We start from the raw sequence: 144,179 nt of genomic DNA, 5'->3' as shown, positions 1-144,179 counted from the left end.
TATTTCTAGACCACTGTAGGATATTTACTAATTATTATATTCTTTTAATTTAATAAACTAATATATATATATATAATTGAATAATGAAATATATTTGTGTACCTTAAACTGTCCTAAAAATAAATGATTGCCTTCATAACAGATTTAGAAAATTCAGTTAAACCTGCCGTAGAAGACCTCTGATAGGCCATGCAAGGAGCAAGGAACCATGCTACACAGCAAAGGAGGGCTTGCAAATATCAAGCTCGACTATAATCCATCCCCAGAACAATGGGATTATGTACACATTTCCAATTTAGGAAAAACTAAATCAGTGAAACTTTCAAACATAGCACATCATTTAGAATCCTAAAGATGTAGTTGCGTATACTTGTTTAATAACACATTTCAGTGCATACCCCTCCCTGTCTGTAATGGGCAGAAAAGTGATGCCCTCGAGTTTCAGGGGGGTTCACAAGACAATTAGGTATTTTTTGGCTTCTGCTAAAAACATCACTTATAGTTATCTGGTTTTATCTGTATACAATTCTAGATAAAAAAAAATAAAAGTAAATGTAATGGCTTTGTAAGAAAGAAAAATCGATTATTTTATTCTAATCCCAACAGAGTAATGATACTGAAAGAAACCAGTCTTCATGCTTTGGTGTCATCAGTCATACCTAGAAGTTGTCATCGAGTAAGTCATTAACTTCTAATAAAATAAATTTACTCCCAGGAAAACAATGAAACATCAGCTAACTAATAGAATAATAAATAAATTAATAAAATATCTTCAAATGCACTTCTTCAAATGCAAAAGTTTCTTTGGTTAAGCTACTGAATGATAGGCGCCAAGCAGCCGATATCCAGCGCCTCCCTTGGACTGGGAAGCAGAGCTTTTATCCAAAGGCCTCGGATGGCACCACTTTCAATTTTAAGAGGCTTTACATCCTTCCTTCCAGTGCGGTAGCCTCCTTCCTTAAATGTCTGTTTGAAAAACCCTGTATTACATAGTGAAGTCAGACCTGTGACGATTAACATGACTGCACAACTGATATGACCAGAAACATGAGGCTGAGAATGGCCAGCATGGAGAACATGAAGAGGAGTCCCGCAAAGACAGAGCTGGTCATGGGCAGTTTGACAAGGTCAGCCTCAGCCGGGATCATGTTAGTGAGATTCAGCATGTAGCCAAGGGACCACGATATGCTGCTGTTGTCAACCTGCAAGAAACAACAAAACAAGGTATTTTCAGAGAACTTGACAAATACAGTACACACCTTGACTTGACACATCGAGGAGGCAGATTTTAGGGTGCATTAAGGTTGTGGTCGGGGGTTTGGTTTATTGCATAGCATGTCATTTTGACCATGCTTAGTTTTAACAAATTTCTATACCCCCGCGCAAAAATTGTAAAAAAAAAAAAAAAAAAAAAAAAAAAACGGCTCTGCCAACTCCACTTAAGTGCAAGAAAAACAAGAACAAATAGACCCTAACCTCCCAAAGTTTTCTTCTTCTTCTTCTTCTTCTTCTTCTTCTTCTTCTTCTTCTTCTTCTTCTTCTTCTTATCATTAAGGACTAATCTCACTGCTAAGCGGAGAGAAACCCCCCACCCCCTTCTGGTCCCAGTGGGGAAATGACCCCCACTCCAGGCATACTAGCAATGTTCTGTTTGGCCAAATAGATATCAGAGAGAGACTGATATCTGATAAGGTTCTGGTTAACATTTACTTTGGCTGCTGAGGTTTCTGTGCCTATGCGAAGAAATGGGGTGTTTGTAGATTTGAGAGTTCCCAGGGGGAGTTGCAGCTTGTTTTTTGCATGAATGAGGAACACTAGAATGAGTGGATACCTGACTTTGCTCGCAGAAGGTAGTAAAGGAGGACCAGCTGGAAAAAAAGCAGGTTCCAAGAGTATAGAGATTCAAAGGAGCCATTTGCGGTGGAATTGCATGGCTGAATAGACACCAGGGAGTGAAGAGTGGATGGCCGTCACCACCAAGACTGCACGTGTGAAGAAAATGACACAGTCCGGTCCAGGAGAATGAGAAGCAAAGCCACTGCATCAGGGTTTGCCACCAGATAATCAAACGCGTCTGCTGAATGACTGTCTGAGAACTGAAGCAGGTGAGGCAAAAGATGGACAGGTGTAACTGTGGGGAAGCAGCTCCCAAAGGGAAGAGAAAACGATCGATGCACTGGAAGAACCTGAGTGAGTGAGTGAGAGTAGTAGCTTGAGGAATAATGCAGATCCATGGCAAAGCACGAAGCAACAAGGTGGAGCAGAGCATCGAAACACAAATTCCGCCAAAATAGAAACCAAATAACAATATATATATATATATATATATATATATATATATATATATATATATATATATATATATATATATATATACACACACACACACACACACACACACACACACACACACACACACACACACACAGAGTGTACAAAACATTAGGAACACCTTCCTAATATTGAGTTGCACCCCCTTTTGCCCTCAGAACAGCCTCAATTCATCGGGGCATACACTCTACAAGGTGTCGAAAGCATTCCACAGGGATGCTGGCCCAAGTTGACTCCAATGCTTCCCACAGTTGTGTCAAGTTGGCTGGTAGTGGATCTCTACTCCAAAAAGCTTGTTGCGTCTCATCCCACAGATACTCAATTGGATCTGGTGACTGGGCAGGCCACTGCAGTAAGCTGAATTCACTATCATGTTCATGGAACAATTCCTGGACAATCCTAGCCTTGTGGCATGGGGCATTATCCTGCTGAAAAAATCCATTAGCAGGTGGATAAACTGCTGCCATGAAGGGATGCACATGATTGGCAATGATGTTCAGATATCCTGTGGCATTCAAATGTTGCTCCACTTTTATCAAGTGGCCCAATTTGTGCCATGAAAACACATCCCACACCATCACACCACCACCACCAGACTGCAATGTTGACACATGGCATGATAGATGCATGTACTCATGTGGTTTTCTCCATACAGTAGTCCTCCCATCAGCATGACACAGCAGGAACCAGGATTCATCAGACCAGGCAATGTTTTTCCAATCCTCCAGTGCCCAGTGTTTTCGTTCCTTAGCCCACTGCAACCGCAGTTTCTTGTGTTTTGCTGAAAAAGTGGAACTCTGTTAGATCGTCGGATGCCATACCCCATTCGTGTCAAGGTACGATGAGTTGTGCATTCTTTTATGGGTTTTTCAGCACCAATTTTGTACTGGACTGTCAGTTGACTAACTGTAGCCCATCTGTTGTGCTGCACAATTTGTGTCAGCCTCCTTTGGACCATCCTTGATACACATGGGAAACTGTTGAGCATGTAAAACTCAGCAGCGTTGCAGTTCTTGACACAATAAAACTGGTGTGCCTGGCACCTACTACCATACCCCGTTCAAAGGCACTAAAATCTTTTGTCTTGCTCATTTACCCTCTGAATGGCACACATACATAATCCATGTCTCAGTTGTGTCAAGGCTTAAAAATCCTTCTTTAACTTGTCTCCCCTTCATCTACACTGATTGAAGTGGATTTAACAGGTTACATCAATAAGGGATCATAGCTTTCACCTGGATTCACCTCGTCAGTCTATTTCATGAGAAGAGCAGGTGTTCCTAATGTTTTGTACACTCAGTGTGTGTGTGTGTGTGTGTGTGTGTGTGTATATATATATATATATATATATATATATATATATATATATATATATATAAACATTTAACTCTGCATTAACCTGTTCATGACTGGAGAATTTCACTCTTAGGAAGAGTGAGACCCCTAGCGACAGAAACTGGCAACTGCTCGACTGGCAACGGTGATAGTAAAAAGGCTAAGACAATCAATCCCATGGTTCAATCGTGCTGTCCCATGATTCAATGTGCGTATCACTAAAGGCACTATTATTGGAGGGCAAAGCATTGGACAGACAGCAAAATAATCTTACTTTCCTACAATTTCTAATTTTTGAAGATTATTTATTACTAAAATTGCATAAGAAAGTATTGTAACTCCTTGCTGCCATAATTAATTAGACAGAACAAACACATTCGTGTGCGTAAGGGGCGCGGGGGTAATGAAACACCTTTGTAAGAATGAATGTGTTGCTGAATGGGTCCACGGGGCCGAGGCGACAGGCTTGGGACTGTACAAACATGTAAAAGGACAACAAAACACAGAGCATGGCGAAGCATAAGCAGACACCATGAAGCCGAGAGAGGTACAGCGATCCCACTAGACAAAACGCACGTCGACAAATCAGGGCGAATCGCTCCTACAAGGTTACATTGTAACAATGTAAGCAAAATCCTGGCGACGCATGGGGAAGCACAGACTTCAGAAATAAAAATGACTGTTTTCTTAACAGGCAGCACAGTTGTAGGATTGTGACGGCAACGCCCAGGTGAGTTTACTTGAGATTTGTATAGCATATGTGGAAGTGATCTAATGAGAGAGCAATCATTCCATAATCCCTCTTCCAAGATTCCTAAGATTCTAAGATATATACTGTAGCTGAAATGAATAGTAGAGTATGAGAAGCTCACCTCTCTTTGGAAACTGATCTGCAGCCAGGACTGCGCATTAAATTTGTACCCGTTCACAAGCAGGCTGTAGATGTAGTTTGCTGAGAAACAGTAAGATTTCAGGTAGGTTTTTTTCACAGACGAATGCATTTCTTGAAGCTGAGAAAAATTATTTTAAAAATGAAATGGTTATTAACTGCAGCTTTTGCTTTTTACCCTGGATGGATTAAAAGAAAAAAAAAACAGTTGATTAAAAACAAGTGTGGACATTGTGATACAATTTTTATAACTCCAAAGCCCCTTTCACACACAAATGCCGCTACTGAGCTGTCTCAGAGACGTTAATTAAAAAAGTCAACAGATCGTCAGTCAACAGATCGTTTTCATGGCAACGGCGATTAACCCATAAATTACAGCATCACACACCGTCCCTTCTATTTGTGAATTCACCTCCTCGTCAGCCCGTAAGATTAATAATTCCAATTACTGGCTTGTTCGTGATCAGGCATTGTGTTTGAAAAAATGAAAGCATGTAACACCAATGACAAAAATGCCTAACTCGTCCGGTATATTGTCACATGGGATGTTGACTTTCAATCCACGTCCACTATAGTGTTTCCGTGACAGCATATCCTTTCACACAAGAGTTAAGACGGTTCCCTTTCAATTCGAAGACGATGAGCAACAATGCTTTTGAGATATGCCTACCACAGGTCAGATATTTATTGAGCATTTTATGTCAGAACTGCCGATAGGCTCCTGCGGGGAGTGACGTCCTCAGTCCTGCCTACCGAGGGAATAAGTAGTCACTCCACGAGATCACATTCTCTTTTCTTTCTCACAATCAGGTAGGTAAGGTAGGTATAACTAACCTCTCCAGTTGTGTGATTGATTTTTCGTAAAATAGTTCTCACTTCAAGTTTTCTGTTAGTTCCCCTGCAATTTATTGTTGGAAGTTGGCTTACCACTTCCCTGGAATTGGAAAGTCTGCTTCTGAGGACTGAGCTTGAAACGCTGTGCAACTGTGCTCTGATATATATTATATATATTATATATATATATATATATATATATATATATATATATATATATATATTATATATATATATTACAACAGCCTAAGTTGCTTGGATGTAACGAACGGCTGACATAAACGAACAGGATTGGATGTCTGTGTTTTTGACAGACACAAAAAACAGAAAAAAATGTCGTTTTTTTGCTTAATTTTTAAATAATATTTATTACAAATAAATAAATAAATAAATAAATAAATAATAATAATAATAATAATAATAATAATAATAATAATAATAATAATAAAAAGAGAGAAAACAGAGACGTATTCTCCATAAGAGGGTAGCCCACTCTGTGGGTGCGGCAAACGCCGGTTTATTTATTAATTAATTAATTAATTAATAAATAAAAATACCCTACCTGGTGAAGTTCTGCTGTGTGTGTTCTGACAAAAACTTTCACTGTTCAAAATGACTAACGGGAGCATCGTTAGTAAAATTTCAAAGACGTTCTGAGGAGGGTAGATTCACTTACGCTGAAGATGCGACTTCACATGGATCATCCCCATTGATTCAGTGCCACCGGGCGCTCATATACTAGCAACCCGTTTTCTAAAGGGAGCTTGGAGGTTGCGTCCTCCTAGAAAGGATGTCCTCCCCGAATGGAGTCTGGACGTGGTATTGGAGGTTCTCACTAAGGCCCCGTTTGAGCTGATACATTCCATAGATGAAATATCTCTATGAAGACAGTCTTTTTGTTAGCCATCACCTCTGTTAAGCAGGTTAGTGAGCCACAGGCTCTGTCAGTACACAGCTCCTCCATGTGTGTGGGATGATGGAAAAAGGGTGTCATTTTGCACAATCCCCACTTTCCTCCCAAGGTGGTTGCGGCTTTCCCCTTCAATCAGTCAGTGGACCTACAGGCTTTCTATCCCCCTCCTTTTTCTTCGGAGGAAATTGAATTCCCTCTGCCCGGTTCGGACATTGAGATGTTATGTGGATAGGACGAGAACACTGCGTCAACCTGACCAGCTCTTTGAAAGTCATGGTGAAAGGACCCTGAGTCAAGCACTGTTGAAGCATTGACTGTCCCAATGGATTGTGGTCACAGTTTTGACTGCATATACTAATGCCAGCCTCCCCCAACCTGGGAAAGGGAATGTTAGGTTACGGATGTAACCCCTGGTCCCTGAAAGAGTAGAGGACCAACAAACATTGCATGGTCATATCACTCACATTATTCGTGAGTTCGATGCAAAATACAACGTGATCTCCGCGGAGTGCCTACTTAGTCTCTCGGTAGGCGGGACCGAGGACGTCACTCCCCGGAGGGGCCTATCGGCAGCTCTGACATAAAATACCTGACCTGTGGCAGGCATATCCCAAAAGTATTGTTGTTGGTCGTCTTCTCTTTCAGGGAACCGTTCAGTGCCGTCTCTAAACCACCTCATGAGGGGTACAAAATAGCTAAACCCAAAATACATTTTTCTTTGTCAAATTTATATACAGAGCAACACCTTAACTCCCATTTTGGGATTCTCAACCTATGAAACACTCATGTGGAGCTTCAATGGCAAATGCTTTCTGTGAACTACTCTGCAACCCACTTCATAAAAGATAAACCAAAAAAATAAATGTAATAAAATGCAAGTACTGCACCCTGCCTAATTGTTCTGGCTACATAGCAGAAGATGTAACTTTCCATCACTTTATTGAAGGTTTAGCATGCTATGGTATGTTTTATTCATTTTTATTTTTCAAAATCCAATCGCAAGATGGCAGCTTTAGTGATTCTCCACCATAATGATGGCGATGTTAAATATGCTTATCTGTACAGACTACTGCAGAGTAAATATGGTAAACTTATCATTGGCTCAAAGGAAAGTAATTATGCAGTACTAAATAATATTGTATGTAAGATTATTCATTATAGTAATATTGTTCATAGTAATATAACACTATTACTCTGATTAAAGAAACAGAGCACCTGAATCTTTTTTCTCTATGACTCATTTGTTAATGCAGTGTTGTGTTCTCATGATTGGAAGTTTGATTAAATCGTAATGCAGGTATATAATTTGGGTCGCCAAGTGGCACGGTCTTTTTTGACTGAACAGTCCCCATAGTCAACATTAAATAACGTGAAGGTTTTAAAAAGGTTTTCAAAACACTTTGTAGCAAGTACTCACTTTAGGCCATTCCTGTGAACAGAAGGACCATGCGCTTGTGTTGAAAGTGTCAAGCTGGAATGATCCCATTAAGTTTAAAGCCACAGTGGTATAGTAGAACCCAGAATAGGCCTGGAATTGGGGGGAACAAAATGTATTCAATAAAATCTGGAAAGCTTTTTACTCTAAATCGTGAACGGCATTTTATTTATTTTTTGCTAAAAAGATACAAACACAAATTAAAAATCTAAAAGTAATAAGGAACAGCCAGAGACTATTTAAATGTATACACATTGTCAAAATAGTGTGCCTAATGGCATAAAAATCTGCTTCTTTGTGACAGTGACTATACAAACAATGCCTTACTTTTACAATGGTACCTAAGATATAATGAATATCTATACAATATCTTTATTCATTTTAACTCAGGCTTTCTTTAAGGACCATTTGAATGTATCATGAACACCAAATTTAATCAATAAAAACACATTTTAGAAAATGTCTTTAACTTGAGTGTGCATTTTATAAAGAAACTGGAATTATATTACATTTCTTTTTCCTCTCAAACATCATATTTGTTGATTATAGTTCAAACACACTACATATATGTAAAATATATTTTATACAAATAAAAATAAATGCATGTCTGTAAACATAGCTTCCTTTACAGTGTAATGGGAATATGTTTTGTTGATTGGCAGGCTTAATTGTACTGTTTGTCTGGCAACCTTACCACAAAGTTTCCAGTGATGTTTGGTTGATAGACCCCATCAAAGGAGCAGTTTGGTTCCCCTGGACAGGCAGTGAAGTTGAATATGGAGAGCACTTCTTTTCTGCAGAGAGCTGGATCGCCGGTTCCCAGGATGGTGAGCTGCTGATTGGGGTTGTAATCAGCAGGCCTCTGTGCTGCAGTGCACTGGCTTCCAAATATATACTTGGCATTCACTGTGGTGTTGTAATACTGAGGGTAACATGGGTTTTCTGCGTAGGGTTTGCCAGAAGACCTCTGCGGGAAAGAAAATATAGTAATCTATACAGTAACCGTTAGTTCTAACTTTTATAAATAGAGGTCCTTCTGCTGGAATGTCATGTGGCATTCAGGAAGAATTCCTTTAACTCTTTCCCCATACTAATATGTTTTCATGTTATGCAAGTAGCTAGTAGTATTTTATATCTAGAATTTCTTGTTTTGACTGGGCAATCCGTGAGCACAATGTGGGTTGACTAACTGCTGTTGGACCTCAAGAAATCATTAGAATAAATCAGTAGGTCTATTTTAATATGCCTATTAAAGTGAGTTTTTTGCTGGTCATTTATGGTTCCATTTGGAATATGAACATATCTCAATGAAAACACCATGCTGGAGATGAAAAGTTACTGCTTAATATCTAATAACATCATGTGTTGTAGTTCAAACCCACTCCTCCAGTGTTTTAACTTCAATCACACCTTGTGACTTACCACAAAGCTTCCAGGATGCAGCGGTTTATTTATAGTGGTGCACTTGAAATATTTGCATATCCTGAGTAATGTGAAAGAAAAAGTAACAAACCAAAAATTCACAGCACAATAAAGGTAGCCAGTAATAATATTAAAATAAGCTAATAGGTAAGGTGACCACATTTCTGAGTTTTATTCTACATATGTTCTCTATTACAGTTTCTGATTGGATCGTTGTTTTTCTTCTAGTAACTAAACGCTGTGATAAAGTAACATACTTATAAAATACCTTATAGAGCTATCATACCTATGCAACAGACAGCATTAATCTTAAATATGAGTACTCAATTGTTTCTATTTTCTTTAAACTTTGCAAGATAAAATATACATTTAACACAGAAATATAAATAAGGGGTTACCAATTTAAAAAGAGATGCCTATAAGGCAGCTTATTTACATATTTTTTTAAAGAAAGGTAAAATGAAACAAGGACCTGGTTCTTTTTTTGTAATTGTTTTAAACTATTTGTATCATATAGAGTACTCAACTATCAATGTAAATATTTTTTTTTAAGAGATTAAATTGGCACCAGGAGACCTGAAACTATTGTATTTCATTATTGCTAAAAACAACATAACATGTATACTTAAAGAAATAGAAAAATGTTCTGAAATTTGTACAGTATTGTACAATATTGTACAAAGACATAAGCCCGATATATGCTCGTTGCAAAATAACTGGATTTTTTGTACAGCGGTATCGGCACTATGCTTCAGTGTAAGAGGTCCCGGGTTCGCACCCGCCCTCCGCCTGTGTGTTGATTGCCTCACCCTGTGTGATGCACCTGCCTGTGTTAACCGAGATCGCTACATACATTTCTTAGAGGGCACCTGTGGTGAATTGAAAGTGAATAGACTTATTTCAATAGAAAATACTTATGTCACATTGTACAGCCCCTCCTATTGTTGTGATGGGCTATTTTAATGCACAAGTGTTCAAATCATGACAAGCTTCAGTGCACTGCGTTGTAAACATGTAAAGGTAATGTGACATGACAGAGTTTATTTCTGCAATTGTCACCTATAGCTATACACAAAGCAAAGTCGTTTGCACGCAGTTTTACAAATATCTTGGATGAAGAGAATAATTCCAACACCATACAATAGCACCTGTGTGAGCCGCTATTGTTAGACTACAGAAGTTTAACCAGCGAGAGTGATGATTCAGATGAAGATAGCCACCAGTTCTTTTTAGCAGCAGTCAGTGGATAAACCCATCCACAATGCTCTGTGATTGGTTGCAAATATGAATGTTGGCTGTTCAATAATTCTCCATGTTTGCACGACGCTGTACAGCCTCTTGTTAATGCTGCTGGTCATTCAACCCTCCCTTTAGTCACATCAAGTGTTGTACTGTAATAAGTTAGATATGGTAGAAACACAGCAGCCTGCATGAAAATACAATTTTCTGTAATTTCTGTTACCAGTGCGACGATACTCTGGAAAAAAAAAAAATGAAGGATGAAATGAGCGTCCCAAGAAAGGTTCTGGGGACACTGGCACCAGTGATCCAAAAGTGGGACTGTCCAGTCCAAAACGGGACATCTGGTCACTTTACTAATAGAAAATTAATTTAAAACATGTTTTACCTCTTATTTAAGAAACAGAAACTGCAGCATTTGACAACCAGTTTGAGGTTCCAGAAATCCTATCAAAATTACAGTATGTTTGGTAAGAAGAACACCTTAAAAGGTGAAGAGAATTAAATCATACAGTTTCTCATTGACTTTCCACAGAACATACCTGGACGAGTGCTGCAAGTACTCGCTTCTCTGCTTCATCTCTGCCGTAGCACTGAAAGCTGTGAGTGTACACTTGGTACTCGTATCCGTACATCACCACTGTTATGGTACTGTTTGGCTTGCTGTCCTGTTCGGGAGTGAAAGCTATCTGTGTGGAGGCTCCACCCAGGTCCAGAGAGCCCGTGGTCTCTGCCCTGTGAGGTCGAACCCAAGAATTCCAGAGGTTTTTCTGTAGAAAAGGAAAATGAATCACTTACAATAGATACTGCTTCCTTGGTACTGCACCAACTCTATTTCCAGAAGCTGTGGTTTAGAAAAGGGTAGCCAGGGGGTGGGATTCTATCTTAACAAAGCCACAGTAAGAAGCTGGAGCAGTGTACATTTTCAACGTACCTCCACAAAATTGCCCATTAGGTAGTTGGCAGTAATCCATCCATAAATTCCCTCTTCCTGGCCAGTAATTATTGAAACCCCTTTAAAATCAAAGGGCCAGGACTGTAGGTATTTCTGCATAGTCGAGAGAATCGAAGAGGCTGCAGTTTCATTTTTAGACCTGGTCATTTGGAAAAGAAACTTAGCAAAATGTTGGACACTGGTGCATTCTAGAATCTATCAGCAACAATGGATTGTGTTCAAAGACCAGATGATCACAATGGATAGCTTATGTCACAAGTGAAGTGAGTCTGAGGGACTCAAGTTTAGCCCTCAGTTGATGGTTATCCGTGTGTTAAACTCATAGCACAATTCAGCACATTACTTCTCAAATAGGGCAATTAACATTTTCTGGTGAAGCTCACATTGCACTGTGTTTGGTTGTTGCTGGCACTCATGCCAAAAAATAGAAAAGTTTACCAAGGCGTCTTTTGGATTAAACGTGTTGCCAGTTAAAATATAAGTCAGATAAAAAAAAAAAAAAACAAGAAAACATTCAGTGTTTAAGGCCTTGATAGGTACTTCAAATTGAAAAGTAGTTTACCTTAGCAACCTCATCCCAGCTGTTGCTCCTAGATAGGTGGGTGTTGTGTTATGTTGAACAGTCGGGATAATGCTCCTAGTTTTGTTCATGCAGTCATTAAATGAATTCCATGTCATCTCGTCCTGTTTAATATCAAGGCCAAAGCTTGAGATTCCAGGACCTAGAGTGTGGTAAGTGTACATGTTTATATTTCAAAGTATATTTGTAGGATTTGGATGGAAGTATAATCATTTGTCCAGAGATGGCAGAATAAATCAACTCAGCAGATATGGTAGAATTAATGTATTACACAGAACACAGAAACTAGATAAAATAAATGTATCCTGTAAAAACTGGATGCTATACTTAATGCAAATCAAACTGGACCAACATATGGATTAAAACTTCTAAGTGCTGTAAAATAACACCCCTTAAGGGGCCCAGTGAGTACAAGTTGTGTTATATCATGTGGCCGTTCTAGCTACTGTACCAAAGTTCAGAGCAATGTAAAAAAATTAAATCGCTCCACAGTGTCGGTTTAAGCAAGTGACTTTATTAACTACACTGCATAAGAACACAGATAAAAACAAAATACTATGGAAAACACAGCCTTGGTAAATGCCTTTGCATCTGTTTTACACTAGTATTGATGCAATGATTCATAAAGTATTCCATCATCAGTAAGTGCATTATAGTCCTATGGATTTATTAACATCTAATGAATTATGAATATGATTTTATGATCTTAAGGTTTGGCGTATACAAGCAAACTCCTTTGAAATAGACCGCTCATGTCAACAAAAACATAGAAGAGATTTACTATGACAGTGAACTGTGTACAAGGGATAGAGAAAGAAACTCCCACATGGTAGCAATGACATTCATCTTACAGTATAGAAGTGAAACTAGGCAAGGTACTTACTGTGTTGTTTACTTGTTACACCTATAAAGTGCATGTTATTACAAACCTTACCCTTGTTAAATATTCATGAAAATGAAATATGTGCCCTAAGAACTGCTTAATATTTAATGCCATATATGTATCTTACCTTGAACATCACACCTCAAGGTCTGATTCACCACTCCTGTGTTGTTTTCCTTTTCTGCTGGCCATTGGTAAACATACACTGTAGTCCGTGAGGAGCCAGCATCAAGGACGATCCCATACTAGAAAAGAGCAAGAGAATTGGTTCCATGTTAAAGCTGCAGTGTACCAACAGTGATGATTAATTTTACATTTAAATACTGCAGCAAGAATACACAGTATTTAGTATTGAGTAATATCTAGGTAGTTCAAAAATCAGTTACAACATAGGCTGTGACAATAGGCCTTCATAGGAAGTTCATAATAGTAATAATAATAATGATTCAAATGTACATGCATTTACATGCAGTATGCAAGCAAGCACTGACATTTAATAAAACAAAATAGATAAAAATAGATGTTATAGGGACATATTGTAGTGAGAATCAAGCATGACCCATTTCCTTTTATACACACACAGTATATAGTAATATCTTAATAGTTTGGTCACCTAGTAGTCTAGTTGATATTTATATTTGTTCAGCATATGATGGGGAGCCCTTTAAATAACATCAGGCCTTTGTAGGAGGTTCAGAGTAGTAACAATAATTATAATTCAAATCTACAGAGCACATTTCATACAAGCAAGTGTTGACATTTAATTTAAAAAAAAAAAAAAAAAAAAAAAAACAGATACAAGAGGTTATAGGGGCATGCTGTAGAGGCCTGTTAGTTAAAAGCAAGAATATGCAGAAACAGACAGATGGTAATGGGGGATTAATAAGTGAGAAGTGATTTTAGATGTGAAAAAGCCCCACCTCCCTGACAGTTTGATGCCTTACCTTTAATCCTGGTGACAAATAGCTTTTTTTATGGATCTGAATAACAGCCACTGTAACGATGACAGCCAGGCTGGCCAACAGAAAGAAGAAAGCGATGATAGCTGCCAGTTTTAATGCCATTTTCTCCCACCCGCTGTGTCAATAAAACAGAACAGCATTGTGTTTATAGGCAGGCAGGAAATGAAAAACAGACTGCCCTGCTGCAGTGTTATTAACATCTAGTTTATATTTCAATAACAAAATGGTATTACGTGATTTGGCAAGAATTCCAGAGTTTCTTCACCAGTAAAACATTTGAAGCCCAACTGCCTCCCAATAAACTGGAATGCATTCACTCTCTCACTCACTCACTTTGAGATCAACCATTCAATTTCTAAACTTCTTTCGCTCCTGGGACATTTCAATTTTGCAATTCGCATCATTCATCAAGGTAGGAGATTTCTTGCTCTCTCTACAACAGCTAATAATCTCAACTCTCACATTAATATTACAGCTGAAGCCCGTAAAAACATTACGATGTGGTCCTCTCTCCTACAGCATCGAACAGCCTTTCTCTGTTTTATGATGACTTCATTTCTGCCCCCTCAAGCTCCCACTCCATACGGATACTTCTTCCATCGGTTTTGGTGGAATTTTTTCTTAATCAATAGTTCTCAGATGTCTGGCCTTCAAAAATCAATTTCAGCTTAAATCCACAGCCTTACTTGAAGTATTCCCTACTGTCGAACGCATCTTTGGGCCCGATTTTGACAGAAAAAAATCTATCTTAATTTTTTGTGATAATCAATCTACTGTTCATATTATTAATAAAGGCCGTTCCTCTTCCCCTCTAATTATGCAACTTCTTCACTGGTTAGTCTGGATTTCAGTTATCAATAATTTTATTTTGAAAGCCCAACCCCTTCCACGTATCAATAATAACACTGCCAATGCTCTTTCTCGTTTACAGATCGCTCAATTCAGATGTCTGGCTCCCTCAGCTGAACCTTTCCTCCATCCATTCCTCCATTCAGCGAAATGGTTTTCAACTAAATTCATACATTTGCTATCTTCTGTCTTCAGCTCAAGATTACAGGGTGATGCCCTTGCTCCTTCTACCCACTTCTCTTATTCAACTGGCCAGTCCACTTTTCCAACCTTCTGCAAGTAACATCACATCTCCCCTTCTCCCTTCAACCAGGATTCCATTCTTTATTTTCTCGTTGATGCAAAAGACAAGCCGCATCTCTCTCTGGGAACTATCAAATCTTATCTTGCTGGAATTCAATATCATTATCACCTATCGTGCATTTCCTGTCCTTCTCCCTCATCTATCCCTGCTGATCACCTTCTTCTACTCATCTTTCCTCATTCATTTCTAAAGCTGGTCTTCCTCGCCAATTGTGTTCTCCCATTAATTCCACATAGGTGCAGAAACATCAGCAGCTAAAGTTAAAATCAACCAGTCCTTATGTAACAGGGGTCATCTCTCCGCCAGGACTACGAGAGGTTTAGTCTCATAATAGGGGGGGTTGTCCTCTCTGCCGAGTGGTTAGATTAGTTTTAATAAAATAAATTAATTAATTAAAAAACATAAAAATAAAATACAATAATAATAAAATTAATCACTATCATTTCTAACTAACAATTCTCTCTCTTTTTTGCATTGGTGGCACAGTTGCGGGGAGTTCTTCGTGTCCTCCGAGAGGAAGGTTACTGCTGGTCTGATGGGACCCCCAGCCAAAAACTTGAACTACATTTTTTTTCCATTCTCCTGCTTAAATCTGTTCATTTGCACCAGTGCCACTGTCCATCTTTCAGCGAGCCAAGCTTGCTGTCAACTTTCGAGCTAGTTTTTGACTCAACTTATCGAAGTTGGCTCTTACAGCTGTGTGGCCCTTGGCCCTCTTTATATGTTTTATTCTCTATTCTCTTTTCCAGTGCTTTTCTTCTCCCTGCACAGATCATGAGGCTCTTCATGTGGCCTATGTGCATCAGATAAGTCTGACCTCTCTCCATAAGCTAGGGAGACCTCAGTTCATCCTCTATCCTTCCTTAGTTTCTAGTGGGGGAAGTTTCTCACTTTCTGGCCTTGGGGGTCCAGTTCGGCCACACCTCAGCGAGGGCGGTTCTCCATGTAGTCAAAGGGAAACCCTATTCTGTTGCTAAAGTTACAAGCACTTAGTCTTTATTCTAGTAGTCCTTTAACGCTGTCCTGGCTTCTTCCTCATGAAGTTTGGATGAAAATAGTAATACAGCATGAAATTAGCATGATGCTGTCGTTTTCAAGCAATATACCCATTATCTATTATGTATTATGTGATGAGCTAGTTTTAATTGTTGTGATTGTTAGCTTACAACATCAGAGCACTTTGTCAACATTTAAATGGGTTAAGGTGTTAGGACAAGTTAAAGGAAGCCAAGATTCCCAGAGTCTTTGACTAGGGAATTGAGACAGAGTAGTGTCGTGACTCATCTCTGCCTCTTGGGTAAAGTTACCACCATTCGTCAATATACCAGACTGCAATTTCAGCAGTATTCAAGACGATCATTCAGGTTTGGGTTTGAAAAGCTGCTTAGAGATAGATTGCCATGTTATCGATTATTTTTCCTTTCACAATGCAAAATCTGCTTGGCAATAAGTAGCAAACTAAATTATACAATCTAGGAACCAAACCTCTGGGGTAATAACATTTACAAATCTACAAATTCCTACATTCTGGGATGTTCATTTTGTTATCAAACTGGGTAATAACTTTAAAAATCAAATTTGAACCAATAATTATAACTCAGATGCCATTAGTTGCTGTAGGACTGTACACCCACCAGACTTAAATATATAGTTAAAAATACTGTCACATTAAACTGTAGCTAGAATGTTGTTACACTTTAATTTTATTATGTAAAATATGTACTTTACAAAACTTTACAAAACTTAATCAGGAAAAATCACAGAGTTCCATCCTCACACTTACAGAATTGTTACGTTAAGTGATATGAGTAATTAGAGTAAATGATTACTGAAGTAAAACTATGTGTACATGTATTTTGAAGTACATCAATAATTTACTGTACATCCATATTGTCTAATTTGTATTATTTCACATCTGAGTAATCCAATCCCCATCCAGTAGTCCCAACAAAGTCATATATCTAGTTAGTGATGCTGGCACACCCTGCTGGATAGCCATTCAAAAATTGTAGGTTAAGGTATAGGTTTAATGAATGAACCTAGCCAAATCCATTCATAAATATTAGCTAACGCCAGTTAGGCTAGGCCAAGTGATCCCAATAATGTCTGAGCTTTATTAATTATGAATACAGATCCTGTGCTAGTAGTGAAACAGTCTCTTACATACATAGCTCCTATTTGAAATCAGCCAGTTAACAAACATTCTTATTTCCACAGTAATTTGCAAATCTGTCTTGTAGCATATGAATGTAAACTATTTTTTAATTGGTGGTGACATTTGTTATTGTAACATTTGTTATTCAGTAAAACTTTACATTTTCAATAAAATATAGGTGGTATTGTAATAAAATATGAATGATATGTTTAGATAATGCTGTCTAGGAAACAATATGTGCTTGTTTTGCTCAGCTAACAATTGTACACTGCAAATATTGCTTTCATTCTAGTAAACAAGCCCTTTTTATTTTTCTGATGTTCTCAGACGTTCAATTATGTCACATTTACTGTATGTTTTAGTTAATCTAGTGAATATTTTCCCGTATTTAAATGGTCACTGTCTTTTAATTATTCTGGACTATATTTGACTATTACAGAGTATATTTCTTAGCAACAGCAATGACTATGAGCTAAACCAAAGTCATAAAAGGGTCCACTTACCTTCTATGTACTGCAAGCTCCTGAGTGTCCTATTTTTGCTGTGGAGTAAAGCAATAGGTCCCTCTTCAGAGTAAAGGTGTGGTATTAAGGGATTTCCCAGTGCGGGTCTCTCCTGCTCAGATGATGCTGGTATGTAGAGATGATACCTTCCTCGAGTTAAGAACTCTTTATGTATCGCAGCCCCTCCCATATCCCTAGTGCTACCCAATAGAATCACTCCAGGGTTATGATTGGTGAATAAAGGGTGATGATGATGCATACTCTAATCCATAATTACCTATGTTACTTTCTAGTCTCAGAATGTGTTTGCTCCAATAGGGTTCATCTCCAGAGGCCAAGCCTATCTGCATTTTGCTTTCCATGGGTCTTGTGTTAATAGGAGGTTATGCAAATAATGAAAGTAATGCATTTATTAGTTTCAGAATGTAAAGAGGGCTCTCTTCAAATTCTCGTATTTGGTTCTTCTACAGGAGGTTGAGAAAGTGTTTTGCTTGCTTGCCTTGCTTTGCTGGATGTCTGTTACTTTTTCCCATTTTAATTTATCTTGTGTCTTCAGCCGGGGGCCAAGCATGTTCCTTGGCTGCAGAAGATGCCAGTCAACAGGGGAGCAGTTGGTTGGTTATTGACAGGAAAGAAGGTTCTGAAGGGGTGGGGCCAATTTCACTCACCAGGTGAAATGACCAAGGAAGTGCAATCCAAAAACAAGACTTGCACAGATATTTTGTTTTTAATCTGTTTTTTTGTTACCAGATATTCTGATTTAAAATGAAAATATGTACATATATACTGTAGTGAGTGGAAGTATAAGACTGGTAGGATTAGCATAATTATTTCCTTAGCAGCAACCACTTGAAAGCACAAGGACTTGGTTGAAATTCTTATTGGGGAACATTTTCTACAGCTCATTCTCCCGGAATTCAACTGTGTGACCCTGGTTCCAGCAGGATACAGTATATCTAATGCCGAGGTAAGGTCTTTGTACACAACATTTCCTTAACCTCTAACCACATCCTTACTAAATTGTTGAATTATCCCTATTAAAACTACAGTGGAATTATTTATTGATTTACAAAACTGATTTGTGGAAAGGTATCCTCAACCTCCTTTACTCTCATTTTAGTATTGGCCTGACAGCCAATCAGCTCATCGGCAGGACATTGCGTAGACTAGGCCTTGTTTACATAGCATTATTAGGAGGCCGTCACTGTGTGATCCTGAGCAAGTCACTTAACCTCCTTGTTCTCCATCCTGCGGATGAGATGTTAAATATAATGCACAGTTCACAGCCTACCTCTGTAAAGTGCTTTATGGAAGGCACTATATAAAAATAAAGATAATATTGTTATTTACGGAATTTAATTATTATATAAGGTCAACATGACAACTGTTTTTTCTCTATGTATTAAATTACCTATGTTAAACCACCTGTCTATAAAATCGCTTAGTAGTTAGTAGAATACTAAAGTTAGTAGACAACTCATCCCCATTGTAGTTTAATGATAGTCAATGATGGTACAAGCCACTGGCAGGATTCTGTTACCAGTGACCAATGAAGGAAAAGTGGGAGTAAGCTGTTAGCAAATCAGGAGCAACTGACGTTCCCTTTGCTGTAATTTTGACTAATAAAAAGCTAGATTATTGCCATAGCGTCTTTGTTAATGCTGTATTTAGACATATGTACATTCATTGGACATCTTTGCTATATGTGACATCAGGGTTTCCTTATATTCATAAACATACATTATTTGTATACTTCTAGCCTTTACAATATAGAGCTTATTTTAGATTTATATGGGAACTGTGATTTGGAATGTGTTTGTTAACTTTAGAGCTGCTGTGAAAAACAAAGATTTGTATGAAACATTATTTTTAAAATGTATAGGACTACACACTTTAAATTTGAATATGCACATTTTATTTTGCTGTCGGTCTTCCGAATATCTGTGTATATTTTTCAAATGCAAAGAAAAGGTGCACTTAAAAACAATTTCTGAAGCCGGGGTGCAGTGGCAAAACAAAATACTGAAGCTGTCCTAAAAATCAACAGCGGTACATTGTAAACAGATAACCTTTACTAAATTTTACGTTTTAATAAAATTAAATTTCAACTGAGTCAAAATGCACATGCTAACTATGTTTATTTGCATTTGAAGTATTAAAATGTATACTAATAGTTAAATTAGTTACTTCAATTATAATAACAATACTTTATTTTGCACTTAACTCTTTCCTTAAAATTAATCTACATGTGTCCAAAAGCAGACAGTGGCATCTTTTTCAAGACCTCTTCCCGATGAAAAATACAAATGCCCTTATTGGAACGTAATCAGAAAGTACAGCATTTTGTTTTCAATGTATATTAAATAAAGTGCTTTATGTACACCTGTGTTTGTGAAAGTCAATGTTAATAATGCATACTGTACCATGAATAATGGGTCCCAGGGTGTGCTTTATCATGCTTTTAACAAGCTTAACCCTTTCATGCATTAAATATTTTAAAATAGCTGAAAAGGTAGCTTTGGACACATAATCTTTTTTTTCATTATTTTATATGGGGAAAAAATAGCCTCCTATTATGAGGCCAGCATGCATTTGCATCTTCCACATGTCCCCATATATTGACTACAAGAGAGATTTTTTTTTTTTTTTTTAATCCGTCCCCATATGAGGTTGCCATACATGAAAGGGTTAACTAGATTTTAGTATAAAGCACAGAATCTAGTCTTTTTTTTAATGTTCCCAGTGCTTTAGATTCTACTACTTCACCTGGTAGACTATTCCATAACTCTGTGCGTAAAAAAAAGAGCTTCCTACTTTCTGTCTGAACTTGTTTTTTATCACCTTACATTTATGCCCTTTTGTTCTTTTCTGTGCTAAATTTGGATGAGGGTCTTGGGTTAACTTTACCTATGCCATTTATGAAACCTGATAGTTTAAGGATGCCCTTCTCACTTCCTTTGGAATTATCCCTTGTGGTGGACTATAAAGTGCCTGGGCACTCAGAATAACGTATTCTTTATTGGCTCGGATTCAAATTAAAGCCAATGTAGATACCAGAGTTGCCATGGAAATATTAGTACAAACCACTGGGCACTGGGTGGTTAGCCCTTTGTTTTATTATCATAGTGTGATATCTGTCTAATCTCCCCAGCCCACTCTGAATGCCCACACATGTTATAATATATGTGTGTGGCAAAGTGGTTTGCAGTGATGTGATTACGACACAGAAGACAGACAACAAAGTTCACAGTCCAAACAGGTTTTATTTGTAATCCTGGTCTGGTGACCACAAAGAATAATCCTAATACACAGCAATGTGTATTGAACTGTTCCAAAAACACAGCAGGGTGCAGTCCCGAAATAATAAAGACAGAGTTCGTAATAAATAAACACAGTTGTACACACACACAGATACACATGTTCACAAGTCCTGAGTGATTAGTGTTGTGCTCATGGTGATGTACAATTTATTTGTGAACAATGGTGTTCACAAATAAATGTTGTCCAGTTTTGTGCTGGCCTGTAGCGACAGCTCCGGATCATGTTAACCGTCTAATAAATAACAAACAGTACAATTAGACTATACAAACAAACCATTTTTAACCATTACAAAGGAACCTAGCCATGTCACCTATTTGTACCTTCAGTCACACCCCCTTGGTTAGTGAGTGCAGCCGTTTCTCCGTGGTTGCCACATCGCATTCCCTCTGGAGCGATTACTTAATGTACAGCAGCTGTGCCCCCTTTCTAGATGGCTGACTTCTGCTTAACCCTGGGAATGAATTGTAAGGCCACCCAGTCCAGGGCACTCTGTTCCCATTACACTGGAACCTCACAAGTCAGGAGGGAGGTTTATCACCAAGAATCATTCTTAATACAACTTTTTTTTAGCTTTACTTTCTGTCCTTGTTTAATTAACAGCAGCATCAAAACACAGTGGGAGATATTTTCAAAGCACTTGCTCCAGTGTTCAGTTTTACAGCAGGGGATGGGGTATGGTACAAAAATAACAAGAGTGAGTGCCAAATGACTTCAGATAGAACAGAAAACCTAAAATCAAACTGAATTACACTCCGGATACATCAAACACGGGAACGAAACAGGTATTTTTAGCAGCTGGATAAGTGATCCGATAGCCATTAGTCTGAAAGAGCCGGAAAGAACGCGTGATAATTTGATTTGGTGCTAGTTTGAGACACAGAAGCTGTCTAAGGCTTTAGAATATCTGCCTCCAGAAATGGCCTTATATGATTTTAAACATCACAAATGCAATTTCACAATTGTCTGTATCTGGTTCCCATACAACTCTCTATTTTTGTATTTTCATTTTTGAATTTCAGGGATTCAGCTTATAATAGCATTATGTGAATTACCTTTTTTCCATTGCATATATGTACACAACATAAAAGGTACGATGCTCTGAGTCACTTAAGAAGAAATACATCCAAGAACATATATATCACTTTAGCATTTCTTATTTACATTAAGTTAAACATAAATAGAATTACCTCAAAATGCAGCATTAAAATATTAATAAACCTGCCTGGTATTCTATTAAATCTGACATAGCTTCAATACAAATGTATGTTTTATAAACACAGCATATATATATATTATAAATGTAATTAAATAAGAATTTTAAACAGAACTTCATTGTTTAAACTATGCATTCTAAAATCTATTTACTTTTCTGAAGCCTTCTGTGTCATAAAATAAGTACAATGTTTACATTTTGTGCATTATAAATCAGATATGCCAAAAGATAAAAATGTTTATTTATGCTTATATTTACAAACTAATTACTGTACAGCTAAGGTACACCCACTGTTTGTATTTGAGTGGAAGTGCAAACTGGGATAGAAAACACACTGCAAGTTTAAAATACAACATGACAACAGATAGGCTAAATGACAAAATGAAAGGGCTAGTCCCTTTTTCACTGAGCTTCCACTTTTTATTGTGGTAATCTACATTGTTTTTCCATGGGATGGCTTCTACAGTATTCAGTAGTAATTTACAGCATTGATATTATTTGTGGTACACAATAAAATATGTGTTTTCCAATGACTGTACAACAAAGGAAGCAGCTATGAACAGTCGTTGCGATACAGAAGACACCTTTTCTTTAATTCATGATATAGTTCTTTGCACTAGAAGACACCTGAAAATAGAACAAAAGAAAAGAACAAACAGCTCTTCCCTCCCAGCTTTACTTAGGGTAAAGAGCTATACTATAATTATAGGAAACCCTTCCATTACACTGTCAATAGTATGCAGGTCCACTATGTGTAGCCAGGACAGCTACATTGATTTGATGTGGTCAATGTGCAAGATGATTCAATTGTTCTATCTAGAGGAATATGTAACTAAATCTGCAGTGTTGGTAATCATGACTGAACCTGATTTGCAACAGGGAAATGTACATTTTAATTAACAGAATGCATGTCAGGAATGTAATTTTCTTGTCATGTGGAGTATAGCTCATTTAAATACTTTTTTTTTTTTTTTTTACTCTAAACTCTTGTGTTTGTGTAAATATGAGAGGTCAGTATTAGGTGCATCTGTCCAAAAATATATCAGCCACGTTACCATTAATGGTCCAGTCATATAATCAATCAATCTTTATTTTATATAGCACCTTTCATAGTGGACCATCATCACAAAGCACTTTACAAGATGCAAGAACAACAAGAAAATCCATAATACTTCAAAGTACAGAGAAATGCATGACATTAAATACATTAAATACAGTGGAAAGTGCATAATAGCATAATACATGAAATAGTACATTAAATACAGTGGAAAGTGCATAATACATGAAATAGTACATTAAATACAGTGGAAAGTGCATAATACATGATAGTAGCATAATACATGAAATAGTACATTAAATACAGTGGAAAGTGCATAATACATTATGTTACTATCATCCGTGAAATAGTAGCAGCAACACAACGGCTAGTAGCAAATATCAGGCTTAAAGATCATGGTAAGCAAGAGAGAACAGGTAGGTCTTGAGAGTTGAAAGACGTGGTTTCTATGAAAGGAGCCAGGTTAAATACAAAAAAGGGCTATGTTAAATAAGACACAAAACCTACTATTTTTATTGCAGTAGGAATTAGTGGCAACGTAAATTAATAAAGGCTACATTAGGAATGACATAGCAACAGCCGTCTGTTACAATGAATGACGGGATTGGTTAAAGCCAGACCTTGGAAGCAGCACATAACTGCTTTAAAAAAAATTCAGGACACAGGAAAAGCAATAATTAATTAAAGAACGCAACAAGTGTAGTGAACTTCAACTTGTATTTTACCTACTTGGAAGACAACTACCTCTTAGTATACACCCCTGTGGCAAAGTGGTTTGTAGTGCTCCGGTGTATAGGTGAGTTGAGGTGCTCCAACAAAGGACAAACACAAAGTCTACCGGTCAGGTTTCTTTTAATGCCCTTTTTAAACCGGGTTTCAAATAATAAAGCTGGCTCTACCCAGCAATGGGTATTGCCAGTGAAAACTGGACCCAAAATAATAAAGCTGGTTCTACCCAGCAATGGGTATTACCAGCTACAAAACAAAGGGGTTGCAGTCCCGAAATAATAAACACAAAAACACGTCTCCAAACTGGGTGCTCTGGTGCAGGTGCGGTGCTCTGAGTGCTGGTGCTCGTGTGCGTTCAAGTCCGGGCTTCTTGCTGCAGATCCAACTTCGTATCAGCCGTCTGGCAAAACAAACACAATACTTCTCAATGAACCCACACTTCATTCAAGATTCCATCCTTGTCTCCTCCCATTAACCACAACAAAGGAGCCGATTACGGCGTCACGTCCCCCTAAAGTACCCTAAGCCCCGCCCCCTCCGATAGCTAGTTCAATCACGTCTCCTCCAATTTATGACTGAAACTTCGCTCACCGTACTAGGGCGATGACTCCAGGTACCGTAACGTCGCCCTCTTCCTGAATGGCCGGCTCCCGACTGTCCCCAGGATGAACTGCCCAACCATTCACTAGGAAGCCCGCAGCTCCTGTTGTACAGTGCCCTCACTGGTCGAGAGGGAGATTTTTGATTCGGATTCATTCGCTCTCCGTCACAACCCCTTAATAAGGAAGTGATTCAGAGACTATTAGCACATTGTAGCGAGCCAGGGTGTACCCCGTATAATGCCAGAAGCTAAAAAAGTAGGGAATACAGTGGCTTGCGAAAGTATTGACCCACCTTGGCATTTTTCCTATTTTGTTGCCTTACAACCTGGAATTAAAATTAATTTTTGGGGGGGTTTGTATCATTTGGTTTACACAACATGCCTACCACTTTATAGATGCAAAATATTTTTTATTGTGAAACAAACAAGTAATAAGACAAAAAAACAGAAAACTTGAGCGTGCATAAGTATTCACCCCCCCAAAGTCAATGCTTTGAAGAGCCACCTTTTGCAGCAATTACAGCTGCACGTCTCTTGGGGTATGTATCTATAAGCTTGGCACATCTAGCCACTGGGATTTTTGCCCATTCTTCAAGGCAAAACTGCTCCAGCTCCTTCAAGTTGGATGGGTTCCGCTGGTGTACAGCAATCTTTAAGTCATAACACAGATTCTCAATTGGATTGAGGTCTGGGCTTTGACTCAGCCATTCCAAGACATTTAAATGTTTCCCCTTAAACCACTCAAGTGTTGCTTTAGCAGTATGCTTAGGGTAATTGTCCTGCTGGAAGGTGAACCTCCGTCCCAGTCTCAAATCTCTGGAAGACTGAAACAGGTTTCCCTCAAGAATATCCCTGTATTTAGAACAAACTGGCTGCACTCTTTTTAAACTCTGCACCTGTCACTAATTCTCCATCATTCCCAGGTGCGGGTGATAATTAAACAATTAACAAATGCAATTTGCAATTTTTTTAAAAGAAGAGCAGGGATAGACTCAGTTGATCAGTCTGGGTGAAGTCGGCGGGAGCAGGGGGGATATAAGTACCGCCTGTGTGGGAGAGTGTTGGGGAGAAAACTGAATGAAAGAGAGTTAGAGTGGGAGAGTTCAGACGCAGAGCGGAGCCTAGCTGTGGAGCCCTGGAGAAAGACAGCCTGTGAGATGGGACCTGTGTGAGAGAGTGTGAGCGACAGATAGAGGGTGTGGGTTCAAGCGTGGAGTGGAGCCTAGCCGCGGAGCCCTGAGGTAGATGGCCTGTGAGATGGGGCCTGTGGGAGACTGGAAGAGGAAGGGGCCTGGGAGACAATGAGTGTGGGGTGGCATGTCTTGGCCAGAACAAGGATTGTGTTAATTTCACCAATAAACTGGTTATTTCTTGCACTCTGGCAACACATCTGTCTTCTGATTTCTCCTCCGAGGGCATGGGTCATTACAATATTTTAGCATGGCCAGCTCAAATCTGACCGTGCACAATAAAACTTCAACATGTAGGGAACATGGACATTTTTTTTTTAACAAATTGAATTAAAAAAAAATAGAGGAATTATGGCCATATATACAAAAGGAACCAAAAGCAACTGAAAAAAAAGGATTCATTGAAAATGTGCAAAACAAAAATAAATAAATAAATAACCCATTCAAATTATTCGTCCCAGGCACCATGATCATATGGCACAAGATGGGGCTGTTCACTGTGGCTTGAATGGCGAGCAAGGTGTCGACCAGGGCAACATAACCCTAAACAGCTCTAGTCTTGTGTACCTGATCCACAGTCAGGAAAAAAAAAATCTATATATTTATCAGAAAATAGGTCCTTGTGTCTTCGATGTCACCATTTTTCTTATTTTGTAAAGATTTTTTGTGAAAATGTTTGCTTACTGCACCAAGGTAGGTCTGTCTTCAACGCATTCAAGGCTATCTCCTAATATGATAATCTACCAGAAATACACAAGTAGGACCTTGTTTTAAAGACTGAATCTCCTCTTTCCAATGACGTATGGCAAGAAGGGCTGTCTCTCACAGTGCCTGAGTAAAAATATTTAAAGGGCCAGGTTGCCGGCAGGATATTTAACATTGGGCGGACCCTAAGTTAACTTATGAAACATTTAAATACTTGATTTACAGCTTTCTCGCCATGACGATGGGAGAACCACAAAGGAAATGACTACAGTAATGGCAAATTCCTAATGATGATAAGTGAGGCATTTGCTTTGACAGCAGTAATTCTAAGCATGTTCTTTTTGTATTCCCCTAAACTGATACATCATATGAAGCTGACCGGGAAACCACATTGTATTGATCATATTCTAAATCAATATTGGCCACTATTCACAAAACCTGTTTTAAAGTGTATGTTGATAGTTATGAAAGTTTAATGTTTTGTGCAGGTTTAAACTTTTTTCTGAAGTATTGTTTAGTCTTTTTCTGTTTAAATATTAACGGTCTATGATTTTATGTAGCCTACACTTTATGCTACAAAAATAGTTTTACATAATGGTTTATTGTTTTGTGTGAATATTTTCTTCTAAAATAAATTACTAAACAAAACCATGTGCACACTTGCTGTCTACATATAAAAAATAACATAATACCTTTTTTTAAATTTATTAGCTACCTGTAAGCTATTGATGCTTTACAGATTAGGCAAATTCTAAAAGAAAAAGGCTGCTGTGACATTGCCAACATGTTTCTACGCTGGCTGTAAAAGCGTTGATGGTTTTGAAGGACAAAAACTTTGATGTTAGTATTTATACCGTATAGAGAAAGAGAGAACCTCACACTCAATTGCGCTCCAAAATATCTTTAATTCATAAAAAACATGTTATCAACGTTTCGACACAGCAGTGCCTACATCATGGTTTATATATTAACTGTAAAGTCTGTACTTACTGAACTGTAAAACCATGTAACTCTGCACTCTGCTGTCTGAGCATACCTATCAGTGCTGTCTCTGCAGCATAGGCAAATATCTAATGTTGTATAATGGTAACTTACTTAAGCAGTATAATATTGTGAAGTGTATGGGGGTGCTATGCAAATAGAAAAGGAGTAATAGAAAGGTTAAGGGGACTGTTATAAATGTGGGGAGAGACCGGGGGTTGTGGAGAGGTGTATGCTTGTGTAAACATAAGGGACACTTGGTGGTGGTGGTTTGGAGGCGAGGGCTGTTGGTCACCGTGAGAGGGGGGCGCTTCCCTGTAATGACCCCCTCTGCTTTTACAGTGCTCAAGCAGACACCCTTTGGGCTCTGCAATAAGAAACTGCCTGAGTATTCATTGAGTGTGTCAGTTGTCCTTTCTTTCTCTGTTCCCAATCATATCAGTATGATCGCTTCCAGGTAATCCTTGTAAGGGCTATCCATTACTCCTGTCTCATCACAAAATGTACAGTAATAAAAAATAAAATGTGTTGAAAAAGCAGGGTGATACATTATTGTTTTAATATTCAAACTGAAGCTCAAAAGCGATGCAATGCATTGGAGTAAGGGTAAAATTGCACACAATTATGACAAAACCTTTTTTGTGAAACTTTTAAGTCCTATAAATATTCCATTTAAGGACTGTTTTTATAAACCTTCTCTTAGGTTAATCAGTGACTTGTAAAAAGAGAATAAGCTTATAGCCCTCTATACAACCGTTGTAAAAGGTTACATGAAATGCAAATGTGATGTAATTAATTAAAATGGACTTAAAAAAAAGAAAAACATACCACATTATTTTTCAGCATATTTTTCAAAAATATTTTCATAGCATTGGGATTTCTTAGTTATATTTCTATTTCATTTAGAATGGGTCTCTTTATGTCTGGTGAAAGGATAAGAGAACACCAAAATCAATGCTGAATCCAAATATGAGATCTCAGAAGACTAGATTAGTCTAAGCAGAGATAATATGTTCTTGAGTGAGCTCATTTGTGTTAGTAATGCACTACAAAAATCAATATTTTTATTTAGTTAAGGCGGACTTATTGATAATAAATATACCATTTAGTTGGGATACGAGTTTTATTCAAAATGCCTAAGGAAGCATGTTGTTATTTATATGTGAAATTTGGCCTGTTTAAAAATCTATTGAAATAAATTACATGGATATTTTTTTTTTTGTGAACAATTAGCACTTCATAATTCGATCAGTTTTGAATGCCTTTAATGCCATATCAGACCGAATCAATGTTTACACAATTTCAGTACATTACATTTCTGGACTAGATACACAGAAACAGCATTGCGTGCCTTATCTAGCATTTAAAAAGCTTTTACATGAAACACACACAAACACTAACTGGATATTTCCTCATTAATGGATTCAGGAATAATTGTAAGAAGATTCTCTTTCAACAGAACAGAATCTTGCATTTGTCAGGAGAACCCTGTGAAAATGTGATCTGCTGGTTCAAGAGTTTAGCCACACAAAATGGAACCTGTTGCTTTGTTTCAAAAAGCCAAGGCTCTTGTTAGCGATTAATCATTTTGTTTTCTCTTTGACCCAGGTTGGAGGTAGTTTGATCTGAAACGTAAAACATCTAACCCACATGCAGTGAAAGTAACGTAGAGATGTAACCAATTAATTGATTATTGATCATCATGGATTTTACTTTGTGAATCTCAATTAAACATTAAGTAATCAATTAATCACCCTGGACATTTCCATTAATGCGTTCCATGTGTAAGTTTACCAAATAAAGCATCACCATTTTTTGTCAAATATTTACGATTAAGATTGTGGGCGTTAGGCAGTGTTTTAGCTGATAGACAGGCAGTACTGTCGCATGAAGTCACCAATACATGCATACCTCTCTGCAGTCTACAATAAACAGTGGCTGTCCAGCAAAGCACAGCGCTCTGACAAACTCATTAACACAGTTATTCTATTAAAGCATGTGTAAAAGCTGCATAAATGGATTGCTTGTCTCTCAGTTCACTTTCTTGTTTTAGTTTAATGTGTCACTTATTTGCAGTATTTTCTTTTATTGACAGTGTGAACATGTACCTCAATGCAGCAGTATTTGCAACACTATGCATCCTCTGTCTCATCTGGCCCGCTTCTGCTATTTTTGCTTTTTGTATACTTTGAAACATTAATTAATTTTCTTTTGAATATTCATAAACTGATTTACATTTTCTCCCCATTCCTCATCTACTAAAAATATTATATTTTCGTGTATTTCAATTTAGTTTTTGATCAAACTAGTAGTTTCTACGCCCAGCAATTGCCACAATAATCAAACTTTGATTGACCATCATAATCAGATGAGTGTGTTTGTAAAGTGACAGAGAACCATAGCTGCTTTATATCCTCTGACGTCTAAACATCTGCTGTATCCTAGGATACAGTGTAGGGCTGCTTATTACAATGTTGGAATCAAAATAAAACAGCATTTTAATCAAATTATTGTGTATTTCCTAGACAATAGTATCAGGATAATATTGAATAATAGACAAAACTCGGGTATAAATCAGTAAAAAAATGACGTCAAGTTAAATCCTGTAAATTTTTTGGTAAAATTCGGAATAAACCGGAAACACAGAACACTAATAATAATATATGTCTTCAAAATGAAAGGAGAGATTGATTCAGAAAATCTAAGAAAGTGGTTGCAAAGACAGGATGCAAGAACTTCATGATGTGAAAAATAGATTCTGGTAATTGAGATGAGAAAAAATAATAACATGTTAGTTGTGGTGTAACTTACCTCCTAATGGATGCTTTATATTTTCAAGTGCAAAGCATAGATGTAACCTTCCTCATTGCAAATGACTGACAGTTATTGACAAACAATGCTGCATACCAACAAATGGCCGAGTTATCCCGTGAGAAAAGGTACTTCAACTTCATTTTTTTTTCCTATAATGGCTTTTAAATGGGTCAATCCAATATAATGATGATACTCAGCACCTTTTAGAATTTGCTTTTAGAGTGAAGATAAACAAGGGAATTGCCACTGTACGCAAATAAAACTGACGAAACTAGTATGAATCTAAGATGAAAAGATGAAATCTTATAAATGACTTACATAGAAAATCATCCACTTTTAGTCCTTTCAACTGTCAGGCCCACCTCAGTGTCTATGTACTGTATGTAAAGGAGGTAGTAAGCAACAGAACCCAGAACTGATTGCAAAACCATACAATAGTAAATTAAATAGAAGTAATCAAAACATTTAAGGAAATGGAGACAAAACCCACCTTTTCACAATTGTCTAATGTTACTGTGGCAGGGACGGTGTTAATGTTTCTGCCAGCAATCACAGGTGTGGCTACTCTCCAGTTAGTGTGAATTGGTGCAAATTGGGGAGTAGCCACCCGCATATAAACAGCCAGAAAAAACAGTGTTGCTAGGATATGTATGTTCAGTGAAAAAAAAAAAAACTGGAGTCCTGCTCCAAATCTCCCAAGCGCATCCCACTTCTATCATCATATGTAGCAAGATAGAAACTCAGAGGCAGGGAAGCTGCTGCTTAAGAGCTAAAGAGCACATTTAATAAACAAAACAGGACACAAACAAAATGGCACAAGGGCCAAAATAAAGGTTTAACAAATCAGAAACATGATGTCAGGCTGTGCATTCAATCTGTTCTGTCTGGTGTGGTGCATGGTGGGAGAGTGGAGAGAGCGAGGTATAGTGGGTCGGTAGGTCTTTCTCTTTTGCGTTCTTTTTAGTTTTTTATGGTTCGTTGGTCTATGTAAATATTGTGTTTGTTTAAAGTAATTTAGATACGTTTGAAAGTCTTTGCGGCCAGCATAACTGGTTTGGGGGGGGGGGGGGGGGGGGGGGGGGGTTAAATTAATTACATAAAGCTTTGTTTCATTAGAGAAGTGTGTTGTAGCGATTGGCAAAGTCGAAAGTCTGCTTCAAGAATGAATGGTTCAGTTGTGGCTTTTTTGAGTCAAACTGATGAGGTAAGTAAAATTGTTGAGAACAAAATTATTGTTTGAATTAATAATTATTTTGTTGCCATTTCGCTGCTAGCGCTACCGGCAAAGAAAATAATTCTATCAAACGTTCCACCTTTTCTAAAAAACGATTTAATCATGAATGACTTATAACGGCATGGGCAGATTGTGTCAGCCCCAAAAAGAATTCCGCTGAGGCAGCTGTTTATGGTTCTAAATAAAACAAATTAAGAACTTAATATTGTCCTGAAGTTTAAAGTAGAAGGCACTAATTATGTGATTTTTGCAACATTGGACACCATGAAATGTTTTAATTGTTGGGTTGATTGGCAATTAGTTAAAAACTGTCCTAAATCAAAAGAGCAGAAGGGAGATGGTGAGGGAGCAGAAAGAGATGTGTCTGTGACTCAGCGGGAACAGGAAAATAAAGGGAACAGAGGCTGATAAAACACAGGGCGAGAGTCCCCAGTTTATTACTAGAAGTAAAAATAAAAGTTTGGGGAGGGATACTGTTTCGGTGCAAGATTGTGAAACAGCTGTGGGGAGAAGTAGAGATGAGTGAGCCTGTAAATGAAAATGATGACTTTAAAACCTCCAAAAAACGAATGCAATAGAAAGCAGATGCTGCAGGGGTAGGAGTGGCAAAGAAAGCTTGTAAGAGTGATGGGGAGCAGTCCTGGAACATAGCCTTTGCCAGCACTGTGAAGAAGAGCAGCTCAGAGTCAGAGAGCAAGGACGAGGCAGATCTTACTGACTCATCTCTGACCTCAGTGTCCGCGTTGATAAAAAGCAGGTACAGTGAGCAAAATATAAGAAAGTTTTTAGAACTCACAAAAGAAAGAGAAAAATTAATGTAGGGATTTTTTTTTCTAATGTAAATATGTTTCTAAATTCTGCGGCTTTCTTAGTAAAGAACGTGTCTGGGTCTAATTTGACAAAAAGTCTTAACAAATAGTAAATATAATGATAAGAAACTTTTGATATTACTTTTTTATGTTGTTTGTGTTTTGTTTTCTCTGTAAATAGGTATAGAGATAATCTTAAGAGAGACTCAGTTTTTGAATATTTGATACAAAAAATGATGTAATATTATTGCAGGAAACACATTGTGATCTGAAAAGTCAGATTGGGAAAAAGAATGGAAAAGGGGAATAGCTTTTAGCCTCGGGTCCAACATCAGCGCTGGAGCGGCACTTTTATTTAAAGAAAATTTTAAACCTGAGTCAATAATTATTACAGAAGAGCTGAAAGGTTGTTTGATTAAAATAAAAGCTACAATAGAAGATCAGTCTTTCTGTTTTATTAATATCCATGCTCCTAATGAAGGAATTGAGGAGGTTTGAGTTTTATAAGACTTTAGACCAGGTTTCTGTAAACTGTGCCTCTGAAGAGAGATTGTTTTTAGCAGGGGATTTTAACTGTACTGAGAATTTTAAAGGACAGGAATCACCCTAAAAAAAACAAAAAAAAAAACATGGGTTATACATTGTGATAAAAGGCAATATACTCGGGTTAAGTATAGGAATAGTAATAATTCAATGGCTAGACTTGATCGAATTTCTGTTCCTAAAGAACATTTTAACCTGGTTAAACAATCTCCCCTATTACCTTCTCATATCATAGCCTTGTTTCTCTTTCTGTTTTATTGCCCTCTTTTAAATATAGCCTCTTATTGGAAATTTAATACAAATTTGTTGAATGACATTTTAGAAATGTTTTAATTATTTATTTTTTTTAAATTGAGAGCTGGTAAAAATAAAATTTCCAAACTCAGACAACGGTGGGATGTGGGAAAGATTCAGATAAAAAACGTTTTGTCAACAATTTACTGAAAACGTTACAAAGAGGGCTAATGAGTCTCTATAAGAGCTGGAGCGGGGTGTCTTAGAGATTCAAGAAACTCTGGACTCCACACCGAAATGATAGTTTAATTGAAAAATTAAAATATAAGAAACATTTAATAGCAGATATTTTAGATGCAAAAGTACAGGGGGCTCTGGTGAAGTCCTGGATGCAAGGATTGACAAAGATGGATGCACCCACATAGTTTTTCTTCAGGTTTGACAAGACCAGATGATGTAGAGCTGAGGGAGCCAGTGGAAATCCGCAGGTACGTTGTGGAGTTCTACTCAGGCTTGTTCGCAGCGGAGGCTGAGGCAAGGCCTGAAGAGGTTCAGAGTTTCCTGCAGGACTTGTCATGTCTGCGTGTTTCAAGAGAGCTTTGAGAAAGGGGAGTTACCTTTTAGCTGTAGATGATCTGTCATCACGCTCCTCCCTAAGAAGGGTGATCTTAGTAATGTCAAAAATTGGAGGTCTGTGTTGCAGCTGTGCTCTGAATATAAGATCCTTTCCAGAGCTCTGACCAGCAGACTGAGTACATTGATTGAGAAGGTTGTGCACCCTGATCAAACCTATTGCATACCAAATAGACCCATCTTTGATAATATTTTTTTTAGTTAGGGATATATTAGCAGCTTCTAAATTGTTTGGCTTTAGTCTGGTCTTTTTTCTTTAGATCAGGAAAAGGCTTTTGATCAAGTAGACCATCATTATTTATGGGAGGTTCTCGATGCAATTGGTCTTGATTCTGATTTTATTAGTAAAAGAAAAGTGCTCTATTGTAACGTGTTCAGTTTAATGAAAATAAATGGGGGCCTAAGTGTACGTTTTGCAGGACAGAGAGGAATTAGGCAAGGCTGTCCTTTATGTGGAATGTTATATGCTTTATCAATTGAACTGTTACTAAGTAAACTAAGAAGTGTTTTAACAGGTTTATCTTTTCCAAACTGTAATGCCCAGCTGATAAAGCTCTCAGCCTATGCTGATAATATAGTTGTGTTTATTTGTAATCAAGAGGATATAAAGGCTTTAATTAAGAAGCAGAAAGTGTTTGAAAAAGTCTCATCTGCTCATGTTAACTGGAGTAAGAGCAGTGCTATGCTCATTTGTGAGGGACTGGAGTGTGGATCCCTGTGACAGGGGTGGTTGAGTGGTGACGTCAGGCCAGAAGCTGGAACTGCAGAGACACACACAGGTAGGTTGGGTGCAAACACGCACTGCAGAGCTATTTTGATTTTTCAAACACAAATAAAATAAAAGGTTTAAACAAAAACACTTGCTCACAGAGCAAAAATAAAAAGGTTGTAATAAAACAAATCACGAACACAAAATACAAATGACCTAAGATCAGGCTGGGCAGTTGCCTGATCCTTATGGTTTTTCTTTTTCTCAGACTCCTCTCTCGCTCACTCCATTCTCTCCGCCGAACTCCTACAACACTGCATCCCGAACGCAGAGAGCTACAGGCTTTTATACATGTGACCATCTCCAGATTAACACTTAATCAATCAATCTGTGTAGATGGGGCTTCCCGTCCATGCTCCCAAACAATAACAAAACATTGATCTTAAATAAATACAAAATACATTCAAATCAAACAATAACAAAACACACAGCTTTTCGCCATATCTATCCATAAATAATAATAATAATAATAATAATAATAATAATAATAATAATAATAATAATAAATACAAAACATAAACTTTACATCTTTTATAGTGTGCAGGGCTCTCTCCTGCTGCCCTGCTACAATCCCTGATATTACCAGATGGACTGAAGTGGAGTCAGACAGTGTTTACATATTTAGGGGTCTTTTTGGGCAATGAGAAAGTGGAACAGTTAAACTGGGAAGGGGTTCTAGAAAAAGTAAAAGGTTGTTTGCAGAGGTGGAAGTGGCTTTTTCCAGAGATGCCCTTTAGAGGGAGAGTATCGGTTATAAATAATTTAGTTGTCTCCAGTCTCTGGCATGAATTGATCTGTGTGAAGCTCCAGCAACTCTCGTTTAAGCAGATTCAATCCCGGCTCTTAGAGTTTTTCTGCAATGGGTGTGTGGCAGGAATGATAGATACTAATACAGTTCATGGTCAAAATGCAGCTCTTTAATCAGTAGGGTTTCTGGTTTGGCAACCTTAAATAATAGTACCTGGCTCTACACAACAATGTGTATTGCACAGGTAAAAACACAGAGTACAGTCCCGAAATATTAATTCTATTCACACAGACTTTATACACACACACTCACAAGTCCAATAGTGGGTGCTCCTTGTGCAAGTGGGGATTCCATACAGTTAATGGTGACAACAATGATGTAGAGTGGTCCGGGGTGGGTGCTGGCTTTTAGCGTCCCAGATTAGTTAGCTGTCTACAAATGACAAACATAACAGTTATTAGACAATACAAAACAACACAATTGTTTCTCGTCATACTCCTTTACAGGTCTTTTTGTAACCATAACAAAAGAACAGATCGCTCAGCCACATTCTCTGATATACCTTCAGTCACATCCACTATGGCAGCGAGTGCAATCACGTCTCCTCCAATCCATGACTGACACATCGCCTACCACAATAAGGCACTGACTTCTAGTATTGTGGATTTGTCCTCTTTTTCGATGTCTGACTTCCGACTGACCCTGGAATGAACTGTCAAACTATCAAGCCTGGGGCACACTGTTCCTGTTATACCGTGCCTTCACAGGTCGGGAGGGAGATTGTTGACTCGGAATTATTCGCTCTCTGTCACAGGGTTTTATTGGCTAAAGCAGTGTGTGCTGTATCTACAACTAGAAGTGGGTGGGCGAGGGCTTAATTTATATTTAGTGCAGGATAGCTGCCTTTAGGATTCAAGCTCTGCAGAAAATGTTTATTCTCTGGTAAAGCCGCCTTGGAGGGAACTGGCATTTTTGTTTCTTCATCAGGCTGGGGGGGCTTGGTTTTAATTTTAATTTTTAGATTTTAATAAAATACATTGTTCTTGTCTTCCTCTTTTTTTATAAGAGTGTGTTGAGGGCTTGATGTTTTTAATCCACACCTAAATTTTTATTTTAATAGTTCAGAAACGTTCAATGATTCTCTCATAAGGGCTAAAATAGTAAAGATTTGCTGATAGACACAGAGCAGTGTAGCTGGTAAAGCCCTGAATGTGTAACGGGTGCCCTGGCCATGCAGTATGTGCGTGTGGTCCTCTGTCTCTGGAGTGGAGAGCATTTTTGATGAAAGTCGAATGACTCAGCAAACTTAGTTTCCTTCTTTACTAAACTCTCCTGCGATAAGCCAATTTGGTGAAGAGAATGGCAAGATTTTAAAAGTGAAAGATCTGTGTAAACATCAGTTCAACTTATTAGAAGGGGAAAAGTTTATGTGAAAGTTAAAGAACAATAATTACTTAAAGCACTTCCAGATATCTATTGGAGGGAGTGGCTTGGGGCAGGAGAGGAGGACAAGCTGTCCTGGAGGACTATGTATAACCATTCATAAGTGTAATAAACCCTGAGGTGACTGATCAATGCCCCTTCTACCAGGGGAGAGAGACTGTCTTCCACTTCTACATTGATTGCAAAAGACTGGAGCATTTGTTTAATTTTTAAACTGCCTTTCTTCAAGATTTTTGTGTCAAACATACAAAAAATAGAAAGCATTTGATTCAGCTGGCCAATTTTATTCTAGGGCAGGCAAAATTGATCATCTTAAAAAGTAGGAAAAGTTAAGTTAAAAATGTTTCACAAGGTCTGGTAAAAGTGTTCAGGATACTGGTGGTTACTCATATAACTTTTCAGTTTAAATTTTATAAGATGATGCACAGCTTGTTTAGTTTTGATATGTTATAGTGTGTGAATGGAGCACTCTGTGAGGTGGAGGGTGAGTTGGAAGAATTCTGTTTAAATCTCTAAATGAATTTTGTGTTGTTGTAAAACAATGTAAAGTAAATGTTTACAGATTGACTGGGTTTTTTTTATGTTCACAGAACACCAAACACTCACCTACTCCTCTTCCAGACAGAGGATTTCTGGCTGTTTATATGCAAATATCCAATGCCCAATTAGTACCAATTCAGTATTGAAGTAGCATAACCCAGAACCATTCTGAACACATTAAATAGTAAGGAAAACTACTTACTCATTAAAATGCCTTTTTTAATCGTTTAAATAAATGCCCGGTCTTGGCCTATTTGTGTTATTAGTCAGATTGGTTTCAGCCTTGAGTTTTCAACAATAATAGAAGAGCAAAAGTAAGACTACACACATTAAAGTTAGGTGGAATTTGGATTGATTAAAAATAAGATTACAGATTGAGATTGCACTTTGTTATTGAAAATATGTCCAATTAGCTAACCATTTAAAATATTTAAATGAAAATAAGCATTAAGCATAATTAATAATTTACCTAAAGTGCAATAATACAAGCTGGATGTTGTGGCTGTAACAGTTAAAGTGGAGACTAGCAGACTGCACACACATGGAATAGGCTGGCTATTGTTAAGATTTTGCACATAAAGAAAATAAAGTTTAGTGGTGAAAAGAGGTGGTCTACGTTCCATTTGAATATTGAAATCTAACATAAAAATGTGCAAACAGACCTCAATGAAAAGGGAAAAGAATTGGTAAAACTGATTTATGACCAAGAACATATGAATAACAAAACAATCAAGATCTCTATAATAAATAGATTGAGGGAATCTGTTCAACCCAGCAGACTGTAATGTGTAATGTGTTTTAATGTTCAGTAACTACAAGTACTCTGGCTTTTGTGTTCCGTACGACATCATGGGTCGTTATTGCTGTGCTACCTGTTTGGAAATGTGGACAATAATCCCACTGTCAGGTCTAATAATATAATAATAATAATAATAATAATATAATAATAATAATAATAAATAATAATAATAATAATAATAACAATAATAACCCCTGATCTCAAACCTGAGTGCACTGGAACTGATGCTGAACAGAGCTCTGAAATAGACTTTAAACTTATAAGTGTAAAAAGTTGTAAGGATGTTAACAATGAAAATAAACATTATTTAAACAGTTATAGCAACACGTGGGGACATATAATATTACATTAATTGCGTGACTGACCCTGACAACATTTGTTACTAGAGGAAAATAAATTCTTAAACTTTACGCCCCAGGATGAAATTTGACTCAGGATGGAACTTGCCCTTTCCATTTTCCTCGAGACTGCTCCTAACGGAACAGATGGGGAAGACCAGGCTGCTGCACAGTCATTGTTCCAGTCTGGATGAATTCAACCCAAATTACATCCACTTCAGGCCACTATGATGTGAGATTAAATATTATTATTATTTGTTAACACTTACAAAAAATGGTTGCAGTTTCGATTTCAGCACTACACAGTATCAACCCGGCAATTGTTATTCCTTTGGAATTCATTAATTCCATCTAACATCTAACACAGCAGACATTATGCACTGCATGACTGACCATGGCAACAGTTAAGTGTGCTGAGTTGAAAGTGAGGGTAAGTCAAATGATATTGCAGGTAAATTGTGCAGCAGAAGGTATACATGCTAATGCGAACTATTCATTTTTGTGATGTATCATACTTTGTGTATATAGTTCCTTTTGAGTTCATTCATAACTGCATCATAAATCTAAATTTTCATTGTCTTAATTTGGTTTGCTCAAGAGACTGAAAAGTTATTTAAGTTACCAGGGTTACACTTTACAAATAAGAATAATTCTTGTGCATTAACTCTGTTTTTCTATTGAATTCATATTAAATTCAGAGGAAGTAGACATGATGTCAGATATATTCTATTCATGATGATAATGATCAAGCATTATTGCCAGTATACAGTGCCTAGAAAAAGTCTGTGAACTCCTTAGGATTTTCACATATTTCACATACTGTATTTCAAACCTAAAATGTTGTTAGATCTTAATCTAATTCCTAATAATAAATAAAGATAACCTAATTAAACAAATGACACAAAAACATGACACCTTTTCAACATTTATTTATCCACAAATGATTCAACATTCAATATCCATGTGTGAAAAAGTATGTGAACCTTTACATTCAGTAACTGGTGGGACCCCCGTGATCAACAATGACTTCAACTAAGCATTTCCTATAACTGTTGGTCAGTCTCTCACATTGGTTTTGAAGAATTTTCCAGAAGTCTTGTGGATCATCTATGTGCTCTTTGGCGAACTTCACACCGGCAGCAATGTTCTTTTAGAGAACAGTGGTTTCCTCCTGGCTATCCTTCCATGAAGACCATTCTTGTTCAGTCTTTTTCTGATAGTTGAGTCATAAACACTCACATTAGCCAAGGCGAGAGTGGCCTGCAGATCCTTGGATGTTACTTTGATTCTTTGTGACTTCCTTGATGATTTTCCAGTTTGTTCTTGGAAAGATTTTTGTAGGACGACCTCTGCTGGGTAGAGTGACTGTGGTCTTGAACTTTCTCCATTTGTAGACTGTATTGTATCTGTATTGTATCTGTCTGACAGTGGATTGGTGGAGCCCCAAATCCTTAGAAATGGTTTTGTAACCTTTTCTAGACTGATGAGCATCAATAACTGTTTTTCTGAGGTTCTCAGAGATTTCTTTTGATTGTGGCATGACGTGTTTCCGCACACCTGTAGGGTGAAGACCAAACTCACAAAGTTTCTGATCTTTATATAGGGTGGGGGCTCCCAAACTCATCCCTGAAGATCTACCTAATTATTTAAACACCTGAATCTAATTATCCCTTTAATTGAGCTGATAAAACCAGGGGTTCACTTACTTTTTCACATACCCTCAATCTTAATAACATATTGTCGGTCTAATTCATATATCGTTTTGTTTCAAAAGACATGGAATTGTTTAATATAAACCCTATTGGGTATTTAAGAAAATACTTTTTCTTGGCACTGTAGTATTACTACACTTTATACACTACTTACATGTTATTCCTATAATATTTGGAATTATAATTTAAATTGGTGGTCATTTTTTAAAAAAGTGTTTTCTACATAAGTTATTCTCTTGTAAGGCTGCATTTGGATTTGACAAATTATGTGACTAATGTTATTTGCAAAAATACAACTTTTGTTCATGGTATAGAAATAAACACTGAAACCCTATGTAATGAGTAGTGCTTTGTGATGCACTGCCATTGCGGTTTCTGTCTCCTGTCGGTGAGATCTGGTTAAGAAGCTCTAGTCTACAACCACAAATGCAGAAGAACCTGGCTGTTAAGCATAGTGGTTTTGACGCTTGCTTGCGGTGTGCAGAGACGCCAGTTCATGTCCAGTTTGACTGATGATCCAGCTAAAAGAGCAAGCGGATTGCCAGGAAATCTGAACCACTTGTACGTATCATCCATTCTAATATTGAAACGTTTTCTTCTTCCTTCGCTGGCTGCAGTTTCTCTGAATTAGGGGTTGGGGTTCAATGTTTTACTCTCCATGTTTTTTCACCAATGCTTTTCTGTGCTTCGCTATACTTAGGTACTGTAGTGTTTCATTCCTCACTGTACGGCATGACAGAGCCTAGTGACCAGCTTGACTACCCAAATATTCCCAGGCCATGAGGGTTTAATTGTGGGCATTGTGGATAGATAAAAAGCTGCCAATTGCTGACAACTGAGAGTTAACTGAACACATTGTCAGCTTCTGGTTGATTGTCGTTCCAAAACAGTTTCACACAGAGGCAGGTCACATAGATATTTTAGTCACACAAAAGCAAATATGTTATAAATACTATTTGTGTCCTCTCATTTTTTCATTACATTATTGTCATTACTAACTTAGTCCTCCTGACTAACCCCCAGTGACTCTGTTACTTTGGTTGATATGTTTTGATGTGCGTCACCCTCAATATTGTCTGCTTAAATATAAATATTGAATGATGATTGCCTTAAATTGTGGTCACAGCCTAACCCTACTGTGTTTTGTTTCAACCACTCTGTGTGTAACATGCAAACAAAACATCATAGAATAATATATAGCTCATTACAAATTACATGTTATCATACAGTAGCGTGCAAATTTATTAGAACGTCCCTTTACTTCTGTTTTGATTTGTTGTGCATATGAAAACCAATGTAACTGAACATTTTAGAAAATTGTCAATCTAGACAAATTAGTGAATGTCTCATTTAACTGATGACTTCAGTATGCAACATGTGCAATAATTTTAAAATACTCAGAGAAAAGGAACACATAACCACAAATGGAAAATACCACAATGTGGTCTAACATTTTCACACATGCATGTCTATTGTGTCAATATCACTGATTACTGACCGAAAATTGAAATTCTTACACCCAGAGGTTTTCATGCAGGTAGGTACCAGTATATAAAGGATATACATGATGAATCTTGAGGTGTTCTAATATATTTGCACACTTCTGTATAATATTAACATTTAAGGGATAAAACACTAATTAAATATCTGTTGTATGATGATGAGTATTCTATCATATAGCACGGTAAATGAGTCAGAATGTGCAAAATGTCAGGCATGGGGTGGACAAGCAATGCTTTAGGCAGTGTATTATAGAAAAGTGACCTCTTGTGGTTAATTTTGATTCTATTTTCACTGTTTATTTTTTACCACATTCAGTCACTGTAGATGTTGACGAAACATGCCTGGATTTGTATGGTTTGTATCACAATTTAAACGTGCATCACATGTTGAACAGATTGTTTGTCTTGAGGTGTAAATCAGTGATGTTCTTTAAATGTACACTTAGGTATGCGTATGAAATGCTATTCATCATCGTGCATCTGCCATCATTGCCAGGGCTGGAGTGCACCGTACTGCTGTCAGCATTTCCACTACCAGCATTTCCGCTGCCAATGTTGCCACTACTGGCTACAGGTCCGGCAGAGTCAGCATTGCCACTGCTAGCTGCACGTCCAGAGGAGCCAGCATTTCTGCTGTCAGCATTGCCACTGCTGGCGTTGCAGTTGCCGGAGTGCCCTGCACCACTGTTAGCGTTGCCACTGCTGGCTACAGCTCCAGGGGAGCCAGCATTTCTGCTGCCAGAGTTGCCACTACTAGCATTTTCATTTCCGGAATGCCTCGCCCCACTTTCAGCGGTGAGGAGACCTCCACCACAGCCTCGATCACCAACCCACCCTCCAGTGATCTCATGGGGAAAGATGGACATGAATGGAAGGGGGTGACCAACAGCAGCCATGTTTACTGCACACAGAGGGGGGAGGTGTGTGGCAGGGTTAAATGGGGAATAATGGATTGGCAGGGAGGGGGCAAAATGCTGCCTGTAAAAACATGTGGGAATGTGGCTGGAGCCGTGAATTGAATAAATAATTAAATGATTAATTAAGGCTCCATGCCACAGGTGTATAAAAAGATGCTAGTTAGGAAGAATAGGACTGATGCTGGTGAAAGGTGGAGGTGCATGTCCCGTCCTATGTTTACGTTTTCGCATGTTTTGTAGAACCTTTTGTTTTGCCCTTCTGCTGTTTGTACTGTTGTTTTTTTATTTTTATTTGTTTAGTAAAAGTGCTCATTAGTACTTGAAACTGTGTTGTTTTGTTTATGTTCAGTGCATGCGTTCCATTAGATATACAATAATGCACCCAACAGTTGTGTCTGTCCACAAATTTACAGTAAGTAAGGAAAATCAGAATACTGGAATTTGCAAATGCCGATAAACTGCACCAATTAAGGCAATACACTACAGAGATCCTTTCTTTTTAAAACATATTCTTTGAACAGTTTTTTTTTTTTGTGGGAGTGTAAATAGATGTATTTCATTTGAGCAAAAACACAATACCAGTGTACATCCATTCACTTGTTTAAACCAAAAACATTATTTCAGACACAAAATACATGCTGACCACAGACCTGACCAAAGGCACAATTACATGATTCCCCTCATTACAGTTTTCAACAGCATGGTCTCTGTACGAGAATGATGACTGGGCAGCGTTCACATATGCAACTCATTACATCATAGAGAAAAAGAGAACAGACCATTATAATTATAAATTAAAAGGCTTATACCGAACAATTTCTATTCAAATTTTACATTAAAGCTACATCTAATAAATTGACTTTTTATATTGCAGCAGACAATCTGAAACCTGTATCAAGAGTCAAAGCTGATTGGTTTTAAAAGCAGACATATGTGGAAAGTCTAATTGTATATAGGTTCCTCTTGAATCTATGTAAAACAATTATTATTATTATTATTATTATTATTATGAATAATGGCAGCCCCCTGTAGCAGTAACTGGACAGAGAGAGAGAAAGTAAAGTAATCAGGTTTTGTTTTTCTAAAACCATTTTTTAAATTACTTATTGTATAGAAATACTTATTGTGCTGGGAGTCATTTTGTTACTAATCTACCAACCAAACAATGTGTTAAACAAATTAATAAACTACTGTTAATAATAATAGTAATTCACATAGTTTTTTTGCTATTTGTCTTTCTAAACAGAAAGTATATGCACATAACCATGTAATAACATGGTAATAACTGAATAACAATGAAATAAATGAAAAAGGCTGTAACGATGTACAATTGCCTGTCCTCCCAACATACCCCATACACGCAAATATACACTTTAAATAACTTACACATATTCCACACACCTGTAAAACAAATCAATGATTTTTCAAGATATATTAAGGATTTGAAGAAAATCACATAGATTTTATCAGAAAAATCCATGACGTGATGGCATCCCAGGAGTGCTCACTGTTGCAGCTCTTGCAAGATCTCTGTGGCGAACTCATTGATGTGCTCCCAGGCAAGCTGGATATGCTTAGACTCTGTTGTGCGGCCACACACAGCAAACCGCAGCACAAAACTGTCTGCCAGGTAACATGGGACCATGTGGATCTTTCTGGCATTGTTTATTGCTTTAAGGAGTTTTTCATTCAATGCATTGGATCCCTATTTGGAAAAAAAAAGAGAGAAACAAATATTTTGTCATACATAGTTACATACATGCAAAGAGGCACATTGGTAAAATGTCTCATAGTGACCCTTTGGTCTATAGTAACACTATGCTTACTGGTATCTTTCAGGAATTTGAACAGTTTGCAATACATAGCTTTTCAGAACAGTGCTTTCTGTTTATGTATTGTAATGACTGTTCTTTTCCAATAGTTACACTTAAGAGCAGTACTTTCTGTTTTGTGCTTTAACTGACATACCCATTAAAAGCACAGACTCCAAGCGAGTTATTTCTCAGTAACTCTTATCAGTAATGTTTACCTTCAGTCTGAAACACACGAGTCCCAGGACCACATCCCCACAGATCTCAAAGCGTTTGTCTTGACGTACCAGGCTTTCAAACTCATGGGCAAGGCTCACATGCTGAAGATGAATATATTTGATTAAATTGTTAAGTATTTTTAATATTTTACTTTCATTTAAAGCTGTTTACTATGCTTGTTTATTCCCCTGGGTTTTAAATATTTTCACATTTAAGTTATTGAGTAATGTAAATCTTTCTAAACTGCAAGCATTTGTTATGGAAAAAACTGAAGACAACCGATAATAAATGTACACTACATAATTAGCTGGGAGGTCAATAAAGCCCCCATTATTGGCAGGCAAACACATACAGTAACAATTCACAAACTCACAAGCTATTAAAAGGTTGTTCAAATACAAGTCGATATTCAAAAAAACTTCTTATTGATTTAGCTGCTTCTAAGCCCATGGCTCTTTATTTATTTGTTTGTGGAAATACCAGGCTAGTGTTGTGTCTTAAAAATATATTTATAATGGCCACAAGATGGCAGCACAGTTCATATAGAAATACTACTCACCTCCTGGGCCAGACCTCCCTGTTTTTTTTTTATTTAATATAGTTTGACGATTAACTGGCTTGTATTCTCTGAGGTGCTGATCATAAAAATATATATATTTTTTGAAAATTGATACCTTTCGAATGTATTCCTGCAGCCCCTTCAGCCCGTATGTCCGAAAAACAAACCACATCTTCAAAGAGCGAAACCTCCGGCCCAGTGGTATCTGCCAGTGCTGTGGGGAAGAAGTTCTAGTTAATCTAATGTAGGGATCAACAAAGGTTAAGCACACTGGAGCCCAGCTGCAGTTGTGGTAATATGTTTATCTATTCAACAAGCCTGGACGATGCAGAAGAATTGATAAACTGGGGTATACCTTGACCTTGCACATATTCTGCGTGTGGAACAATATCATAACTCATGCCAAGAAATTGATAGTGTTTAGATATCGTTAGGTAGCAGAGTTCACAAAGTTCAATTACACATACATGCAGTTAGGTAAGATATATAAGACAAGCATCGTGCAAGCGAGACAAGATCATTGACAGACCATCTCCTTACCCAAGCTGTCTCCCAGAGAATTAGGCAACTGATCATTATCTAGTTTCTGTTTAAAACTAGGTTTCCACATTTGTCATGTCTAAAGATACATGTTTATCCTATAGACGTGTAACTTCTGAATATTGGAATCAATAAATGGAAACTTAATAACATAGCCATTGGTATTGTGTGCACTCATTTGCAAGCATATTAATGAGTTTCCTAACAATAACAAACCTGAGCCTAGGCCAAAACATGGAAAAATAGGGAGTCTAGAGCCTTTCTCTTATTTATGGGTCTCTTATTTATAGATACACCCATATCAATTATATTGTTTTGATTTCAGACATGTGTATTACTCTGCATTAGAATTCAACTTTATTCTTGTCACCTGTATTATGACCAACATTACATTAATTTGCCTGGGGCTGTTGACAAGAAGACATTTCCCTAGCCATTTACAAAACAACAAATGCATTGCACCTATGTTGTGCATTAGCCTTACACTTGCTTATTATTATTTTTATTATTATTATTTTAAATAAGCAATTTAGTTAGCGTTCTTTTTATTCTTCACACATCCATGAGTAGAAATTACTGTAGTCCAAGTCTTAGTTGCAAATGTCACCAAAGATATTTCATTCAATACAGTCGAACAGTTGGGTATTCAATATTCCCTAAGCACATGTAGTAACAGAATCAACAGGACAGTACAATGTTGGGATTTACTATAGCTTCTCTTAGACATCACTCCTTATTCCTTAACCTATCAGATATCATTGGACACGCGGGTCCACTTTCGTTTTATTACTTTAAGTGATTGTAACATCAAAGCCTATTTGATGTTCCACTCGTGAAAGCCTGATGCTATAAAGATAAGGACGGAAGGACATTGTTTAAGCTTTTGAAGGTTTCAGCCCCCAAAGTGTTTTCTCTGACAAAGCACAGGTTCCCCTTTTAAATTGAATTTGGTGCACTTTAAAGCTTTCCCGTTACTGCTCCAGTAATTCATATTAAAACCAAATTGTCTTTTACTAGCTCAAACAGTTCAACTTTTAATCTATAGTTTCTTAAAATGGATGTTTCTCCAACAATTATTATCTAAACAGTGTCTGTATCTATCTGGATTTTTAAACCAATTCATTAGACCCCACTATACAGTATATACAGGGCCGGTACTTGGCAACTTGCCACTCTAGGCAAAGCCTAGCATATCCCCCATATATCAGTCAGGTAATGATTTATTTATTTATTTTTTAAATCAACAGGTTTTTGATTCAGCTTGTGTTGCGCATCCACCCTGTGTGCTCGTATATAACCTGGTTTCTGTTTTGAAAAATTGTATGGACCATGTACAGATTTTCCATCAACTATTCTACAGAAGAACAGAACACCAAAGAGAAGTATCTATCTATTATTTTCAAATGGTGTGGGGCAGATACAAACGTTAAAATAAGATAAGCAGATCAAAAAGATATAGGTTTTAAACTTGTGTAGCACACATTATGAATCACAGTGTAACAGTAATCTGTGCCGTCAAATGATCTAATGTTTTGGGAAACAAAAGTTTATCTAAGGTGAAAACAAAACTATTTATATGATAGTATTATCAAAAACACACACTCTCAATGCATTCCTTTTTTTATAGTTTTTTTCTTAAGAGAAAAAATGTAGGCTATTATTAAACATGAAGGCAGCAAATGGCATCTGTATGAGCAGCAAATACACTAATACGAAATACAGTACTTCACAAGTTTATCGTTATTATTAATACATGTCTCAGTTGTAATTGAGATACACGAAAAGCTTATCGCTGATCAACTGATTAACCCTACACACCTGTCTGTTAAATGCATTGGTGATGATGGGAGTCTGTAAACCTGAACTGTCGCAGTCTGTCCTGGTGTTACACCAAATAGGGTCTTCGGGGAAAAAAACAGCGTGATCATGTTCATCCCCTATAGGACGGCCTGTGAGTGCTGCAGCAGTTTTGAAATCGAAGTAAAATGATCTCAGTAATCAATCAAAAAACATACATAGTTTTTTGTCTGCTACGTGTTTGTGGTAGTATATTTAAGTATGTTTGTGTGCTTTTATGTTTAACAGAGCTCTAAAGTCTCTACAAGCCGTAAAATACAATGAAATCTGTTGTATTAATATATAATAATTTCTCAAAATATAATATCAGTCTCACAGAATATCTTTCTTTTAATTATGCCGTTTGCCTAAATTACATTCAGCTCAAGAAAATCAAATTTTAACAAGTGATTTTATAACAGTTTGTTTTTCAAACAAGCATCACAGTCAATTGGGACTTATCCGTGGTGCCATGTCTGTAGAATGATAGGTTACGAATGTAACCCTTTTTCTGAAAGAGAAGATGGCTGCCAAATTGAATATTGGGATATTCCTGCTTGTCAGGTATTCGCTGAGCATTTTATATCAAAGCTGCCGATAGGCCCCTCCGCGGAGTGACGTCCTCGGTTCCGCCTCACCGAGGTAATAAATAGTCACTAAGCGAAGAATCAAAATTACAAATGACGAGCTGGTAACACTGATTCAGTCCTCTCATTCTATTCACATAACATCTCAATGCCTGAACTGGGCAGAGGGAATTTAATCTCCTATCTGACTCCTCTGCAAAGGGAAGGGGGTGGAAAGCCTCTAGATCCACTGACTGATTCAAGTGAAATGCTGTAATCACCTTAGGGATGAAAGCAGGGTTCGTGCACAACGATACCCTGTTTCCATCATCCAAAATGCACATACAGGAACTGTGCAGACAATGCCTGTAGCTCACTGACCAACTTAGCGGAGGTGATAGCTAACAGAAAGGCTGTCTTCATAGAGAGATATTTCAGCTCTCTGGTATCTATGGGCTCAAACACGGCCTTCGTGAGAGCCAAAATTTGAGCACCCGGGGATACTTAGTGGATGGGAACATGGCAGGCAGATATGACTGTTAGGTACACTTTCAATGTAGAGAGGGATTTACCTGCCTCTAGTAGATCTTGCAGAAACTGTAAACACGGGATCCTGGCCTCCAGCAATGCACCAGTTTTGAAAATATTTCCACTTATAGTAGGCGTACCACTCTCTTGTGAAAGAAGAAGAACCACAGGGGGCAAAGAGTTCGATTTGGGCTTCCCTGAAGCATTCCCAAATGCGCTGCACCACCTGAGGGTGCAGTCGCCATTCTGCCATGCGAGGACCCTCTCTGGAGAGGAGGTCCGCCGCCCAGTTCACCACTCCCGGGAGTGGTACAGCCCTGAGGGACAGTAGGTGCTTGGGGTATAGCCGAAAGGAATTGAGCCATGCTTGAAGCGGGCGCATGTGAAGTAACCCCAGTTGAATAGCTGAGGATGCTGCGACCATCAGACGCAGTAGTTTCTGCCACAACAATAATTGCACTGTGGACCCTGGTTGAAACAGGTCCAGGCAGTTGCGAATAGCAGCTGTCCTGTCGTCCGACAGGTGGGCTTGCATTGCAAGGGAATCCAGCCGGAGACCCAAATAAACCGTACTCTGCACCGCTGTTAATTGGCTCTTTGCATTGTTGAGGGTGAGACCCAGCCTCGACAGATTCTCTGTCACAATTGCTGTGTCGGCCACTGCTCCTTCCTACAGATGGTGTTGTGCGTATGGGTGTGTCTGAGGCCGCAAGACTTCAGGGCCCCTGCTGGGGCAGTCTGCCGTGGGCAGTTCCGGTGGAACTGTCTCCCTGGGCGCTGGCGTGCTGATGCCCCTCTACCACTGGTCCAAAAGTATGGCCAGAGTCTGTCTGCATGCCAGGCTTCTGCCCAAGGCTTGCCCTCGGAACCCTGACATTTCCAATAAAGTGCCCAAGACTGCACGTAGCTCTGAAGCTAGTGGCTCGGGAAGGCTAACAGAGCGCAGCGTGCCATCCAGGTAGGTCATCAAGTGGCCTCCCATGTTTGCAAGGCGTGTCACTTGTGCTTCGGCTGTGTAAACCTTTTTCAGGTGGGCTTCTTTGATCCTGCATTGGCCATTAGGGCATGTAGGATCCTTGGCTAGACCTCCTACTGGGAGGGCTTGCACAGTTCCCCCCGGTGGACACCATGGCGGCCCTAGTGCAGCCCTACCACATCTGCTCCCTCCATGGAGGCAAGTGCGGCTGCGCTCTTGGACATGCTGGGCGCTGAGGCCAGGTTTTGCCAAGAGGATTTGACCTCCTTCAGGAAGTCAGGGAACGGCAGAAAGGGCTGGGGGGGGGGGGGGGGGGGGGGGGGGGGGAAGTCTGCACTGGTCTGAAAACAGGCCTGTGCTGCTCGGAACTTGCCTTCCAGGGTGCCTAGAGGAAGTTGGCGGCCCTTTCCATCAGTGCCTGAACCGAGTTCGAGGGCACTGGAATCTCAGGCTCTGAGGCGAGCTCGGAGCTGGGGGCAGTTACTCGAATCAGGTCTGGGCCCTGTGTCTCCGTTCGCAAGAGGGACTCCTCATCCCAGGAAGCCGCTAGGGATAGCGCATCCTGTTCCTCCTTGCTCATCATGAATGAGCTCTACAGAGTAAATCACAACTGGAAAAAAATGGTTAGTGTAATATTCACCTCTTAACCTGTCTGTGAGAGGCAAAACAGACAGGTTCTCTGCTCAGTGACTATTTATTACCTCGGTAAGGCGGGACCGAGTACGTCACTCTGTGGAGGGGCCTATCGGCAGCTTTGATATAAAATGCTCAGCGAATACCTGACAAGCAGGCATGTCCCAAAATTTGGCAGTCATTCTTTAATCGAAAGGGAACTGCCATTTTAATGTTCCTAAAACTTCCTGTTTTGACCTGGCCACATGGCCCACTGCGTATTACACATACAAAATGCGTTTCAATCAACGTAATACCGCTATTCACTGTCTGTAGACCTGATTGACAGTAATTTGTAAAAAGTCATTTAAATATTTTGAAGCAGGATTTCAAAGCCGTAACCACCTACCAATCGACAAACAAGTACATTATTGGTTAGTGCGATGTATCAGGAAGACATACCTCTTTAAATTGTTATCCTATCACGTGTGATTCTATAAAATATATGTGTTGCAGTAAGTAACGCGCATCAGTTTTTTACAGGTGTCTAGTCGAAATTCTCTCCCGTTGAGACAATGGCAACAGCTGCTGCTGTGTGTTAGAAGGTGCCAAACAATAATAAGGGAAGCAGCTTTGCTTTTTGGGCAGAATTAGACAAGTCATTATGAACAGATTGGATGATGCATGAGAGCTATACATTTAGCAGAAGAAATAACGAGAAAGAACGATATGTAACTTTTGCAGTCTGTAGCATCTTAAATCGTAACTTCAGTCTCGAATGTGCAGAATGAACAGTATTTCAAATGTGTGATATGCACTTATATAAATAACAGGATTTGTGTGTGTAGAAACTCCACTAAGAATACGCAGGATTTAAAAAGGCACGTTTTTATTTGCAAGCACACGCATGTTTGGCAACAGTGACATATATGGTATGACTGGTAGATCTGATTCTGCAAATATGCATAGATTTGTAATATAGAAAGTAATTTAGTTTAAATTGTATTACATTTATAACATTTAAAAAAATGATTCATCTTAATTAGTTATATAGTGTGGCAGGCTGGCGAGTGGATAGAGGCCCAGAGACAGTCTGGAGTTCAAAAAAAATAACTATTTTATTATAAACACAAAAATGAAAGGGCACAAGGGCCAAAACAAAGCAATTTAAACACAAAATAAACAAAATAAAGCAAAAATACACTCACAAAAAAAAAAAAAGGTTTCCAGGCTGGGCAATGCCTTCACTGGATTCAAAACATTCAAAAATCACAAACACCAAAACACCAACCTGCTTCCTCAGCTCCCTCCTCCCAAATGAAAAGCAGAGGCCTCCTTTTATGTCAGGTGGCTGGGCGCTGATTGATCGTTAATTAAACTAATCACCCATCCACCTGAACACAATGAACCAAGGCAGGTAGGGGAATTTAACCCCATCCCTGCCAATTTCTAAAGAGCAGAGCTGTGCTCTTCCACATATAGATATTCACATTACCTGCAAATGCATTAATCCAATGTTGTATAATAACATTCTTTGCAAATTATTAATGTGTAAAACGTTATGACTTTTTGACCCCTACATACTACAAAAAATATTGCATACCGTAATCTGGGGATATTTTGGACAGCTTTGACACATTGTTTGTAGTATTTTTTTTATAAATCATTTTTTGGAACTAAGTTTGTTATATATTTACAGGTATACCTTGGGGTTATATAATAGAGTTGAAACATTTTTGTAACACATGACTTAAATACCCTTTTTTCTTATTTAAATGTTGTCCAATGTTCCAGGGCTTTGTGGAGTCTTTGGACGCCCCTTCAAAACTGTGACTTAACCACTTTAGACCTTTCTCATTTCAACACTGGACACCTGAGAAAGTTTTTAAAAAAAGAAATAAACAAAAATAGCGGAGTAGAGAAAATGTTGCTTTTTGGCCAAAAAAATGCTGTGCAGGCAGAACATTACTGAACTGCTTTTTTTTTTTTTTTTTTTTTTTTTTTTTAAGTTTCACTGAACATTGATTCCAACAACAGGCCTTCTGCAAACTGGACAGCACCTCTTCGGCGACTTCCGTACAATCATGGTAGCTTCGAGCACCAAGTTTTCTTTTATACGTTTGAACCATTTCTACCTTCTCTGCGATCTAATGCCCTTCAGCTAAGAAGATTTCCTAGTCTGAAATTCTCATCGCACGATTTAATGTTAACCCCCTCACAAGATCAGTGATGATATGAAAATTACATGCTATGTGGTAAAGTAGTATGCAGTATAGTAACGTCAGTACATATATTATCAAGGATAACAATAATTTTATATTATCTTTGGTACATATGCAGAACTATTTCTGTCCAGAGTTATCCCAAAGAAGTCTCACTACTTGAAGATGACACTGGACAGGTCATTTTCTCGGCCATGGAAAGGGCTACAGATTCGAAACAATATGTCCCCAAATCAGTGATTTGCGTAGATTCTGACAATGTGGAGCAGATCTGCCTGCAGCTTCAGGCTGGGCTGTACAGATGAAAGTTTGACCATGTCGTTTGGATAGTCATTTTCACTCCTCGCACAAATCATACAAAAAAAGGTAGGTAAACCCAAGAATAGAATAAAACTAAACTGCTCATTAGAAAGAGAAGAACCAGGGCTTTTAAATTGTGTATAGTTTGTTTATATTTAAAAGTAAAACAGTGTTTTATTGCAAAAAATAACTGCTTAAAGTGTGCTATAATACTTTATGTTTCTGTATATTATAAAGAAAACCCATGCTTTTCAAAATAATGCTGAAGCGTTTTTTTGCAGTACAGATACACTGCATACTAGATAGAACGAACGCAATTTACTATTGATCACTTCACACCATGTGAAAGAGCATGTTGGGGTAGGATTCTTCCGTGCAACACCAATTGCATGAAACACAATGTTACCAGCGCGGTGCTTCGCACATAATGCAAATCTGCCACCCTAAGCGCATGGGGAGTTTGCCTCAGCCTTCCTCCAGGCCTGAGTATATGAATATATTTAAACAATTTTCATTTACTTACCCTATAGTCTGTGACAAACCCTGAAAACAGAAAATAAATTGTTAAGAACGCATTTTAAATGTCCATTACCCTGCTTTTTTTCTAAATATCTGATAGATTTTTCATTGCATGCTCTAGTGCTTTTTAAGAACGTACCTTACTTTGTTTCAAAGAACTTAATCTCTATCTGCATATATTACCTATGAATAATTATACTTCAATACGAGAAAACGTTTTAATTAACATGCCATTGTCTATTAAGCAAAAACAAGTGCTGCATGTATGTGCATATTGTTTCTCTTATTGTGGTAAACCAGCTGGTAATTAATGATCTATAATTTTATTTCACTATTACTGTATTTCACATCAGCCTAGCTCCGTCAGAAGGAGGAAAGCAAGGGAGAAAGCAACTGATAATGGAAAAGGCTTTTGTTTTCCTGTCACTAATTATAGCACTGCAACAGGCACAGCTGTATGTAGCAGCAAGCAGGGCCACAGTGGAGTGGTTTGCATTTAGAATGGCTGACAAGCATATTTCAATAGTGTTGACCAATTTAACAGAACAACCTTTAAAAATCAATTTTCCTAAACTTCATTTTCTTTACATCATTTCCTTCAGTCCTCTCATCACTTTCCCTCATTGATTAGTTCAGCTTTTTTATGCAGACGAAGACTCTATTTAGTGGTGAGCCTTTGTGAAGTATTTTCAAAGTGCCGTTCAAATGCACAATGATAAGGACAGCATGTTATTGATTACCACAGTTTTTAGTGTTAATTCAAACAGACTGTATGGAGACAGGATGACTTTACCTGTCACACATCTAGCTGTCATTTTAAAAGGTAGCAGATTGGACTTTATACATTACACCTCCTGCAGTTTACCATAAAAGCTTTTTTTTTTTAAATTAAATCTAGGGTTAGGTCTGTACAGTAGATTTATTGTAACATTGTTCAAATTCAGTAGACAGTAGGAAGCACCTGCAGTAGAACACCAAACTGTTATGGGGAAATAAATGAAGTTTAAAGGGAGGTCAAATAAAGACAGTACTATATGAAAAGTAATTTAAAATTGTATACCGAAAAACAGTGTAAACTACTACACTACGTTCTTGTATTTTATAAATAGTAGTAATACACTACAGTGAACTGGCATTAGTTAACATGAAAATATGTACCGGTACCTGATTCTTGGTGATCGTGCTGAAGATAGAGAGGATCCATTTTAAAAGCCCCAATTATCTCTGATCGTTTCTTTACCCTATACACAAAAATAACAGAGGGGGTTGATTAGTTTTGTGAAGTCAGACATTCATACTGAGAGGAAAACGTTTAAGCCCTTCCACATTCAATGGGCAGAAAATCAGGAAGTTTGGGTCATTGCGTAAAAGTGTGCATGATTTAACCTGCACATGAAAGGTTATACAAACCAAACAACTGCTTATTGGTTTAGCATGAAATGTATACGTATACATGCTGTTAGCAAGAAAGCAACTTTGTGTTTTTCTAAATGTCATGGATACTGTAGTTATTCTTCTTCCCTTACCATTCTCATGGGTGAAATCAACTCAACACTCTGTGAACGTTCATGGAGCAATCTGTTTACATTACAAATACACTGGGGCAATTTCCATGGACAAAGTAAAATAAGTCTCAAATTTACTCATAAAATTTACTCAAGATCAGCGAAGAAATTAGCTTTCATAATATATATAGTTATCTAATGTTTCTCATGTTCATTGATTGGTACTAAAAATGGAATACGCAGGAAATGGCATCATGCAGGTTCCTTTCAATGTCCGGGTTTTCATGCTGCTTAGAAAATCGTCTCTCGCTCTCTACACAGTCATTTATGCGATGTGGCACGCACATACCACACACTATTCTAGAAAAAAAAAAAATCGAACTGTTTAAACCTAATTGAAACAGCTTTCCTTAGATCAAGGTCTGCATCTGCTTAGCAATCTGGTGTAATTTGGAACAGTGCCATTGAATATAATAAGTGGAGATGAAGGAAGATCCCAAAATGAGACCTAGTAAAATAAATAAAGAAATAAACTCTGAAAGTGCTAGAACTTTCAACACTTGTTATATATATATATATATATATATATATATATATATATATATATATATATATATATATATATATATATATATATATATGTGTGTGTGTGTGTGTGTGTGTATATATATATATATATATATATATATATATATATATATATCGACGGTATTATTTATCAAATCTTTAATCAATTTTATATACCCGTCTTAATATAACACGAAATATCTCACCATTACATCACATGTGGTCTTAGTACTCAATATATGTTTATATCATCTACTATGACCCCGAAGTAATCACAGGTGTTCTTTTTATTTATTTATTTATTTATTTTAATTAGTGTGTTAGAAGTTTCTGACAGTCTGTGATGGTAACACAATTTATCACTTTTTTTCCCTGGCCTGTGACACACAGGAAACTTCAGTTCTATGCTAAAGTTTAGATCAACAACCTATAATTAGGCCAAATAATCTGAAACACACAGGTGAAAGTTGCAAGAATAACAGAAAAAAATACTACTACTTGGAAATAGAATTATGACACCCACAAGCATGTGTATAGATTTTAGAAGGAAACTGTTTCTAACCCCATCAGTGATGATCTGTCAAAAGTGAATCTTATTTAAATGATTTGTTTCATTAGCCATTTGCTAACCCTATTGCTTGTCCTATTGATAAAGGCAAATATACACTTGATTATAATGAACGAAGGTTGACTGCCAAGGCGTTGTTGATTGATATTCCACTGTTTACTGAGGATAAGCTCTCTCTATTGAAAGTGCATTGATGACTGAAGGGCAGGTGGAAAGGCGTTTTTCCAGTCCACACACTTCAATGAAGCCGGTAGCTTTTGTGATGCAAATTCCGGTTGTACTATCTAAGAACAGTAACATTACGCCGTGCAAACAATTCCGCAAAATACACTATTTGTGTTTTTTTCCTAAGATGAGCAAGCACGCTGAAGATAAGACTCTTGTGTCACTCTCTCTATTAAAGCTGTGTGCGCCATGGTTCAATTGGCACAATTTTTGTGAATGGAAAACTCCCCAGTAATTTGACAAGACCAGTAAGCTATAGTGGAATTCAGCTCAGAGTCCTTACACTACTAGTTGTTTTTTTTATACCTGTGTAAAGCCTGGAATTAAAATGCATTAAAATAGTTATTTTTTTCATTTATCTACACATCCTACCCCACAACTTCCAAGTCAAAGAAATATTCTAGAAATGTGTAGAAAATTAATTAAAAACAAAAACCAAAATAGCTTGGTTGGATAAGTGTCCTCCCCCCTTTTAATAGCAATCCTAAATTAGTTCAGGTGTAACCAATCACCTTTAAAATCACACATCAAGTTAAGGGGCCTCCACCTGTGTTAAATTCTAGTGATTCACATGATTTCAGGATAAATTCAGCAGTTCCTGTAGGTTCCCTCTGCTGGGTAGTGCATTTTAAAGCAAAGACTCAACCATGAGCACCAAGGCGCTTTCAAAAGAACTCTGGGACAAAGTTGTTGAAAGGCACAGATCAGGGGATGGGTATAAAAAAAATGTCTATATATATATTGAAACATCTAACCTATAAGGAAACAGGACGTTATAAATAGTAAGTATTTTAGCACATCTTTCTTGCTATTTTATATACAAAACACTCAGAAAAACTCACCACATTGCTGAGCAGTCAAAGTTAATCAGAAGCCACTTGTGAGGATTAAAGTTGAATGAATCTGCAAACTGATAAGAGATAAAAGGACAATTCATTCTGAGAGGTACTTTACTTTTCCATGGAAAATTATTTTTAGTTTCCTCAGAAGAACTCTCTGTATAGCTGGGAGTTGCAAATATTAAGGAAACACAAAGGGGTTATGCAACTGACAAATTAAATTTAAAGACAAGCCAGGGATGGTCTGTTTGACTTTCAAAGTGATATGCTGGTGAACCATCAAAAGAGAAGTGTCTGCGTGGCTGGAATGGAAACAATCTGAACTGTCAGCAAGGACTTGTTTTCAGATAAGTCAAAGCTATGGAAGATTGTAGAGTCCAAACACCAACACCCTTTTTGTTTGTAAAATTGAATGTGATTGATTTAACAAGGCAAACGTTTCCTGTGAGGGCTTATTTTCCTTGGTAACTGTTCCTGTGAGGGCTTGTTTTGCTGGTAACTCTTCCTAAATACGTTTGGAAAATAATTAAGCCTGATAAACATTTTGTTTAAAGCGATTCAATTTGACCAAGCATGACCTGTTAAAAATCAAGTGCCATAGAACCACCTTCATAGCAAAATAACTAAATAAATAAATAATATAAGAAAGATTCATGAGCCTAGCTCCTGTTTCGGGATGACAAAAACCTCAGATCTAATATATTTACTTGGCATTACTTTTTTCTAATATCCTCCCAGTCTGCCTTTTCAAATGTAATGAAAACCCATGAAAGGAAATGTTTGAGGTCTGCAATCTATTAAGCGCTGTTGAATAGTTGCTATGCTGACAGATGTGGAGCTGTGGTGCTGATTAATTTCCTCAACACCCAATAAAACTGCAGGAAACTCCAAAGCGACATAATTTGCCTACTGATAAAACCACTTATTTTATTATTACCTAACTATCTCACTATTGTTTGAACATCTGTTCTAAATCAACAGTGACATTTAGGTATGGGACTTATCTGAAGGTTTGTCGGTGCCTCAGGAAATTACTTTGTCCTTATCTCTGTGCCTAAGACTGGGCTTTGTTGAAAAGAGACCTATTCAAAGGAAGTTTAATGCCTGCTAATTTCCACAGTGATAGCTCTGACCACTTTGAATACTTGCTAAATAATATTGGTTTGTACCTTTAAGGGGCCTGTTTATGAAATGTATTTGTATTTATTTATTCATTCTTTAACCAGGAAAAAATAACAGACACAGTGGCCTTTTTTACAAGTGTCCTGGCAAGAAGACCAGAAACAGACAGCAGTAATTTCACATCCCTAAAAACAACATCACTCTAAAAGACAATCTCATCACACATTCAATCTGGGATAAGACACATTTACACTTCGATATTTGTTGGAACCTACTCATTAAAATATATTTAATCTTAGTCACTATTCTTTGTTTAGCTGATACATTTGGGTTATTTATCTGATGCTCGATCGTATCCAGGATACTCTTGTCCAGACTATTCCATGCCATAGGGGCGCTGTAGCTAAATGCTAATCAGCCAACCCAGGACCTTCTCCAAGACATTGGATAAATAAGTGCAAGACTAGATTGTAAACTATACTTGGGTATATTTACCTGTAGCAACAAACCTAGGTAACCTGGCAACAAACCTACTACAGTTTTACATACAAAATACACCCAGTGTAATTGCCTTCTACAATTAAGTGACATCCAATTTAAAGAAGCCAGTAACTGGCAGTGATGATGCAGATCAGGAAATGAAAACACCTGTCATGAGTAATAATAATTTCATAACATCTGTTTCATACAGCTTTTGTTATCATGTATTTTACTGTCTTAAATGTGAGCTTGCGTGAGTATATTCATAAAATACATGTTGTAGAGGTGCATTTTATCATTAAGTGTGCCATCTCATTTATTTATTTTAAAATATGTTTATTAGCGTTTTTCAGTTTTTCTTTTTTACAAAAAACAAACAGAAGAATTTGATAGAAAACGACAGCTCTTAAAAAAAGTCATGTTTCAACAGCAAAAAAAAAAAAAAAAAAAAATGAAATCCCAAGTGTGAAAGTTTATTACTTTTACTTTCTTTGACAACAGAAGGCGTAAAAAAAGAAAACAGCTGGAAAAAAAATCTCCAGCACTATGATTTATAACGGTGTTGTAAAATATTTGCTTGTGTTTGAGAAAATGTGATGGGCTCATAACACAGAAAACAAAAGGTCATAGATGATAACTCCAGTGTTAATCAAGACATTAGTATAAGCATTGATTTTGACATTTTCTAGCGGTCGTTATGCCTATTTCGTTATTAAATAATCAACCGAATGTGAGTTATTATCTTAACAAGAAGTGCTTCTTGCGACTGTTTCTTTTGTTTGCGTGGGAATTTAAAAACAAATCTGTGTTAATTGTCATCATTTATCAGGAGTTAATTTGCTCTTGAAAAAGGAGGGTTTTAATTAACGAAAGACTATAACTCACCTTCAATTTAACAGACAGCGGCTGTGACGCCAATGATACAGAGACTGCCTAGATAATTCAGTATTTGTAGTTATGGAAATATTTTAGACTTTTACATACTTGTGGTTATGAATGAGATTTGTTCACTTGTTTTAACAATTTGTAACAAAGCCTGGAGCATACTGGCCAGTGACCTTGCAGGAAGGGATGCATGGATGCATAAAGTACAGTGGCAATGGGGCGAATCAATAGCTGAAAAGATAAGGCTATGGCATTAATAAATATCTACAATTTTGGTTAGAACTTAAGACCACTTATGACTGGAGACATGCATGTATCCTCTTTCTCTATTAAACACACACACACATATGCATATATACTGTAGCGTGCACAGGGGTAGGGGTCAGGGTTGGTAGGTGACGCAATCAAATATGAAGACATGAGCCTGATATCTGCTCCTGCAAGGGAGCCAGCTCTTTTGTACAGCGGTATCAGCACTATACTTCAGAGTCTAGGGTTTGTGTCCCGCCTCTGCCTGTGAAAACCCCTGTCTGCGGGAACCGAGATTGTCACAATTCATACATACATGTCTACATATCCACATGGTATTCCATTGGTTTGTATATAACGTCCGTGTAGAAATCTTTTGAAAACAAGACCTGACAGCCTCACATTGTATTTTTTAACTACAGTTCTTCCTGGCTATAAAGCTGTAGATTATAACGCACCTCGGATATAACGCTCCAACAGCAAGTCCCCCAATTCCCTATATTAGTGATTCATGCAATATTTCTACAGTACTAGTGTTGTTCAAACTGTAAACAACTTCCCAGTCTAACTTCTGTTTCTGACTCTCCCTTTTGATACGGTTTCCTAATTGAAGAAAAGCTGTGTTGGCACTTTATAACACAGACATCTTATTCAGCATTACATGGTTATCTTTTCTAATGTATTTACTTTTTTGCTGCGAGAGGAGGTGCATCTTTCTCCAGGAGATGAGATTTTTCAGCCCCGCTCCGGCAGTCGAACCTGGAGCCGTACCTGCCCATTCACTCCTCCCCTCACTTGACCCACTCTCCTTCTTGCACAGTATACAGTGTGTAATATATATATATATATATATATATATATATATATATATATATATATATATATATATATATAGATAGATATATATATTAATCTGTGCCAGTTTTTTTTTACCCACATGCCAGATAATCGTAAATCAGCATTGTATATGTGACGTTATCCAAATAAATGTACATTCTGCATGACAAAATGCACATTTTTAAACTAATTTACAAATTATACACAAAACAGATTTTCCCATTATTTTTTATTTCCATTTGGCTAGTGTGAGAGCCGTCTCACTGTATGCTATTCGTTTCTGTAACAGCAAATTACGTTTCCACTCATTTTTCTTGATCTTGCTAACATGCATTTTGATTAACGAGTTCCACTTATTTAGTCACTGACACAGGAAGTGATGTATATGACCTGCTTTTTAATGAGAAATGCATTCATTAACAACCTCATTGACTCAATTTCAAAGCATTAACTGACTGATTTAATTAACACATTTCGTTTGAAAATCACTTGCCACTAAAGCTCTCGTTACTATACCACAAGTTTGATACGTAACTCTGGTCTTTGAAACTGCTCCCCTTAATCTTTTATTTTCATGGAAGATTGCCTGTTATTGTGATATATCTGGTACCTATAGTCATGATGGAATACACTTGTATATATTACAGATTTCTGGAGCTAAAATGTAGTTTTCAATATCTTACCTCCACTCCATTAAGAAGATGTCTAAACTCTGGGCAGATAAAAGAACTTCCTGCATAGGCAGCATCAATGTGCATCCATATGTTCTCAGAATTACCTAAAACACAATATACCAGCATGAGTAGGTTACAGACCTGAATGCTGGATACATCAAAAGCCTTTAATAGGAAGGATCTGTATATGCATAAGGGCTAGAATCATCATGGTGAGATCCAAGTAATTGCCATAACCATAAAACACATTTCATCTGCACCTTGTTTGTGAAAGGAATTTAAAACTTTGGAAATTTGTGAGAAAAAATGTATATAAAGTAAGTTAAAAAGTGTGCCCAACTTGATTGTCACTGGTTTTCTAACTAGTTTTGTTCAGGGAAATACACAGTTCCTGGGAAAAAGAAGTTAAGACCACACCAAATCACGAACCAATTCAATGGAATTTATACAACACCTGACCACTGAAGAAAGATGCATCAGCGACTGCAAGTTTGTTTTACACTATGTTTATGTTGCACTGAGCTATGATGCACTTTATCTTGTTCATTGTCAATCTGTTAATAAATACATGTTTCAGCAATCAAATAATAAGCCTTTGATTTGACTTTTCAATCTGCTAATGTGGATGACATGCTCAGGCAGTCTCCATATAATACATGTAACAATACACATAATTAAAAATAAAAGAAACTATAATAAGGTTTTTTTGTCTGTTTATAAAATGTAAAGTGTAGATACTTACAGATAGGGCCTATTTCCATTATGTTATCGAATGCACAGGATGGTGTTGTTCCCAGGGTTGCACAGCACTGTGGATCGCAGGCACAAACACAAACATTACATTCATTACAATTGGACAAAACTTGGCATGCATTGCACTTGATTAATGAATTAAGTAATGCATCACAGTTGGCATTGTATCACAAAGGTTTTCAAGGTTTAAGATATACTAATAACCTTGATCAGAATGAAGTATAGTTTTGATTATAAAAACAAGTCTGGATCTAGTTAAATTGAAACCCGTTTTGTATTTTATAGAGGAAATAGGTTAGTCATCATTACTTTGTTATAACAATGGTATTTTGTGAGGGTGGTCTGCTGTGTGAAAGCAATCAGAATTGAGTGAGCTGCTGTTCAGTATCCTGCAGTTCACAGTGTTGTGGTTTCCTGGATGGAAATGGTCACTCTCTTATAAAACACAATTCTATTGTGCACCTCCACTTTCCCAAGCCTTTTGTATATTCTGAATGAATTCTGCGGCTGGTATTGGGGTAAAGGTACTTGCATCTGTATGGACAACAGATTTACTCACAGCTTTAAACACACAGCTGCTACCCTTCCCCTCCCCCCACCCCACCAGCCAAAGATTTAATCGCTCAGTAGAAATTCTGTTCAGAGAAGGTGTAACCCAATTTGAGGCAATATTACAAGACTGTAATTCAATTCCAGGAAAGGAACATGGTTTTCTTACAAAAACAGTAACTGAGTACAACGTATCTGACTGCAAACACACAGCATAATCTTTTCAAATGTTCAACTGTGTTGGTAAATCACATACAATTAACTTTTATCCATTATCGTTCACATAGTAGTAACAAGGCGTTAAATATATGTTAGCTCAATTGTAGCTATCGACATTGTGGCTAATTTCATTAAGTTGACATTAGTATCTCTAATGTTAATCTCAGCTACAATTTACAATAGTAATAACAAAGGAATTCAAGGTAAACAGTAGCTTGATCCAAAATTATATACAGATAATAGATTTGACTTAATACTGTTCAGTAGATCAACTATGATACACCAACACTAGCTTTCAAGACCTCAAAAGTTTCTTGTTCAGGTGGGGATTTTTATTTATTTTTTCTTAACGTGACGTTTGATCTTTTGACAGCTTTTGTTTGTATACCATCTAATAAACAGTATCAACTCTACAGAACTGTTATCACTGTTACCTTAATTAACACAACGATACCTTTGGATGCAATTATTTGATGTAATATTGATAAAGTCCATAAGTTACAGAAATGTAAATGTAATAATTAATGCATGATTCCCTCTGTGTTCACATACAGTAATCCTCTCATGACACATTGAACTAAATACTTGGTCAAAATTAAATAACTTCCAAGTGGAATTGAACTGTACATGGTAATATTAGGCAAAATATAGTTAATCTGAAATAGTGTGACATCAGTTCTGGTAACAACACATTTTATAGCTTACTTTTTACTAAACACAATACAGCAAACATTATATATATATATATATATATATATATATATATATATATATATATATATATATTATATATATATATATAGACACACACACACACACAGTTTGTCGCAACCCAAGTTCAAGTTGTAGAAGACTAATATAAATAACCCGATATTTGAAAGGTATCCAGTGCAGTTTCCAAGACATGTGTAAAATGTTCAGTTTGTATTCTTGTAACAGCAGCATTCTGGAGTTGCACTATTCAGATTATTATATTAATGTTATTATTTATTAGAAATAAACAAGTGTAGAATATTTATGTGTTATTTTATTCTGTTTTATTGTGTATTGCTGAGCTAATGTGGTACTGTAGATTTAATTAGAAGACCAACGCGCACTGTGATGTTGCTGCTCGCTACTTGATTTAGGGTGTGTATATATACTGTTGTGCAAAAGTCTTAGACATGTTGCATTTTTCTACTCTGATGCATTATGAGCATCAATAATTTCCTCAAAGCCTCCACTCGTGTTTTCTACTATTATAGCAACCTTGACTTGCATAAAGATGGAAAAACATTGAGTGAAATAGCTCGCATCACTCGATTTTCAAGGTGTGGTATCCGAAGCATAATCAACAAGTACAGAGAAACATCATCTGTAATTGACAAACCCAGGACTGGAAGACCAAAAAAGCTGTCTAACAAGGATGAGCAATACTTGAACATAATATCATTAAGGAATAGAAAGGAGACAAGCATTGAATTGACAACAGAACTGGCAGAAGGCACAGGTGTCACTGTTCATTCATCAACAGTCCAAAAGCACCTTTGACCATTGTTCCAAAGTCCAATTTCTAACTTCTGTGTTCTTGTGCATATTTTAGCCTTTTAGTCTTGTTCCCCTTTCTTAACAGTAGTGTTCTTACTGTAACACATCCTTTAAGTCCTGATTTCAAGAGTGACCTCTGTACTGTTGATTTGATGGACAACGACACATGTGCCTTCTGCCAGTTCTGTTGTAAACTGAACACATCTTCTTTCTAATCCTTAAGGATATAATTTATATATATATATATATATATATATATATATATATATATATATATATATATATATATATATATATATATATACACACACACACTGGAGAGGAAGGCTATAGTGGAAAAAGACTATAGTTACCGACAGGGGGCTATAATGCCCGATGCTGCTGGAGGTAACAGTAGTTGTTCCGAGGGGCATTTTATTTTCCACTATTTGCTGAGTGCAGTACATATTTAACATATGAGTTAGCCAAAGGCAAGATTGGGTAGTAAATATGACCTTAAATACTGTAAAGCCATAAATATCTGCAAGCCTTTAATTATGTGTTTTTTGCATATGAAAACATAGCGTAAACATTTTTTAGTGCTGTACATATTTTGTATAATAATAAAATCACGACATTTATATTATGTTTTTTTGCATATGATATATATATATAACATATTATATATGTAATTATCTATAATATATATATATATATATAATATATATATGTATAACAACAACGTATATGTGTTTCAACTTTAGTAATCATTCATTAAATAAAGTCCTGCAAAAAGTAGTAAGTTTTACTTGGGCTGCCCGGCACAACATGGGTACTTTATATGGGCCGTGTGTATGAAATATACACCACTATCTAGGCGCATGTATATATATATATATATATATAGATAAATATATATATATATATATATATCATATTTATTTAACCCTTTACATACTGGGATTCACTAAAGTATGGCGAAATTTTGTCGATAAGTTTTACTTAACAGTAAATACCCTTCTTTTTATTAATTTTTGTTAAAATTTTTTAATATATTATTGTGTTACACACACACACACACACACACACACACACACTCTGTGTATAAATCGGAAGTATTATTTAGTCCCAAAAGACATAACCTTTGATTTGTATTCACAGATTTGTTTTAAGTTTCACATGTTAAAAATAAACTGCACATTTTCATCTATTGTGAAGTTTTGCATTGAAAGTCAAAAGGAGAGGGCGGAGCACAAGCTGATGATGTGAATAGTCTAGGCGGAGTTTCAAATTAAACTGAGGAAGGAGGTGAAGCAGCTCCGCACTGGACAACGGGGATGAGTGTCAGGATCAGCCATTTTGATACGTTTTTTGTGTCCTTGTTATATACGCGAGGCACACTTATTCAAGTCCATTTTCTTCCTTTCGGATCTCACAAGAGATTTTTGTCAGTTGGCAGCACACTTGCGCTCACTTCATGCCAGGTTAAGCTGATGATCAAACCAAATCTTCCGTACCAATCCGACCACAGTGTCCAGTCAAAGTACTTCAGAATCCTGCAGGTGTTTCAAATCCAGGTTGGTTATGGGGGGGTGGTGTTTGGCCTTGTCTTTACTGGCTATTCTGTCATGACTGACAGGATGACATTATTCCTGGTCTTAAACTCACTGTCAACAGAGATGTTAAAACTTCTTCTGTTTTAGACAAAAAGGAAAGGAGAAAGATTGTAGTGTGACCTTAGAGATGCTGAGTCATTAGTGTTTTTAAAGATTATGAACTCAGTTTTTTAGACAAGTATTTTGTAGCAAATGTTAAATGTTTTTTCTTCTCTTTTTATTTATCGACTAATGTTGATGTTCTTTACTGTTGTTTTGCTCAATTTTACTAAAACTTTTTCATGTTCATGTTTTTCAATTGTTTCACTTAATTTTTATGGTGACTTCTGTTTTTATTGACTTGTAAAGCTCTTTGAGATAACGCAGAATGGCCCTATATAAATAAATAAAAACTTAAACTTATTGTTAAAACAAATTTATTTTCTCCAGCTCTCAGCTGTAAAAAAAAAAAAAAAAAAAAAAAAAACTGGATAATTATACTGTTTGCCAGTTGAACTTCTTGCATTGGCATAAAATTCCCCCAGAAACATCCTGAAATAAATGTTTGTTTTTTAATCATTTAAACTCTTAGTGTAGTCCAGTGCTAGCAATATGCCATTGTGTGTTCTGAGAAAAGAATGCTAAATCCTTCATGCTAATTTGAATTGAACTGTGGTAAATTATGGCTTGCTAAACCCCTAGGTCAGTGACTTATAGTACATTCAGTACACAGCTGTGAATATAAAATTAGTATGATAAAAAAGAACATCACCATGACCCACATGTATTGCATGTAGAAATATATCTTAGATTTTAACTTTAACTTTACCCCAAAGCCTAATAAAAGGGTTTTACTGATAAATTAATTGATAATTACTTATGGTTATTACTTTTTACATTGTGGGTTTTATCTTTTCCTGACTAACTGTACTTGTGTTATTACCTGCTGAAGAAAGTTAATAAGTCGTAGAAGAATGATAAACAAGGGCCTTGGTATAACAGATATACTGTGCAAATGTTAAATGCTATATTTTGACCTTCATCAACAATGAAAACATATTATTATCTGTCATGTAATATTTCAAAAATGAGGACACTTCTCATTTGTGTATATGACTGAAAAATCTGAATTGAAAATAAATTATACAATACTGAGCATGGTTTGAAAAAACTATCCAAAAATACTAAAAGGGCAAAGTCAGTTCAGTCTCACATAGGTTCAATAGTAGTGGCTTCAAAATCGTGCACAATTTCCTGTACAAAAAAAATGAATGTCATCCCATCTTTTACATCTTCAGTATAGAGAATTACCCTGCCAGTCACACTAAACACCTTGTAATCACATTAACGCCTTTGTCTCTTGCGAAAGTATTACTGAAACATCGTTTGACCAAGACATTTACTCAAATTTATTGCACTCTCCACAGGATCAGGCAAGTTGATAATGAGATTTAGATTAATCTATGACGACATACGCAGCCTTTACAAACTAAATTAGCAGTCCCTGTAGACCAAAGGGAAACATAAAAGAGAATTGGATAATGCAATTGAGATATCCATCTGCTAAAAGCCTGCAGCTTATTAAGAGAGAAGTACTGAAAGCTTGTGAATATTCATGTGATGTGTGGATTACAATTGGTTGCATCTTTTGGTTGCCTGTATGCTTAATGGAATATTGTATTGTACAGCAGCACAGCCTCTGGCACAGACACCATTGTGAAGTGTTGCCTGGTGGGTTAGAAACTGAATGCCTAGTTTTGCCTTTTTTGTAGGTATAAGCTTCAAAGCCAGGGCTTCTACATTTACAAATAGCGTACACTACCATTTATACTTAGACACTTACTGATTGAGCCAATTTTAGGAAGAAACACAAACTAGTGACCAACTCTAAAAGAGACATTAATACCCCCATACCATTTATCTTATAGGCAAATATTACAAAGGAGGGCAGATGTGATGTAAATCCAAGAGTTGTCTTTAATTGATCCTGTCTGAGATTATGAAGTGAAACGGAATGTGAAGGCTTGCAATCAGTGCGTCGTCACTGTAGTTAGTATATTGTAGTGTAGTAGTACTTTACTGCACTTGTATTTAAATAATACTAATTAAAAAAACGCTTACATAGAATGGAATGAGGCCAGCTGCCTTGTCTTCTTCAATTGCTTTCCTCAGAGCTTCCCCTCCAACAGAAAATTTGGCGTCTGAGGGAATCTTCTTCATTTTCACTCCGCCTATCAGTCCTGCTCTTTCCACAGAGCAGTGAGCCTGTAACAGACAGATATATTGGGATTTGGTTACTTGAGGATGGCTAGTGCACTCAACCTTTGGTAACACTATAATAACTGCACATAACTGCACTTTATAATAACTGCACGTAACTGGACCCAGCAACAAACTGCAATAAAGGTGGCTGTCTGCACAGTGTTGTACTCCAATCATGACGCAAGTTCAAAACATTTTCTTCGTTCCCTCAGGCATCCGCCTGTTATTCTCCATTGCCTTGTTTACTCCTGAATTTAGGATCCCTGCTATAATCCAGATGCTCCATCAGCTGATCTTTTATCATCAGGTCGCAGGTACAATATAAGAGCATTACTTTCTTGTAATAAAGAAATGGTTTCACTGAGCTTTGAGGCAAAAGTTAGCGCCCTCACCTTCAGCTTAAGATGCATAACTACAGTGGCGGTAAACTACATGGTATAACCTTCATCGATAGGCACTATTGCTTAATTAAATCGATAAATTAGGATAAATGATTTTTATATACCACAATATACAGATCATTTACTTTAAGCTTGCAGTTTATTTTAGTTATCTTCTAACCACTAATTTACTGTAAAATGAATGAATTCCTCCATATGCTCCCAGACCAAGATTTGTCATACCTGATTAAGTACTTCTCTAGAAATGCAAAAACTTAGTGTGACATACAGGAAGAGAGAGAGACAAACAAAGTGCCTCCAAATATCCCCAGATTCTGATACTCCCAATAAAGAATCAAGTTTCATCATAGTTGGATTATTTGTGCTAATAATTTGTCTTTGGCAAGTTTAGTCAGAATTTAACAACTTAAGGTCGTAACACGTTCCATCACAACTTGAAAAGAGGTAATCTAGATACATGTACAAATATGGACCTGATATAGATTTGGACTTAGAGAAGTCTTTGTTATAATGACATAAAATTATTATTAAAAAGTTTGTCTGTTACATATCAGAAAGAGGTCATGTTTAGCTAATATTACCTTAATAAAATGAAAATAATAAATGTAACTCAAAACCAAATGTATTTAGGGGTGCAGTGTATTGTACACTGAAATTAACTTTAACATTTTCTGTTTCAAACAGCAAAAACCGCACCCTCTCTATGACATGTAAAATGGAGAGAGTAGCGGCTGTTCACATGCAAGGAAAAAGCCATGTTTGTTGCTGTGTTTAGAAAGGTCAGCACTGTCTTCAGGCAAATCCTCACCCAGACAGCAAATTCCTCTAACCTGCGCAACTTGTTGAGGGCTGTCACTTTCCATTTCTTATCAGCCCTTCACACTGATGATGTCATGGCTCTGAGAAACCGAATTAATGCACCACGGATTCAACAGCTCAAAGCATCTTAATTCCTTACATTCCACACAACATCAGAGGACTGCTTTAAGAAGGCACGTGAAACAGACGAGACATTTCACTTGATATAAAGGCTACACTTTTGGGGGTGCAATTTGCTGGTGTTAAAATTGGTGCTAAACTGTTTTGAAAGTTTAGCACCAGAGAGCTTACTGGTGCTAAATTATCAAACCCCGCCTTAATCAACCCCCTCACCCCACTCAATGAGTTCCTGTGTATGTGGAGGAGTGCAGGTGGGTAATGTAAGTAGACCAGACCCAATGAAACTATCAGCATCTATGGTTGCTAAGGAATAAATACAAAAAAAAATACAAAAGAAACATGTCTACTGGCGCCAGAATGTAATGTTTGATCCATATACTGTAGAATGGTTAATGTAATTGTTAGTGATGAGAAATACATAGTGCTGGGGGGGGTATTGCTTTCCTCTGTTGCAATGTAGCTCTTATTCTGTTATTTATTGACCGCATATGAAAAAAACCCCACTGCTGTCATAGCGGTATATCTATATATATATATGCGATATATATATATATATATATATATATATATATATATATATATATATATATATATATATATCCTCCCTGCCAAAAACATGTGCAAATGCATGTTATGTTTATTATTTGATTGTTAGTTATCCCCTATACCTGGAGGTAATTGTAAATTAGTGACAGGTGTCTGTTTCCAAGCAGTCATGTAAATATTGTAAGTCCTGTGTTAAACCTGTGTGTTTATTTCTTTATGTGGCAGGTAAACGGCATAGCCGTCCTGGGAACTAGTCAGGAACCTGCAACGAATGCTTAGTTAGAGCTCCGAAGGAGCTAGGTGTTTGTTTTGTTTTGGTTTATTTTTGTAATTAAAAGTGCACGTCAGCGCCATTTCATTCAAATCCTGCGTGTTGGTCGTTACACACACACACATACACACACACTAGATTGTATTCAAAGCAGTAAATACATGTTTGGACTATTGTTCTGCTGCAGGTATGTAAACTTTGTAAAACAGATTGTGTTTGAACTGCAGATATCATCCTTTCACAAATTAGCCTATAAATAAAGACAGCGTCACACTCACCTGATCAGAGGAATAGGCTACCAGTTTAGACAAGATTTCTGGTTCCGCAAGCCCAGGGTTCTCAGCCTGCAATCTCTTCTGGATCTTTGTCCTAGCAGCCAGCAGTGCAACCAAGGTAGCCTCACTTGCAGTGCTCTACGGTTCAAATAAAAATAAACTTAACTCTGTATTAACATGGATAATATTATCATTTAACAAACCATTAAAAGATAAAACAAGAAGCGAACAGCAACTTATTGAAATGTCATATATTAAATAAAATATGTAATTGATTAGGCTGAGAAACTACTGTAAATAACAGGAATATGTGGATATGGCTTTCAGTGCATGATCAATTATTATACTGTACCTCGTTGTGTTTTAATTACAAACACAGAGAATAACAACTTTGCACATCTCTACAATTTCCTGTGTTCTGATTTTGTTACATGAATTGTATTATTAGACTTTCACAAAACTATGTGAAGACCCTGATAACATGACCATTGCCCCTTCTAATCTACTAATAAAACCCTTCTCCACACACACACAATGGTAAGGCTTGTTTTTCTGTATGGTATGCTAATCCTTGTTTTCAAGTGTGTTTATTACCTTGAAACTGAACCTCTATTTATGAATTTTAATTGTCTTTTCAGTGCTGCTGCTACAGCTCTTACAGCCCTCTTTTCACTGAGATATGAGACATGGCCATTGAACGACAATATGCCTCTTGAAACCCCTCTTATGTGTTCTGTTTAGCTGCTGTATTTATATCCTGGACTGTATGTCTGCAAGCATACATTTCGAAAACTAAATGGTTTCATGTCAATAAGTGTCTCTTCATGCAACAAACAGTTCAGTTTTTGTTATATAAAGTCAATTATCATTTTTTAATCAGATTAATACAAATTTTATAATACGAATTCACTTAACACAAATTTCCTGTTAGTGCTAATTATTTTGGAGCCCTACCAGGAATGAAAAATCACCCTAGTTCGAACAGCTGAGTGTAAAGGATTTTGGAAAATGTGTTAACTTCGCTCCTCTGTTCTGTATTTTAGTGCTGTTTAGGGACTACTGATCATGATGCATTTCCAGTTGCCATAGCCCTCATGCTAAATCTGCACTATCCTTGCAGATAAAAGTGGAAGTGTTGAAAGATAATGCACCACCATACAAGAAAAAGAAAGATGTTGCCGTAGACTTCAACATTTTTGCGAACGCTTTATCAAACATTCTGAAAAACTGGGGTACAATAATACAGACCTATGAGGCAAATTGTGAATGCAAGTCATTAGTGTTTCCAATTTGCTCAATATCAGATGTTGCGGACGTCTTCCTTTTGTGGTTTAAAAATGCCCGTGATCAGAATGGGACATGCAGATTTCAAGTGCAGTTCTTTTGCAATGTATATACACTTACAACTGTATTTTCAATAAAATACACAGCAATTTTACATTCATTTGTTCTATAATTGAAATTTGATGTCAGTGTTACTATAACTTCAATAAAAACTGATAGTATGGCTTAGACTCCAGATAATACAATTTACTGATAATACAAACTTTTTTTTTTTTTTTTTGCTGGTCCTTTGAAATTCATATTAACAAGAATGAACTGTATATATTACATGTCAGCTTGCAACTTGCTTCTTTATTCACAATAAATGCCCAAACCTTTATGGTGTACTAAACCCATGCAGTGTTTCAGCTGCAGAATTGTAAAAATGAATACAGTTTATGCAGCATATTAAAATCAATATAATATAGCTGACAATTTAGTCTGGGCTTTTTAATAAAATCAAAGTCATTGTGAAAGAACGTATTATATACTCCTGTCAAGTGCTGAAACACTAATGAAAGTCATTCTATACTATTATATTATTATTATTATTATTATTATTATTATAAGCAGTTGTCACAAAATATACACGTTGAATCACAATACAGTGTGATATAGCTACGCTACTTTTTTCTCGTCTGCCTGTCCTCGAAGTGTGTGGAGGTGTAAAAAAAAAAAAAAAAGGTGTTCTTTCTCAGCTCTGCACAAATCAGTGACCATTGGGACTGATGTTAAACGAAAGCCAGAGGCTGTTGCATTTTACAACGCAACGAAGTACAGTGTGGATATACTGGATCAAATGACACAGCTGTATTCTATCAAACGTGATACTTGCAGGTGGCCTGTGGCTGTTTTTTTTTAATAATGTTTTGGACCTGGCAGCCATCAGCGCTTTGGTTTTGTACAAGGAGTGCACATTTTCAATTGAAATACAGTGTTTCTGCTCTGGGAATGTTATGTATGATGTTCATAAATAAAAATATTAAGTTGTACTGATTGTTTGTTTTTCATTTTCGTATCGAAAGCGTTTTAAAATGGAGCCGCACATTTTGCGGGTGCGATGGTTGTATGTAGCCCGAAATCTCGGGGGTTCGAGTGTTAAGTAGTAGATTAAGATTAAGTAAGAGTAGTATTTTTTTAGATTTGGAAGGACTATGTGTAAGTGAACAGATAAGCTAACAGATAAACTAACTGTAGAATTATTGTGTCTTTTAGTGGGAAAATTACATATAATCCATTGTATTCACCTTTCTGGTTCTATTGATCACAACAAAAGAAAAAAAATGATTAATTTAATAAACAGATTTCTTTAACAGCTTGTTTCCATGGAAAGTCACGTTTTAAGATAAAGTAAAACATATCATACAAAGAGGACAGGTCTGGTGTTTTCAAGTATCATGTTTGATACAATAAGAGGCTGCTCTGTAACATCTGATGCATTCAAAAAAATAATTACCAAATTACTTTCTCAGACAGGCAGACCTCCTGTGCTGAAACTGTCAACCATAGCCTTAGCAAGTGGCAATTTCCTGCAGTTCCAAAGTGTTTATAAAGAAATCAATTCACCCAAATTGCTCTAAAGTGAAGACAAAACACCTTATTATTGTTTCTATCAACAATAACACAGCATCCAGGAAAATTTAAGGCAATCAACAAGCCAGTAGAACTGGTCTGACATTTACTGCACAGGAAAATCATCATGACTTGTTTGTCTTGTCCTGTTGGGTGTCACGACTCTGACATGGCATTTTGTAAAATATGCGCATTCCAGTTATTATCCTTTAACCTTTCCAGTTGGCAACCATGTTGAAATGCCTGGAATTCTTGTCAGATGTACTTTATAGACTTGGTATTTACCTATTATTCTGAATTACTTCTATTATAACCTAGGACTTACCTGTATCACACCACCACCTTGTCCTTCAGTGCCAGCCAAGAATTCTTTTGGTAAATTCAACATCTTTCCCAGCCAGTCAAGCATCACAGTCTCCAATTCTGTACAAGCTGGACTGGCAGCCTGATATAAAGGGGAACATTAGAAAAAAAATGATATTTGTTTGATTGTTGGTTTAATTTTTAACAAACATGGCATTTTATTTATAAACTACTGTGTGTAAAATGCTAACATTTACATAAGGAACACAGGGCAGGATTTTCATAAACCAGTGTTATTGTATCGAAGTCGTGGTGTAGTAACGAGAGCTTTAGTAGCAAGTGATTTTCAAACAAAATGTGTTAATTAAATCAATCCATTAATGCTTTATAATTGAGTCAATGAGGTCTTTAATGAACGCATTTCTCGTTAAAAAGCTTAATGGTTGCAGGTCACCTACATCACTTCCTGTCTCAACAACTAGATAAGGGGAACTTGTTAATCAAAATGCATGTTAACAAAATCAAGAAAAATGATTTTTTGAATGAAATTACCACTAGCGTACAGGGAGGCGGCTCTCCCACCAGCGAGCAGCCGCCACATGGAAATAAATAAAATGACGGGAATATCTAGTTTGTGTATAATTTGTAAACTTCATTTAAAATTGTGCATTTTGTCATGCAGAATGTACATTTATTCAGAACATTTCACATATAAAATGCTGGTTTATGATTATCTGGCGTGTGGGTAAAAATCGGACGACATGGATAAAAAAAAAAAAAAAAAAAAAAAAAAAAAGGAAACCCCATTAGTCATTTAGCCTCATTCAGGGGGATATTTTGCCACAGATTACTATATACAAATCATTTAATGTACATTGTGCAATCTTTTTTTGGTTAAAAAGAAAAATATATCTTAAGCCATCTATGTATATTGGTTAGAATGTATTCTTATGTCTACTTTTGTATGTATTTTAGTAGGCATGACTGTAGGCTAAATACACACATTTCAAGTGTCATTGGTGTTTGTAGTTTTTAGTTATTATACATGTGGTATGTAACATTTCATTATATATTTATTAAACTTTTAAAACTACGATAGAACTTCCTAACCCAATGCACAATTTGTTTATAATTAATTGTTCAGTGAATTCCTCTAATCATGCATTTTATAGTTACTATTTGCTCGCCTTCGTGATAAATAATCTCAACATGATTAAATAGAAGAATCCACTGAGTATTATAAGAAAATGTTATATGCATACAAACGTGTGACGGTGAAAGTGTAAATTGTACATAAAGTGTGGGGGGAGTCAACATTACGAAATATGTTAGGCAAAATCCATGTCAATGATCCCGATCATATTCTTACTGCATCGCTGTGTGTCCTTGAACGCCTGTTCTTCATTCTTGTGTGAATAAGACACAGGTGTTAAGCCAAGGACACATTGCAAATCCGCAATCACCTAAGGAAACTTTATTGTAATATCTAATATGCCATTTTCTATATCAAGATTTCAGTTGTATAATTCAAATAAAATCTACAGTAGATCTCACCTGTCATATGTGACCCAGGACAGCGAAATCAGTCACTTGGCCAAAAATTTCCAAAACTGTTTTATTGTGGCAATGGATTGGACATACAATAAGCTTTAAAATAATACAAAACTTATTGATATATCTCAAACGGGGCCTGACATATGACATTTTGAAATCAGCAAAGTCAAAAGACGCCATTTTGAGAAAATTAAGATGAAACATGGGACACCTACTTTCCAGCTATTTCCTTAGCAACCATTATGTTAGAATTCTGACACATACACCAAATGTTCACCAGTAACTCCTCATACCTTTCTACAAAATATGACAAAGAAATTATATGATACAAATATATATTTTTCATTTATTGAAACATAGAAATTTGTTTTTTTTTTACAATTCATAGCTTTTTTTTTTTTTTAAACAAAAATGTAAATGCTTTTAAATTAAAAGTGCTGAACTATTTACATTTACTATTTACATTTCACTTGGTATTTGCATATTCTGAAATACATATCTTGGACTACCTTACCTCAGTTAACAAGTATATATTCGTCAGAAAATATCTTAACACAGGGTTTCCCGTCATTCAGTTTGCAGCTGTATTTAGACGACTTATTTACACAGCTGTAATTACGTATTTTTTGCAACTCGGTTCTAGTATTGTTATCAATGACAATGTCAGCGACATGATTCTCCATCATGATTCGCCTGTGATTTATTTATTTATTTATTGCCGGGGTTTAATATCACAAGTTCTATGCGTCCACAACCACAGCAATGCCACTGTCCCAGAAGTCAAAGCGCGTGGAGGCATTCAGCCAATCGGTGGATACTACAAGAAGCCAAATGACGTCACGCATAGCAACAAGCAGAACTGTTTATACTGCTACCACTTCTTAAAACCGTTTTCATTGGCTAAATAAGATGTCAGTCTATAAATAGCCTACATAGCGGGAAAGAGGGAAACTACAGCTTTCAAAAGATACCTGGATGATGTGTATGCGTGGAAGGACGATGTTGCTGTGATTCAGTGAATTGTACGGATTTTAGTCTTTGTTTCAGCTAATTTTGACAATCTATAGGTCGCTGTTGTTACCAAACTGTGTATTTACGGTATACAGAGACATTATTTCACAAAATAAACTCGATAAAAAGATAGTTTGGACTGTTAAGTAAACAGAAACGTGTAAAACTCAAATACGTATAACACTATGTAACACAATTTTTGTTCCTGGGTAGTAAGTGTTATTTCCTAATTGCTTATGCCTCAAAAGTATAGAAAATGGCTATTATTCCCCACAAACCTTGCTTTTGTGACCAGGACAGTGATATTTCAAAATATCACTATTTCCAATGGGAAAACGGGCAAATGTGTGTCTTTTTGTTCACATAAAGTCAGAAAAACAACAACATATGAATCCAAATTAACATGTATTTATACTAAAGTAATACAAAAATGACAACAAAAGATTTAGGAGTGAGTAGTTTTTCGAGATTTACGATTATACTGTATACTCGTAAATGTACAGTATACTCGTAAATGTACAGTATAATCGTAAATCTCGAAAAACTACTCTCTTCTAAATCTTTTGTAGTCATTTTTGTATTACTTTAGTATAAATACATGTTAATTTGGATTCATATGTTGTTGTTTTTCTGACTTTATGTGAACAAAAAGACACACATTTGCCCGTTTTCCCATTGGAAATAGTGATATTTTTAAATATCACTGTCCTGGTCACAAAAGCAAAGTTTGTGGGGAATAATAGCCATTTTCTATACTTTTGATGCATAAGCAATTAGGAGATAACACTTACTACCCAGGAACAAAAAAAAAAAAAAAAAAAAAATTGTTACACGGTGTAATTCATGACTTCACTCAGTAATCTGGCTGCTGTGTAAAATCTACATATGCGACTTCCGACTGATTTTGTTGTCCCGGGTCACATATAATGTACATATGCAGAATTCAAATAGGCTACAGTTGCATTGATAATTTCTTGGTAGTTACATTACACTGGGTGCAAATAACGGTATATCATTTTAGCAATACAAAAAACGTTCCATAAAGTTACAAATGGTTAAAATAAGTGAATAAATCTCATTCTTAATCACAAGTATAGAAAAAGCTCTTGCTGAAGCCTGTCCAAAATTCTCAAAAGGCTTTTGACCCTTTAGAGTGGGATTATTTATTGCTAATATTTGAACACTTTGGCTTTAGTCCCAAATTTATTTTTATGGAACAAACCTTATATAACGTTATGTTCCTCTTGCTTCTGTCACAACTGCAATCTGTCAGTCCTCCCCACTTCAGCTGGACAGGGGATCCCGACAGGACACTCTCACCCCTGTTATTTGCTCATTGGAATATCTTGCACAGGCCATTAGGCAAAGTACAGTTATTGTTCCAATTGAAATAAATAGTTTGAAACATCACATATCCTTACATGCCGATGATATTCCCCTGTACCTCTCTAATATTTCTGTTTCTATTCTTCACATGTTGAAACTGTTTGATGATTTTAGAAAATTAGCAGGTTATAAAATTAACTGGACTAAGTCAACATTGATGCCATTAAATGAGGCAGCAAAAATCACTAAGTTACCTTCCATTATTCCAATTCATAACTCATTGACATACCTGGGCATTTGGATTCACCCCTCATGTCAGAAGATTGTTAAGGATAACTTTGGCAAACTCATACAGAACATTAAAGTTGATTTGCAAAGATGGGGCAGTTTACATGGTAGAATAGCATTACAGTAAAAATATATGGTAGAATAGCAAAAGTAAAAATGAATGTTTTACCTCTTTTAAATGTTTTGTTTTTTACCCATGTCTCCTCCAAAGTACTTTGAAGATGCACATATAAATTTTTCAGGAGCGGGAAACACTAGAATACAACTGAACACACTGTAATGTACTAGATCCTTTGGAGGACTAGCTCTCCCTAATTTGAAATTCTATTATTGGGCATTCCAGCTCAAGGTAACGAGGTCCTGGATGGACCAGGATTGAACAGTCTCCTGGCGTTCCATAGAAGCAGCTCTAGTTCAACCTCATAAACTTCAAGACCTTTCTTTTACTGGGATTGGTCGTAAAAATCTTAGTCTTAGATTCACTCCCCTTAATCCCCCCTCTTTCCTCCCGCACACTCTCTGGTGCCCTCTGGAACTGTCATTCTTCTGCTAACGAAGCTGATTTCATCTCTGCCTTTGCCTCCCAACTCTCTCTCTCTCGATTTCTTTGCTCTCACTGAGACCTGGCTTAATCCTGATAACACTATAACTCCTGCTGCCCTATCCTCTCTCTATGTCCTGTCCCATACATTGCATCTCATTGCATGGGGAGGTGGGACTGGTCTTCTCCTCTCTCCCTCCTTACTCTTTTCTGTCCCCTCTGACCTCTCATCACTCGCTGTTTACACCTTTGAATTTCACGCTGTCCAACTAACCTCTCCCTGTCAACTCCTGCTAATTGTACTGTACCGTCCCCCTGGACCTGGACTGGATCAAACCCACACAAAGTCCTTGGGGCATAGTTTGGGGCATATATAGTGTATTATTGAACCATACATGCCACTCTCTGCCAATTACAAACATTTGAGACCGAGAGCTTGGGTGGATGGGACTTACATCTGTCTGAGAAAGAATGTGGTCAAACATATCTTTAGCATCTAAAACTCCAGCTCACCAATTTATACGTTTCAAACTCATCCACTGAGCCTATGCAACACCTTACAAAATAAACAGCGTGTGTGAAAATAAATTGGACCTGACAAGTGCTGAAAAAATGGACTGCAAAGAGATAAATGATGATTCAATATTTGATTTTGCACGGCCTCAACGTAGAATTCTATTAGCACGTCTAACTTCAGTGAAGAAGTTAATTCTGCAACTCTGGATTACCGCAAACTTACCTCTGATCCAATACTGGCTCACTGCATTCCAAGATATTGTGCACCTAAATCGTACTACAACCAGATTAAATAGGGCTCGGACAGCTACAGTAGAGGGATGGGATATAATCTCTGCAACCACTACCAAATTTATCCAGGCATGACAGGTTTTATTTTAGTTGTACAGTTATTGTTCTTCTTGCTTGTATGACGTCTATGTGTTAACTTGTTCCTGTTCCAGGTTCCTGTGTCTGTGTGTTTCGACTCCTGGGTTTTTTTTTTAAAGTTACTGTTCTATGTTTGTAAATGTGATCCGTGTAGTTACTTTTTATTGTGAAAATAATAAAGAAAAAAAAAAAAAAAAAAAAAACTAGAAATACTGAATTATCGAGGTAGTCTTTTAGAAATTAACCCTTGTCTTAACACTGTATTGTCAGCGTCACATAGGTGGTCTGTTAAATGTCTGTTTCAAGGTGAGTTATATACTCTTTCGTTAATTAAAACCCTCCATTTCCAAGTGCAAATTAACTCCTGATAAATGATAACACGATTTGCTTTAAAATTTCCATACGAACAAAATAAATAGTCGCAAGAGGCACTGTTCGCTAATATATGAACATTATTTCATTAATGAACATAATTTCAGAAATCACATTAGGGCGATTAATAACGAAACAGGCACAACAACACTTGCAAATGCTACATTTACCGATTTCTTGATTAACACTTGGGTTATCATTTATGAACTTTTGAAAATCCTGCCCACAGTAGCTCCTTATTTGTATATGGTTCTGTATCCATCTCAATTCCCCATTTAGAATTGTATGTGTCTTTTACATGATCAACGTTATCAAACCACGGAATGGTACAAACAGAATATAAAAAAAAGTTATATGTGTATTTATACCAAAGGAGGTAGGGGCTCAAACCAGAGTGCCCTAAAAACTACTCGTAACAGGTACTTGTTCATATTCACCACTCGGCTGTGTGTATATATACATATTTTAAAAAAACAAAACGAGTCTCTGAAATATATATATATATAGATCTATAATATATATATATATATATATATATATATATATATATATATATATATATATATAATATTTATGATAAACTCTGTATTGTAATACTGTTTTCTTCATTTTTATATTGTAGATTGTTTTGTGGTTGTTGCTTGTTTCTTGCCATTTTGTTTAGTATATTAGAATAAAAAATAGGAATGTTATGTAGAATCACACAAAACCAAAACATACCCAGGAAAATCCAATACATCCAATGGCTCCAGACAGCATATCAGCGAGCATTGCTGGGAAGGAACTGCCAGTTGGAAAATAGGCATAGAAATATGGGCTTTGCCAGTGGGTCACCTGCATGACACAAAACCACATTTTTTAAGATGAAGAATGAAATTCAGCAACCAACTTGATTATTAAACTCCAGATAGTACAAAAACATTCCTCCTTACGCAGTATATGGTAAGTACATTCAGTGTAGCCTTGGACATCCTAAACACCCACGTATAAGAACACAGTGTGTTTGATATATCATTCATTTGACATTTTCTTCGATTTGGAGGCATAAACCAGATACCAGCACTGTTTTTAATTGCCAATAAGCTTATATTTACTCACTGTAACTCTGCACTTCTCTTTTATCTTGCACTTTAGCATTTTGTTTTGTAGGCACTGACAGCCACCTTGTGGTAGATATGTCTTATACTGTTTCTAAAACTGATGAGTAATGTTAGTTTAGTTTTACAAAAAAGACTTTGCCCTCCACAAAGCACAGTTCACTCTTATCATTATCAAGTCCGAACATTATACAACCCTTATCAACGTTATGAAAACTATACCCTTTTAGAACCATAATTTTTGTTCAAAAGCATGAAAACATGCTAAACTATGTTTGTACTGTACATCACAGTAATCATGGTTACATGAGGTGCAACTGCATTAGGTGCCCGCCCACCCCCCCAAGAACATACTGCTGACTAGAAATGCCTGTGAATTACTATCTAAAAAAAAAAATAAATACATTAAAAAAAAAAAAAAAATTATAAACAGAAAACCACTCAGACTGTGTCATCTTGCACTCTTAGCACTTACCCCAGGCATAATGACTCTCTCAATGTCCTTAACTATCTCTTCATATGCCTCTGGTTGCTCTGGGGCTGCGTCTGGAATCAGATTCCTCAGGTAACCTGGTACCACATCTGGATAAACCTGCCTTCCTTCAATATTCTCCAGGTAATCTGCGATGTAGTCCACCATCTCCTTTCCCCGTCTTCTGAATTCTGCAGTGTCCATTGTGCCTCTTGATTACTGAAATCCACAGCCTAAAAAAAGGAAAACTTTCAGTACATAAATACAGGCTTAAATATAACACTGAAAGATATTACTGTAGAATGACATGTCATTTTTATCTAAATACTTAATCTAAAATAATAATAATTAAAAAAAAAAAATGTGCTTACTTTTTTTTACTTAATTTCTATACCATGTAGTTAGTGTTCCACGTTTTTGGATTGTATCTTTAAAAAAAAAAAATCCCGCGAATTTTTCGGAGTTTATTTTACATATATTAAAATAGGGATAAAATCGGTACAAAATAGTTTGCAATTGAAACATCGGTAAAAATCGGGGCAAAACATCTCAGAAAAAAAAAAAAAAAAAACTTTACATGTGGAATATGATAAGGAGCAGTTGTCGTTTCTAATTAGGGTTAATGTCCCTGACATGTATGATGAAGCAGAATCTGTGCAAGTAGAAACTGGTGCTTTGCGAATGTTTGGGCAGTCGCTGTGCTGACGGAAAACGAATTAACACAAGGTATGAACATGACATCAGCACAAAACAAGCCAGGTTGATTCACCTTCAAATAATAAGAGAAAACTGACAACTGAAGCATCACCATTTTCTGTCAAATATTTACGACTAAGATTGTCGGCATTAGGCAGTGTTTTACTACATACAGTACTTTCGCACGAAGTCACCAGTACACACCTCTCTGCAACAAACAGCAAAGCAAAGCACAGCGCTCTGACAATCTCATTAACAGTCATTCTGCACTCTCTTTTTATTAAAGCATGTGTAAAAGCCACATAAATTGATTGCTTGTCTCTCAGTTCACTTTCTTGTTTTAATTTAATGTGTCACTTATTTTTCAGTGTGTACTTTTATTGTCAGTGCGAACATGTACCTCAAACATTGCAGCGCTATGCATCCTCTACCTCATCTGACCCACTTCTGCTATTTTTGCTTTTTGCATACTTCGAAACGTTTGTTTTCTTTTGAATATTCATAAACTGATTTACGTTCTCTCCATTCCTCATCCACTAAAAATATAATATTTTCATGTCAGTATTTCAATTTAGTTTTTGATCAAGCTAGTAGTTACTACGCCCAGCAATTGCCACAATAATCAGACTTTGATTGGCCAGCATAATCAGGTGATAGTAATGTGTTTGTGAAGTGACAGGGAGAACCAGGTTTGAATGTTATTTGAACCTCTGGCATCTAAACATCTGCTGTATCCACCTAGGATGAAGAGTAGGCTATTTATTACAATGTCGGAATCAAAATAAAACAGCATTTTAATCAAAATAGTGTGCATTTCCTAGAAAATAGTATCAGGAAAATATTGAATAATAGTTAGAAAGCAGGTATAAATCAGTAAAAACCGACGTCCAGTAAAAAAAAAAAATCCTGTAATTTTTCGGTAAAATTCGGAATAAACCAGAAACGCAGAACACTACATATAGTTTATCTTTGGCAAGGTCAGAAATGCACTAATATTATTGATACAATTACAAAAACTTGTTTTATAAATAATACAAACTTGTTTTATGAATGCTCCGAAAAAGAAAAGGCAGTCCAGGGCCTGCAAAACAGGACCAGGGCCGGCCTTTACATATATATGAACGCAAAGCAGACTAGGCCAGCCGTTTCGTATCATATGACCAATGTGGTTGCCCAGCTCAGTAGACACTCCCATACTCCCAAGCACGTGAAAGGTAAATAGAAAGTGAATGCTCTGCTAGCCAAGACGGCAGTGAATCAGTATTGAATGGTAATTATTTCTACATCACACTACATCACACAACTTTAATTATAAAAATATTAAATAAATTTAAAAAATCTAGCAGGTTAACGTTCAGGTTGTTTCTTTCACATAATATACGAGCTGCAGTGCGTTCATAATTATGCTTAACTTGGCACAATTACCCTTCCTGTTATTTAGTAAGAGATAAATATAAAAGCTGCAGGATTGTGGATCTCAATAATGATACATAATGCTGGTGGACTTGGCATATTCAGCTACCATTGTTTATTTTGCTACAGAAGTGTGCATCTTTACACACACACACAAAAAAATGCTGCTCTCATCCAGAAATATTAAGATCGTTGATGCACTATGTGAGGGTGAGACATACACTGTAATATTTCAATGCCTGTTATTGTGATTATTATTGTTAAAGTTATTATACTGGCGATAGAGCAGCAGTTTATTATGTATCGTGCATGTTGTTGAGCAAAATGTCTTTACTGATAATGTTTAGGGACGACAGAATAATAATGACAATTATAATAACATGTAAACAATAGAATAGTTGTAAACAAAGACAGTATTCATGCAGGTTAAACAAATACGTATAAATGAGAAGAAGCATGTGTAATGTATTTAATAGTATTTAATGCCGTGTCTTTCCTTAGGAAGGAGCAGTCGTATTAGTATTAGGTGGTCAGTCAATCATAGTCATTTGCAGTCTGTGAAGTATCTGTTAAGAAAATATATATTTATACCTGTCATGTCATGAATAATGTGATTGTGGGTGGGGGTAAGCTCAGACCGTCACCCTGTTAAACACCATAACATAGTCAATAATATATATTATATATATATATATATATATATATATATATATATATATATATATATATATATATATAATATAAATTGTACGATTACTATATATATTAATAAGAATTCTACTAAGACAAATCATTTACTACTGTATATCAACAAGTACTGTAGCTCTTCCATTCTGAGGCTATCGTTCCATAAAAATAAATTTTAAAAAAGCAATTTGCCACATTTTAGGCCTTAAACTGCAAATGTGAATGGGGTTTCAAACCAATATCTGAGGTGGCCCTGGGCCAGCACAGTAGTGTGAACGGGGTTTAAGTTTGCTGTCAGCCCCCAGACACCCCCCTAAACTCTTCTCTGGGTGTCTGGTTTGTCTGTAGCGGTATGTTACAATTGATTCTAGCACTGAACCTTTACTGGGTGACCTGATTAAACACAGTAAACTGTGCAAGTGGTGCTCAGGTAGATTATTTACTGCACATGCAAACACAATTAAAGGTGCAAGGTACAATTTTTAACCAGAGCGTGCTGAGTTCTGCCAATGCTGTTTTTCATGATTATATACAATATAAAAACTAGACGAGCCACACTTGCCACAAAATATTTACTGTATTTAAAAAAATAAAAAAAATAAAAAAAAAAATCTTACTCTGGAACTCTTTTTAACACTACACACCCTCGTCTCTATTTCACCATTGTACTGTACAGTTACAGAAAGTTCAGAAAATTGAATTAGAATTATTATCTTGTGTTCCTAATAGAAATGTTACTTTAGTTACCTGTCAAGTTTACTAGCTTTATTATTGAAGGGATATGGACTGGAAGCTGTACTTACAGTTTTAATCCCCTGTGCTGTGGAGAGACAGTCTTCCCTTTCAGCCTTCAGTAGAAGCAGTACTGGTAGTGAGCAGAGACAGGCAGCAGTTATATGCAGAATACCCTCTTCAGACAGCCAATCAGAGTACATCCCTGTTATCAGCCCCATTATATCACAAGCATCAAAGCGGTAGAGCAGCCTCTCTTCATGCATTCATTGGAGGATGGGGGTCAGCACCTAACACTCAGGGTCTTACTCACACATGCTTCAAGAAATAAACAGATAGCACTCTTTCTTCACCCTTTCAGTGCTAGGGGGCGTACGGCGTACACCCTAAAAATGTCCTCATAAAGTGCTAGGGGGGCGTACGGCGTATGTCCTAAAATAAATTTCACCGTAGCGCCGGCTGTGAGCACCCGATCATTTCAATTCTTTTTTACAGTGTGTGTAGATGGGTTTAAGCTCTCAAAATATGTGAATGTTCTATCGGTCACGTCATTTAAAAAGTGCATGATTGACATGTAAACTGCCCTGTGTACCATTTATCCGTGTTTTTCAGTGTTGGATGCAGAAGTCAAACAAGCAAACAAAAAGGTCTGTATTTTTTATAGTGCTTTGATTGGCGCAACTTTTCATGGATTTTAGCGGATCTAAGGACCTATTTTTAGCCAACTTAATCTTACTTTCAATAGTTATTTTCAGAGCTGATCGATCGCTGTTGATTACTGTATGCTGTCTCTGTTGTACCGTGGCATATGTGGTAGTTAGGATTTCTGCAGAGTTTATAGCCCAAAGTTACTTTAAAAAAAAGCCCAAAAATAGTAAATCATTTTTTTAACTGAAAGCAAGCTTATTATTAACACATAGGTTTATGTATGTAAACCTAGTATACCTAGTATAAATTTGATAACTACAAGCACCAGTACAGGTAATCTACACGTCACTATCAACAAATTGGTACGGAAGCTCTGAAGGCACAAATCAACATTCATGCCAGACCAGCAACCGAATTACAGCGTGATCCCTTTATTGAAATATTAACGCTGGTACTGTATCCCAAACAATATTACAAACATGAAAACAGTTCAATCTTGTAAAGTTATACCACTTATCTAATTACATTATCAACACACGACTCCTCAGTATTTCCTGCGGCTGTGTTTTTCAAGTAGCCTAATTCCGCGGGAAAACCGTGGACTTGGCAACACGTGGTAGTAACTCAATGCTTGGGCACGCTGTGTTTGACCAATCACTTCCGTGTGAATGGTGGATTGATCACGTCGATCAATCGGTGAATGACTGATACCTAAAATGGCCAATAGGATTTCTCCCTGTTGTTCAGTCTGGAAACATCAAATAAACAAACTGAAGTTTTCTGTTTCAGATCGTGGTTTGGTTTGAGTAAATCCTGACAGCTACAACATTTAACAGACCCACAGGCGATATTTTGGTCAAATTTTATTTTCAACAGTTGTTGTCTAATCAATCATTATTGATTGCTGTACACTCTGCCAGGCTATGCTGCAATAATACTATTATACAATATGTCAGTGCCTTAAGGCATATTGACCCGACGATGTTCTGTTTTAAATGTCTATTGTTATTATTTATTAATACAAATGTTGACACAGCCATGACAGAAACATACTAACTCCTATTTTTTTTTCTCCATAGATGCTTAACATATTAGCAATGCAAGACACATGCAATTTGTCTAATTATCATGTTAGGAAATTACTTTTTTAGGGCTTTAAAGTGGCCATTTAATCTGCAATATCACAATCAGTTGAGAAGATATCCCCAAATAAATTATATTATTGAAAAGTTCAGATTTTCTTTAGAGAAATTTGACTTTTAAACAATTCAGTCCCAAATTCAAAGAAACCCCTAGCAGTGAAGGGGTTCATCTTAATATGTATGAACTAATGAACATTTACATGAATACAGAGTCACAACACCAAAGCTCTGGGAAGGAGGGTGAAGAGGCATTGGGGTAATTTGTAAGTAGCGTTAATCTATGCTCAACAAAGTGATTTTTAAAAATCTTTTAAATGAAATAGGTGCAAAACAGTATACATTCACAATTGCTAGACCATGTGGCTCTTTTTTTGAAGTGCAGGGCTGGTGAGCCCCCTACCCCCATCCCCACCCAGGCTAAATGTGCAGATTAAATCTCAGTACCATCAATTCTGGCCAAGCTACTGGTAAAAATGAAATGTAATAATCTATTTTGTATTTTGTTTGTTGAAATCTAACATATTGTTTGACAACCCTAATTTGAGTTGTGTAAACTAAAATTAAACACCCTGGGAAGTCCAGCGTACTAATCTTAACCCTTTCAAGATGTGAGCATTCTAACATAGATTTTGCATATAGGCAAGTAATGAAGGATAGAATTGGATGCTTGTTTAAATAGTTTGATGCACTCTAATACATACACCTATGTAATAAATCATCCTATATCTTAACACCTGGAAAATAATTGTAGTGGTAGGGGTGCGGCCATTGCCATAGGAACCACAGAGGAAAGGGATGCAGTCATACAATATTGTGACCGAAAAATGTTTTGGAGACACAAAAGAGCACTAAAATGTTACTCAGTGGTTGAGGACTAGCTGGTGCAACCAGTGAAGCTACACAGGGGCCCAAGCACAAGTTTGGGAAAAATGTTTAGTAAAATACATTATTAGTTTATTTACAGGGCCCTACACCTACTCATTTATGTTTTTATTTGCCAAGTCTTTCCCTTCTGCAGCTCTGGGGGTCTGAGCACAGGTTCGAGACACCTTGATTAAAAAAAAAAAAAAAAAAAAAACATAACAAGTGAGTGACTGCATGAAGCCTAAAGCAGTAATCATATTTGGGATTTCCAGCCCTTAGAAGAGAGAGAGGCTTTAACTTGTTAGCTTGCAATTAGTGTAGTGTGTTGGATGTAAACATGCCTCCAAAACATAAAAGTGTCACTGTAAATAGTATTTTGTCTGGCTGTAAGAGAGCTTTATTATTTTGAATTTCAATTTGACAGGGATGGGGTTAATAATCAACCGTTAATTCAATCCCTGATAGAATCCAGGTGCAGAATGTAGCTGGGTCTTGATTGAATAACTGATGGTCAATCAAGCCCCAGCCACATGGTATATGAAGGTAGCCAGACGCTCTGTTTGTTGGAGGTAGTTAGGAGAAGAGCCGGGCGTAGCAGGCTGTACTCTTGGTTAGCACAGCGTGATAGCACTGCTTAGGTTTTTTTGTTTTGCTGGTCAATTTATCTGTTTGTTTAAACCTTTTGTTTTTGTTTAATAGAAGTGCGCACCAGCGATTAAAATTAAAGCTCTCTGTTTCTCTGAGTCTCTTTCCTGATGCTAACCAGGCTTGCCAGTGACTCTGTCCTTACGCAGTCACACAAAAGGCGAAACAGCACCTGCTTGACACATCACATACACATCATAATAACACGCACTTCAATTATGCTCGACTGCTCAAAATTCTGCATCTTAATGAAGGACTTTATTCCAGGATCCAAATTTACCATATCCTTTGTTATACTGAATGAAAAAAAAGTGCATTTTGCTATATGAAGCACCTATTACTATATGTATACTGTGTTTGTGAGGCTTGTAAGGAAGGCGGCAGAAGGTCAAGGGCCCCCAGAGATCTTCTCCTTTGTAGGTTTTTTTTCTTCCCTCTGTTACCTTCGGTCACAAAAAATGAGATATCTCAATATGTCTTTTTTTTGGGGGGGGGTGGGGGGTGGAGTTCCCTATTTTTATTTGTGTAGGTCGCCATAATTCTATACGTATTTACATATATTTTAGTTTTGGTTTTATGTTCACTTGGTTGACACGTCCCATAGATTTATTATTTTCTTCTTTTTTTTTTAGCAGCTGGCATCGGAATTTTTATTTTTCATTTACAAGATTTTAGCAATTACAGATCTGTGTGTTTTTCTTGATTATTAATGGATTAGTTGCATTCCCAGGGCACGAACAAAACCACTCCAGGACTTTAAAACATGTCTGTCATCCTTGAACGTCTCCCCTGAGTTTAAGAGTGTGCTCAGAGCATATATATAAATAAAACGATTATCCCGCCAAAAAATTTCTGACGTTGCATAGATTTATTATTTTATTATCTGTTTTTTTAGCAGGTGATACCGTAATACTCTGAAGGGTGAGGCTGTGCTCCAACTATTTTTTATTCTACTTTTTATTTTTCTTCAACCACTGTTTGGGTTCAATGTTTTGGAAGTCTGTAAGATTTTTTGTATTATAATAAAGGTGGTTATTTAACGCAAGATTGTCCTGACTGAGTCACTTCTTGCTTCTTCTGACTAAAAAAGCAGATGAATGCAGCAAAGCTTCAGCTTTAAATAAACTACTGGAAAAATGTATCTTTGTTTTTCTCGTTATGCTCCAAACAAATATTCGGGAAACTGTAAATGCTATGTCAAAATGGCTACACTCCAAAGACACAGACCTTTACGACGTAGCTACATTACTTCACAAAGCTGCTGAAGATCAAGCTAAGTTTCAAAATGAGTTCAATGATGCCAAAATGCCATGAAATTGTTGTTGAGGTGTTTGAGCCTTCCATCAATTGTCAGCTAGTTTTCTTGTTCATATCTGTAAATGTTAAATGTCCGGATCATGAAACTGGATACATTAAAACATAATAAAATTGGAACATTTTATTTAACTAATTGCTGCCTTTAGTTTTGCCAGTGTCAAAATGCAGTCTGGTCAGAACACCGTTCACCATGAGGTTGCCTTCATTCCACCTGAGATGTTCTGTGCTGCTATCTGGAATGCTGCTGTGGAAGCTTACAGCTCAGTTCACCTCCAACATTTCACTTTTGCAATGTATCATATGGTTCACACAATAAAGTAAAGAAAAGGAATGACTTTATTTGATATTTTTTGTGTTTAAGCTTGACTTTATTTGTATCAATTAATTACTTGGCCATTCTACAAACTGTAAGACTAGGCGTCACATGAAAATTGAAAAATAATTTTTTATCAATATTAGAACTCCTACAGCAATTTCAAAGAAATTACATTTCAACTAAAGTTACATTTTACCAAATACTACAAATATATGTTTATTGGCAGTTGGCAGAGTTGTGTTTTGTGCAATAAGGTTCATCAGCTGAAATATTCGCTGTGAATAAGCTTGGCATCAACTTTTCAAAACTTTATTTACCATTCATATATCAGGCATGTGAGTGTATGCACGCTATTGCGAGGACCCAGCATCCAGACTTTATTGGGGTTTGGAATGTGGGGAAGGTATATGCAGAAACCCAGTCAATGTGTCTGGGAATGAGCAGTAATGTTTAATGTATCTGTTTGGTTTTTTTAATACAATAACAAAAATCTAAAATTATACGTGTTAATTTTTTAGGAAAATAAAATTGAACCCTAATATTTTAGGGACCTCAACAGCTGTTGTTGATTCCAACTCAGGAACGTCACATAGTCTCACAAGTTTCAAAAGGACTAGTTCCATAATTTTGCCTTTAAACTGTATTAGCTGTTGACACAGCAACTGTATTGTGACCCATAATTCCCAGTACTTGCTGACACAGAGGGTTAAGTGACTGCATGAACTTTGTTTATTTTAAGTTATCAGACAATAATTTGGGCTGGGAGTTTTGTTTATTTATTTATCCGATTTTAATATATTTTCATGGTTTCAGCCTCCCCATCACCAGTTTTAATACTTGCTGTCTAAAGAAAAGTGCCTTCTGGGTATATTTGGTGTTTTAGCTTTTCAAAGTTGTTGTGCACTAGTTCTTTATGTTAAGTAATTATGCATGTATTGGCTATTTATGTATTTACTTATTTAAGTGTTTGTAAATATGCACATAATTTTTACATGTATTGGTTCAGTTTATTGTTGCTGGTTGTTTTTTATATGCACTTAAGACTTGAATAGGTTGCCATGTAGTGATGGATGTCGGGAAGGCCATTGACAGTTTTTATTAATGTTTTTACCCTCCTCCTCCTTCTCCCCCCTTTTCCCCTCTGCGCCTTTGATTGTTTTTATATCCATCTATGGGATTGGGTTTGAGTTTTAGAGAGATATGAAGACCCTGCCAGCATCAGGCCAAGATTAATGTACTCCTGAATGTGGCTGTCTGTGGCTATATTAAATCTTGAGTACAAACTTAACTGTAGCTGTGCCATGGAAAACTTACATTCTACATACAGTATGCCAGAGCCCATAAATTGTTGTGGACAAATCTGGCACAGATGTTGATTCAGTTCCCTTGATTCAAACATAACGTTTGCATTATTGAATAAATCAGTGGCCAGTTGTGTAGTACTGTTAGTTGAAAGCTATGGATACAGTTACAAATAGTGTTAGCAAAATATTAGCATACATATTCATTATTGTTGATTTGTTGATATGTTGATTTGTAAATTATTTTGTCAATATTTTTTTGTATTTAACAAGTACATTACCCTAGGCTATTTGTGTGATTAATGTAATTTTTACAAGTCGATAAGCAATACATCTAAATATTGTTTATATAATATTAAAAAAAAGAAAAAACTGTTCAGCCCAGAAAATATCCAATGTGTTCATTTTCTAAAACGCAGTGACATTTGAAATGAGGAGTATGTTGATATGTTTATGTTTGATATTGATGACAAAATACAGCACATGGTCTCTTCTTGTTTACTGCATTCTTGGTTTTTTCATTGAGCTGGAAAATCTGGGAATACAGAAAGCCAAATGCTGGCTTCAAGCTCCATAAAATAACTGAAGATACAGTCCAACATACCCACTCCTAACTTAAAGTGAATGAAATCACAGCAAACAATGTGATCGTTACGGGATTGATCCATTTTGTATTTAACATGCCATGCCAACAAGCAGAACAAGAACAGAAAGAAGAAATGCAAGAAGAGTAAGAACAAGATGATTGTGTTTTATTCACTGAGAACAAAAAAAAAAAAACTGCTGAAGTTAAATGCTGCTGTATATCAGGTTTAGAATGAATCGCCAAAACAGAGAACAAGAAAAAATAAATCAATTGTGAAGTCTCGACATCGTTTCTGAGAAGAATGTCATCAGAGGGGAATATATTGTATTTAAACATGACATGTGTTTGAAGTACTGTATGTATTTGCCCTGAGCTAGTCAGATTATCAATTTGGTGGTGTGTAGAAATACAAGTGGTTTCATTGCTACCTACATTGGTATACTGAGGTTTGTCCACTCGTGAGCAAGTAAATCAGATGGTCCATAAAGATGTATTTAATTTATGCTTTCTTTTCAAGCATTTTACAGAATGCGTGGCTGTGCATTGATTGGTTAATGCATTTGTTATTATTAGTTAAAATGATCATATCAATGTACTCCATTTTCACGGTTCACTGCACCCCCTTGTGGTTACATCTCTCTTTCATTGTGACTGAGTCAAATAAATTAACAAGTGCATAGAGAAAGAGGAGTTCTAATAACAAACATTGTTAAAATTGGTCTGCTACAGTACATACAAAACCAGTACACGCGCCTATCACTTCAAGCTATCTCACATTTCTTTCAAAACTCATATTGCTTGGTAGCCAGGGCAACTTGGCAAATCATTATAGGATCACTCAGTAACCATGGTTTCCTGATGAAAGGGTGAATTATATCACCCATTATGGAACCACCTTTATCTCAGAGAGATATCAAAGCTGTATCATGTAGTCAGCACAGCCGAATGCAATGCTTTTGCCTACATACAGAAGCCCCACATGTATCTTTATGCAATATTGATCCCTTTACTGTTGGTAATGCAGAAAATGGTTCCTTCATTAATGTTGATATTGTTTTCCACAAGGGGGCAGAGTTGTATTACTTTAGGACAGCTATTGGCAGTATCTGTTCTCGGCACTGTGAAGAAATGGTACGTTTGAAATCAATTCAAACTACAGTCAACTCTCATTAATACGTTTTTTCAAGGGACTGGAAAAACTAATCGTCTTATCAGTAATTCTTATTATCACAAACACAAAAGCAAGACATCCTCAGCGTATTGAGTATCCACAGTTTTGCTGTTAATAGGCCTGCATTATTAGTTTTTCAGAATGGCTTCATTGATACAGCACTATGGCAACCCAAAATGCATTACAGGATCACAATCCCAAAACAGCCCTAATATACAGTACAGAGGCGCTAATATAGATGCAATTTAATACTTTTCCAATTATCCTTTACACAGCTGTTTGTACTAGGCAATTCGCTTTATTCAATTTTTTCTGCCCAGGGAGGGCTCCAAAAAAATTCGCACCAACAGGGAAATTTGTGAATTTGTATTATAAGAAATAATTTACAATAAGCAACAGCTAAATTTGGCCAGGACAGTGTAGACAATAGGTAGTATCAGGAAATTAGGTTAATCCATTCATCCTAATGAGAAATCACTGTAAATAGATTTGGATTATCCAGCTTGTAACTTTCCAGGGTTCTCTAGAGCTCAGTGATATGAGATTGGATGCGACGGTAAAGGTCCATCACAGTTTTCCAGAGCAGTTGGAACAGAACAAAACAGAACTGTACGACAAATAAAATAACTGTTACATTTTTTTTTTTTTTTTTATGTAATCCACTTCACCTCTGCCTTTAAAAAAAAAATAGAATCTCTAAAGAGATCTCAGGGAGCCTCAATTGGACAGCCCTGCTCTACAGAATCCTCCAGCTCAATACAGGACAATTATTTGAACATCCCTGCAAAATCTATTTAATCTGGGATACATAAATACAGCAGACAATGTTATTTATAACTTTACCGCCCTCCAAACACAGGAGGACATGCTTGTCATAGGGGGACGGGGGACGGATGGACGACAAAACAAAACAAAAAAAACCTTGTAGTAATATATATTTCCACAGTGGGTGTGATGGAGAACCATCCCACAAATTGTTCATTTCCTTTTATTGCAGTCCTTGAACAGTTTACTGCTGCTAAACACAAAGACTTAGGCCCTGTCCACTCTGCATAATCAATCTCAAAAACTTTTAAATTAATCAAGTTTGGAGCATCCACACTAAAGTACTGTTTCATATTCAGTCAGGCTTGATGTGTACACACTGTTAAAATAGTCTGGTTACAGTTCCTAGCAGCGCAATGCACTGTATTTTATGTTTACAACCTGGCAAATATGGAGCATGTGCTGACAGAAGACATAGTATTTCTTAGCATGAATGTTATGGCTTTGTTTCTTAAAAACACAAGGTACATTTTGTGATGTGTGTGATTCGTTTTGAACTCTGAAGTTCTCCTTGACTGATTTCATTGCTCCAGATATCAATGTGCCTTGATTTCGGCACCTGATCACGTTGCTCCATGATCCACCATTTTACAACAAGCCTCAGAAATTGTATATGATACAGCAGTATTTAGAGTCGTTCTCAACTCCTTCAGGCGTCTGTTCTTACTATATTTGTAAAGTCCACGCTCCAAAACATATCAGAAAGCATTTTGGGATATTGGAGGATACACAAAAATTGTAGTTCGATATTACAGCATCCACACTTCTGATAAACCATACTACCTGATGCGATTTAATTAGAACTAAACTCGAGACTACCTCCTGAGGTAAACGCTGCGTAGTGTCGACGCAAACCGTATTTAGCACTTTTAAGCCAGTTTAAAGGCATAGTGTGGACAGGGCCTTACCTTTTGTAGATCCACAGGACAGAACAGCAGTGCATTATCCTCAGCAACACACCGGGGGTAGAAATGGAAATACATTTAGTACCTGCGTGCACTGCTTTTGTTTATAAAAATTATTTTTGTTTTGTATATAGTAAAATAAAAAAAAAAGTGTACTAATAGTAAAAGTGTACTAAAAGTGTAACAATAAACAAGCTTGATAAAATATGTTTACCTTTATATTTTATTAAATAGAGCACCAAAAATATAAAATGTATGTTTTATAGTAGAGAAAACGTACTTACCAACATTTTTAAACTGTTCAGTAGAACACCTGTGCAAATGGTAATGGATTTAATTAACTTTACACCGTTTAGTTCCCTCAAGTAAACCCCAGAGCAAAAATAGGTTTGTAGGGGATTTTTCAGCAGCAGATGAAAGGTTTTTATGTTATACATATACATATGTTTAGTGACGTCTTAGGTACCTCATGTGAAATTATAAAGTAAAGGCCACAAAAGGAGCAGAACATTAGGTTATGATCATAACCCTGGTTCCCTGAAATAGAAATGTAACCATTACCAAATGGGTATTTACCTCCTAAAGACCTGAATCCTGAATATTGTATGCCAAATGCTCTTTGAGTCTGTGACACTGTCGGGGCCCCACCCCAGAGGGCACAAACGCACTGCACACACAGATGTCAGCGCCATTTTTCCTTTTGGTATACAATATTCAGGATTTGGGTCCTTAGGAGGTAAATACCCATTTTGTGTTTGAAAGGGAAGTCCAAAACTTGTAGTTTATATCGCACACCGGCTATTTTATATAACTACCAGTACTTCCATTTTTGGATGCTGCCTCCAGGATCAGTCTCTTATATGTCCCAAAATTGTTCACTATTAATGTAAGTAGAGGTGCAACACCATAATAATAGATCATAGATGAAATTTCCGTTCTTTACTGTTTATTATTTAAAAACCGAGCAACATTTCGGCCAGACGACCTTCATCGAGCTAAAAGAGAGCACATGGTTTTTCACGAACCCTAATGCACAGAATGAATGCTGTTCAGCTCACTGATAAATTAGCACTGATATAGCAAAAAAAACAAAGAACAAATGTAGTTTGTGCATGAAGTCTGGCTGCACAAAGAAGTCAGTCGATCCGCCCCTTATGCAGAGTCATTGAAAGCACTGCTGTGGCCTCAGCTCACACATATCTTCCAAGTATAGCTGGTACACCAGAACTCTGCCCCAAGATCAAATACAAAATGACTTAACCCTAAAAGCCCCGCGGCGGTCATTTTGGAGGTTTTTGGTTTTAAAATGTAATTTTCTTCAGTTGTGTAACACATATGGGGCTGTGCGTTCATGTACCTTTTGTCCGTATGTATTAAATATTCTCACAAAGCAATGAAACGCAGAGTGCAGAAATAAAGGAGATACATTACATTATACCTAAAAGCCCCGGTAGCAGTCACATTGACGGCCACACAGAAAACAATTGTATTTTGATTATACAGAACCGTATTCCACTTTATTATTTTTATTTACCAGTCCGCAATGTGTTTAGCTGTAATCAGATTAGTCTATACTCTCTGTCTGAGTGAATGACTGACAGTCTATTGTTTTCAATAGGCCTTTTGAAGGCTGGCACCTGCTTGCCAGCTGTGCTGCTGTGGTCAGTCAATTAGCATCGGGATAAGTGAAAATAAATACCAGAGACCATGGAGGTTTACTGCGCAACAAAATACGGAGTTGATGTTTTGGATCAGATGGCATGGAAGTATTCCATGAAAGCTGGCTCCCGACGGTGGTCTGTTCAGGTGTTTTACAATGTATTGGATCCAGCAGTCATGAACTCCTGGGTACTTTACAAAGAATGCACGGAGAAGAATTTACCAAGGAGAGAATATATTTTACAGTTAGCACAGGAACTTCGCAAGAAGGATTTGGAACAGAGGGAGACTGCCAAGCGTGTACCCATAGCTGAAGCTGCCAACCCTGCTTAGAGCAGCAAGAGACGCCAATGCCAGGTTGGCAAGTGCAGTGAAAATAAAACTGGACAGCTGTGCCCTGTGCAGAAAGGTAGCATGGAGAAGCACATTATCTGTCTTGACTGTGAAATGTCTGATTCAACGTAAAGGAATACCCTTTTGTCGAAAAAGACTTAGACTTTTTTTTTTTTTTTAAACTTCTTTTACTGTGCGCTATGTTTTTTCTAGGTTTCTTTTGCTCATCTGATAATAAACCAATTGCTGTTGAAAAGTAAAAAAATTTATTTATAAATAATTTATCATTTTAGTTTTATAAATGTACCATATGTTGTAAACCGAAGTCTGTTCAGAAATAAAATTTGAAATGTATATATATATATATATATATATATATATATATATATATATATATATATATATATATATATATATATATATATGCCTCGGTTGTTCAGGTGTTTGTGGCGTAAGTAATACAAAAACAAACAATTATATCTGACTGTTTCTCTTTTCGTTATACTATTTACAGTGTTCTGAATGCAGCCATCGGAAAGACTGCTGCAGGGTTTCTAGGTATGAGTATATCTCCGGTCCTTCTACTGTTAATTGTTCTATGTCGTTTTTCTTACCAATGTATTTATTACATCCACTAGGGGCAGAGAGTTGTAGTTGGCACACTAATTTATTTATGTATTTCAAAGTATTACAATACATAGAGAAGTCAAGTTAATTTTAAAAAGTAACCAGGTTTTGGTGACTGAAGCTAATATTATATTCAATGTTATTCTAAACAAGATGAACAATAGATTAGTTTATGTATTTACTTATTTGACAGGGACAGAAGATGTATTGTACCCAGATTTCTATGCAGTCCCTGAACAAACACAAAAACGGAAAAAGAAAATGCAAATACACATTTACAGAAGAACTGTAAGGATAGTAGCACAGATTTATGAAGATGACCCATGCAAATTGTTCAGTGCCTCTGACTTAATCTCTGAATTTTACTTAAGATTTTGTTGCCTGACACTATTTTAGTCTTCGCTGTAGTTAGTCCAAAAAGTTCTCCTGGTATGACGTCTTTGTCCTAAATCCAGCATGATGACTGACAGTTTTATATGGGGATCTACATTGATCTGGGTGTAATATTTGCCCATGAAACAAAATCGTTGATGCCACAGCTTTTATGACCTTAAAATGCCAGCCAGAACAATCAGGTTGTCAGCAGCATCTGGACACATATTGCAGAACTCGATTAAATAGACCAATGTATTTATGATGCATGCTTGAATACCTCATGTGGCAAGTGTACATATTTACCAATTTATTTTTGATTTTCATTGCTGATGTTCAGAATAATACTACAATATCCATCTACAGTGCATTACTTAGGTTGAACATATTTTCTTACACATATTTTTCAAAGGTCTAGTGTACCAGCAATGACATTGCTTGGATGTTGGAAAAGGCAAGGACTCTTTTAAATGTCTCCCGCTTCTAGCCTTCATACAAGAACTTAGTGAATGTTGAATAATAGTCATCCTCTTTACCACCCAAATAAATATCCCATTTTATAGTAAAACTGAGTGAGACAAGGACCTCAAATAAGACTAATAATAAATACTACTACTACTACTACTACTACTACTAATAATAATAATAATAATAAAATAATAATAATAATAATAATAATAATAATAATACATGTATTTATTTAACATAATTAGCATGACTGTTTATTATTTTGTACATTGTTTTGGCTGAATAATCTAATGACCTGAATTTTGAAGATCTCATAAAAATTACATTAACAAGAGAATAACACCAAACAAAAATAAATTCCTTTGCCTTTTAATGCAATAAAATCATTTGAAAAACACAGTATGATGGTTTAATATTTGCTTATAATTTATGATCACTTCACCTGTACTTCTACACAAGTTCGTAAACATTACTACATTAAAAGCTTATTACCCAGTGACATGGATGATAAATCATAACCTTAAAATTGACACCCTTCTAATATTGCTTACTGCTGCAACAGAACAGATGATAAAGTGCAGTTTTTGTCAGAGGAAAAAAAAACCTAACTTTACAAAACTATTAACAAATAACTTGAGTGCTTACAATTTAGAATCCAAAGCTGAACTTACTGCACTCGCCTGTGTATTTAAAATGAGTTGTTCTTTAAGTAGAAAGGAAATATTCACAATAAGTCCACTAAAGCATAACATTAAAATGTACTTTTTTTTTAGTGGACATCCAGCTTGCCAAGCATGCCATTAGTGGTCTTGTGTAAGTGTTTCCCTCTGATAGCATATCCTTTTCCCCTCAAAAAGAGTTATTATACCATTTCTGTTTGAACCGTAAAGCTAGCATGTGTAAGGAACCTTTCGGTCAGTCAATTTACTGTAGTGTAAAAGACAAACAATAAAACATCACCGTTTTAAATGAATATCAATGTATTAATATTTTATTCTAATTACAATAAACAGAATATATCAGTCCCTTATTTGTACAAAAATACCTGAAAAAGGTTACAATTAAGATTCATAAGTCATTAAGTTATTTACAGTATGAAACAAAGCACATCATGAATACAGGTTCTTCTCTTAAAGAAAAGAAGAAAAAAGGAGTAGTTAATACCTTTTTGCATTCCCTGAAGTATTTCTTGTACTCCTTTTTACAGTCACTAAACCTTGCATTGTGCCAATATATGCAAGGCAAGTGTAAATCTCTATAAAAAAGGGAACAAATCAAATTGGCCAAATTGTCAGGTATAGGCTAGTGTAGTGAAGAGAAAAAAGTAAATCTAAAACAGGCACCCACTGCTTTTTAGGCTTAATTGAAGAAAATAATTCTCTGCTACAGATATATCTGGCATTTCATGGGGTGAGAGCCGGAGCTGGAGTGAAAGGTCATTACTTGGAGAGGTAGTTTGCAGAGTGGCCTCAGGGGAATAGGAAAGGAAAGAGGTTCTCGACCGGCGGGAGCCTTCTTGACCAGAGAGAGAGCGGCCTCGAAGGCAGGCTGGTCAGCAGCCTCAGGAACCAGAACACACATAAGATAGGCTTTGCGGAGCGGCAGCCGTGTAGGAAGAATAGCCTCTTGCACTGAAGAACCTGGAAAAGGAATGACAGAAGAGGGAGCTGGATACAGAACCCAGTCTCAATGAGGAAGATAAAGAGCAGGTGCTGCTAAAAATAGTGTGTCGCCAGGGGTTCCCTCTGATTCACACAGTGAGAACCCCCCTCCCTCCCCGCCTTCTCTTGGCGGCCATAGAGGTCAGAGAAGTGAGCCTCACCTCCAAAAGGTTGGACCCCTGGCTCCCTGCAGAACCCCACACCCGTGGGACAAATAATAGTTCATGTGCCAATGCATAACATATATGAAAGGAGGGGGAAAAAAACTAACATATGAGACAAACTTTGGGTAGAGTGAAATTATATGTTACCTGCCACACAGTGGAGAGGAAAAACCCTGCCCTATTAGGGGGAAAAACCTCTGGTGGACCCGGCCGATCAGGTAGCCCCCACTCTGGACAGGTTAACAATTATTTGGTGAGCTGCGGCAGTAACGGAAACAGATGTACGTATGTAGAATTCTACTGTGGAGGAGGTCCAGCGCCCTAGGCTCTTAATTAGTTGCTGATTGATGTTGGCTTTTGCTGCTGAGGTGGCTGCTCCAATTCTAAAGGAGTGAGGAGTGTAGAACTGAGGCGAAAGTCCTACTTTGGAGAAGAGAGAGGTAAGGCGAGTTGAGAACCAATGTTTTGGAACTACTGCACAGGAGGAGCTGATGAACAGTGGATCCGTCACGAGGAAAGGCTTCTTTCTGTAGATGTATCTGGACATGGAAGTGTAGAGATATAATGGGAGAATTTATCTTGGACAGTTGTATTAATTGACCCTGATGAAGTTGATCTGTCTTAGAGATGCGGAGCATAATTAGGAAATGAGAATCTGGAACTGAGGAGATGTAGTTGGAACGGATGCCAAGAGAAGGGAAGCTGGAAAGAGATGGGACTGTATATTCGGAGCATCTGAGGAATCCAAAGAAAGCAGTTAATCACATAACTTCCATGAGGATATCGTCAAAGGGGTTGAAACAGCCTTTTCACAAGATTGATGTGAGCAACATAGGAAGTTAGGCTGGGGAAGTAGGAGGGGAGCTCTTAGATAGGCCGCTGAGCTAGAAGAATCAGAGAGAACACCGACACGAGACGGTAATGGAACTGGATTCTGGAGATGTAAGGCTTGATTGGAGAAGCGAAAAGGTGTAGAATATCTTGTGTGGATGATAAAGGCTAAGATCCAGTCTTGATTAAATGGAGCTGGCTGAATTTCTTTAATTATTTATTTTTTTTTTTTGCACATAAGGAGGAGAAAGAAGACCAGCCTGTAGAGTAGGATGATCTTGTTGATGGAACTAGGGCAGCGGGCATGTAATTTCTAGCTGATTGAAGAAGGCTGAAGAGATACACTAGGTGCTGGTACTGCAGAACTTGGAGAGGTGCTAGAGCTGCTGTGGGAACCAACTGCTGAAATCTGACGATCATCTGTATTATTGAGGCGAATCCGTGTAGAAAGAGAAGGATGGTGGATGGAAGTGGGAGCCTGAGAGCAGTGATCTGTAACAGTGTGTGATGGACTAATGCCAGTAGTGTGCAGTGGCCTGCGTGCAGACAGCAGAGATCTACTGAAGCAGAGATCATAATAGCATGTGGCGTACTGCCGTCAGTAGTGTGCAGTGTCCTGCTAAAGAGAGCAGAGATCTGCTGAAGTGGTGATCTGTAACAGTGTGCGGTGGACTTCTGTCAGAAGTGGGCAGTGGCCTGCTGTAGAGAGTAGAGATCGGTTGAAATCAGTGAAAGAAACTTGTGAGATATGAGCAAATTTAATATGCCTCCTTGGGAATTTGCCAATTCTGCCAACCAGGGTCGATGTTGATCTTTAAGTGTTAAGGCGATTTAGAGAGGTAGAGATATAGAATGCATATTGCATTGCTCTGAGGCCGCTGCAAAACCATCATTGATTGTATTTGGACAGAGGAAAGTAGAATGGGCTGTGGATGCACAGAGTCAGCAGACTTTGGCTCACAAACTGCTGAAAATGTGGTTAAAGAGAGGTCCAAAATCATGGAAAGACAAATCGACAAAAGTTATCTGCTGATAAGATGGCGAAGGCTTTATCAGAGAATGTTTTATGGTACTGATAGGACATTGTACCCCCATATCTAACCGAGAACTCCACGACACAGAATAAAGTATTGATCCAGCTCTTGATGGCGGTGTGGAACTTAATGTCGCGTGACTTGAGTGTAACATCTTTACTGCGAGTTATTTATTTTGTGATCTTAGGAAAGAGAGTAATGTCTGATAGAAGGGGCTGTTAATCACAATATATTAAATATATTGAATACATATTTTAGGACAGTTAAGCATGTCTATAAGTAAGTTAACAGTTGATTTAAATGTCACAAATTCAGTGAATTGAACTTACTCTCTCCAGTTGTGAAAACGCAGTGACAGGAAGCTGGAAGATTGCTGTACTGAGGCACAGAGCTCACAGGGCCTCATGAAACTGCCTGGTTACTAGGAGTGCAACAATTAAATCGATGAATTGATTACTGATCATCTGTCCTTAAATTTTACCGAGCTTCGATTACATTTTGGTGAATCGATGCATCAAATTAGCACCACGTCTCCGAGTGTAAGTGTGCTGCTTCTAGTGCTAGTACAGTAGATTAGCACGTTGCTAAGCTACACACTTCAAGTCTACATTAAGCATTGGATAAGACAAATGAAGTAGGCCAAGTATTCACGTTTTTGTATTTCAAAATTAAGGCAACACTACCTGGCAATATTATAAAAGAAGCAGCTGAATTTAGTATGACCGTTACATTAGTCCGGGTTTGTGAAATTCATTCAAATGTTTTGCTTTTGGGCATAAAATTTAAACAGTATTGAACAGCCATAGTTCAGAAATTACTTCTGTTAAAATACAGTATTTATTATTATTATTACAATGTTAATCTGCTGTGGACGCATACATATTTTTCAGTTGTTAAAACGTGTTCTAATTTGTTATCTGTCTATTTGTTTATAACTATTATGCACAACAGTGTTTTTAGTTATTAGATTTCCTGTTAAAAAATAACTAATGTTTGTTTATATTGAAAAATAAAACATCTCAATGCATTGATTATCATTGATAAATGTCTATACGATAATCAAACACAAAACTACTCTACTGGTAACCATGGCCTGTGAGGCACCAATGGAAAGTTGCAGCGCAGCAGTGTCATTGGAGTTTATGTGATCAGCATTGTTCCCCCCCAGGAATGGTTTGTTTTGAAAGTGATGTTATGTGAGTAGGCTTCACGTAATATGTTACAAAGCATGGTACGAGAACAAAGCTAGGTTCCTGCGTTGAACTGGGAATTGAAACCAAATTAATGTCCTTACCCATTATGATTTTTTGTCTCGGCTGCTGAACGTAAGTCGCAGTTAACTGCTAAACTAGGAATCCACGTGATGAACAGACGCAAGCGAGACAATTGACAGATCAACTGTGGAGGCAGGAATGGAAGGAGCAGAGGCTTGCAAGGAGATGAGAGAAATGTGTGATTCTGTTATCGAATGACCAGGTGGGGAGGGACACTACTACTGTCTTTAACACTTAACTGCTACGTTGGAGAAAACACCTTTATGAAAATAGCTTTCAGAATCTTGTTGATGTACCAATAAATGAAAGGTCGAGGAGGGGTGCCTGCTTGTAGTTGTTTGGTTGTAGGCGGAGGAAAATACAAAAAAACGGCAAACAAAGTTTTGCAATAGATGTTAAGGGCAAGGTGATTGCTGCCGACGGGAATATTGATTCCTTTGTCGAACAGAGCTTTAAAAAGATTGGGGGGCCGATCTTTACAACAGAGATGCAGCGGAGGTTGAATAATAGAGCGTTGAACGGCGCAGCTGGAGATTGCAGGCTTAATTGCAGCGAGAAAGAAAGAAGCTGAAGGATAAGAAATCTTTGGAGCAGGTAGGAAAATTGCTCTAAATCATCCGAGTCAGACGAGAGAACGAGAAGACGAAAAAAAGGCCTAAAAAAGCCTTATTCAATAGGTTCCAAATCAACCCTGAGCTTCCCATTTACATTCGTGTCAAAAAAAGTGAATTACCTTCAGTTACTTTAAGTTTGAGTTGCCTGCTAGCTGAAAATATCCATAAACTGTCTGAGAAAGCATAACATCGACATTTATAGGTGATGTACTGAGTTCAGAGCCATACTGTACATAAAATGCCATCATATTCTTTTAGAGATTTGAATATGTGTTTATAAAACAAAATCACTATAACAAATACAATGGCAATGACTGTTAGAACTTAATTATCTTAAAGCCTTATATAAAAATAACCTTTTTTTCTTTCAAACCATTGAGTTTAAATATTGCATTTTCTTAGTTTCAATTGTTCTTACAGAACTTGAAAAGATTCATGCTAAGTGCAATACCTAAAAAGAAATTGCTCCATTTAAGCATAACATTTCTACAGGATAGTTTGTGAAATTATAAAGCATAAAAACAAAAAAAACATAAGCAACTCAATATGTACATTTATCAAATAATAAAAAATGCACTAACAAAATCAAGTTTCTTCATTTTATACAGACAGTTTTTGAGAAACATGTTTTAAATCAATGGTCTGTAAAATAAAGTAGCGTTGCTTCTACATGTTTTCCATAGTTTTGTATATGTATACATGTGAAATGCATGATTCTACCTGCAATGTACATTTTCTTTATAACACTAAAGTAACTAATGCAACCCAAGCAGCACTATATCATTGCTTTTTCTTGAAGCATTTAATGAACAAATGGATTGTAGCACCAGTAAGTATTGAGATCCCTCACCTAGAGTCTGACCTAAAGTTGTTTTAGCCCTAAGCTACATACACAGACAAAGGAATAATACCCATCTTGCAGAGCATTGCGAGGCAGCTACTATGGTTGATAATATGCACCGCTGAACAAACATCTAGAGTGATATTTCACATTGAATAGGTTTGAGAGACTACAGAGAGGGATTTTCTCTTATTGGTGTTAGGGGTTCAGTTAGTGATACTTTCTTACTTGATAGATTCAGGTATTAAAAAAAAAATATATATATATATATAGACACACACACACACACACACACACAGACTACTGGATATGTAGGTTTGTAACTAAAGTCTCTTTCACAGTGGCACTCCTACCCGGGTCCGGACCAGGGTCTTGGCCAACCGGGTCACAATCCCACGTAGTATGAAACTACATACCCCTGTCCCAGTGACTCACCTCAGGATGTGGGTTGACAAGCTTTGACCCGGTTACAGCGAGACAAAATGCATGACGGCCGGTCACGAGCTCACGCAATAACAAACAACCACGCCTGCTGTGAAAGTTTCACTTCCACAAGGAACGTTTCTGTTTAGCCATATTTTTGTTGCTTGAGACACACCATGAGCCAGATTGCAGCAGGGATGACTAAACATTTGCTCTAATCAACATTTGGGCCGACGGTTCAATCCAGGAGATGCTCAAATGGAAGCGTCAGTAACAAGCTGTTTCCAGGGCATTCATACACACATTGTTTACTTGTATCCGTCAGCCCAGATCAACCCTGCTTTATCAAAAGCAGCATGAAATCGCGTACCCGACTCGCATCACACCGGGTCCTGCTCGGGTAGGTTCTGACCCGGGTAGATCCTACCATATTGAAAGGGTTTAATTCTGCATTGTCTGAAAGACCACTGAACTGGTAAGCCAACAGCTGCAGTGAGACGTCTTGCTTCATGACATTGCTCTTTTGTTTGTGCTTCTTGAGCTGCTTGCAAATAAAAACAAAACTGCAATTTGTTGTCACAGGGCATTTCCTTTCTCTTATTCCATTGATTTACTAAACACTTAATATGGCTGCATGATGTTCGGTGTTTGTAGAACATTTCCCACAGAATAGTCTTGACTGCAATTTCTCATGGCCGGGTTCTCTTAAAATTCAATTAACTTTGAAGCCCTTCTCACAGTAGCTTTAAATTTAGAAAAAGAGAAAGTGCTGCAGGAGTTGCATTGTTACGTTAGCTGAAAGGTTGTGTTTAGTTCCGGAGTGCAAAAAATAAAACCCTAAAAAAAAAAAAAAAAGTCTTCGTAAACAGACATTTCCTAATGTGAAGAATATTCCAGGGGAAAATTTATATTTCCAGAACAATTCTCTTCATGCTTTTTTATTATTAGTAGCCCAGCTTGATGATTATTTCCAGTTGATTGTGCAAGAAAATGCAACAATAAAATACACTCAAGCTCTTGGGTCATACAATGCAGTTCCAAACCATGATCATTAAAATGTGCTCTATTTGCCAGTCGATTATTGTCAAATAATAATCAGTGTTTAAAAAAAACACGCAAGCAATCTTTGATGATGACGACATGGTTATTAGTATCCTAAATCACAGATTACTGAAGGTCCCAGATCGGTCTCTGATCCACTGATTCTTCAACAGCTTACCACAAGAAAACAAAACAAAAAAAAACAAAACAAAAAAAAAATCATGGTTTCAGAAATCCAGTCTTTAGGCAAAGTCAAATCAAAGGTCATAAGGCCACTATTGTACAGTGGTGCTTGAGTTTGCAGGGCAGAACTCCTCGGTTCAGCTGGTAAAACTCGACAAGCTGGATAAGGTCACTGAATTTGGTACTTCCGTCATCAAGGCTTAAGAAGATCTGTCCATCCTCTTCACACTGGAGGAGTGGGGGGGGGGGGGTATGGAAAATAAAAACATACATATTTATTATAATCCATTTTGTTTTTTTATGCTCTGAGGAAGACCTACAGGTCGAAACGCGTAACTTATTTCCCGCATTGACACAGCACAGCAGCAGTTTCAGATACAAAAGGAGAAACGCATAAGTTGTTAACTGTGGTTTTTAATATGTTCAAATAAAGACTATTGCTTTTATTGAGAATTCCTTTGCGCTGTGGACTTAATTGAAACAGGAGTTGCTGTCTTCATTTCTCCTTCGATGGGATTTCTCACTGGAGGAGCCTTTTAGACACACACAGAGTAAAACTCCAAATAAATGCCCCAGTGTTTATGTACAATATTTGCCAGTAGTGCTGGTGCCTATTAGAGACCGGAGACTATTTGAGAGTTGCTATTTATTAAATAAGATCACGAACATCTGCAAACACTTCAGATACAATCATGAAAAGTCATGACTTACTTCCTTAAAATGAATGTCCACATTTTTTTCTTTAAAGCCAGTCTAAATACATTAACAGCCCATGCTGTAGTTTGTGTGTTTTTTCAGTCTTAGTTTTGTTCGATTTTATTTAGCTGTTCCTCATCTACTGTTATGTGTCTACTCTTGACAGTTGCTGGTGCACTTATTTTATTTTTCAGGTGGACTGCTGTTTTCACTCAGCAAGCAAGTGTTGTACCAGTTATCTGGAGTTTCATCCCCAAATATATTAAAGGAAATAGGTGGAATGGCACTCATTAGTGACAGTGGTTTTGTAACTAATAACAAATAAAATGGCAATAGCGGTGTGTAGTGATTTCAGTGTGAAGCCGCTCATTAGTATGCAAGGCCTGGTATACGCATGGCACGGTTGTTAATTTTCCAAGCCATGTTGTTTTTATATATATAAAATCCCAAATCAATAACAGGGTGTGTGGTAAGACCTATCTTACTACATTCCTGGGTGGTTGAAAGCACTCAACCTAGGTCCTTCTGCCTCAACACACCCAGGTGTGCAGTAATATACCCCACACACGGCCTTGGGTTGTTTCTTGCATAACAAATCAGTATTACTACCGTTTACAAAAATCAGTAAATTCACTACAAAAAAAAAAAAAAAAAAAAAACTGTTAAACAGTTAGTTTGAGCTTGAATCTATAGAAGTCAATTTCTTACAAAAAAAAAAAAAGTATTAACATTGTTTAGTGGTGCTTTTGCTTGTTAAATGTGTTGATGCATTTTTTAAAATGTATTTTCTTAAAGCTCTGCCATTTCCACTGCTCCATTTATCATTGAATGCTACCCTTCCCATCACATCTATGCTAAAAGCCAAACCTGGATGCAGCTGAGTTTAGGGTATTATATCATTTCCTTCAAGCTTAAATCATAACTTTTTAAAAATATTTTTTAATTGAATACAAATGATGGACTAACAATGATTACATTGACATATAAAGCACAATATAGTGCCATAGAAACCAAGCAGAGATCAGGTGCAAATGTAGATTGCAAACTAACATTATGTAAAAATACTTACAGGCAAGATCTGGAAATGTTTAATTTTCTGATGATGGCACAGAGTAAGTACAAACGCCTTTGGATTACTTTGGCTGTCCCTCAAAAGGAAAATCCTAAAAAACAAAAACAAAAATGCAACATGTCAAATCACAGCAGGTAAGTTATTTTTTTTGTATCAGATATTAAAATGCAGATTTTGTTCTTACCCATCAACTAGCCCTTGTTGCATGATCATTCTATGAGAGTCTTCTCGAGCGATCCTCCCATGAAACCATGGATGTGTTCTGTGAATGACTAAGGATGAATTAAAACACTGTATGTTTGGAGTTTACCTCAAATTACAACAAAATCACACACAGTAGGTTTAGGTTTGAACAGCGAGATATTTCCGACTCAAACTCCAGGATAAAGTGACAAAAGGCAGATGCACTCAGGACTGATATTCCAACTCCAGGCTGTTGGAAAATTAATAAAAGTTAAGCCCTGGACTTCTCATGGCAGTTTTATCTTCAATAACTTCCTTTATAAATAAAATTGTAATCCTTGCCTTATGATCATTACAACTGTAAGAGAGATAGAGATAGATTATATTATATATATATATATATATATATATATATATATATATATATATAGTGAAAGATTGCGCAACTCACATGGTTCGTTGCCCCTTTTAAGACGTAGACCCAAGACACAAGAGTTGCAGTTAAAGCGCTTGCACAATATTTTTAATAACACAATAACAAAATAAACAAAACACAAAATAAACACCTACCTCTTTTTGAGCACTAACTAAACAAACACAACTGGAACCTAACTAAAACAGGACAGCTCAGCTGTTTTCCTGTAACACAAACTAACGAAAACAGAACACACAAAAAGGCTTTTTCACACTACCTTTGTTACGGTTGAACACACCATCAACTGGGCTCCTCACACACCAACACACTGAACAGACTGGCTGCTTTCTTTAAATACCCTGCACCTGGCTCTAATTTACAATGATAGCCAGGGGCAGAGGATAACTAACAATTAAACAATTAACACAAATGTGCATTCACACATGTTTTTGGCAGGGAGGATATTATATATATATGTGACACACACAGTGGTCCCTCGCTATACCACAGGTCTCAGTGGTGGGCCAGGGGGGGCACACACAATATGACCATTAGAATCGAAGAGTGTTATAAATGGGGGAGGGGGTGGGAGGCGCCGCGGGACACAACACACCTGACTAAAATACAAAATAAAATAACTTCCTCTCCATAATACACATACAGTGAAGCAAAAATGTAACTTTTTGTGAATTAACCATGAATAAAATGCCATGTAATCAAAGCTATCTTTCTTACAAAAAAAAAAAAAAAAAAAAAAAAAAAAAAGGTAACATTCCCAATCATGGATCATTTTAATTAGCAGTTTTTAGACTGTAAATAGCCTGGTGGTTGGGGGTTCAGTTCGAAGCAACAGACAAGCAAACCAAGTGTGAGGAGAGCAGGTCAGGAGAGGGGAAGAGGGAATGGGCTCGCCTCACGTTCAGCTGCCGGAGTGGGGCTGAAGCGAAGCGACGCTGAAGCGTCTTGTCTCCCAGAAAAAGCTGCAGCTCCTCTCACAGCAAAAAAGTAAATACACTAGGAAAGAGAACCACTTAGTAGGCCTAATATTTATTTAGTTATAAAACGAATGCTGAATAAGGTGTCTGTGTTATAAAGTGCCAGCGTAGCTTTACTTCAGTTCAGATATTGTATCAAAAGGGAAAAACGGAAGTTAAGTTGTTTATAGTTTGAACAACACTAGTACTGTATTTACTGTAGAAATATTGAATAAATCACTAGTATAGAGAATTGGGGGACATGCTGTAGGAGTGTTATATCTGAGAGCCTTATAGAGATGGAGCACTGTGTGTGTGCGTGTGTGTGTGTATATATATATATATATATATAATATATATATATATATATATATATATATATAATATATATATTTCCAAAGACCACAGACTGGTTGACATGGAATGCAGAGATCATCTTCAGGAAAAACACAGGATTTGTACGGCGTGTAAGAAAGCCGCTTTGAGCGATAAATATTTCAGCTCAACTGAACGCAAGGGCTTAAATGGAGGCTTCATGAGTGTATTAAACCTCCAGAGAAGAACAATGTCCTACATAGGTGGCCAATGCCACCGAGCACCTTTCAAAAATTGCCCCGATAGGAAGTGAGCTCCTGGGGAGACCAAGTCAATTCTGACATAACAAAAATTGCAGTATAACTGCCATGGGACAGGTTGTGGGGTCAAACCCATGAGGCAGGCACCACGTCTGGAAAACACTCCACTGGTACCCATATTGGGAACACGTGGATGGTGGCTCTGGCATTCTGCAGGGTGTCAATGGCCCTATCAGAAAGCCCCATAAGGCTGAAATGCAGCCGTTCAGGGGCCAAACCCAGAGCTGCAGGCTCGATAGATCGGGATGTCATAAGGTCCCTGTGCCTGACTGAGCAGGTTGCGACACTGCATCAGGGTTGAAAACCTGAGCGCCCTGGGCCAATAAGGGGCTATTAGGAGCACCTTGGCCAGGTTCTGCCTGATTTTCTCCAGACACAGTGGGAGAAGGGCGAGCAGTGGGAAGGCATATAACAGCTGCCTCGGCCACAGGTGTGCCAAGGCATCTATTGCCAGCGGGTCCCTGTCTCCTGTTATGGAGAACCAGGATGGGACAGTGGGTTGATTCCTGGGAGGCAAAGAGTTCTTTGCTCTCCCGAACCTCTCCCAAATGAGGCTCACCACCTCAGGGTGATGCCTCCACTCTGAGGCGCTGGGAACTCTCCTTGAGAGGAGGCCCGCTACCCTGGTTGTCAGCCTGAGCAGATGTACTGTCCGTAGTGAGAGGAGGTTGTTGTGTGCCCAGAGCTAAAGTTTAGGGTCTTTAGGAGATGAATACCGATAAATAAATATAAATAAAATGGTTATATTTCACTCTTGAAAGGGAACTACCTGTGTTTAGTGCGTTGGTATGTAGGGGGCTTGGGCTTCCAAGGACATTCATACGCTGACTTCGTTTCTGAGGAAGAGACAAAATAATTATGACAGTGATGAAGCTTTACTCATTACATTGCATTACAGATCAATTCTCTTCAAAAATCACATGGGTATGGTCCCTCTACAGGGTAGTTTTTAAACATGCTCACAGCGCAGGGGAAGCTACGATTACTATAGTAAAGTTTCAAACGCTAACTTATAGAAGAAACCTTTTGGTATAGATAGAAAAAGTATTCCCTTAATTAAACATTAAATCCAAAACTAGTGTATCAAACTGAATACATAACCATTGTTGCTCCAAGACAATTATTGTATTCCCAGGAACTATTCCACTGAACAGCAAAGCATACAGTACCTGTGTCATGAACACTGCCCCAGGTTAAAAAAGAATTGTGTTTACTGTGTAATTACCTTCAAGAAATCTGAATTTTTTAGATATTACTTAAATAGAATAAAAAGTGCTAATTACTCAACACAAAATGCAGTCCCTCGGTTTCCCTTTGTTTGGACAATTATTGAGTATCAATCAATAACATCTGGCAGTGTTATTTAATACAGAACCTGTTATAATGAAACTAACCAAAACGAATTTTATAAGTGATTTGTTTTACTTTATTTTGTCCTTTTGAGATAACTCTATATCTATATAGAGATATCTAGATAGCTAGATAGATAGATAAAGTGGTCACCATTTATAATGCTAGTGAGAAGCCATACTTAGAAGACCGTGCTATTGGTGTTCCTCTGTATAAAAGGGCTACTGTAATGGCATTAAGGAGCAAATGGAAGCCATGACCCTAACGTGTTTTAACTGGTTCCTCACTATAATGAGGCGCGTTAACGGGTGAGCACTGATCATCCCCCTTGGACTTTTCCACATTTTATTGGAATGGATTGAAATTAAGAGTTTTTGCCACTGATCAACACAAAAAAAGTCCATAATGTCAAAGTGAAAAATAAAATCTACAAATTGTTCTAAATTAATTACAAATATAAAACAGATAATAATTGATTGCATAAGTATTCACCCCCCCTTTGCTATGACACACCTAAATAAGCTCTGGTGCAACCAATTGTCTTTAAAAGTCACATAATTAGTTGAATGTAGTCCACCTATGTGCAATTTCACATGATTTCAGGTTAAATACACCTGTCTCTGAGAGGTCCCACAGTTGGTTAGTACATTTCCTAACAAAAACTACATCATGAAGACGAAGGAACATTCAAAGCAAATCCGGAATAAGGTTCTTCAAAAGCACCAAATCAGGGGTAGGATATAAGAACATTTCCAAGGCACTGAATATCCTCCCGGAGCACAGTAAAGTCCATTATTATAAAATGGAGAGAATATGCCACAACTGTGAATCTGTCTAGAACAGGCTGTCCTCAAAAACTGAGTATCCAGGCGAGAAGGGCACTAGGGTCAAGAGGCCTCTGGCAACGCTAAAGGAGTTACAGTCTTCTACGGCTGAGCTGGGAGACACTGTGCATACAGCAACAATAGCCCGGGTGCCTCACAAAACTGGCCTTTATGGGAGAGTGGCAAAAAGGAAGCCATTGCTGAAAAAAAATTAAATCAAATCTCGGCTAGTGTTTGCCAGAAGGCATGTGGGAGACTCTGAGACCAAGTGGAAGAAGATTCTATGGTCTGATGAGACCAAAATAGAGCCTTTTGGCCTCAACGCTAATAGCTATGTCTAGCGCAAGCCTAACAACGCACATCATCCTGAGAACACCATCCCTACCGTGAAGCATGGTAGTGGCAGCATCATGTTATGGGGATGCTTCTCTGCATCAGGGCCTGGAAAGCTTGTGAAGATAGAGGGCAGAATCGATGCAGCAAAGTACAGAGAAATCCTGGAGGAAAACCTGCTGAAGTCTGCAAGAGCAGGGCAATGACCCCAAACATACAGCCAAAGCCACACTGGAGTGGCTTAAAAACAAAAAGGTCAATGTCCTGGAGTGGCCCAGTCAAAGCCCGGATCTCAATCCAATTGAGAATATGTGGAAAGAGTTGAAAATTGCTGTTCACCAAAGGTCCCCATCCAACTTGACAGAGCTTGAGCAATTTTACAAAGAAGAATGGACAAAAATTGCAGTGTCCAGATGTGCAAAGCTGGTAGAGACTTATCCAAATAGACTCATGGCTGTAATTGTTGCCAAAGATGCCTCTACCAAATATTGACTCAAGGGGGTGAACTGTGTGTGTGTGTGTGTGTGTGTGTGTGTGTGTGTGTGTGTGTGTGTGTGTGTGTGTGTGTGTGTGTGTGTGTGTGTGTGTGTGTGTATAATTTATTTAAAAGGCTCCTTCAGTCAGAAATCCCATCGAAGGAGAAATAAAGACAGCAACTCCTGTTTCAATTAAGTCCACAGCGCAAAGGAATTCTCAATAAAAGCAATAGTCTTTATTTGAACATATTAAAAACCACAGTTAACACAACAATGGCTTACGCGTTTCGACCCGTAGGTCTTCCTCAGAGCACAAAAAAAATGGAAACTCTGAAATGCATTTTACCTAGATATTAAGGTTGAAAATCAGAGTTGAACATAACAAAGCTGAAAGCATAGATCAGATCATAGTAAAGGCAATGAGTTTATAGAAGTGCTGTCGCAATAACAAAGTGCTTTAATTACAAAACTCTAGAAATTGATAATGTAACATTGCAACATTTTTATTGGTACAGCATTAAAAATGTCAGTGCTTCCAATGAGCACTCCATGTGGACGTCAATTGCCATTGATTGATACTCAATTGTAAAAATGACAACTTTTCTTGTTTTGAACTCAATACATTAATAAAAAAGGTGTGTTTTGATTAATTTAATACCTGCAATAAACACATATTAAAAAGGCAATTACCAGAAGACCGCAAATTTATTTTATCCTTGAACTGCACAGTATTGGGCGTGTCCTCTTCTTTTGTAGAACAAATATAATTTATATGAACAATATCCCCACATTCTGCTTCAAATGTGGCAATCTACACATAAAAGTGAGAAGTTGCACACAGAGGCAGCATGTGAACCCCATTCATTACAAGCCAGCTGACATTTATTAATTTACCAGACATTGAGCTGGATGAAAAGCAATGTATTTCCATTAGTTTCATCCAGCAGTTGACTCAAAGGGAATAAAGAGGGTTGGATCTAAAAAGTAAAGCTTGCAACATTTTCCCTAACCCTAACTATACCAGGACTGCTTTGATTTAATAAATATATGACAGTAACACACCAAATTAGACCCAACACTATTGTGAACAAAGTAGATCCCCATATTTGCAGAAGTTTGCTTGATACATGTATAAATGTCATATGTAGAACATGTACAGCAACTCCACTAAGTCGCAATTTACAAGGAAAATAACTTGAGCCTAAAATTAGCCAAAAATTTAATTGGTTTAGCAGGTTTATCTTGTTTTTATTACTATTGTTCCCACAAGATAAGCATGTTTAGAATCCCAAATGCAAATTTTCAATTTGCAGTATAAAAAACCAAACACACACACACACACACACACACACACACACACTTTTTTCTATTACTCTCTAAGTTCTAAGTTGAAATATATGGATCATTCCAGCAATGCAGTGTTTTAGATCATGACAGATATAAAAAAAAAAAAAAACAAAACAAAACATGCATTGTCAACCACGTCAGTTGAATGAGTGGTGACACAAACACATTTTTAGCAAACACTGTTCCCAGCAGTGATTCTTGCTGGACCTGGAAGTTGGAATCAAGCTTCAAATGAAGCTATTGACAGGGTTAGTACATTTGGTTGTCTTACCCTCCAGACATGGCCCTCCTCCATGGCTGCACTCTGTGCTTCAGCTGGGTTATCAATGACTCTTCCTATTCTTCCTGAGAAATCCATGGCTACCAGAGAGTTTTCGGATACACTTCTCTACAGAGGAATGACACACACAACTATAAACTATAAAATCTCGTCCATCTTCTTTTATAGTCAATGGGCAAATTTACCAAATGACAGTAGACAAACATATGACAAAGTAATTTTGTCAGTTAACCAGTGCAGCCTGAATTGAATGCATTAAAAAGCTATGCATACAGCTCACAGCCGTTTATAGAAATGTTAAACACAACTTCAATTGTTATGTCATTCAGGTAGAACAGGGCTAGCAAAATGTCATTATGATTGCAATTATTGACTCGGCTGCTCTAGGCAGTCAGTAATGAACATAGAAAGCAAATTGTCGCGCAGAATTACCATGGCATTTGTATTCTGCAGTGAAGGTGAAGAATGTAACAAAGTTAATTCTGCCATTTTGATTCCTGGAATTCAATCTATTTTATTTTAGGGCATAATCCTTTATTGTTGAAACACGATTGTCACCTAATACTTTTTTTTTTCCTAGTCCGAGCATAAAATGTAAAAAACTCTTCTGAAATCTTACTAACTTTGTCTCAAAGGCCATTTTAGAAACAAGATGTGGCTTTGCAGAGGACCAAGATGCTGGAAATCATGTATTGCATACCTGCTAAACAATATCTGTTAAAGTACAGGCCCTACTGCAATAGCACGCTGCATCTCAGAACACACAATCTAAAATGCTTTTGAAATAGATTCTCACCACTGGCGTTATGAAGTGTGATAGTAAAGATTTTCCCTGTTGAGGAATTTTGTAGTTCTGATACAGCAATATTCCATACTGTAGATGAAAACAGGATTTGGTTTAGTGTCAAAGATGATATAAATACATTTATGCAAATTACATTTGTTTTAAAAGACCACCCCTTCAGAATATAATATAAACTGCCATTCATATTCCACAGGGAAAGAAACAGTCCCCAGTTATAACAGTTCACAGAATGCAAAAAAGTTACACTTTCTTAAAGGTTTAAATTCACCCTGTCCAAATTTTCTTACAAAGAGCCTTCAGTTTGTAATCTATGCAAGCAACAGTCCACTTGGAGCATGTGGAACAAAGAACTTATTTTGAATGAAATACAAGTTTTCTACTAGTTCCAAGTTCTGATTACATTGTGCAAAGTTAGACCAGCATCAAAGACATGGCGCAATCATTCATATATAGGTATGAATGGCTAGTGGACTATTTGTGTAAAGCAACTACTTACTGTATATATATCGGCTTATACACAGCAGGAGAGGAATTAGAGCCACACAATATTTTAGTGTGGACTTACAGTAATTATGCAAACCGTAACAATGGGAATATCATTACCAGCCCTGCACAGATAACTCTGCACCCACATCTTCACATCTCCTAGTGCAGGGCTTCTCAAACTCTGTCCTCAGGGCCTCAGATGAATTCCAGCTGAGCTCAGTTACCTAACTGGACCATTAATTTAACTAGTAATTTGCTTAAATTAGACCTTTTTAACCTTTCTCGGCTCCTAAAAAAAAGTTGCAGATTTCAGGTTACTTATAAAATGTTAAAGTTCACTTGAAATCTCCAACTGTTTAGGAGCTGAAAACAATTAAAAAGGCCTAATTAAGCAAATGATCTGTTAAATTTAGGGTTTAGTTAAGCAATTGAGAACTCAGTAGTAAAAAAAAAAAAATCAGAAGATACATGGACCCCGTCCTAGTGTGACCTGCTGCAGTTAAAGGAAGGGCAGTGGTGTATAAAAAGCTATACCCTCAAAACATAGGCTGCTAGATAGGAAGTAGTTAAACTGGTGACCAAGCCACAGAAAAATATCTTTCCAGAGAATAATCTAAATATCAAAGGGAAAAAAGTTGGATACAAAACAGTGCATTGAAATCCCTCAAATAAAAGACTGGTAATAAGCATGCTAGACATCAGACTGCGTCATACTTTGAAGACTCGGAATGCGGTTATCCAACAGGTCCTGCTCTGCTCATCTTCAGCACATAACAACCTCAGCTCTTTTGTTTCATTCCTTGCTTTGTTGGGCTGCAAAATAAACAATAATAAAAACAAAATTGTTTATTGTTCAATGTACAGAGAATATAAGTTATACTAGGGTTAATGCTACATTGCTTCTAACTATGTTTGGGCTTCAGGTCAGATGTGGCCGTTAGTCCCCCACCCCCAGCTTTCTTTTCTCATTCACTCTGTTAGAAAATATGCCTACATTCTAAATGTGACCAAACCGTGACTATTGGGTTAGAAGAGGGGTCCTAACAAATACTCTACTATTGGCACATGGCAGGCAAATTTAAACCAAGTATGGTTGTGAATTTGTTCAGATCAGTAGATCAGCGTAGGTGAACTAAATCCATAGCTGGAAGGAATGGGTAATTTGATTACTGGTTCAAAATAAAACTAAAAAAAAAAGATAAAACAAATTTGCGTCCTCAAAATAACTATTCCAGGTGGGGTTTAGTAGTCTCAATCAATTAGGATTAACAGGTTTGGACAAAACCTTGTTTCTCATGTACCTTAAAACAGTAACAGTCACTGCTTCACCAATAAAGTGAACCTACCTTTATACAGAACCCAAAGTCTGTTGGTGCATTGTACAGCTTCTTGCTGGTAATAACTGAGAAGATGTTGCTGTCCTCGAGATCAGCTAGTAACTGCAAATGCCTAGGCTCCTGTATGACATGAAAACACAATCACAGCAAAACATTTTGCAGAACTATCATTGCAAGGGCAATGCAGAACATTAAAATCACCAGTGATTGGGTGGTTTGATTAGATTTTGCTAGTTTTAAGTAAAGCTAATTTCTATTTCTATCTTTTCACATAACAGACACTCCACAGCAATGGCTCATCCGCACTAAAAGGCTACTACGGTCTCACAGAAAGAGTAGTTCAGATATTCAATAACTTGTTAGCAAGTTAAATTTACAGTCAAACCTGATTATGATAACTGCTATGGCCTGTCAAATTGTGGTCTATTTAAGTTATTTAGCATGGTAAATTTATTTACATCGTGACTCATCCATGGCCAGGTGTTCCTTCTATACAGGTTATCTTCAGTACTGGTTTGACTATCAGACCAAATCAGACTATACTTAAGGCTGTATTTTTTTCACCAAATTATTATTATTTTTTTTCCACAGCATTTCACGGTCTAAAAACAGGCATTTCAGGATACTTCGTGATTAAACATAACCATTTATTAAAGCATTCTAAATTGTCACGTCCTAAAATTGATAATTTTCTCTCATTCTACAACAAATGCTCCTAAATAAAGAAATGCTTACCTGAAAAACAGCAAATGCTAAAATGCTAGAATATTTTATTTTCCATGTTTAAAAAGACATTTTATTTTCACCTTCAGTGAATCATCAAATAAATGTAAAAAAACAACACATGAAATGTACCCTTGTACTAGACAGAGTGATCTATAGCAGAAATATTTCTGACCTTTGATGCAGTTAGTGTCTTTCGTTGAAGACATTTTTAAGAAATTGTGCAGCTCTATGCTGTGTGTTCAGACAATTACCAGAGGGAAACTAAACCAACTGCATTTCTTAACTATTAAAAAAATGTACTGAACTTACCTTAGAGTTTCCTTTTGTAGAGCAATATAGCCCTGACCTTCTTAAAAACACATATAGCTTCTTCCAGGATTTCCTTCCCAATTCTTTGACGTGCAAGAAACCCTGAATTTCCGGACAACTGCTGGAGTTTAAGAAGTTCTGGGGGAAAAAACAATGGAAAGACACCTTGTAAGTGATCTCCTTCTAAATGTTGTTTGGAGAGGGGGAGGTGAGTTTGGGGGTCTTTAGCCAAGGTATTGTGGCCGAACATTAACAAACCATCTCCACATTGATTGCGTTCATTTTACTGGCAATGTTGAAGAGTTCAGAGGGTTCCCAGTTCGAATTATGTTTCAGAGTATAGTTACAATATAATGCTGACATAGTAGATCTCTGTAAAATTCAAGATGAATAAATCATAGAGATACACTGCAGATGGAGTTGCACTAGCACAGAGGCTTTCAAGTCTGGTAATTATATATTGACAAGCCTGATCCTGTGCTTGCAAGTCCAAATGTAGGCTACAACTGTTATTAAACCCAATATAAATACACCTGGGTATGGATTACCAGATCAAAAAAAGACACGCTACCGGAATGCTGGGATAAATAAGGTTTGGATTATGGTATGAACCCTTGTCTCACGGTAGGTGTGTCATATACAAAGGTTTCGCTTGAGGGAGCACCAGTTTTGGGGGAAAAAAAAAAAAAAAAATAGATAATTGAGGTCAAATGTTTATGATGAAATGTATGCTGAAAACCACAGGTTTTTCTCAATGTCTTCCCAGCAGCACTCAACAAAATTAAATTAGTTTTGATAAGGAGAGTGGAGTAACTAGTGCGTTTTCTGTTTCTAATCAGAGCTTCAGTTCTACTCGTGTCCCAACAGTAAACATGTAGCCTGGGACAAGGGTAAGGAGTTATGCTTTTCCGAGTGATATAGATAAAGCACTTTCTTTTTTGATAATATTAAAAATACGTCTGGCATGGCAACCTATGGCAGAGTTTGGAAAAATCCTCCAACATTACAATGCAAGTACAGTACAACGTCACATATCCGACCCCCTGTGGACTGGGATATAGGCGGATATGTGAAAAAGTAGGATTTGTGAACATCTGTAGAAAAAGCATTTACACATACATAAACAGGTTAGTGAACAATAACAACATGCAAACTGCTTTAAATATGGGGAAACGCTTTGCTTTAAAAGTAAGCAAATGTAAACAAGATTAAATAGTCTACAAATACAGAGTGTTGCTGTGCGGTTTACTATAAGCAATCTCCACGCAAAGCTTTTAAAAACAAAAAACAAAAAAATACAAAACAAGAACAGTAAACTGCAGTAACAGTAACCTGCAATTGATGGCTTCTTTCTTAACTCTAGAAGTCCCTGCCTCCCTGGTTCTGCTTTCTTAATATCTCTGTCACGATACTTTGCGCTCTTCCTTGATATTGCCAACAGCCGATAAGAAGCTCTGTTTGAATATTGCTTCGGCTATTTAAACAAAAAAAAAAAAACGGCTGGTAAGCATTGCGTTTATGAAGCTTGCTTTGTTTAATTCAAATACATTTTAAAAAGCTACAACATGCTGCCACTATCTGCATCTGCGTGCGCGCCATCATAGAAATACATTGCACAAAAAAAAAAGCTTTCTCGACTGGTGTAATGAAATGTCACTGCTACACGCAGCTGACTGACATGCACACAGCCCGCCTCTCAAAGGGTAACTGCACCAAAAGACAGATTGCTAGAACGCTTTCTTCCTGTTTCCATCGCAGAAGCTGCATTTGCTGCCAATGCCATTACTCTCGTAGCCTACTTTTAATATGTATTTATTTATTTATTTAGTGAGGCGGTTAATTGATCAAGGTGGTTATGTGACGGTCGGATATGCGACATTCCACTGTAAAGAAGAAAAAAAGTGTACAGTCCTGTATGCTGCACATGTCAATTTTGTAGTATTCTTAGAGTACAGTAGCATTCTTCAAGTAGCACAGCATCTGCTCCAAAGACTACTTGGTACCACAGTTTAGCTCTGCAACTTGTCTATTCTTTATTAAAAAGATTTGGTATAAAATCAGCCACTAAGCTTCCAGCTCTAGTTTGCATTAATACACAGTACATGCCCACTGGAACGTCACCGCATCACCTGTGACTCAAATTTAAAAATGAATCTGCGAAAGCACTGGCTTTTTCATTTTGACACTGTATTGAAAGCTCAGTTCACATCTATTGGATAGCAAATACTAAACAAATTGGTCCAAATATATTTTATTCTCCACCAAAACCATTCATTCAATACTTTGCATCAGCAAAAAGTAACCCATCCTTTACCCAGCACTGCAGAGTCATCCAATCATAGCCTGTTGGCTCGACTGGAGTTCAGACAGCAACTTTCAACAACAACAAACAAAGACACTGACAACTCAGTAATAGTGCTCCATTTAGATATCTGCTTCTGTCCAGATAAAATTATGTATTTATTATAATATTTTGGTGCTATTTTCCTAAAATGTTTCCTAGGTGGATGTGTACCTGATGAATCATACCAAGTTCAAGGTAAATCTAGGTTTTAGTGATCAACTACCACTCAGTGGAGCCTTTATCAATAGACACTAGCCCTTAACTAAATCAGTCAGATGACTTTGATTAAAAAAAGAGTAGTAAAAAAAAGGTTGAGACCTTTAAAATGTGTAAATGCCTCCATTTAGTAATACAAGTTTAGGAAATCCATAAACTATAACCTAACATTAAGCAGCAGACAAGTCTGTATCATTTTACCACCAATGTATTTTCGCATTATGTTGAAATCACATTCTGACTCTAGGGGTGCAAATTTGGCACTAGATTCTAGTGCCAGCAACATGAAATTCTGGCGCCAGTAGACATGTTAAGTGAAAATAAATAAATAAATAAATAAATGTTTTACTCCTTAGTAACCACAGATGATTGTTTCTTATTGGGTCTGGCCTAGTCACATGACCCCACCCACACAGAAGAGAAGGTTCGTGTCGTGTGGGCAAGTGGCAGCAAACATGTTGCAGACAACTTTTACACAGTTATCAATTAAATCTTTGTTCAGCAGGTCAAACAGGTATGTGGGCAACAGTAGACTTAAAAGGTAACAATACACAGTAAAAGAATGCTTTGTGTTCAAAGCCTGTTCATTTTGTCGTGAAAGTTAAGCATAGCTAGTTTATAAACACACTTTGTCGATTAAAAAGTACTCATGCTTTGGTGTAGCTGAATTCATGAGCTGCTAATTCTTTAATATGTCGAATGTTTAGGCTACTCAGGTCTGCCATCATTTCAGAGGCAACTGAGACAACTGTGGAGTGTAAACTGCCTTGCTGTATATCATGATACACTGTCAACATTTCAATATTATTTTTCCTCTCTATGTGGAACAAGGTAGGCAGAGTTAAATTACTATTTGTAAACTAACTTCTGATAGGATCACCAATAATGAATTATTAAAAGCAACATTTCTTCATACCTGTAAGAGCTGTGATGGTGGAATAGTGCTATTGGTTTCCTGGCACCATGCTACCATCTGCTCAGGGAAAAAGTTCTGTTCAAATAAAAAAAAAAAAATTTAAAAAGAAGATGTTGAAGGAACTTTCACCTGATACCTCACTCATGATTACTAAACGTCAACGTTCTTTTTACAAACTAAACCTCAGTCATTTAACACATTTTCTCAGTTCACACCTCTAACATAGACCTATTTAATTCTGCAAAAATCAAGTATTTAAAACCTGTGGATTGTTTATTTATTTAATTCAAATGTTAACTTATACACAATCATGCTCTTGAGCATATGACTATAAAAATATGCTTTCAGCCCTAAAATGGCTGAGTTATGAAAAGCATTCCACAACACCTATTCATTTTCAGATGGACACCAGAACATTTTGTTAATACAGTGGTTACTTCTGCTGCTGACAATGTTTTTCAAGCTTTACAAAACTTTTGTACTGGCAGACAGTGGTCGGATAACATTTTAATTGGTGAGCGCACAAGTTCATAATAGGTCTCTGTAACATGAGAAGAAACCTTGCAATTCACAGCAATGACATAATAAAAACCAGGAATAACTGGTTCATAAGGATTACGTTTCCATTGTTTAAGATTCTCCCCTTTCTCCTCTTCCTATCATTTTAGGGCAAAATGTAAAAACTTACCGCAGGATTTTTAAAGAATTCATATTTGGCATAGTTCTTCCTGAACACAAATTTGCTCTCACTTGCCATTGTAGACTGGACTTGAACCACATGCTCATGGTCTTCCAAACTTCTATCTAGCAATAGAGGAAACAAGAAAAAGGAAACATACTAGAAAACAAACAAAAAAAATATACTATAATGATTGGGTGTGCTTTTTAATGAGAAAAAGCATCAAAGGTTTTATCCTGGACAGAGGAAGAAAGTGTGCCTAAAGCTAACAAATTGGTCTTAAAATTACTTTTAACCTTTAACAGTTCTATTGACTCAGGCAATCTCTCAAACAACCTCACCAAAATGTTATTCATTTCTCTATGTCTGCGTACATATGACCGTATGCATCCACTAAATACCTAGTTTGTCTACCTCATAAGAAATTATTCAAAAATGAACAGGGGCTCTTTGAAATACTGCTGCCATTGCCCAATAGTCAATTTATTTCAGATCAAGCCAGGGCACACACTAACATCATGATAAACTTAAATCAATCAATCAATTAATCTATCTAGTTTATATAGCACCTTTCACAGTGGACCACCATCACAAAGCGCTTTACAAGATGCAAAAGGAACTGAAATAGCAATCTAGTTCAATTCTGTCGGTCGGATTTCAATTTTACAATAAGCAACAGCAAACACTGTTGACAGTTGGAGATTTAAGTACAAATAAATACATAATAGTTTTTTACTTTACGCTCAATGTCCTAGTATATCAGTTTAATCTTCCACAGGTTGATGCACATGGTTGCACTTAAGACTTAAGAAAATACTGAATGAGGCCAACTTTAGGAAAATAATGAAACGTCTGCAGTAAGTAATGTATAATAAAAGTGCTCTACTGTTTGTTTTATTCGATCACTGCTTTCACATGGTAGCATACAATTTCATCAAAACTGTCATATGCGCTGGTAATACATTTTCTGAAATAAATGACGCGCATTCAATTTCAAACAAAATCTAAAGAAAAGCTATTTTAAAATATATCATTTCTGATCAGTCCGATAATAAATATACATAGAATACACTCAATATAAAAAAATGTTAAGCTATTATCATAACCTTGGTTCTCTGAAATAGAAACGTAACCATTACTGTATGGGCATTTACCTCCTAAAGACCCGAAACTTGAAAAAGTCTGCCCCTGAGGGCACAAAAGTACGGCGCTCGCAGGTCTCAGCATCATTTTTCCTTCAAGCCTGCTCCAATCATGAACGCAGCGAACTTGAAGGTTAATGGTTACATTTCTTTAACAGGGAACCAGGGTTTCGGTAATAACCTAATGTTCCCTTTCAAGTATGAAATTTAACCATTACCGTATGAGCGAGTGTACCAAAGCCATCGCAAGGGCAATATTGCAGAACGACTGGAATGCTACAAGGCTAAGCCGAGAGGCTGCCTTGTGTGTTACCATACGGAACCCCAGTAACAAGTTGCTAGGGCGAAAAAACCTGAGGGAGAACTCACCTCTAAACCTGTGTTGTAAGGGTCGAATGAGAAGCCACTCTAGTCCCTAAACCAGGGTTTTGAGGATCCACAACATTAAGTCTGTAGAACCTAGTAAAGGTATAAGGAGTAGCTCAAACCACTGCATTGCAAATGTCCTTGACAGATGTACCCTATAATAAAGCCTATGAGGTTGCCATGCCACTGGTGAAATGTGCAGTGAGCTTTTCTGGAGGGGGAAATTTGGCCAGTTCATAGGCAGTCCTGACCATGTTTCTATCCACTAGGACAGCCGCTGCTTAGACAGGGCCTGACCATGGGACTTGGCCCCATAGCAGACTGAAAATTGATCGAACTGCCTCCAACGTAATAAATCAGGGCCCGCACTGGGCAGAGTGTATGAGCTGCCGCTCTGTCAGACAGGAAAGGAGGTGGATGGAACGCCTCCAATTCAACAGACTGGTTGACATGGAATACCAAGATCAATTTTGCAAAAAGGCAGGATGGGTATGGAGTGTAACCATTGAGAACTATGGTGAATGCCTGCATCTCACTCACCCGTTTGCAGAGGTGATAGCAAGCAAAAAAGCCACTTAGTGGGAGAACTTCAGCTCAGCTGAATGCATAGGCTCAAATGGAAGCTACATCAGAGCATCAAGCACCATGTTTGGCCTCCAGCAAGGAACAATGTCCTTAATAGGCAGCTGAAGTCGCCGAGCCCTTTTCAAAAATCGCCACACTGGGAAGTGAGTTCCTGGGGAGGCCAAATCAGTTTTCACATGGAAGCTGAAAAAACTGCCAGATAGACATTTAATGTAGAGGGGGATTTCCCCTTGTCATATAGGTCTTGCAACAATTGCCATGAGGCAGACACCACATCTGGAAAACATCCCACTTGTACCCATACTGGGAATATGTGGACAGTGCTCTGGCACTCTGCAGGAAAGTCCCATACGACTCAAATGGCACTCTGCAGGAAAGTCCCATATGACTCAAATGCAGCCATTTAGGGGCCAGACCCAGAGCTGCAGGCTCAATGGGTAGGGATGCCATAAAGTCTCCTGCGTTTGACTGAGCGGTTGCGGTGCTTGGGCAGTCTTTACAGCTAGCCACTCAGGAGCTGCATCAGGGTTGAAAACTGTGCCAACAAGGGGGGGCTTGTGACAGGGTGCTTGTGTCACAAGTGTGGGTAGCCACTGATTATGGAGTTGAAACGGTGGCACAGGCACGCAGGGTTTATTTACAACAAACAGAAAGAAAGAAAACAAAAAGGTTGTCATGTGACATTACCAGCCATGGCAACGCACAGAGGACACATATAGCAAACTGTACAAAAACTACAGATAAATGGTGCCACACAGGGAGAGCGTTAGCCTTAAACGAGGCGTCCCACTCCAGGAACAGGCTACACTACGTAACCCTCGCTATACATTACATGGGATCACTATCCCCTGAACTAACCTACTTATGAGCCGGTATTCGTAGGACGACTCCTGCTGCTTCATACGGCCTTGGCTGGGCGCTGCCTTCACAAGCACCGCTTGCAGTTTCAGGGTTGCGTAGCTGTCGTTCCTGCAGAGAGGACCCTCTCCTCCCACATACATGCAGCTCCCCTCTATAGCATGGCAGTGCAATTGCCGGGAGCTATCTCAACCAAATGTTTTTAAACTGACATACACTCGGTCAAGACCCGCCCACCTGCTGACTGAGGACCAGCACAGCCAATCACTTGCTGTCCTTCCCCTCAATCAAGCCCAGCAGGCAGCAAGCCTCAATCGAGCGCCCGTCTGTAAACTATACTTCAATCATAGAAATCAACTCCAAAATGATACACAATAAACCCATTTCCACATACAAATTACACCAACACTTTAAACAATCGCCCTGCCACAGGGCTACTAGAAGCGCCTTGGTCCGGTCCTGCCTAATTTTCTCGAGACACAGTGGGAGCAGGGCAAGCAGTGGGAAGGCATATGACAGTTGCCAAGATCTGTGAGCGCATTCCTTTTGTGCCCTCGGGGGCGGGCTGACTGCGTCATAGGCTTGCTGAGCAGCTTTGGTATATCTTATTTCAGGTTTCCTGGTCTTTAGGAGGTAAATACCCACACAGTAATGGTTACATTCTGTAATCGAAAGGTAGCTTGAAAAACATAGTTTTACTAAAAAATGCTTAGTGTTTACATTAGGTCCAAATTATTTGAAAGGCAACCCCTGCACTACAAAAATATTACATACTGTCACTATTGTCTCATGCAGCTACTGAATTAAACCTGATTTTTTTTAAGGCACATATTTTGTAGGTCATGCAGCACACTTTAATCTAGGGAACTTTCACAAATAGATCCCAGGTGATCACTGATGCAGATTTACATAAACTTCCGAAGCCACCGAGAACACTGATCCTGCATTAACACTAAATGTACACATTGGAAAAATGTGGATTTGCTGGTTTTTAATCTTTTTTTGTTTCTCAGATATTGCTGTGAGGAAAAACTATTGGTAAGGATATTTAAATATTTGAGTGCTGAGTTTGCTGTACAAGAATGTAAAGTTGCAAGCAGTGTTATGTACTAGGCCTATATGTTACAGTGCTTTTGTTACTAGTAAAGATTTATTTATTTATTTATTTATCTATTAACCTGATGAGTCTTTCTGAAGATGATCTTCCAGTGATTAAAGCTAGTGGTTTTTCAGGCAACAGGATGTTAGCACTGCATTTACTCGCCCTATGGTGACTATTACCACTGAATTAATCAGCGACTGGCAGGCTAATGGGTTCCATAAGGTGAGTGAAATTAGTAAGAACACGTGTCTTAATTGAGTGCTAGTCTGCAATACTTCCAACATACACCATTAAAAAAAGAAATACAAAAATAATGTTTGAAGTATAAAATAGACAACTAATAAGCATTGTAAAGGTTATAGCTACTGATAACGTTTGTGTAAAACTATATTGTATGTTTACTATTTACAGCAGAAGCCTGACAAGGATACTGTATGAGAGAGAGGAGAGGTGATAGATGAGTGTACTGTCTCCTATTTCTTTAAATTGAACAGGTACAGTTTAGAACCCCATGACATGTCAGTCAGCTGTTCACAACTGACACATTTTATTGGCCTGCATGCTGCTGTACAGGCTTAAACATGTCTTAAAAGATGCAGGATTCACTTTGTCATCCTTAATCTCTTCTATATGACCGGATTTAAAACTTGCATCATCATTTATCTTTATGTTTTGTATTTATTTATTTTTTATTTGCCAAAGAGGATTAAGAGAAAATGAAAATCACCCACAAGGCTAGAAATAGCAAACAATTATTTTTTTTTAAAAGGAGACCTAAATATATACACACTTACAAAAGCTTAGATCACTATAAATACATAAACACCTAGTATAAGAAAACAAATTAGTGTCCTTATTTATCCCTTCTTTTCCCAGGCTGTCCAAATGATTACATTTACAGCTTTCTCACAGCAGCGTCTACAGGATAATTACAGTGCCTGAAGTTACCCAGTGTCTTGGCAAACAATAAGCACACATCCATGTCACTTACCTAGCCCAAGATGAGGGTGGTATTCGACAAGTGACCAACTGTTGTCATCCACACAATGGCTTTTGTACACCAGCAGCTGGCAGAGGTCTCGGGCCGTCATGTCTGCTGGAATCTCTACTACTTTGCTTGTGCCGTTTTCACTACAAACTTTAATAATCTGCAAGAGACAAATATAACATAGTAGCAGGGGTCGTCACACAAAACAAACAACAACAACAACAATGCAATCCTTGATGTAACATCACATTTCCCCTTGTAAAGTATCCTGTATGTATTTCACTTGATCCAGTTATGTCAGTATCAAGAGACTTAATTTATCAGATGAAACGTCTATTGCTCAGCAAGTTCTCTCATATTAACCCCAGGTTTCATTTCAGAACTCTCCCCAAGAGTCATGTTTCAAGTTCAAACAGAACAGTCCAGATTTCAAAGTCCCCTTAAGACCACCTGTTGCCCCCCCCCCCCCAATAAACCCTGTCACAAAAAGACACAATAAACACCACTATTTAAAACAGAAAGAAAAAGGGAAAAAACACTACAACTGTAACATCCTGCAGATCAGCCTTTTTTCCCCCTACAACACAACCTGCTTCAATGTAAATGCGATAGTCCTACAAATACAGTTCCTATAGAACATTTCTAAAACAAGGCCATAGATTTATTTCATTAATAAAATTTATTGGACAGGCTCCCTCTCTTTCTCCTATAAGGCTGAAGTCTCTAAATGTTAATTGCCAAGATATTTTAAAATGTGTAAAATCTTACCTCTACGGCCTGTAATAGGCAGCAGTCAGGAGAACACGATGGCATTTTAAAATTAAGCTTGCCTCTAGAGAGCTTGTTCTCTGCGGTTTACTTGCTAGAAAAAAAAACAGCCACTGCACGACGGTCTACAGTGTCAATGGATTACTGTACTGTACCTGTCACATAGTCTCTGCACTGCCTAACATTACTACAGTGCAGAGCAAGCAGACGACACTGTTTCTAGAAAGGCAGACAACTTCCAGTGATCTACTCACAAAGGGTTACAAGCAGAGGCTTTTAGGTAGTGGATCAAACCACACTCCTCTAACCAATCATTTGGTTTGCTTGGGCTGATGTAATCACCACCCCCCCACACCCCCCCAACCCACAACACACATATATACACATCCAACTTTTTTTCCAATTTATTTTAATGGTCAAGTCCAAAGTTTTTTTTTTTGTTTTTTGTTTAATACTTAAAGTATTTATTCATACTAGTTTCTTGTTGAATAAATCAGTCGAGAGAGAGAGAGAGAGAGAGAGAGAGAGAGAGAGAGAGAGAGAGAGAGAGAGAGAGATAGAGAGGTCTATTCCTCCAGCTTCTAAATTCTCTGCCACAAGAAAAAAAGCTTTTCTCACGTCAGGCCAAGCCTTATTAATGCCGACATCAAGTGGACATAACCGAAGCTCTTGAACTTCTGCATTGCCTTCCTCTGAGCTCTTCTTTCAAAACCAATATCCACTCCCTGAGAATTCAGCACACTTCCATTCTGATTTTTAAAGAAGAACTGATGCCTGCACTGTCTCCAGGCAGCTCCTGCTAACTTCTGTCTGCAAACCCCCTTACCCCCCTTCCCCCGACAAAGTCTTGGCAGGGAGATGTTAATGCTTAATCTATATAAAATACCGCAAGTCTGTGTATTCAGGAAACTGCTCCATCTGACAGCAGGGATGATCCAACAAACTGTGCTTGCAGAGAAAAGAGAAAGGCAGCCCTGTTGCTATAGCTGACAAAAGGTATGTACTCTATATAGTGTTACAGCTGTGAACCGGCATCCACTGCGACCGCCTCCTTCTCAGTTTCACATTTAGAGCCACAAGAAAACCCGGCATAGGACCTGATGCATGAGCTACACACACACAATTCATACAAGATTAGTGTGTGTATGTATGTGTGTGTGTGCGATGTGTGTGTGTATATATATATATATATATATATATATAAATTAGGATTTTCTTCCACTCATCTACACACCATACTCCACAATGTTAAAGAGAAAAACTTTTTTTATTGAGAAAAAATTATATATTAAAAATACAAAACTGAAAGATCATAATTGGATAAGTCTCCACCCCCCTCAGTTAATACTTGATAGAAGTACCTTTGGCAGCAATTACAGCTGTGAGTCTGTTGGGATAGGTCTCTACCAACTTCACACACCTAGATTTGGCAATATTTGACCATTCTTCTTTACAAAACTCTCCAAGCTCTGTCAAGTTCCTTGGGAAGCACTGATGCACAGCAATCTCCAAGTCATGCCACAAATTTGCTATTGGATTTAGGTCGGGGCTCTGACTGGGCCACTCAAGGACATTTACCTTTTTTGTTCCTTTGGCAGTTTAGCTTTGGCTGTGTGCTTTGAGTCATTATCATGCTGAAAGGTGAACTTCCGTCCCAGTTTCAGCTTTCTTGCAGAGGGCAGCAGGTTTTCCTCAAGGACTTCTCTGTACTTTGCTCCATTAATTTTCCCTTCTGTCCTAAGAAGTGCCCCAGTCCCTGCCGATGAAAAACATCACCATAACATGATGCTGCCACCACCTTGTTTCACACTAGGGATGGTTTTCTTTTGGTGATGCACTGTGTTGGGTTTGCACCAAACATAACACTTTGCATTTAGGCCAAAATGTTCCATTTTAGTTTCCTCAGACCACAAAACTTTTTGCCACATGGCTACAGAATCTACTGAGTGTTTTTTTTGCATACTTCAAAACAGGATTCAAGGTGGGCTTTCTTGAGTAATGGCTTCCTTCTTGCCACCCTACCATACAGGCCAGATTTGTGGTGTGCTTGGGATATTGTTGTCACATGCACACTTTGACCAGTCTTGGCCATAAAAGCCTATAGCTCTTGCAAAGTTGCCACTGGCCTCGATAGCCTCTCTGATCAGTATCATTCTTGCTCAGTCATCCAGTTTGGAGGGAGTGCCTGATCAAGGCAGGATTTTAGTGGTGTCATACACCTTCTGCTTCTTAATAATTGTCTTGACGGTGCTCCAAGGGATATTCAAGGCCTTTAATATTTTTTTTATACCCATCCCCTGATCTGTGCCTTTCAACAACTTTGTCCCAGAGTTCTTTTGAAAGCGCCTTGGTGCTCATGGTTGAGTCTTTGCTTTGAAATGCACTACCCAGCAGAGGGAACCTACAGGAACTGCTGAATTTATCCTGAAATCACTACAGTTTAACACAGGTGGAGGCCACTAAACTTGGTGTGTGATTTTGAAGGCGATTGGTTACACCTGAGCTAATTTAGGATTGCTATTACAAGTGGGGTGGACACTTATCCAACCAAGCTATTTCAGTTTTTATTTTTATTTAATTTTCTACACATTTTTAGAATATTTTTTTTCAGTTGGAAGTTGTGGGGTAGGATGTGTAGATAAATGAAAAAAAACAAACACTATTTTAATGCATTTTAATTCCAGGCTATAAGGCAACGAAAAGTGAACATTTTGAAAGGGGGTGTAGACTTTCTATAGGCACTGTGTGTCTGTGTGTGTGTGTGTGTGTGTCTGTGTGTGTGTGTGTGTGTGTGTGTGTGTGTGTGTGTGTGTGTATACATTACCGTTCAAAAGTTTGGGGTCACTTAGAAATTTCTTTGTTTTCCAGAAAAACAGACATGAAATGAGTTTGAATAGGAAATATAGCCAAATGAATAGGAAATGATGATTTTTAATTGAAATAATAATTTTGTCCTTCAAACTTTGCTTTTGTCAAAGAATCCTCCATTTGCAGCAATTACAGCCTTGCAGACCTTTGGCATTCTAGTTGTCAATTTGTTGAGGTAATATAAAGAGATTTCACCCCATGCTTCCTGAAGCACCTCCCACAAGATGGATTGACTTGATGGGCACTTCTTACGTACCATACAGTCAAGCTGCTCCCACAACAGCTCAATAGTGTTGCGATCCGGTGACTGTGCTGCCACTCCATTATACACAGAATACCAGCTCACTGCTTCTTCCCTAAATAGTTCTTGTATAGTTTGGAGCTGTGCTTTGGGTCATTGTCCTGTTGTAGGAAGAAACTGGCTCCAATCAAGCGCCGTCCACAGGGTATGGCATGGCATTGCAAAATGGAGCGATAGCCTTCCTTCTTCAAGATCCCTTTTACCCTGTACAAATCTCCCACTTTACCACCACCAAAGCACCCCCAGACCATCACATTGCCTCCACCATGCTTGACAGATGGCGTCAAGCACTCCTCCAGCATCTTTTCATTTGTTCTGCATCTCACTTTCAAGTGTTTGTGTTCTTTTGCCCATATTAATCTTTTCTTTTTATTGGCCAGTCTGAGATGATGGCTTTTTCTTTGCAACTCTGCCTAGAAGGCCCGGAGTCGCCTTTTCACTGTTGACGTTGAGACTGGTGTTTTGCGGGTACTATTTAATGAAGCTGCCAGTTGAGGACCTGTGAGGTGTCTGTTTCTCAAACTAGACACTCTAATGTATTTGTCCTCTTGCTCAGTTGTGCACTGGGGTTTCACACTCCTCTTTCTATTCTGGTTAGAGCCAGTTTGCGCTGTTCTGTGAAGGGAGTAGTACACAGCGTTGTACGAGATCTTCAGGTTCTTGGCAATTTCTCGCATGGAATAGCCTTCATTTCTCAGAACAAGAATAGACTGACGAGTTTCAGAAGAAAGTTCTTTGTTTCTGGCCATTTTGAGCCTGTAATCGAACCCACAGTTGCTGATGCTCCAGATACTCAACTAGTGTAAAGAAGGCCAGTTTTATTGCTTCGTTAATCAGTACAACAGTTTTCAGCGTGCTAACATAATTGAAAAAGGGTTTTCTAATGATCAATTAGCCTTTTAAAATGATAAACTTGGATTAGCAAACACAACGTGCCATTGGAACACAGGACTGATGGTTGCCGATAATGGGCCTCTGTACGCCTATGTAGATATTCCATTACAAATCAGCCGTTTCCAGCTACAATAGTCACTTACAACATTAACAATGTCTACACTGTATTTCTGATCAATTTGATGTTATTTTAATGGACAAAAAAAATTAGCTTTTCTTCTGAAAATAAGGAAATTTCTAAGTGACCCCAAACTTTTGAACGATAGTGTGTGTGTGTGTGTGTGTGGTGTGTGTGTGTGTGTATATATGTGTATATATATATATATATGTGTGTGTGTGTGTGTGTGTGTGTGTGTGTTACGTGGGAAAGTTGCATGTGCTCACTGCTTGATTACATATAGTATATACTGAATTGAGGACATAAGACAATACTGGAAAAAATCACTGCCACAGTTTATTTCCTATTTTTTTTCTTCCTTTTATCATTTTCTATCTACAACCACAACTAAGAATACAAGCTACCTTATTTTACTGTGCATAGTACATTCTAAAAAGTATTCAATGTTTGTTTTGTTTTTTTACACCATGTATGTCATGAATGTTCTATTTAACCCTGTGTTGTACACACAATGCACAACCAACAGGAAATAACCCACTTTTTCTTTTAAAAACAGGCGGGCAATTTTCTCATTAGGTACCCTACATACAGTAACAGCAGCAATTCACAGGTACATGACATTGAAGAACCTGTCAGCTGAGTGGAAGGTTGTTTTACCTGGTGTTAAAAATAAGTCATTACAGGCATCGACCTGGTGACATTAAAAGTGTTCTGTAAGGGGAGGGGAGCCAGTGCAGCTGTAGGAGGCCCCAACATCATACAGTTGCAGTCATATATCTTCTGCTAAACTGGTTACAAACTCCAGTCCTCAGAAACCTCTAACAGTCCAGGTTTTTGTTTCAACCAGGGATGCATTGCTTTCTAGTGCACACAAAAGAGCACACACAAGAGCACACACAGACTCAGTTGTTAGTTAGTCTGTGGGAAATAGTCATCAGAGTACAATGCACGTTTTCAGACATGTGTCATTGTTGGGTCAGAAGTTTAAAATCTTTGACTATGACGTCTTTTTTTCTTGTGAGCCCTGTGAGCTCACTCAGCTTACACAGAGTGATTTGCTGACCTTTCATTCTGAGGACTGTTAACTGCCTCACACGTCACTGTTATTGTGTGAGTTGACCCAAAGTATCCGCTCAAATACAACAAGGGTTAAGGTTAATAAACTTTATTAACAGCATGAAAAAAACAGAAGGCAGCAGTACTTACTTATATTCCAGGGAGCCAGGCTACAATTCTTATTTCATTCTACCTGCTCCAACTAAGAGCTCTAAATAAGCCAGAACTGATGTTTATATCTCTCATAACCGATTCTTTTTTCACTCAATAGCCCATATTGTTCTGGTTACACTGTTCTGTTTACTTCAAATATTTATCACTTAAGCTAGCAAAACAGTTCTGGTTCACACCAGCATTAGACGTCGTGGCCTTGCAGGTTCACAGACTCCCTAATACATAGAGTATCTCCTCCTCAGTAACTTTTCACAGACTTGCCTTTGTCTAGCAGTCACAGAAAACTCTGTTTTAACCCTATCCCAATACCACCTCATCCATAAAAATACTCAGACAATCAACAGTTCATAGTACAACAAAACTGAACGAACCCAGCTGAAAAAAACCCTCAGTCATCTGTCTTGCAGATGCAACTGTGTAATAATAAGGATTGGTTGCGCTGCTAACAGACTAGATCACTTGCACGCTGGGTAAAACAAAAAAAAAATGTTCAAACCAAATGACATCTGTGTTACGTCTTGACACTACATTTAACCAATCAAAGAGCTGAAAGGGTGGGTTTTCCAATTAAGCACTAAGAGAGGCTGAAATGTTAAAGGACTGCTAAAAAAAAAAAAAAAAAAAAAAAAAAGATTATTTTCAAAGCAAAAACAGTGAATTAATGTGGAAAATACCAAACCGAAATAGACGACGAAAATGAAAAAGAGCAACCCCGACAGTCAAAGAAGAGCAACTTGTAGAAAGAGAATTGGAAGAACCGCAAGTGCGTCCGGTGCGTAAAAAAACAAACGCAATAGTGGGTATGATGTTGTGTGAGGAAAACAATTGAAATGGCTTTTTTTATAGCAAGGAATTGGGTGGTATGATGTGCAAGCTCTGCCAGAAACACAACAAAGGATCAGGGGGGTAAATGGAGCAGTGTAGCCTGTGTACAAATTAGGGTGGACTATTATTCATTACAAAACGGAATGTTTGGATACTGCATGCTGATTGGCTGTTGAGGATTTTTTTACCCTGCAGTTATATAGTACAATGCAAGGGGCAACTTATTTTTGCTGATGCACAGTTCAGTTAATACATTATTAATACACAACAAATGGAACTCAATAAATAAACATATTGTTGTGAGAATGACAGCAGACAAGGGGATTGAATTACAAGAAGCAAAGCCTGTTAAAAAAATAATAAAAAAAAAAAAAAAAAAAAGGTAATTGACTTGAAAACAGTTTGTCTTGAAAATGGAAATGTAATTTGGCTGGTCAAGAGTACTCAATTTCTAGGTTAGTTATGTTATTGGTGGCCTCCGAACTGGTCTCAATCGCTCTGTAAACAGTGCTGACATAAACCGCCTGTTAATGACCAAGCATTTAAAAATGGAAATAATGTATTTTTGTATTAGGTTCTCCAGGTCAGAGGTAGTAATGCATGGATAGTGAACTTTGTCTTTTCCCTCTTTTTTGTGTCTTTTCATTCATTCTGTTCACTATCAAGGCTACACTGCAGGTTATATCAGAACTGTTTAAAGAGCGACTGAGACCAGCACGGAGGCTTCATTCATTTTAATTACAATAAATGGAAACATTGAAAACCTCCAGTTAATCGTTTTTTTTTTTTTTAAATATCCAAAAACTAATTTTCTTTTCTTAAGTTGCATTAGTTTTATAAGAGGGATAGCACACTGCAGGGTTTGTGCATTGTGTAGCATTAACATATGGCTTCGCTTCACAACGCAACACAAAATGCAACACAACGCATGCCCTGTCATGTGTTATCCATTACATATTGAGTTTCTTTCTTATTATATATTTAAGGTAAGGCAATTTTTATTTTTCCATTAAAACTGCTCCCGGCTATAATGCTCTGCCACCCAGCTATACAGAATTCCTGGGGAGAACCCTGTACAAGGCTGTCATCAAGTTGGTAGTCTTTGGAAATATTAATGTTGTTGCTTTTTTTTGCCAATGTAGAGTGATGGCGCAATGATGCAATAAAATAAATTTCTCATAGGGGGTGCTGTTGTAAAGTTCAGGATTACTTTCAAAGTTCTGCTCACCTACAATGTCCTTCATCACACAGGTCCTGAGTACGTCTTCAATCTGCTGACCCGTTATGTGCCTGCCCGCAAGCTGAGGTCCTCCGACTCTAGCCTGCTTGTTATCCCAAAGCAAAATTGCACCACACTTGGAGAACGTTAGGTTATTACCATAACCCTGGTTCCCTGAAAGAGCCTCTCTGACCGTTAATCTCTGAACAAATATACAAAAGCTGCCCTAACAGGGCCCGCCCACCTCCTGCTGAAGAGGGACGTAGCACAGTAGACAACCATTACTGAATGGGAAAGTTGTACCAAAGCTGTCGTGGCTCCAGATTACCGACAGTACAGCACCACGGTGATAGCTACAGAGCCCATATGACGCCTAAGGGCATGCCGCCTGTAAAACTCTAGAGCCCAGAGAGGGTCTCGCTCGGTTTGTCACATCAAGGCAGTAAAAACGCACAAATATCTGACTACCTGTCCATGTAGCAGTATTGCATAACTCATCTAAGGAGGCGCGCGCCATGAAGGAAAGCCCACAAAGTTGCCTGGCCCCTGGTAGTATGGGCCGTAATGTCCCCCGGTAACGGATCGCATCCGTCACCCAGTGTGCTAGACATTGCTTCGATAGGGCCTGACCTCTAGAGCGGGACCCGTAGCTGACAAACAGCTCGTTGCACTGTCTCCAGGACGCCATCCTATCCAAATAACAGTGCAGAGCCCGCATTGGGCATAGCGTGTGTTGTCTACAGTCCTCCTCTGACTCGTGCAGGGGAGGTCTGAAAGTTTTCAAAACCACTGATTGGTTAATATGAAATGAGGACACCACCTTTGGCAAAAAGGATGGATTTGTTCTTAATGTTACCCGCGAGTCACTTCCAGTGAAAGCCATACATGTGTCATCAGTGGACAGCGCATGAAGCTCACTTACTCGTCTGGCAGATGTAATGGCTATTAAAAATGCAACTTTTAATGAAGCAGGACACAGTTCTGCTAATGCCATGGGCTCAAATGGGGGACCCATAAGGGCCCGCAGTACCAGTTCTAGATCCCACTTGGGGACCATACGTTTCATGGGAGGATGAAGCTTCTGAGCCCCTTTAAGAAACTGCACTGCCAGGAAATGTGACCCAGGGGACACAGAGTCAATTTTGTCATGGCACACTGATATTGCTGCCAGGTATACCCTCAAAGTGGACGCTGATTTTTCTGCATCAAACAGGTGTTGTAAGAAGGTTAAGATTGCTTTACATGCTCTAAGCCTGATACATGTTATTAACCATTGTGTCTTCACTACATCTAACTTGTTTTTGTTTTTTTTACTGTACTTAATGTATTATGCACTGTTTTTTTTTTTTTACTGTATCTTGTAAAGCGCTTTGTGATGGTGGTCCACTATGAAAGGCGCAAAAAAGTAAAGACTGATTCACTAATAAGTGCATATCACACGGTTAATTACCTATGAGCAGCTGTGTGGCGGCAGGCCTGGTATTAGGGGTAATAGACACAGATGGCTGTTTCGGGTGGAAAATAAATGGGATGCAAAACAAAATTAAGTTCTCAGAAATTAGTGTGAATAATGATGTCCTACCATAGTGTATAACAGTGGTACTCAACTCTGGCTCTCGAGATCCGTTCCAGACCTGGTCTTTATTTCAACCAGGTACTAAATTAGATAATTGCCTCTTAACAGCTTAAAATAACTACATTAGAACCTGCTTGGAGTAAAAACCTGGACTCGATTAGATCTCGAGGGCCAGAGTTGAGTACCACGGAAGACATATCAATTTTATTAAATCAGTCAACCCTCTAGTGGAAATGTGTGTTACTACAGTTTGGGCACAATGCTGCATTTCAAGCCCTCATATTTTTTCTGTTCACTGTGCAAGAGGAAGTGAATGGAGTCTTTGTTGTACAGCTATGGCCAAAAGTTTTGCATCACTTAGAATTTTAGGATTGAGACATCATTTAAAAAAAACAAACACATGAACATAATTTCAATCTTTTATTTAACGTTGTGTAAAATCAAAGAAACTACAAAAAGATATTCCAAAAGTCTACCGTAAGCCATAACAGTTGTACAGTATTTCATGTTGGATTTTGAAATATCACATTTTTCAATTTGTCAGTTTTTCATTAAGTATATGATGAGGTTATATGGGGCTGCTTTTGCAGAAAGGTGCCCAAGAATTTCTCCACCACACACATCCTGAGTTAGTGACTCAAGAGCTGATTGCAAATACTTTGAGCTCTATGATCTAATCTCAGGAAGGGACACACAGAGCAAGAGAGATTACGGAAGTGCAGTACGACTGACTACAGTATCTACTGTATCTGACAATTGCAAGGAGTTGTCACAAAGATGGCCGGAGTGGGTGACATCAGACCAGAAACAGGAAATAAACAACAAGAGAGAGGTGGAGTTTGGTGGAGCTGAGCGAATGGTCTCGCTCAGCATTTTAACGAATGAACAGACAGACAAAAAATAAACTGTTGCAACAAACAAAAAACAGGACACAGTACATTCGCCAAAATAAACAGACAAACAAAACAGACTAAACAAAACGCTGTGAGCAAATATTTTACTACTACTATTATTATTATTTGTATTACCTCTGTCTCCAATCCCATTCTCCACTCACCGAACACACAACCCTGAGTGGGTGAAAACATGCTGCTTTTATGCAGCTGTACCAAGACTCGATTGCTAATCAGTCATTCAATTGGAGTCTCGGTACAATTGCACATGAATTAATAAAGTGCAATTCCCTGTGCTCACATATTATTACTTTTTACTTGCACGTGAAGTGCTGTGCAATCCATGTGCCTAAATACAAATATACATTTTAAACACTTGTGTTACACAGACCCATTTATATCCCGTGTACCAATGACTATGCACCAACATTAACACACAACATATAACAGAAAATACACACAGGGGCGGGCACTTTGCCACAGGAGTATAAATGTATCTGGGAGCACAGAATGTAACTATGGAGTATAATATACTACAGTATGCTGTTTAAATATGTTCCAGGAATAATAAAAAAATGCATATAACACTGTAGGATAAGCTTACATGTAACAAATTAAAACACACATTTCACACGCAATCATTAGGACTAATAGAAAACACTAATATGTATTACGCACCCCCTCCATTTTTCTCTCAATGAACTACAGTTAATCATAGCAGACACTTCTGCTCTTGCACGCATTTTGCATGGACATATCTCTGTACTGATTAAAAAACAATAGCTGTAGGGACTCCCGTGTGGCGCATCCAGTAAAGGCGCTCCATGTGGAGTGCAGGATGCGCCTGAAGATTCCAGGTTCAAATCCAGGCTATGTCATTGCCAACCGTGACCGGGGGTTCCCAAGGGGCAGCGCGCAATTGGCCGAGTGCCACCCAGGTAGGGAGGGCTTAGGTCGGCAGGGAAATCTACGGTTCACCGCGCACCAGCGACCCCTGTGGAGCCATTCAGATCTGTGCTGTCCTCCGGCACTATAGGCCAGGTGGCTTCACTGTGGATCCATGGTGTGAAAAATGACATTTCACCGGGGGTTGCAGCAGTGAACCGAGATTAATAATAACTCAATTGGCAATTCCAAATTGGGGAGAAAACTGGTAAAAATCATTGGCAACAACTAAATAAATAAAGAAAGAGATGTATAGTAGGTCCATAAAAATGGAATTATTAAATACAGAAACATTTTCCTGCAGTCTTTATTGAACATAATAAATCTCAATTCTCCTTCATTTCAACAACCTTGGACAACATACATAAAAACAAAAAAACATAAAAACAAAACATCTGTAAGTTATTGTTGTTTAATATCTGTACTTGACCACAAAATGTGCTCTGGTATATGTCAACATAATATAAAACACCATTTCCCCTAATGTAATGAAGTTAATAAGAATAACAAAATCAGACCACTAAGTTATGGTGCAATGTTTCTACCCGCCAATCTGATGTTTAGAAAAACTCTGGATGCGTGTTTATTTCCTGGACATATGCTTTCTATAGAAAAGACCTTTCTCAAATGCAAAGACATGCTTCTTTAGAGATTAATAAATCATATGCACATGTGTGCTGTGTTAAGTTACATACAGTCTAAAAAAAAAAAGACATTTACCGATAAAAATTGACCAGATTCAGACTTTTACCATGACATATACATATATACTTTAGGATTTTTAGGCTTCACTTTACTCCAGATATGGGTGCAGGGTCTCCTTTATAATTCGTATTGGGAGAAACGCGATATAAAACATCTTCTGCCTTTAACTCAACCAAATAATTCAAATTAACTTTAAAATTACACAAGTTAAAATTAGGCATTTTTTGCTTCAATGATCTGGTTTTCTTTGTCTCTCTGATCATGTCCACAGCCCATATTGTAATTTCCAGTTACTGGGAATGCTCTGGCTGTACTTGCAACTGGTGCCACACTCATTACAGTAGGAAATCTGGAGAGACAATGCGAAGACCCCCCCCCGCCCCCCGTGGTTGTCTTGACCCTTACCTACTCACAATGAATACACACAAACTTGCCACAAATGAAAATAGTTTAAACAAATATAAGTGTATATTGTATTAGGTAATGCCAAGATAAAAAGTTAAATTAGGTGTTGCAGCATTAAAATGGGAAGGGGGTAGTGTGCTGGAGGCCCCATACTGTATAAGCCTGGGTGGAGATTTGGAACATAATTTCCCAATTTAAAACAATTAGCACAAATCAAAGAGGTGGGATTTTTGTCTAGCAAGAGAAAGAAACACATACATACAGCAGCCCCTTTGTCCTAGAGGATGAAGTGGACATTATTGCTTTGTGTCCCAAGTTTCCAGAAGCGACAGTTTTTCTTCATGAATATGTTCCTTGCAAATGCGTCATCATTTCCTGCATAAAAAAGCCATTCATTCTCGTAACTGGACCGCCCAGTTAGTTTCCCTCACTACCATTTACCAAGTACTTCTTTAATTAATCTCACTTCTGACATTGCTGTCATCTATTGTTGCTTCACGTACACTAATGAGAGTGTGAGACACAACCTGAATATAGCTAAATGAATTTTAGGGCACACATTCCAAGAACCACTGTATACTGGCAATGCAGTTAAGATCTTAATTGTTTTAAAGAGAGAGCACTGTATAACTTTAGCTGACTCCATTACAAATCAGTGTTGCTCTTTTGGGTCTAATTGTTGTCCCCATTATATGTTACCAAAGTCCTTATTAAGAGTCACATTTGAAACAGTGATCATCAGGAAAAAATAAACACACATGTGTTATCTAAAAGGTCTCTACTCTCTTTCTGCCAACATACCAAGTTTTTTTTTGCTCTTTTTTTTTTTTTTTTTTTTAATGCGCCTAACACAGAATTTAAGATTAAGCCTTCCAATTGCTTCTGATGCACTGCACAGGATTTTCTTTCCAATCTGAATACTCAATTCATAAAAAAAAACAAAAAAAAACTGTAAAGTTTCAGTGTGCTTTTGGAAACGATTTATTGTTCCCAAACAATGGGTAACATGCAGTTCTGTTAGACAACAAACGTAAACCCAGCTCAAGAAGTTACTAAGGTGGGTAGGATGTACATACAATGACAGACAATGGTTTACGATAGAGCTGACTCTTCCTGTGTTTCTACCTTTAATGTAAAACAGGGTGTGAATTACCAGGTAAGCGGAAAAAATGAAACAAACAAAAACACCTTAAAATGACTGCATTATATGAAGTAGAAATGAACTTGATTTTCAATTTGCAAGCAATGGCTGTCCTGATTTCTCATCACTTTCCTTTACAAACTTTGGAACAATCCTGTCATGAGTTTTGAAATTTGAATAGTTTCACAGAATATGTGCGACCTATTCTTTCTAGATATAAATACATTACATTCAATAACTAACATATCACATTAAAAAAAAAAAAAAAAAAAAAACTAAAAGATTACACTATTGTACAGTGTTCCTAAATGTGGGGCTCATATAATTAAAGAAATGCCTGTGGTTAAAAAGTACAGCATAAATAGAAAATAATTCTTGAATTTTTCCATATTTTACTGCTTCCAAACTGATGACCTGTAGGACATGTCAAGCAAAGACAATCACTCAAACTTCAGACTAATCTCCTAGTATAGGAAAGGTAACTGCAGTAAAAAATAAAGCAGAGCAAAGTAATCTAATAACTATGTATACTATGGGCCATGTTTTATTTATTTGTTTCATTACACTACTTACACTATTTAATTATTTATCCAAAGGTATATAGTGCAGAAAGAGTTTAACACTTCAGCATTAAACATACTGTAGTAATGAAGTTAAGATTTATTAGGCTCACTTCTAAAATACAACCAACAGATAGAAAAATGCAGTTGATAAAATGAATGTGCCCGCCCATATATTTGCTTTAACTTTTCAATGATATCCAACTTGATTTTACTGAATTTATTTTGTATTACACCAATCATATACTTTTAAAAACATAAGAAATGTTCCAGGACAGTAACATACATTGTTTGATGCGTTTTCTTTAGCTAATATAAATTGGCAGCAAGATGAAAGGTAATTGTGGATTTTAAAAAGAAAGACTCAGACAATGTGTAAGCATGGCAGCTCATAGCGGTACAGTAAAATTACCTTAAAAAGGTAGGATGACGGCCATATTCTCAATGAGATCCTTGCCCAGAATCTCTCTTGTATCTTTCTGGTACAGTTATATCAACATGAGTGTGGTTGATAGATGCTTTTATACAGTTATTTTATATAATGCTTAAGTACAGTATATGGGTACAAAATGGAATGGAAATATGTACCTGAAACCATGTTCGCTTCAGTGTTAAAAGAGCCAACTATTTTTTTGTTTTTTAAACAAAAGGGGGACTACTTCAATGATCAAGGAAGAACAATTAAAATGGAAGACAAGAACACAAAATGTTAAGCATGCTGATGAAAACATTTCCTGTAACCTAGATTGTACAGATTTCACAATTCTGCAGAAAACCCTGAGCAATGTGTAGAAAAAGAAATAAATTCATCGCATTAGCATCAATCAACAGGTCAAGTAATAACCCAATCCATTCAAATGTACTACAAACTTACAGCATTTGCTGATCAGCCTCTAAATTATAACTTTGCAAAGAATTTTAAGGTTGTTCAAGACAAAAAATAAAACAGACTCCACATAAACACAAACAGCAAGGCATTCTAGACTAAATATCAACACAAGTTAAACTTATGATTGTATAAAGCATGGAGGAGCGGACACAGAATGAGTGGGCACACCATGAGAAGGTATTGAAACACTGGAGAGTGGACTGCTAAACCCCAGATTATATTACCAAATCCATCAACAAAAGTTGATGTAGAGAAAAAGGTTAAAAACTTAGAAAACCCAAATCAAATTATGCACAGCCAGGAATCCAACACATTAATACCACCTTGACATCAATACAGGTGCAACCAAACCGATTTGCTACAAATAATGATTCTGCTATACTTCGTACAAACACAAAAAAGAAGAAAAAATAATCCAGGGAAACAGCACGGTTGATGGTTAATGACACCTGTCATAAACAACATAAGATGATAAAAACAATTCAGCCATTTGTTATTAACTACCCAAGTTGATCAGAACACACAGAGCAATGTATTTTTAGATAGATTTGACTCTGTGCAGCTTTAAAAACGCTTTATTTTACCTCGCCACAGGCAATGCATGCAGAGACACTCTATACCACTTTGAGGTTTCATAAACCACAACACTGACTCATCAGTACCAGACTCCCACACGCTAATGATCAAGCCATTCATCCAACTTTATGTCTTGAATTGGCATTTATTCCTAGGAATTTTCATCTCGGCAGGAGGGGAGTTACAACATCATTACAGGAGCTCTGCTAGGCTTCACTGTACAGTAGTAATGAATTTAACCCTTCAGGATCTCTTCTACCCAGATTAATCCCACAATAATGCCTTCAATTGACATACAATACCAGTACTCTATTTTTAATATTCCATAGCTCAGTATCTAAGGGAAAGATGCACTTTGAATAAATCAGTTATTGATTTTGATCAAATAATTACATTTAAAATGATATTTCTTGCCTCATTTACAGAACATGCGTGCTCTAGCAGGAAAATTAAAAATCACCAGTAGATGTTGTTTAACACTAGAACCACCACAAGGGTAACTTTGACCCATACATTTTAAACTGCTTTGTTATGAAAATGAAAGACATAACATTGGATAAAACTGAAAAGGTTTATTCATGAACATCATATCTAACATTTACATTGCAGAAACACCATATATAAATAGAAATTTAAACATAAAAGGCTTTATTTTTAAAATGAGTGCATATACAGCACGACTACGAACAGTGAAAAAATATAATACACATTTCAAAAGAAAAGGTGATGTGCATAAACTTGTGTACAGGTGTAAATGGGTATATGTACACATAAAACTATAAAACTGAAATCATTGCTTCTAATACTACATCAAAATGAAACATAACACTACTTTCGATGTGACGGCTGCATTGTACTCTATGGAGTTGACTTTGCCTGCATCCAGGAGCGTTGTAAACACAGACACAGTTCCATTGAACAATATTGTG

The 144,179-nt window shown here is 37.4% G+C and overlaps 3 protein-coding genes across 5 annotated transcripts in view; all 3 read right to left on the bottom strand.

Moving 5' to 3' along the window:
* Positions 1–114: 114 nt before the first annotated feature.
* On the bottom strand, positions 115–13,880 carry LOC121313858 (ectonucleoside triphosphate diphosphohydrolase 3-like). The gene is made up of 9 exons (XM_041246643.1): positions 13,761–13,880; positions 12,944–13,061; positions 11,916–12,075; positions 11,333–11,492; positions 10,941–11,168; positions 8,432–8,704; positions 7,720–7,830; positions 4,539–4,676; positions 115–1,202 (listed from the first exon to the last, which is right to left on the bottom strand). The coding sequence occupies exons 1-9, from the start codon at positions 13,878–13,880 to the stop codon at positions 1,014–1,016; spliced, it is 1,497 nt and encodes a 498-aa protein (XP_041102577.1). The 3' UTR covers positions 115–1,013.
* A 28,623-nt stretch (positions 13,881–42,503) lies between these two features.
* On the bottom strand, positions 42,504–84,788 carry LOC121314798 (aromatic-L-amino-acid decarboxylase-like). Its single transcript, XM_041248483.1, has 14 exons — positions 84,720–84,788; positions 81,124–81,353; positions 80,272–80,385; positions 73,597–73,716; positions 70,380–70,514; positions 67,804–67,947; positions 61,803–61,869; positions 61,070–61,164; positions 56,817–56,884; positions 54,274–54,350; positions 53,114–53,133; positions 45,126–45,224; positions 44,451–44,552; positions 42,504–44,126 (listed from the first exon to the last, which is right to left on the bottom strand). The coding sequence occupies exons 2-14, from the start codon at positions 81,322–81,324 to the stop codon at positions 43,926–43,928; spliced, it is 1,443 nt and encodes a 480-aa protein (XP_041104417.1). The 5' UTR covers positions 81,325–81,353; positions 84,720–84,788; the 3' UTR covers positions 42,504–43,925.
* A 20,097-nt stretch (positions 84,789–104,885) lies between these two features.
* The window catches only part of LOC121314797 (growth factor receptor-bound protein 10-like), a 156,687-nt gene continuing 117,393 nt past the window's right edge, over positions 104,886–144,179 (bottom strand). For 2 of the 3 annotated variants that reach the window (XM_041248481.1, XM_041248479.1), the window contains exons 6-17: positions 127,341–127,497; positions 122,306–122,421; positions 121,618–121,692; positions 118,142–118,279; positions 117,116–117,226; positions 116,484–116,582; positions 115,275–115,352; positions 114,470–114,586; positions 110,638–110,704; positions 107,846–107,933; positions 107,659–107,752; positions 104,886–106,121 (exon numbers count right to left, since the gene is read on the bottom strand). In XM_041248481.1, the coding sequence (XP_041104415.1) occupies positions 105,975–106,121; positions 107,659–107,752; positions 107,846–107,933; positions 110,638–110,704; positions 114,470–114,586; positions 115,275–115,352; positions 116,484–116,582; positions 117,116–117,226; positions 118,142–118,279; positions 121,618–121,692; positions 122,306–122,421; positions 127,341–127,497 (1,287 nt within the window). In that variant the 3' untranslated portion in view covers positions 104,886–105,974. Of the gene's footprint in view, positions 106,122–107,658; positions 107,753–107,845; positions 107,934–110,637; positions 110,705–114,469; positions 114,587–115,274; positions 115,353–116,483; positions 116,583–117,115; positions 117,227–118,141; positions 118,280–121,617; positions 121,693–122,305; positions 122,422–127,340; positions 127,498–128,105; positions 128,362–144,179 lie in introns of those variants that run through there. The other variant, XM_041248482.1, reaches the window with a different exon arrangement.

Source organism: Polyodon spathula, chromosome 4, assembly GCF_017654505.1.
Source record: "Polyodon spathula isolate WHYD16114869_AA chromosome 4, ASM1765450v1, whole genome shotgun sequence".
Lineage (NCBI taxonomy): Eukaryota > Metazoa > Chordata > Actinopteri > Acipenseriformes > Polyodontidae > Polyodon > Polyodon spathula.
This window is presented reverse-complemented; position numbering and strand designations above follow the sequence as displayed.

What these genes read in the sequence shown, in the direction of transcription:
- LOC121313858 (XM_041246643.1), bottom strand. Translation starts at nt 13,880, where the DNA reads ATGGCATTAAAACTGGCAGCTATCATCGCTTTCTTCTTTCTGTTGGCC. An exon ending in ATTTGTCACCAGGATTAAAG is followed by an intron (nt 13,062 to 13,760) that starts GTAAGGCATCAA and finishes GCTCTTTTCTAG; the next exon opens with TATGGGATCGTCCTTGATGC. An exon ending in TACTTGCAGCACTCGTCCAG is followed by an intron (nt 8,705 to 10,940) that starts GTATGTTCTGTG and finishes TCTTTCCCGCAG; the next exon opens with AGGTCTTCTGGCAAACCCTA.
- LOC121314798 (XM_041248483.1), bottom strand. Translation starts at nt 81,324, where the DNA reads ATGGACACTGCAGAATTCAGAAGACGGGGAAAGGAGATGGTGGACTAC. An exon ending in AATGGAAATAGGCCCTATCT is followed by an intron (nt 61,165 to 61,802) that starts GTAAGTATCTAC and finishes ATTGTGTTTTAG; the next exon opens with GTAATTCTGAGAACATATGG. An exon ending in GGTTTGTCACAGACTATAGG is followed by an intron (nt 45,225 to 53,113) that starts GTAAGTAAATGA and finishes TCTTCCCCACAG; the next exon opens with CACTGGCAGATACCACTGGG.